This window comes from Phragmites australis, chromosome 4, assembly GCF_958298935.1.
Source record: "Phragmites australis chromosome 4, lpPhrAust1.1, whole genome shotgun sequence".
NCBI classification, from domain to species: Eukaryota; Viridiplantae; Streptophyta; class Magnoliopsida; order Poales; family Poaceae; genus Phragmites; species Phragmites australis.
In genome coordinates, this window is record NC_084924.1 from 44,849,608 (window position 1) to 44,989,450 (window position 139,843).

Sequence of the window (139,843 nt, forward strand, 5' to 3'; positions counted from 1 at the left end):
CACAAACTACCAATAAAGAGATAAGTAAGAATTAAGAGAAAAAAATTTCTTTTATTGTTCTGAAAGGATAATGATATCATCTAGAGGGAAGTAAATATACGTTTTTATAAAAATTTATCATCTTTTACTGTTGGCTTAAACTTACAGTGAAAAATAAAGTAATGGATTTTTTACAAGTAAAAAACCTAAATATGCTATGGTCAATTAGTGTATAATCACCCTAAATAAGTATAAAGGTTACGATCCTAGAGTGTGACAAAAATTATTCAAATCTAACTAGGGATGCAAGAAAACTTTAATCGAAAGTTCTAAATTACTGTTTACCAGAAGTTCCAAAATTACTGTTCACCAGAAGTTCTAGGTTCATAACTTGAAACTAAAATTAAACTACGCCTGATGAGTTATACCTGAACCAAATGAATTCATATGTTACAAATGATAATTTCAAGTAGATCTATGGAGTATCTACAGTCAATTTCACATGAGCGAGTAGACCGAGCAAATTTATATAAATAGGCAAACCATCAATAAAAAGATAAGCAAGAATTAGAACGAAAATAATTCTTCTTGTTGTCCAGGCGCCTAGTGCCTGGCCAACTCTCACCTTCCCTCTCACACCATCGTCTCCTTGCGCCCAAACCTTAGCCGCCGCCCACCATAACCGCTGCCGACCTCTATGGTCGTCATCCCTCTATTCTCCTCCCTCCTACAAACAACCATATTACAAATGCATTTTATTTTTTCCCTATTCTTTTTCAATGCCCATATGCTTCATATCTTCTTCTTTTTTGTTGAGCATCACAATGTTCATGCTTACTTTTCTTTTGTAGGGCATCACAATGTTCATGCTTATCGCAATTTGCGGCCCTGAAATCAGATGGATTTGATGACAATTAAGAGGTTGTTACTTCAAGAAATGGTAATTAGGACGCTGATGGACCTGTCTAGTGCCAGGTTGCAAAAAGGTACTCTTGGGGTGAGATATTTTCGAACACTGGATATGCTGGAGCTAAGCCTGGGCAAAAATCCCCTAGAATTAAAAACCGAACCAAAACTGAAACAAAAAACCAAATTATCGGTTTTTTCAATGTTCGTTTCAGTTTCTATTTCTGGACTATTCGGTTTATGGCGTTTGGTTTGGTTTTGAGGTTTGAAAAACAAACCACCGAAAAACTAACACTAGTACAGAACGATACTGTACAGGCGGGTGGAAACGTCTTTTCACAGGCGTTTGGCGCACCCGTCTGTGATAGAAGGCCTGTGGAAATCGATTTCCACAGGCGGTTCCTAATGTCAACCGCCTGTGGAAATCAATTTCCACAGGCGGTTCTTTATGTCAACCGCCTGTGGAAATCAACTTCCACAGGCGGTCCACATTAGCTTAGCCTTAGATATAAAGATTTCCACAGGCGGTTCCGTATGAGAACCGCCTGTGGTATGTATTTATTTCAAAAATAATAATTAGAATATATTTTATTCCATCCAGATTTCACACAGTTTCAATAACAATATGAATAGCATCACATATTTCAATATTTAACACAAATAGAGCAATATTTACAGAATAATATTTACAACATCACAAGCCTATATAGCTAAGAGTCATTGTCCCACACACAAAGTCTCGGATGGCTAACTAATTCGCCTCCGCGATCAAAGAATCTACCGTTCTTGTGGATGACTTCGTGCATAATAAATCGGCACATGTCATGTTGGACGTTTTGGATTTCTTTGTCGGTGAGAGCTTGGTTGGCACATTGAATCATCCTTGCCTGGTTTGAAAACACACTAAAAGAGTTAAACCACTACTGACAACGGAAACATAACCAAATAAGAATGTGCAGGCGCAATGATGACTTACGTCCTCAGGGTTCGTTGTGTACCTCTCGTTTATCCTAAGAAATTCGCAAACATAGTATCCACAAAGAACGGTATTGAAATCTTGCTTGTGGCACTTAAAAAAACGCAACGTATTCGTTAGTTCAATAAAACTCTTCGTCATTAATAGTGGGATACAAGAATTAGAAGTTGTGTTATTACCGGAAAATGTGTACGGACCGTCATAGCATCCGGCTTGTCCGTATCGTGTATCCCACATTTCGTTACGTACCACTTGTAGGCCCTATTCGAATGCCAACAAGTAATTATCAATTCATAAATAATGTATAAGAATTTTAAGTATGGGGGATTTCCTTTACCTCTGTATAACGTCAATGAAATCTTGGTAGGATTTTTGTTGAAAATCGGCAGAGTCAAGGACCACGAGTCTGCTCAACTTCAGCATCAGCATTATACAAATATAGTGATTGCTACATGAATACTTATGTTAGATTCTTGATCGATCAACTAAGTTGAACACGGGCAGATAAGCTTCTTCGCCAGATAAGTGGTGGTGGGCAAGGAGTTAGGCTTCAGAAGCATGTTTGCCAAGAGACTCAACAGATCCGAGAAACTCTTGTCGGACCATCCATTGCTGGCCTTTAACCTTAGAAGTTCAAGCACCGAATGCAACACCATAAACTCCTTATCACAGCCCTTCGATTCCTCATACAAAAGTTCCTTCGATGCCTTTTTTGATGCCTCGAAATTATCTAAACCACTCGTGTCCCTTAAAACATGCGGTTCTGCATGGCGCAGCATTTTCTCCAGATCAAAGTCAGCATCATCATTCAGATCAAAATCGGCATCATCATCCATCATAACATCAGTGTCGCCTTCGACTGCTCCCTCATCATCACCATCTACTTGATCAGCAACGATGTCCTGGTTTGGTTTGCTTGTACGTTGTTCGTCGTGATTGGACCAACATTTGTAATCCTCAACAAAACCTCTCAAGATCAAGTGCGATTTGATTATACTTGATTTGTCCCATAATTTCTAGTTCTTGAAGTCAGAACATGGACAGTATATTTCCTTTGTCTTCTTAGTTAAAGTATCCTTCTCTGCGGCTTCAATAAAAACAGAGAGTCCTTTGATGTATATTTCTCCATGTCTTGGCGCATCATACATTCATGCTCTGTCCATCTTTAACTTCAACCACAAAATTAGATACATTAATTAATTAATTAATTAATTTGAAAATTAGAATTAAAAAGATTATTTTTAAAAGGAAAATACGAGCTTATTATGATTATAATATATCTACGCAATTGAATCTACATTAACGTAAATTTATGACTCAAAATAATATGAATTCATTACTCTCTCTCTCTCCCTCTCCCTCTACCTCTCCCTAGATTTAGATCTAGAGAAAATATCCCCACTCATGATTAAACCTCCTAAGGCTAAACATCACATTCTAGATATATTTTTAAAATATAATACTAGAATCATGTGAATCTACACAATTAAATCAATATTGCAACAAATTTGAGCTAATTTGATGATCTAAATGGCAAGAACCATGAGCATCTTTAGATCACATTGAAACTCTAATTTAGCCTTAAATCTAAATCTAAACTTCAAAAAAAATGCAAGCTAGAGATGAGATATACATACCTTATTTGGCTCCTCAAAGGAAATCAAAAATAAAACCTTCCCCACCTATTTTCCAAATCGGCCGCCACAGTAAATGCTTACTGTTTCGAACAGTAAGTCTGTCTGAATGGAGCTGGCCGAGAAGAAGGAGTATTTATGGACTATTTGCACAGGCGGTTCCTTACGTGGACCGCCAGTGCAAATAAGATCTATTTTCACAGGCGGTCTACGTAAGGAACCACCTGTGGAAATTACTTTTCACAGGTGGTCCTCAGCCGCACGGGGCCGCAGCCACTTTCTCAAGCGATTCTTCCTACGAACCGCCTGTAGAAATCAATCCTAGGTGTCTCGGAAAATAGGTTTTATAGTAGTGTAAAGAAACCAGCTCATCCCACATTCTCATCCACCCACGGCCCACTCCAAATTATCAGTCCACTCTATCAACCACGGCCCACAGTTCATCCCATATTCCATTAGAATGTGAATTTCGGTAAAAACTAAAACCGAATTGTAAAAACCGAAATGAACTAGATGGTTTTTCAATATTTTCTAACTTCGGTTTGCATATTCTAAAAACTGAAATTTTCAAAAACCAAACAAAAAATCCAAAAAAAAACTGAATGCTCAGGCCTAGCTGGAGCTGTGTCTATCTAGTCTATTTATGTATTTGCTGAATGAAATTTAAGGGGCTACTTATTGGTTGCCACGATTTGTCCTAGTCTCTTGAGAGGTGTGGTTTTTGTGACAGTGATATCCTTTTTCTTTCTTTTTTGATTGGATGACAGTGACAGAGTGTAGAATGTATTTATTCTTACAGAAAGATCACAAGGACTGCAGTGCGTAGGTAGTTCCTTGCCTAATTTTTCCTATTTTGTGCTATCTTGTTGACTTAACAATACAACAAGATTCAACTTACGCTGATACGGACAAAAGCCAGCCTTTCGGGCTTTTGGCAGTTAACCCCGACAATTGTCAAAAGCTCCTCGGTTGGGCAGGGGGGGTTTTTTTTCCGAATGCGGTTATCTGTTAAACAGCAGTTTTTAGCTTTCAGTTCTCTGAGTGAAATCTGTAAAAGTGATTTTTTGAAATGAACTAAAAGTTGAGGAGCTAAAAAAATAGTTTCACCTGATTCACTTCCCATAGAGAATCACTTTCTTCATATATTTTATTTTAAAAAATCACTAGAGTATCACTTTCAACCACAGAATCACTTCCTCCAAAGAATCACACCCTGTAAAAAAATTAAATCATATAGAGCTCTACCAAACGAACATTTACCTATCCGCTCCTCAGTGATTAAAGGGGTGATACTACTATACTACTTAAGGTGTAGTTTGGCGGTGCTCAGATCCTAGCTCCACCTTAAATGAACGTGGTACGTTAGAATAAAGTAATTGAATAATTTATTTTTTACTTAAATAAAAATAAAATGATGGATCCAAAACTCTCGGTATGAGTCTAGCTTCAGCTTTATGAATTCGTATATGTAGAAATTTATAAGGTAAAGCTCTTATCAAATATGGCATAAACCAGTCTCAGACATGTGTATCACACCACCTGATCCGATGTTGAGCACTCTAGTCGTCGAGTTGTCTTTCAGATACTTTTGTTCCAGTAAAAATATTGTTTCATTTAGAGTAAATTTTACAAATCTACAACTATTTATATTTTTTAATGTAAATCTACAACTTCTAAGATCTATTTCATAAAACTACAATTTTTTGATCGATCCTATCTATCAGTCACATATTTTTAGCATAACAAGAAAACAAGTAATATGTGGTTGACGAGTGAGATCAGACTAAAAAGATGTAGTTTTATGTTATTAAGAGCATAAATAGTTACAGTTTTGTAAAGTAAATCTCAAAAATTGTAATTTTATGCTATAAAGATATAAATAATTATAGGTTTATAAAATTTACTCTGCTATTTATGGCCTGTGTGATTATCTTGGTGACGCACAGGGAGTTCCAATCCTTTTTCAACCGACGTCCTATCATCCTACGCCCTCCTCTCACTGGTTCTTGCAGCCAAATGGTCGTCGTCTCGTCCTGTTCCCTAAACCGCATGATCTGCATGTTCCTCGGAGGACGGTATAGCCACTAGTTAAGTACAGCAGTGATGGATTAGGAGTACTTTTTTTAGGTTTATAAGTTAGACACACGTGAACTCGCCAACATACTTGTCTAAAAAACCTCGCTAGCATGCAACACAAGCGAGGAGACTATGAAATGAACCCTCCTTGACGGTATTGAGCTCAGTACCCATCACTCCACACCAAGAGATATACTACCTCTTTTCTTTTTATTTATCATTTTATGAGGTGAAAAGTGTTTTTTTTATTCTTATAGAATTCTAAGAATAGATATAACTATAAGCTTCTACCTCATATAGTGTTTGCTACACTTTTTAATACTTAACTCTATTATTTATTGATTACACAGGGTAGCTGGGGGAGACAAACGAGATTAATAAGTACACATATTTATTAAATATAGAGGCCTATGGTGACTTCCTTTAATACCGTACACAAGGCTAAAAGGACGTATAATTTAGAACCGACGTAGTACTGCAGTATCGCTGGCCTGGTGATTAGTCGAGTCTTGCAGCATGGATTAGATCGACCTGCAAGGAACACACGAAGTGCATTTTGCTCGAAGCATAGTTAGTACTTGTGCTGGCCAGTGGTGCCGTCGAAGGGCATTTTAGTCAGAGTTGGCACGGCGAATCGGCTGACGGGAGCAGGACATCACGCGGACGTATGCTGCTGGGTCGCCAAATGCCAGGGGGCTGCTGCGGTTTCACGGAAACCGGCTGTGCTGAGCTGAGCTGAGCCGAGCCGAGCCGAACCGAGCGAGCCCGCCACGTTGACCGTCTCGCTGAATCGGACCACGAAAACGCGTGCCCTGATGGGCCATGGCTCGTACCGGCGTTCTCTCCCACGATACAAAGGCCTCATTAGATAGGTTTTTTAAAAGCTTTCGGCTGGCTTTTGGTTTCGATATTTGGTGCCTTTTAGCTGACGGCGAAATGAATTAGAAACCTAAGAAATAAATTGAGGGTAGCTTTTTCTGATTTTTAGTATGCTGAGAAGTTAAAATTTTATTATAAAAATCAACTTTTCTCAGTTAGTCAGAAGATCTAAAATTATAGTCTATCCAAACAGTGCCAAAACTCTATTGCTTTTTGACTAAAATTGGCAGTTTTTCGCTCTTCTAAGGGTGTGTTGCCGCGTCAGTCATGCCGCTATTTTATGTTGGGGCTGTTGCGCCAACTCGGTATCATAATAATGGATGGATTAGCATGCCCAAGTCCAGGTATGGTCCACTTGCAACACCTTTTTTCTTTCATTCTAATTTGTACTCCAGGCATGATCAGAGTGAGGTGGGCGTCAAGGTAAGTCAATGTATTTTATCATGTCGAATATGCTGTCAGAATGCCTATCCCATGTGACCCATAAAGGAAAACAAGGTGGTTTGTATGCTCTGCGCTTTGTCGCATTCGAATTGTGCTAGTTTAAAAGCTGGACATCCGTTTGGCGCAGCCGCACCTGTTGCAAAATTTCCTTCTTCCACCCTAGTCTCACAAGCCAGTGACTGAGCAAAGTGAGGCAGCATTCTCTAGCTAAATGAAGTGCGGCACCAGTTTTGATACCCTAACGAGTTCAAACAAAATCATTGTAAAACTTTGACAACCTTGGTAAATGAACCAAGCAAACCCTGAACGACGGCACAAGTCCGGAGCAATACATTTTCTGATTGAAGAAAAATGTGGAGAATGCTGTTTTCACTATCATGAAGAGTCTTCTCTCTTTTTTTAACTTAGTACTCCTAGTTGATAATTGATACCTTAGACCTTGACCAGGCGTCTGAGCATGCACGCACCGAGGGGTGAGCATAACACACAGAAGGGATCAAAAGCCATTGCAGACCCTACGATCTAGTAACAAATATCAAAAGCCGTAGGCTGTTCTGCATTAGTTTCCTGCCTTTCACGGTTTCACCAAACCTAGAAAAAGCCACCAGGTACAAGGCAAGTTACCCATAGCCCTCACAAGTCACAACAACAAAAAAGAAAAGAAAAGAAAAGAAACCGGAAATAGCTAACTACCTGGTAATTACATTAGGGAAGACTGGAAACTACATGAGGAACCTCTTGTCTTTTCCTCGCTCAAGTAAGGAATTCATGGACAACCTTAAATGTGACAGTCTGACAGAGCATGGAGAGAAGGGATAGACACAAAATGCGGACTGGGCTCCCAGAAGCACCGTAAACCGTGAAGCAATCAGATTCCTGCATCATGAGAAAGCGTGCGTTAGTATTTCTTGATTAGTAAGCAGGGGGGTAGGGCATTGAAATGGGGCTAAAAGGAACGTAGCAACGCAAGAGTGGATGATGTTCCAGCTTTGTTGTTTTTATGCATATAAAGACAGCAAGTGTTTACCTTAAAACTATTTCATGCATGGAACATGGCATGGAACATCAATAAAAAAGGATAGGATTCTTGAAATAGTAGCGAACTTAAAATTTGCATCGGTGGATGAGTAACCGTGGTACCAGTGTATATACATGCTGCAACGCCCAAAAAAAGGTGAAAAAGGGCAGCAATCAACATGAATCTAGCTCCAGGACTCCAGATATGACCTCAACATGGTTAAACATAGGCAATGCCTTTTTAGGTAGTAATTATTGAGAAGAGCAATGACATGTAATAAAAACAAAGTATAAGGAAGTCAACATCACCTCCAAGCAAGCTTAACCAGCTTAAGTCAACAGATATGCAGCTATCTGACATGGGAATTCATTCACTAAATGCTATATCCTGACAAAGCTGAGCTGAGACACCTGACGTCAGTAGAGTGCCTCGAAAGCCTTCCTCAGCCTGCAGTATATCAGCCTTCTGCTCTGAAATCTCATCTGAAATATAAAAAAACGCTTAAAGCCATCAACAATCTCTTTTTTCTTTCAGAAATGGTCTGCCACATCATATTTGGTACTTTACCTGCTATGTCACGGTTCTCATAGATTTCAGAGTCTCTGACCCATAGAACATCCCCAGGAAAAATACTATTGTCAGCAAGAGTAGCAAAGTCATCTTTGATCTCAACAGAGCCTTTGTGAAGCTTCTGGTTTTCCTTTACGATCTAAATATAACAAAAACACAGGTAAGGTGTTTGAATAATTTGAACTGCTCCAAATTATGCAAGTATAAAGATAACAAGACAAGAAAGCACATTCCATAGTAAGATGGAAAAGAAAAAGATGTAATTCAGTCCCTTTTAAAAGATGGAGAAGGAGACAAATATAATACAGATAAGTAACTGTGCTCGCAAAATTTTGTGGTTTCAGTATCTATAGCATACCCCTAAAGATTCCCATATCATGAGTTTCAATTGATAGACAGATGTCGAACCAGACACTTTCAAACTGATTGAATTCCCTGAGCTTGTTCTCCGGGAACGCTTTGAAGTCCGACGATCTGATACAGGAACAGCTTTAGATGCTTCTTTAATAGACTTTGGTGCTTCTTTTCCACGGACAAAATGAACATGGATGTCTTCATTTTGGTAATTGAGCTTCTCCACCAATGCACAGCTCTCTCTTTCTCCAATACATTCTTCACAAACCTAGCAAACACAATTCACAGGTACAGCTGAAAAGGGGAGATAAATAGGAAGTAACTTTTATACCAATTAAATCGTAAAGTATCAGTGCCTGAAAGCATTTGATTATCTAGAAGCCATTAAAGGAAACTATTACAAGCACCTTCACTTTTTTGAAGCAGCACTGAGCTAAAGAACAAAAATTCATCAGAAGAGCTTAATCCAACTTCAACTATAGGCGCATAAGACTCAAGATTCTGATCTTTTCCCCGCCCATACTCCCTCCGGTGGGATGGCTGGAAGGGTTTCAGCTTCGCCTATTGGGAGGTGAGAACTCAAACTTTGTCAAAGCTGAGAATTAATGGGTTGCTGTTAAAGAGACATATTGTGGTGCCATTGTTAGCTCCATATTGTGGTGCCATTGTTAGCTTCATATTGTGGTTAAAAAAATGACCTCACAAAATATATTTGTGAATTGTGAAAGGACCACGATGTTTCACCTGTAATATGTCCAATGCTAATAGCATGCCAGTATAGCATGTTTCTATTCTGTACAAATAATGATCTAATTTCTTGTTGATTCAATGTGCATGATAGACTGGTACGACTGAGGATTACATTCGTACTTTTAACTAGCAACATACACAAGGCCATGCATCGCTTATATGACACAACTCCCTTTAGGTCTTCCTAACATATTAACATTTTCTCAACAATGGGAACCACTAATACTAATACTCAATGATACCTATCTGATCTCTTACACAGTTTATTGACTCTAGAACAGTCAATATACCTCAGGATTAGTTTTGACATAGGGTTTTCTGGCCCCCAAATCATCATTTGCATCATCAAGAGACTGATCTAGATCTTCATCCATATTTGGTATTGCTTCAGATGATCCGTGCAGTTTATCTCGAGAACTCTTGCTAAAAGCAATTTCAGCATATATACCTTTTCCAGGTGTGACACTCCACTCCTCAGAGAATAATTTCCAATCAGACTCTGGGATCATTGTTGACCCATCAGTCTGAAAACAAAGGAAGATGATTAACTCATGATGTTCTAATTACTTGTTTTTTCATCTTGCACGACAACTTATATCAGCATACAAAAGCCCAAAAGAAATAGGCTATTGGACAATGCAAAAACATAATGAAAGTGACAAGAGGCAGTTGGACAACGAAAGAACAGAAGAAAGCGGTAAAAACATAATGTAGGACAGCAACAGCCTCATATTTCATACCTACCTAATATGCTTTTGCATGCATTGACAGTGTTTCAGAGGCGCCAAAATTTATGAAATGAGAAACTTCTAGATTACATACTGTGCACTGTGACTCGATGAGTCATGAGTGAGATGAGAAATTGCTACTTTACATACTGTGTACACTGACTCGATGGGCAACACAACTATGGGGAGCCTGAAAACAGAGGAAGCTCACCCCCCAAGCCAAAAAATAGGGCTTAATTGAAGAGGAACAGAATAACAGATCATACAGCAAGGTCATATATACCAGTGGTCACAAGTATCTTCAAGTTGCAGGATAAAGAGAAAAGTATGAAGAAAAAATTGTAAAGAGCACAAACTTTTTTTTTTCTCGAACGCGCAAGAGAAAGACTTACATTTGATGTTTTCTGAATGATGCTCCCACGCTTGCAAACAAGATCCAAAGGCCTTTGCAACAATCTTGAATGCTGAAAAATGATCAATCCACAAGTTTAAGAAGAAATCACCTTATACACCAATAATAATTAGAAATAAGAAAAGGCATTACTGCCAATCACAATCAATAAAACATACATATACTCCTATTGAATCGAGAAAAAAGGATTTCATGAACTATGTAAAGTAGCATCCATTATCCTCATAGGGACATACATTCTTCAATTAGATCAAATGACAGAACATGCTCTCACTTAAACAAACAAATGTCCACGATGATTTATTAAGACCAACATAACCAAGATAAGCAATTCCATCTTGTGTGAAACAAGTAACCAAAATAACAGCTCGTTATAAATTTTAAAACAACTATGCCAGTCGAAAGGAGCAACCAACATCAGCCACTCCACAGATGACAAAGTAACCAGTAGGCATGATGCATACCACAAGCCACATTCGGCTGTGCTCTGTATGGATGATCATCTCATTCTCATTTCTGGACTTGATCAATGCTAACAAAAACAGTGCCATATACATATGAATCCTAGGTCTGGGTCTGACTCAATGACTCAAAGTGTTATACCACACTACTCAAATAAAATTTTAAAGAAACTTGTTATGTGCAAAACAGCTTTATCCCAGCTATCAAGTTCTATCACAATCCTGTTCTCTAACAAGTCATCATTTATTCACCAGTAGGTTACAAACATTACTAATAATGATCTCAAAACTGGGATATAGAAGTTCTGACAAGATATCCTCTGAAATTCGATAAGGTTCCCGTTTATTCCTAACAGAAAGCTTCTCACTCACTTTACTCAAAATTCAAATATTACAGTTGCACTACTATTGCCTTTTAGGTTTACGAACCAGACATGCATATCAGCATGTGACACATATTAGTTTACCTTCTCACAAATAAGTGAATTGACAATAGCTTCAAGACTTTCAGGTTCTGGTAATGAAGAAATATTCTTTCCGGTCGCTGTAATATAAGCTCTCCATTCTGACAACCATGATGAAGGAACCAAATAATATTTTTGACCAGGATGAAGTGTAAAGCTTTTCCCAGATATTAACTTTTCATGGTTCTGTCGTTGCTTGAGTTTCACTGCTCTGAAAAGGCCATACACCGTGTAAAAGAAAATGAATGTTGGACATGAATTTGAGTGAAAAAATCCAATAATCTGATATTGATTTTCTAACTTTCGTATATTACCTAAGATTACCCTCAACAGAAGCAACATCAGACAATTCCTGGCTGCAGATTTCACATGGTTGACAATCTGATGGAAAAGTCACAACATCATCAGCCTTCCTCGCGCTGATGGTTTCATAGAGAAATAACCAGAGGCGCTCCGGTACAGATATCCGCTTTGCCCCTGGAGCGTGCTCTGGAAGAAGATGTCCATGGCAACATTGTAAAGAACTTGTTGGTCCATTATCAGCATCGGAAGTGATGTCAGCATTTTTTTTGCGCAGCCATTGAATCAACCTAGGAATAAACAGCAAAAAGATCAGCATGAGAACCTGCAGGTAGGTGATTTAATGCAACAAAAGGGGCAGCAAAGAGCAAGGCAAACATAAGACTATAACTGGCCAAGGTGTAAAAACTCGATCAAGAAAGAAGATATAATGTGGCGTGTTGGATAATAATTGCAAAAAAAAAATTGACAGTGAGTAATAACCTCTAAAAAGGTAAGGGATAACATAGAGATGGAGAGAAAAGATCATGAACATGAATCTTGCATAGACACGCTAGTCTACAGTACATCACCACAGAAGAGAATGGAGGGGCTATAAGGCGAACAGTTCACACAAAGGCAGACAGTAGATGAAGAGAATAATCCTAAGCGCACCAAAAAACTATTATCTTGCACAAATAGCTATACAAAACTAAGACTGGAAATTAAGAGAAGGATGCACTTCGCATACCATGTCTTTGAAACAAAGTAAGAAGGGCCATCTGGACTACTGCCAGCAAGTGCTGCTTCTGCGAGATTTTTTAATGATGCTTTTCGGTCACGGTAGACATCAGCGGATACTGCATTTTTTGCTCCATCCTTAAGACACTCCATGCAAAAATCATCACTGCTCAATGTTGGTCCCCCTCCATACTTGAATTTTGCAATAACAACACAAAGAATATTATTCATCAAGATATGCCAGAAGCATTAGAAATGAGTACAAAATATTACATTTTATGACTAATATAATATAACATGCTCCAGAAAAACAGAAAAACATTACAGTTAAGCAACATGAGGCAGATGACTCTAAAAAATGCAACCAAGAAGTGGGAGAATTTATTACTTTAGAAAATAATGTCTGCCAAGCAACAGCTGATAGTCGTTTCATCGATGTGACTTTAGATGCTGCAACCTTTCCATGTTCACATTGAATTGGACCATTGTCAATGGAACTACAGAAACAAAATACAGCTGTAGTAAGGCTATATTTCAAATCAGTAAGAAATATAATACAAGCTACATTCAGCTGCGACTTAAAAGCAATTAATATTGCAGAGTCATCAACTTTCTTGTTAGGGACCCTAAGTCCTGCAAGGTGAGTAGGTGACACTGAACCCCTGCAGCACAATGGTGTGGGTGATGGCAGCTGCACCACAGAGGGAATTAGAAAGGGATAGACTAGAAACTTTGGTTTATTTCGTGCTTAAAGGGAACAACACAGCCCTGTATTTAAATTTAAATAGCAAGTCCAGCACCTAAGAAAAGAATATGAATGTATGATGGATATAAATCAATCTGAACCAAATGATCTTGCCCCTAAATCACGTAATGCACTAATGCTAAAGAAAAAACTAATATTATCTCTATGCTACTATTGGCGTTGGCGCTGCATGCTACAGTAGCCGAGGTGCTGAAGTACTTGCAGCTGGTCCACACCCATAGCATGCAGAGGTCACATATATTGCAATGCAAACTAAGAATGTTCGTGCCAAAAGGGATCAGAGCCTATTAGATTATCATTTCATTCTAGACTTGATCAATTGATTACAGATTGTTTATGATTACTGGTTGCTCTTAGTTCTATAGGCATGTTAAGTTGTTAACTGGCCTTTGGTAAAATGCGCTAAGGATCAAATATAAGCCCAAACTTACTGAGATGCAATAAAAGCTCCTTCAGTAGTAACCCAAAGATTCAAATCCAATCACAAAAGAGAAAATTGTGATCAAAGCTGTATCTTGCGTTAAGACAATCTGATCCAAATTAAAAGAGTAAGTCATTTAAAAAAAAAAATTGGCAACTAGCAACACTGATGTGAACTATAAGATCAGCCAACCCATTCCATATAGCTAACACAAACATGTAGCGTTCAATATACGAAAAACAATGATAGGTTAAAATAAATCCAGACGTAGCAGATGGGTGGTGTAGTCACAAGACTTCCATCCATTCACCATGATGGATGCCAAGTTCAGCCATAAGTTCCATGTAATGGATGTATTCAGATCTGCTTGTTGGTGATACAAATCATGTCATTGTCTGGATTAAAGACCCATCTTATATTTATCATTTAGCAAATGTTCTGGCCCTTATCGTTAACAGTACACCAATACCAAGTGGTTTTAGCAACAAGAAGCTACATTTTTCTGTAGTACTGAGACAAATACCATTTGCATATGCTATGTGATTATGAGAATAGTAAAACTTTAAAAACAAAGCATTTTGATGTAGAGGGTAACAGAAGAAAGCAAAAAAAAAGAGCTTTCTAGAAAACTTACGAGGGAGGGGTAATGCTGTCTGCCCATTGGCGAAGCCAGTCTGTTGAAATCCAAAAATATGAATCATCCTCTGGATTAGCAGGTGCTTCCATCAGAACAGATTTTACTTCTTGACGCCTCTCTGTTATATATGCCAAGTGGCTGTCTTTCTTACTTTGGTATTCCTCGCATGATTTTACATATGATGTATTTAATTCATGAATTTCATCCAGAAAATGGTGTGGAAGTGAATCATTATTGATTTCCATAATATTATTGCTTTCAGTAGCATTTCCATCCATGCTGGTACATTTGTACATCAGCATATAAGCATCTGTGGATGAGAACATCTCCCCAACGGTGGAAATCGATGTAGCCTCCTGGTGGATATTATTATTACCATTATTATCTGTAACAGAACCTGCTGTAGAAATACCCTGGGATTTCTGATCATCTTTATTTGATGGCTTTCCTGGTTTTTCACCAAAAGGATGTGAACCAAGTTTGGAAACAGTCTCATCATCAAACTCCCACCACTGACCATTGCTTTCGTCCTTTATATGTGCCACATAGTGCCCACTATTAGCAGCGGTACCCTTATGAATCAAAATAGCAGCCAGATCATAAGTAAAACTAGATGAAGGGTTTGACAGCCATTTTCCCATATCTAGCTGTCCTGGGAAACTGAATGTTGAAGAAATCTTTTTCTTAGTTGTTGTCTGGCAATGAAACGAGTTAGACAAATTCTTGGACAAAAAGAGAGAAGAACGCATAGGACAAAAGAAATGCGAAAGTAACATATGGAAACAAAACTATGGATGAGCTTTTGGATCAAGGTATATCACCTTTGGGAGGAACACGTAACGCTTAAGCTGAAAATTAACAACAGGAGGAAGTGAGCGAACTTTTATCCAGTGAGTGGCATCCACCCTTTTCTGACACGACTCACAAAAGTATTGGTTCTCCCCATCCAGTGCTTCCTCACTAAAGTAGTCATTCATACTTTCTTCCAAATTATTTAAACCTTTAATATTCAGCTCCAGCTCATAAAAGTCTTCCATTTTTGAGGACGCTGCAGAATCCTTTCCACATGATGAGCACCTTAAGTGTATGATGATTAAACATCAGTTCTCCACAAATTACACCGGTAACTTGTCCAAAGCAGCAGTATGGAAATAACAAGGTAAAGCACAGTCAACACTGAAATACTAGAGCAATATAAAAACATATGTAATTTTACTCCATGTGACAGCTCGGACGTACAAAATGAATGATATAAGTTTTGATTGTTGTCAATACCAGAACCATAAACTGAGCATAGTCACTTTGATGTGGACAGGCTATGTGAATGCTATCTAGTAATTTTTCTTCCTACTAAGTATATGAGTTATCGATCCAATCACAAAGCCCTAGAAACCTGCCTCAGCGTATTGCTTCTCTAAGCACCAGATATAGCAAATAGGACTCCAGTTCAGAATTCATTTGTTATCAAACAAGATAACCATACAGTGCGCCTAGATTCATAAAATAAGCATCTTCGGCCAAATCTCTGTAGTGGTAGAACATTACAGAATGATTAGAAAAAACGGAGTGTATTTGTGCAAATGATAGAACAACAAACATCACGTCAAAATCTTGTTTAGTTCCCTTCCATTTCCAAAATTCAAACCTGAATCTTCTAAAAAAAAAAAAAGTAAAAACTTACTTCAAATTCATTTTCTGTACCTTGTCACGTGCGACACACTGCCGCGAAACAGATGTTGCACGATTGTTCTAGCTCCAGCGACCTTGGAGTGACTTAACGATTGTTCAAGCAGAGACAAAAACAAGGTGAGAAATTCATGGCTATCCTGCTGGACACCATTGTCTAGTTCCAACGCCTTAATAAAAGGTGCCGAATCAATGAAAGCCATTTTGCTAGAGTGCAGCTGTGCAAACAACCGAGCCAGCTGATCCAGAACAGGATGCTTCTTCAAGATGTCCGGCTCCAGAGAGAAAATGCCTGAGCGGAAGGAGGTGTTCATATAGAGGCACTGAAGTATACTGTTTGCATAACAGGTCGCGCCCAAATTAGTCAATCCAGCAGGCGTCTCAGCGCAATCACGAAGATCCTTGGATGGATTAGGACCGAGACCACGAACAATCTCTTGCGTCTTCTGCCAGAGGCCAGTTTTACGAACCCCATTGGCGGTGGGAATCAACCCACAGAAACAATTCGGGGAGTCCTTGGAGTTCCCATGGCAGCCATGGCAAAGCGGTTTCCACACCATGTAAATCTGGCGGGTATCGCTCTTTGAGATATCACCAGTGGAATGTATCTTCCTGCGAAATCGGTAGCCAAAAATAATCAGAAAAATAGCAACACAAACAATGTGACCAACCTACCGCCCACGTCTGATGAAGAAATAAGGCAATGCATACTTGAAGACAGCGGCGGAAGGGCTCTCGGCCTCATCAGCCCGTGGCCTCTTGTTCTTATTGCGAGTGTTCGGCCTGCTCATTGTACCATCAACCAGCCGCCGACTTCACCTGGGGCATGGGGGTTCGATTGAACCCCCAAAAATTTTGGAAAATAAACTGCGCCCACGCCTTGGTGATAATGATCTTGCGCACTGGTCGATCGAAGGGTGATGGATTAGACTAGATTAGATAAGCAGGATACCGCGCAGTCAGCAAATCTGCCACAGACTGCATGATTTGACTGCTCGCATTCACAGCAAAGGAAAGTTCCCCCAACAAAACGAACCCTAGAGGAACCAGAAGCGAACAGACCAATAAGGCAAGGTTCCTTACCTAACGTCGGTGGCGAGACTCCCTCCTCCCCTATCCTCCGAGAGCTCCGCCCCCTGGCCGCCAGGCACAGCCGACCGGCGTTGGTGGCGTGTCGCTGCCTGTCGCCTGAGTCGATTAGAGTTGCTACCGTTCCAGGAAGAACGAAGAAGACCGAAGGCTTGTTGGGCCGGCCCAGCGTGCGTTATGTAGACTGTAGAGGAAGGCCAGACAGCCAATATATGTGGCAAACTTTGGATGCCCTTAATCGGCAGCAGCAGATTCATAGCATGTTTGGCAGAGTTCAGCTAAAAAAATAATAGTATACTTTTAGTTTTAAGGGTTTATGAGCTAAAGTTATGCATACATTGAGGATAGTTAGGTGAACAATCTCATTCATATTTTAGACTAAAAATAATGATTTAAAATACTTTATTATAGCCTACATCCTTACAATTTGATGTGGAATTGGAAGCTGAAGTTTTGCGAAACGGGGTTTTAGAATGGAAATTAGTAGAAAGAGATGGGTATAATCGGTTAAGGTCAAGGAATAAAGAAACTTTATGCAAAGCTCACAGAGTAGTTCTCTGAGTAGAATCAGGGGAGCTCTGTTAAATAGCAGTTTTCAATTTTTAAATCTCATTGTGAAATCTGTAGAAGTGATTCTCTGAAATGAATTAGATGTTCAAAGCTGAAAAAAAAAGTAGTTTCACCTAATTCACTTCCCACATATAATCACTTCCTCCACATAGTTTACCTTAGAGAATCACTTCCTGCCACAAAATCACTTTAGTCAGAGAATTACTCTCTCAAAAAAATTAGATCAGAGAAAGCTTTACCAAACAGACCCTTTCTTATTAGTTGATGGACTTGTAAACCTAAGGACTGTAGAAAGAGGATGGGCACATTCACAAATCCATGCATGGTTGTAGTTGCTAAAAATTCTCCACCCGGTAGAGAATAGATGACGTTTCGTAAGGAAAAATACAAACCAAGGCAAGGGTGGTGTTCCTCTTTTGCCCCTATTAACTGATTTTGTAGAAAAATCGATACAATCTCAACTCTCACGCTTAACCCTGTTGAGGAACATCTGCTACCGGGTGTAGTCTAGAGATTCCAGCGATTAACAATCACAAAAGGAGACACAATGTAAGGGATAGTTTTCTCTTTATTTCATCTGTGTTCTGCAATAAGGGCTTTCCCCCTGTATTTATATGACAAAAACTTCTAAGAGATAGAATCAATCTTCAAGAGATAAATACTTATTCTGGTGAGACCAAACTTTAAGAGATTGATACGGACACACATTCTGTTGTAAAACTTCAGGTTTCCTAAGTCTCCACATTAGACACTTTTCGCAAAATGCATATATCTTATCAAAACTCCCCAAAAATCTAGTGGAAAAATTTAAAAGAAAGAGTATATATCTCGTGACATGGTCACATGAATTGCCTCATTAAGAACTTTATCATGAGAAACTTCAGGAAAACTCATTTAAAGGAAAAAGAGTTCAATCCACCCAAATACTTCACATAATCTTCATGATTTACTTTGAATACTTAATCTTCTTGACTAAGTTTGAATTCTTCGTATCGGAAATGTGCAACTCTCTAAGCTTCATCATCACAATATCACGGACACATCCTTCAAAACTAGATATAGTGAGAGACTTAGTGAATAAATCTGCAAGATTTTCACATGATTTGGTTTGAATTACTTTTACTTCATCCATTTTATGCAATTCATGAGCTTAAAAGAATTTATGGTTAATATGCTTCGTTAAGTTGATTTTCACATATCCTGAATGCACTTGTGCAACACATGCAGCATTATCTTCATAGATGGTAGAGGTATTAGTAGTGTTCAAACCAAATAATTGTTGGATGTGATTGACCACTCTTCTAGGCTAAGCGCATTCCTGTGCGGCTTCATATAAAGCTATTATTTCCGAGTGGTTCGTCGAAGTAGATATAAGACTTTTTGCTTTGACGATTTCTAGAGTATTGCAGTTCCACCACATAGGAAAATATAGGCAGTCTGGGATTTTGATATATACGGGTCTGACAGATAACCAGCATCTGCATATACAACCAAACTTAGATCCCGATTCTTTCTATAAAACAGACTCAAATCTTTGCTACCTTGCAAGTAGCGTAGAATATCCTTCATGCCCTTCCAATACTTTTTAGTGGGCTCTGCATTGTATCGTGCAAGTAGGTTTAGTGCAAATGTTATGTCTGTCCTAGTGCAATTAGCCAGATACTGATGATATTCAGATCATCCACATATACAGATATTATGCAAAAACCAACTTGGGACCTTCTTATGAATACACAAGGATAATCTGTGTTATTTGTGTAGCCTTATTTTCTGAGAAATTCACTCAAATGATTGTGTTGCATTCTACCTGACTATTTCAACCCATATATCAACTTCTTCAATTGTACGCTATAAAGGTGTCTATTTTTTTTATCCTAGTTTGGCAATGGTATTCCTTCATGTACCTTTATATAAATATTCAAATCAAGGCTCCCATAAAGATATACGGTCACAACATTCATCAATTTTATTTTCAACTCTATATTGATTGTCATTGAGATCAAATATCTAAAGGTAATGTCACATATGACCAGGGAATAGGTTTCTTCATAATCAACGTCGGTCGTTGGTTGAAACCTTGTGCAACTAGTCGTACTTTGTACCTCATAATTTCATCCTTTCACTCCTCTTACGAGCAAAAACCCATTTATATCCTACTAGTTTGATGTGGGGAGGTGTGCGACATACTGGCCCAAAAATCTCTCTTTTGTTAAGGGCAACAATTCAGTTGTTATTGCATTCTGCTAGTCTTCTCAATGTGACCTCATTCTACATTCAGTGAACGATGCAGGCTCAAGTTTGTGATTTATAATTATGGCTATTTTATTTGCAAAATATGTATCAACTATTGTGGTCGCTCTGTTCCAGGTTCCCCTGAATCCACATAGTTTATTGTTATTTTATCTTAGGTTGCACTTTCAGTTGCTTCTACATCTTGCTCTTTATTATTTCTTATTGTAGAAGCAAGTTCATTTAGTTTACCAGCGTCAATTTTAGAGAGCGTATTTTAGCTGGTTTCTTCCTACGTGGGAAGATTCAAATCTGGTATGCCTACTTCCTTAGGTTTCATACCATCGCAAGGTATCAACTGTCTCCTCTTCTTTTTCTTTTGAGGTATTTTTATGATTGTATGTGGTAAGCTCTCATTCCCCACTTCAGTCAGACGTCTTCGGCTATTTGGGACTTGAGGAACCAAATTTCTTATCCTTTTATTATTTGTTGGAGCTCCTAGGACAAGATGAGGGATACCTTCTTTGAGTGCTTCCGCCCTCTCTAGTGCATTACGTGCAGGCATATACGACTTAGTCATGCTCTTCAAATCACAAAAATGATCAGGTAGATTGTTTGCTAATTTCTGCAAATTGATAATTTTCTGTACTTCATCATTTGTTTCACTAATGTGAGGATCATGTGCCGTGATTCCTTCGGCCTGCGAAATAATTTCCTAACATTTTTCATATAAGGGTATATTTCCTCCCCCTAATAACGAAAAATTATTTTCATCAAAGATGCAGTCAGCGAAGTGGCCCGTTTGAAAATTTCTAATTGTTGGTTCTAAATATCGAATTATAGATGCAGTCTCATAACCGACATATATTCCAACTTTTTGCAAAGTTCCCATAGCGATTCGTTGTGGCGGCAGTATTGACATATAAACCATACGTTTAAATTTGCATAAATGATTTTTTTTAAATTATCCCTTGCACTTGTTGCGTAGGTAAATGTATGTTATATGAGGATGGTCTATAATTAATGAAAGCTATTGCATGTAAGATTGCATGCTCCTAACATGTAGCAGTCAAATTACAATACTGCAACAAAGGTCTAACAATAAATTTTATTCTTTTTATCAGTGCTTCAGCTAGTCCATTCCGAGAGTAGACATGTGGTACAGAATATTCAACTTTAATTTTTATACTAGTGTAATAATCATCGAATGCTTTAGAAGTAAATTCTTTAGTGTTATCCATTCTAATGGACTTGACTCAATGGTCAGGAAAATAATTTCTGATTTGTATGATCTGTAAGATCAACTTTGCAGAGGTATGATTGCAGGTAGATAATAGATATATATACGACTATTTCGAGAATGCATCTATCAATACCATAAAGTACCGGAATGGGCTAGATAGCAGCTGAACAGGACCGTAAATATCCCACTAGATTCGGTCTAGGAATACAGGGATTTCATCTTTTACCTTTAAGGTAGATAGTCCTATTAGTAATTTACCGGTAGCACATACAGGGTATACAAAACCTTCATGATTCGAGAACTTCTTTATATTTATGCCATGACCTTATGAGTTAGTAATTATGTTTCTCATCGTTCTAAGACCAAGATGATCTAATCTATCATGTCATAGGGAAAATCATTCTGCACTATAAAACACAATTTTTAAGGTAGTAAACACTTCAAGTGCTCTAATACGAGTGTAGTATAAGTCACTGCTTATGGAGGAAAGTTTTTATAGTATTCTCACTTCACTATCATATTTAGTGATGAGTATGTGCTTACTACCATCTTCTTCACCAGTTTTTATATGGAAACCGTCAGCGTGAATATCTTTAAAATTTAAGAGATTTCTTGTAGATTAAGGATTCAGCAATGCTTCTTCAGTATACACAATAGTTCACATAGGTAGTATGACTGTGTCTCTTCCATAAACTACTATGCACTTCTTACTACCAGTGACAGTCATCACTTTTTTAGAGCTATTTCTAATAGATAGAAAATACATCTTTTCTCTTAAGATAGTGTTTGTTGTTCCATTATACACAATACACACTTCCTCCATGCAGACACACACATATTCTATAAATAAATAAAATATTCAATCATTCACATGCGAGAATGTAGCAATGAAACTAAAAGTTTTATTAACTATCAAAAAATATTGTTTGCAGTTAAGCTTGCGCTTCTAGAGCATACATTTATTTATCCAATCCTTCTAAATTGAATAACTAAATAAATAGCTAATTACTCTAATTCTAGATAAAGTCTGTGAAACATCCAGCCGCTTCATGTTTAGTGGTTTCATTTCCGCTTCATCCTTCATGGCATTTTCTATGGTAATGGAGGATGACAAATTAGAGGCATCTACATACTTCATTGGGAAGTCTTATACTGTTAGTGTGTGAGCATCATCAACCTTCACGTGAGATCCTTCCCTTTCAACTGCGGCTATTTCGTCCACCTCCATCCCCACTGCAATGGTGAGGTGTGATTCTAGCCGCTACTTCTTCTTCTTCTGGTACTTCCCTTTCAATAGAATTCGAAGGTTCCGGATTCACCCGGAACTTTTGGGTCTAAAACTTAGTTCAACCCAAGGACCCTAACCGAAAACAATTCGGACCTTCCGAATATCATGTCCAGAACCCGGAGGTTCCAGACCCAATCCGGAACTTCTAGGTCCATAAAGAACTTTCACCCGAGAACCCTATTTCGAAGAAAATCCAGTGGTCCTGGCTATCTGGAACTTCTGGATCAGCCTGGAACATCTGGATATAATTAGCACACTAGAGCTTTTTAGTGTTCATGGAGCGTTTTGTGTCTCTCATTTTTAGGCTAAATGGATACTTTGAACACTAAGATATCTTTAAATCAATCTATATGCACCCCTCTTGATAGTACGACATACCTATACTTAATTTCAAAAATAGAATGAATTTTAAATCTATTGAATAGCCATGTGCCACTTCTTTTTCTTTTTGAGGGACGCCAATGTCTTTTAACTTTTTCAATGAGACTAATACCTGTTCATAATCTCATTAAACTCAGTAGTCTCTTAATCATTTGTTATTAATTATCCAAAACCCACATATGAAGCCTAGATGCACTTTCAGGTGGTGGAGAAAATGAAGTACCTGATCATTCTAATCCTCTGTAGGAACTATTGCACTACTCGTTCCTAGACCAATAACATTGTTTCGCAGATTCAAAACACTCCGTTTTGTGTTCGAATTGCTGTACTTTGTATAACTCTAAATATATGCGGGTGTGCCAGTATACTATCATATACGAAAGAAACAGAAGACAAAAATGTAATTGAAACACGTGACTTTATTCATTCATTACCGAAATCATAAAGTACAATTTCATCTATTACAATTTATTCACACATACGTACAAATGCACACGCTATCTGACTAAATTTCCTGGCGATCATCAGTCCTGGTTCCCGGGGCCTCGTGAGGTTGCCGGTTAATTACATCCGGCTTCCCAGACTACCTCCGATTAAGCTGCTAAACTGGTCGTCATTAGGCTGTCTACGAGTCTGCAAGGCTGTAGACACACGTATCAAAGACAAAGCAGAGTGAGCGTTAGACAATAAATAAAAGCAAAAGACGGGACAAACAGTCTAGCGTGAGCTTTATGGACTGTTTATATATCCCGGGTCATCATTGGCTAAATAGCCTCAGAATATGTAGAAATGGAAGGAGAGAAAGCCTAGACGCACAACAGTTCACCAGCTACAACCTAGCGGGAGCCCGGCAAACTGCATAACGTCTAGACTCCTATCTACGACCTCCTGACCTCAGCAGCATCCCATAGGCAACCATATCGTCGTCATCGGTCGAATCTGAAAGGCAACGAGCCACAAAGGCAACAAGCCACGAAGACGGTAAAGCCGCACAGGCAAAGGGTAATCACTAACGCACCAAGCTGCAAAGGCATTAGCATCACGTTAGGCAATGGGCCAGAAGCCACAAAGACATCACACTATCGAGCCTCACTGCATGTCATCGGCCACGACACGATACCAAACTCTTGAACAACGAGTTCATTGATCATCATTGGCCCTCCAATATCATAATCATCATACTACTAAAAAGAGCAGTGATAAAGGGGCCTCAGTTTAACAAAAGCTCACATCCACGTCAGTCATATTTTCCACACCTTTTCCTTTCGAGTTTGATTTGATTTGTCCATCTTTTTTGTTTGGACCAGGTGAATAAAGCTCGGCAAATTCTAGAGGATCTGGTCCTCTGATATTAGGATCATGTTTGATATGTCTTCAGCTCTGAGCTTCACCTCAGATATAGTTTTATAAGTTAATGTAAAGTAATTTAAATATCTATTTTTAATTTAAAATGTAAATAAGATGACTCACTTAAATATTTTTAGTATATCCTTAACTTCAGTTTTATAAATTTTTAGAGCTACTAAAAATACCCCTTCAAGAATTTTTAGAACTAGTACAGTCGGAAGCTGGTACCTTTTTTAACTATAAAACTGCGAAATACTCATAAATATATGTCATTTTGAAAAATATTTAATCAAATTTGTAAAATTTTGATTAACAACGGCTTTCAAAATAATTATTTTAAAAATCTTAAAATTATATGAGTAGATTTGTTTTAAAAATATTTTTTATAATATCATATATTCAATAGAGTTTATAAATATATTCTAATAAAAAATAGTGATCAAAACTATATAGTAGTGATCATATCTTATTTAAAACTACGTATATTTATAACGGAGCGAGTAGGTTTCATCGCATTCAAAATGCCTTTAATTTTTGTTAGAACCGAAGTCCCAAACAAGATGTATCTTCGCTTATGGAGAATGTCGAAGGGTTCTTGGGGTGACACGTGCCTGGAGTAAACTATCTCGATCGATCTCTCGGATATAGTATGGTTTTATTTATAGCCCGTACTCAACTACTCCACGCGGGGTTTACAGTTTCTACCCCTTACCTGCTACATTCTTGAAATATTCGGGGACGTTATGGTACAATAAAAAATATTTACATAATTACAATTCTGCCCTGGGCAGTTAAAGCGGGCCCCGCCCTCCAGTCATGGTCTTCAGTCCCCGGGAATCCGCCGAAGGCTTCTCCCCTTCGGCGCCACGAGCTGGTCTTCGGTCCCAGGTCGAAGACACACTGCTACCTTCACCTATTCCGGTCAACAGAATTGCCGATGTAGCCTTCGGCTTTCGGCCGAAGGCCCGCTACCGCCTTCGCCGACGCAGAAAGCCGGGACTGCGGGCACACCTTCAACCTTCAACCGAGAGTACTTTGCGATCTTCGTCTGCACTCCCCGAAACAAACCTGTAATCACACAAGTGCGAAATCTCTTCAGTAGACTTCGAATTATCCTATGAGGGGAGAACAGAAGATCATCCCCCAACAATTTCTTTCCAGTTTTGTGTACTTAACATCGACTTAGTATGAGTCAATTCCTGGCCACCTCCATCCTGCATGCTGCTCTCGTCTCTTGGTTCTCATGCCTGACAGTATACGAGATCGGTTTGTACAGGTTGGTAACCAATCGATCCTGAACCGTTTGCTAGTGACGAAGATCTGAAGTAACTTCCAGATCTTCCAATTCTTCCGGAGTATATAGTACTAGCATTATTGGTGAATCATTCAGTGACTGCTTAAATGCAACCAAATGCAAGGGAGGTGTGGATCACGACGGAAAAAAAGTTTCACCACTACTATCCTACAACGATGAATTACAGTCCACTAGTAATGATACATTTCTAATGCGGTTCAAAAATAAAAATCGGAGCACGACATTCGTGTTGCTACGTATTCTTCTTGTTAATATAATTTGCAGTTCTCATGTAGGGTTCTTTTTTTTTAAAAAAAGATATCCTGCTCTTCCTGAATTTGCAAGCAAGGACACTAAGCCTTTACATGCAAGGACAGGCCATTACATGCAAGGACAAATAATTCGCGCGGGCCCCACATCTGACAGCCCGCCACATGGCACCTCTGCGCCTGACACCCGCGCCACATGTCCGTGCGCAGTGCCTACGCGCCCAGGCGCTCTCGGCGCTTTGGAGCGGGTGCCGGGCCCTGTGGTCCATGGACCGAGCCCAGGAGCCGAACGGAGCCAGGACGAAGCGGCACCGCACAGAGGGCGGAGGTGACGGCGTGGGGCGGGCGTTCTAGGAGCCTCTGCCACGCTCGAGAGGGAGGTGGGCCCGGGGCCACCACGTGACTGCACCCACGAGCTCCACGCGGCGAAAAGCGCCACTCGACGGGGTGGGCTCGCCAAGCAAGGTTCGCAGCCACGCATGCGTCGGTTTTGCGTTCTGCCCCCCGTAGTTACTTGGAATCCTGGACGTTCGTGTGGGCATTTTACGTCCAGCTCACCAAACCAATGCAGCTACATCGAGCTATTCCTTTCTACTCCGTATCCGGCTATGTCGTTTTGTACTGCGTGCACATGAGTTTTAACGGCGGGAATTGGCAAAGGTTATACATCGGTCTCACACTCGTTCAGTCCTTCTCCACCTACGCTAGAAATTGTTGCAAACCAATGATAAAAAAACCATCATCGGCGGCTATTCCTATCGGTTGAGAAGAGATAGATCTCTCTAACGGAGAGGATGACATCTTCATCATATATAAATACACAATCAAATTAATGAAATATCTATTGATTCATTCTCTCAAACTCCACTGTCTCATTTGCTCTGCAACAGAAATTAGCGCACGATTTAGGAGTTCAACTTTTCTTTGTTAGCTTATTTTATATATACACGTAATTACGAAACAAAATGACTAAAATGGGTTGGCAGTCCTACTTTTTGCATCGTGCTCACTACCATGTGCATAGTAATGTTCCTATCCATGGTTTCGTAGAACCAGTGAATCATATAAATTGCCGTGTATTTTTATATGTCACCTGAATACATATACTTCTTAGTATTCCTTGTTCCATTTGTGTAGAATTAAGTTCCGTTTACCCATGTCATAATAGAAAGGGAAATAAAGTACTAAAAGAAAGGACACATCTAAAAATTACAGATGCATATTTTAGACTTATGGCACGCACATATATTTTTAGTAAAAAAATATGTAAATATGAGCATTTTATTTTATTTCTGGACTTTTTTTTGCATCTGGACTTTTAACACTTATCTGCAACTCACTTTAATGTGTGGCAAAAAAAACCTAGAGAAAACATTTGATAAAAGAATCTATCTGTTCCTCTGCTCTTAAATATTGCAGTTGTGTAAGCAACTTTGTGCCTGCTGATGCCTGAGGGACGCATGAAGAAAGGAAAATTTTGAAGTCTCCAAGGAAAGCTTAGTAAAAGGATTCTGCAGTGGGATGTCAATCATTTATCCAGTAGAGGGAATGAAATTATGATCAAAGCGGTGGCAAAAGCAATTTCAATATATGTTATGGGGGTGTTTAAACTCCGTGAATCAGTGATAAAGATCTCACAAAGATGACCCGAAATTTCTGAGGGGTGTGGAGAATGGCAAATAAAAGACACATTGGAGCGCTAGGGACACGCTAACTAAAGCAAAGTATAGAGAAGGTATGGGCTTTCGGGCTATCAAATTGTTTAATCAAGCACTATTAGCTTGACAAGTATGGAGACTTATATGCAAGCCGAATAGCCTCTGTGCAAAGGTGTTGAAGGCTCGGTATTACTCTAATGGTTGCCTAGGCAACACTATTTTTATAGGAAATGCATCACCGTCCTGAAGAGCAATTGAGTATGGGCTGGAGCTACTGAAACAGGGCCTTATATGGCGGGTAGGAAATGGTAAGCAAATCAGAATATAGAGGGACCCCTGGATTCCAAGGCATCATTCACGTAGAGTCATAACTGTGCAAGGAAATTGCAGGTTGAAACATGTGAGGAATTATCCAAACAATATTCTAATTAATCATCAAGTCGATTATTTACTTAATTACAATTTCAACGATTAAGAAAAATAATATTTCGGTAGTCCCGACACGTGTATTGTGCCCAAGATCTGAACACATGCATTTCCAACATTTAACATCACAATATAGCTTAATAAAGTGCGAGCAATTAACATTAGATTACAAGCTTTTAAGTATTTACCAAGTTATTAAAATTTACAACAAAAAAGGGTTAAGAGGAGATAAAAGCCGACTCAACTCCTAACCAACAAGAGAAACTACGCATTGGAAACAAAAGCTAAAGACAATAAAAGATGGTGGAGTAATATACCCTTAGGCTTTACGCCATAAGCGCGACCTCTGAGTAGTTGCCTACTCATACCTGCCACCACCCCCGGTAGACGTGAAATAGCCAAAGATCAACTCCTCCTCGATGGTAGCATTTTGAAATATTTTTACACCCTGCAGGAGTACTCCTTTAACTACATGACTTGAGGATCATATGACTTGTATGACCACACATGTCCACACAAGGGGTACTCATGTCAACCTTCTCCAATAAACCTCGACTATTTGATCATGCGCCGATAGGTACGGGGGTCATCCAGAACTACTCTCTGAGCAAAATGGATACCCCATCCAGCCTAGTGCCCGATATCATCGACCCACATGCCAAAAAGCCACAATTACAAAAGTAATCGGCTTATCATTCCCATATGCGACATGTAGTAAGCACGAAAAGTGCTAAAACTAACTGCAATAACGATTGACGCTTAAACGATACAAGCAGTCTATGGTGTTTAGATCCCTCTCTCGATCTATCCAGCGGAACTCTACATCCAGGTAGTACAAACACCCCTAACACCGTCCACATCTCGTCACATCCTCACCACTAATCCAACCAACCCCATCAACCCATCATTATGATCATTGTGCAAGTAATTAAAGTCTATGCTCATAAACGATGAAATATTTTACCGCTCGACTTCTACCAAGAACCTATGCACTTGCTAAGCATCACGAATGATATTTTAAGTTAGATAACACCATATTCAAGACAGGAGAATTAGTGCATCAACATAGGTTATACCCATCATAAATCCGACATCGACTCATCATCATGTGAACATACATAAAATATAACTTATCACATTAGACACATATGATCCAAAGTACTTAGAAAAATATGCTTACATGTTTGTCTTGCTGCTCAGGTGACCGTCTAATGCTACCCGCGCAACACTCATAGAATTCAGAGCAATTAGCGTTGCCTTCAATCGCAACCGGGTCATGCACCGGTTCTTTGTTGACTAAATAAGAATACGTGCAATGATGAGTATGAATGAAGTACAATAAAGTATGTCACAATATGCATATGATGAAATGCTATAAACTATTCTTTATAATAAAAAAAAACATCTTTTCTAGATGGCACTAATCATAACATAAATTGTCTAAGAGGTTTCATAATTTTAGGACATGATCTTAATTAATTGTGATCTTCAAGCCGAAACATTAATTAATTAATCATCAAAAGCATTTTCTTGAGTTCCAACATTTTTAACATGTATTTCATACTCATACGAAGCTAACACAACTGGTTTTATGATTTCTAGAGTTCGTATGAACTAATTATGAAATTATAAGCTAGTAACATAAAAGAAAAGTGTTGATGAACAGTACCTCCGGAGTCTCCAAATTTTTCTCCAGACTTTTTGGACTACGGAGTCTCTGAAAAATCATCTGGGCACTCTTCGAATTTTTATCCGGACTTTCCTGATTTCTGCAGAAAGAAGTTCTTCGACGAGAAAAAATGTCGATTTGATTTGCGAGCCTCTCCCAACCAAAGGGGGACATATTTGAGAGAGTTTATAAGTATAGAACTCATTCAATGACCTAGCAACTCAATTTCTAACTCAAATCTCACCTGAATCCTCTAAATTGCTCTGAAGTTTAAAAATTCAAGAACATCACAACCCTAGCTCAAAATTCAAAATCCAACCATCCAAACTATGGATTCTTGCCATGGATACTTAGGGAACTTACCCCAGGGTCCTTGCCAAGGTTGGTGTTCGCAGGATGATGAAGGAAACGGAGGAAATCACTTGGGAAAAAGGAAGAACGCCTATGTTCCTTGTTCTTCAACCAAGAACACCAAAAGATGTTAAAATTGGCTCAAATCCTTGGGGAAAACAAAAATGAATTAGATGGATGAGAAGCTCATAAGCAAAGGAACACGTGGATAGAACATGCATAACTCAACTTCGATTCTTGAGGGAGAAATCCGAGGGAGAAGAGAGAACTTTAGAGGGGAGTGAGAAGGGGAGCTCCTCTCCTTGTCTTGGCCGGTTGAGGGAGAGAGGGAGCACGGGAGTGGAGTGAGAGAGAGAGAGGGAGTGGGTTGCTGCCCAAGTGGAGAGAAGGAGAGAGTGGTTGGCCCACTTCGGTGGGCCCACGTGCTAGAGAAAGAGTCCATTTTAATTGCGAATTCTATTTTTTTTCTCTCCTAAATTTCTTTCTCTCATCTGATTGACTCAAATCAAAGTGCCCTGATGTGCCAAAATAAACTGCCCCAAAATTAAGCATGACCCTAATGACATATAATTAAACTTAATTACATGATTGCGGTTTCGAGACGTGACAAAACGTGTGGCTAATCTTATAGATGTTATAGTGATTGGGATACTAAAAAACTCAACCAGGTGTTCTTGCAAGTTGACATAGAGGACGTTGTAAAAATCAAAACTGTATCACAGAATGTTGATGATTTTTTGGCCTGGCATATGGAAAAAAATTGGCTTACTCACTGTTAAGGGTGCATACAGGTTGGCTGTGGACCTTCAGCTTCGTGAAGCAGAAGGGGTGGTGTCTAGCATAAGACCAGATGGGAGTAGTCTAGCTTGGGGTGGTATTTGGAAGTGTCCGTGCCACAAAAGGTATGCATCTTTGCTTGGAGAGCTACAACAAATAGTTTAGCCACTCGTGACAACAAACGGCGCGGGTGTCTGAAGTTGGATGATGTATGTTGTATCCGTAGAACAGAAAAAAAGGATGTACATCATGCGTTATGTCACTGCCCAAATGCCAAAGCTTTGTGGAACGCTATGCGAGAAGTTTGGCCCTTGCCATCGGCAAAAAAACTTCAAATTGAAGGTACGAATTGGCTGTTGCATCTGTTAAATGATATTTCAGGTACTGATCGTATGTTTTTTCTTATGTTTTTTGTGGCGAATTTGGCATGCACCAAATGAGGTGGTGCACTGTAAACCGGCTCTACCAGTGGAGGAGTCTCAGCATTTCTTGGAAAGTTATGTGCAGTCCTTATTGATGATCAGGAAGGATTCGCATCGTGACATCACCAAAGGAAAGCAGACTCTCGACTACTCTTTGGAAGAGATTCGACATCAGCAGTGAACCACAACATCAAGGCCTCCAGAGGTGACACGTTGGTCCTGCCCCCCTTTTGGTTGGTATAAGCTGAATGTGGATGGATCCTTTGCAAATCAGAATGGGAGGGGGGGGGGTATGATGATTTTATGAGACAGTAGTGGCTAGACAATAGTAACATATTGTAAGCCTTTAGTCCGCTACGTTGATGCCTTGGAGGCGGAGTTAGTGGCCTGCAAAGGACAGAATTGAATTGGCGCAACAACGTACAACATCACCTATAATTGTGGAGTCTGATACCTCCATGGTGGTACATCTAGCTAAAGCTCAGGAGGAGGACAAATCAGTTCTCACCCACTTAGTGAAGGAGGTGAGGTTCTTGCGCACCAATAGAAGGGATGTGGTCTTAAGGAAAATTGATCGTTGCCAAAACAAGGTGATCCATGAGCTAGCGAATCGTGCCAAAATTCATGGTACGTCCCTGATCTGGATAGGATAGACTGAGAATTTTGTAACTCAAATGGTTCATGACGATTGTATAACCTTGGGCAATGAGTAATATATTCCCTTCCCCGCAAAAAAAAAATACTATGCCTCATCACCTCCATCGACACATATTGCCACCGATCAACTATGGTGGGGAAGATGAGTTTGCATTCGATAGTCTACATTTCTTTGATGTGGTCCCACTGGCACCATTTGAACATTAGATGGTGACTTATTCATCATCTCTCTTTTTTTAAGGAAGACTTCTTCATTCTTGACGATCTGATTACCAACTCCATCAACATTTTCTCATTGTCAGGTGGTGGTGGTTATCGTTCAATGACATGTGGATCACCATAGTTTCTCAAATCTCTCAGAGATCTGATCAATCCTATTGAACTAAGTTACTCACCTCACTTTTTCCTGGATGCGACCAGCTCCACTATACAAGGCCAATCCTAATCGCTTAGATCATTGTTAATGCTCCACCTTAATTTATATCTTAGCTATTAAATATATATCCACATAGGATAATAACAAGCAATTAATTGAGGAAAGATAACGAGTTAGTGTCAAGGAAGAAACAAACTAGACTCAAAATCCAAAAGATAGAGACCACAAAATATGCATTGGGGAAGGTGGTGTCCTCGCAACAAGTTCCCTCATTTATCTGTTTGGCCTTAGGAGTCCCATAGACATCATGCTAAGACATTATTCATTAGAGTGCATATTTTAAATTATCAATTTAATACAATCTCTCCTCTCTAAGAAATACCCATCCCATCACAATTATATGCTATTTTAGATTTGTGCATAAAAATTAAGAAAAGTAGCTCAAATGATCTTGTTGTCCTTCATTTATACTACACTAGAGGAGAGCGATTACTTATTCATGAATGACACCATTTATTTAGCAAGGGCAATGATAAAAGAAAAGACTAAAAAGTAAATATAAGTTCTAGAATGAGATACATTTGGTAAATAGAGTTAGAAAAGTTAAAACGACAAACATTTATGATCGAAAGGAGTAATCATAGATATTGTGCATTGGGAGTGGTGTTATACTTGATCGATCTTAACTGATTGATCTACGCCGAATGTGTCTGTCGGAGGATTAACTCCTATCGCAGGGATCCCGAGAGACCCCTTTTTAGAGATTCGGCCGGGGGGATGATCCTGAATAAGTTCGTCGGAGAAATGAATGAGAGCGGATGTAAATGCAACGACCGGTGGTGGGGGATGATCGACCCAGTGCAAAGGGAAGTAAATGCACCGGGGTTTAGACAGGTTCGGGCCGCACGGGGGCGTAATACCCTACTCCTGTATGGATGCAATAACTGTCCTGAGAGAGAGATCCCACAAGGATGTAGCTGGTTACAAGAATATTGTGTCTAACTCAGAGCTTGAGGCTCCTTGTTCTTGGGCAGGGACTACAGTCTTGTTCTTGGTGCTTCTATGCTCGATGCTTACGGTCTCTTCTTCCTTTTCCTACTTCGCCGTCCCCTTTCTCTTCTGTGCGCTGACTCTTTTATGCGTTCGCCGGCCGCAACATGCCCTGAACAGGAAGGAGGGGGCACAAGTTCCAAGACGCCACGACTGGGAAAGACGTCATCATTTTCTCTGGGCAAAATGACCGGAGAGGTGGAAAATGCGGCGCACGCCCGGTCACTTGTCACCATAAACGCCCTGGCAACGGGCGCCGTTGAGAGGGCCCACCGGGCAGCCGCAGAGCTACCCGGCGTGCCTGCCCTGTCTTGTTCTTCTGCCACGGCAGGGCGGCAGGCGAAATGCCTTGATCCTGGCGATGTTATCCCGAGACACAACGGATGACACGGGACGGGACCCGTGCAATTAATAGCCCCACGCCTCTCTGCCAAGATGTGGTAGGAACTGACACTGCGGCGGGAGCAGTTGGGAATGTCAGGCCGTGCATGCTCATTAAATGCGGCCTCAGACCTCTGACTGATTGACACCTCATCGACGGGCCCCTCGGGGGCCTTTCTGGGTCGTCGGGGCACCGAGTGCTCGGGGGTACTGCTCACCTCCCCGAGTACTCTCTCCCGAGAATGCGTATCCTTGTCCTCGGGGCACCGGGTGCTCGGAGGTACCGTTTACCTCCCCGAGCACTTTCTCCCGAGCACTCTTGTACGAACCTTCGGGGAACCGAGAGCCCGGGGGCTGCCACGCGCAACCCCGAGCACTCTCTCCCGAGCACTTTTTTGTACAGATCTTTCGGGGAACCGAGAGCCCGGGGGCTGCCACGCGCAACCCCGAGCACTTTTTGTACATATCTTTCGGGGAACCGAGAGCCCGGGGGCTGCCACGCGCAACCCCGAGCACTCTCTCCCGAGCACTTTTACACTGACCCTCGGGGAACCGTGCGCTCGAGGACTGCTGCGCGCAGCCCCTGAGCTCTCTCTCTCCCGGAACTTAGCTCTTCTGATCGTTGGGAAACTAGGGTGCTCGGGGGCGACCGGACACCTCCTTGAGCACTTTCTTCCCGGTACTTAGACTCTGCGGGTCATCGGGGGACTGGGGTGCTCGAGGACCAGGGACTGTGGCCCCGAGCATCTTCTCCCGGAACTTAGACTTCCCTCACCTCGCGGGAGGGACCTCGCGGTATGGTGACACGTGGCGGACGGCTGGCCTGGCCTCGGGACTCAGGGACCCCCAGTTCCAGATACACCGACAGTGTCCTTAGGCTACTCCCAATGTTTCATTTATTAAATGATATTTTAGATGGGAGAGAGTAAAAAATTGATGTTAAGAAATAAGCTTTCAATGCATCATGTCTACATGTTGTTTCTTTAGGTCTCCTAAGACAATTAATGGTTGCATGTACTATGATCAAACCTATTATTTTAGTCATGTGACCAACTATGTTGCTTTACGGGGAGAGGAGGGGTGAGTAGTGCTTGTGTCATGGAGGGCGTAGAGGATCAAATGTGGGGAGAGGAAGAGCATAAGGAAGAAACTCCAGTGGCCCATTGTAGTGTCTTATATCTTGGATGATTCAACTAGCTAGTTTCTTCCATAAGAAATAAGCTTTATTTGTACCCTCTTTAAATAGCTTATTACATCAGCCTTTCGCTTATGTGAACATCTAATTAATATTTAAAAAACTAGCCATGTTAAAGCATTAAGAGAGGCCTTATGTACAACAAAAGGTCATCTGTTCGAGTCGTCCGCTCTCATACACAACAAAAGTAGCATAAGCATTTAAAAAAACCTTTCTATCCGTGGAACATCCATTGAATCTTGTAGTATAATATATATATATATATATATATATATATATATATATATATATATATATATATATATTATTTTCAAGTAGATACAAACTATTTTCGGATCCTAAATATAAGTCCATATAACATTTCCTAAATGCATCAAATACAAGTTCATCACAACTCCATATAACTTTCTGTTTCATTATTTCATATTTGCTCCTACTTAAAGCATAATCAATACAAGTTTGTCATCTACCTTAACTATAGCAATAATTTATAGGCAATAAAGTCCTTTTACAGCTAGACTTATACATGAACAAAGGGAGTAAAACATAATTATATTAACAAGAAGGTTGTTTAACCATGAAGTCCAACATCAAGGGTGGGCCTATGCCTTGTGCTAGGGGGTTCTAGCACGGGCTTAGCCCAAGTGCCTAAAGGATAACACCCCCTTGGGCCCATTTAGCACTCCTCCCCCTAACTAGCAAAGGCCATACGACCACACGTAGAATATTGCCACATGCTCCTTAGATCCGCCCTCGATAGCCTCGACCTCTAGCTACCACAATGCCACGCACCGCCAACGTGGCTACGGCTACCGCCGGTCCCCCCCCCCCCCTCCCCCCACTATGGCCTCGCCGGCCAGCCCTGTCGCCATGCAGGCCGCCGCCCATGACTTCGACAGTTGCCTACCCTGCCGGTTGCCGCTCCCCCCTCTTGCAGCCCAGGGCCCCCACTACCACGTGGCCCTCCACGGCTATCCGCCACAGCACCGCTCCCTCCCCCCTCCGCTGGCAAGCCGCCCCACGTCCCGAGGCTCTCGACCGCTACCCACCCCTCCCTCTCCCTTCCTCCATCGGCCAGCCACCCACCTAGGATTGCACCCACCTGCCCACTCGCACTTGGTCGCTCCCTCATAGGCTCAGACCTCAGTCCCTCAATGGCTCACTCGATCTCTCCCTACCTCCCTCTAGTAAATCCCTTATCCTGTGAAAGTGTGAATGATGTGTTTTGGTTTTGAATCAAACTATAGAATTAGTGTTATTGAGTTAGGAAGGAATTAAATTATGTTTGGTTGATTGCAAGTTAGCAACATTGTGTGTCTGTGTTTGTGAATGCTCTTATGCTCTAATTCTATACATAGCGTTATGTTTTGTATTTTTAAGTTTACCATTTATATTTTTGTCAATTTTCATACAATTATTATTTATATGTGCTATATTGCATACATAGGTTGCCACAATGTAGTGTGGAATCATATGACAATGGTCGGTTGATTTTAACTTCATTAATTAATATTTATCTCGGTACAATGCATTTTTTCATGTTATTTGTCTATTTTTCATATCTTTATGTATTTGTGTTGGCAACATTAAAAACTAGTGAGAATTTTAGTGCATATAGATTAGCACCCCCTTGATTGAAATCCTGGGTCCGCAACTGCGAACGTCCACCGAGGTTCAAAGTCCTGGGCTAGGTTTCGATGTTCGTGGCTTGCTTGAAACCTAGAATTTTAAAGAATTTTGAATTTGAATGGGCTCAATTTAATGCCGGTGTGACACACAAGATTCACATGTTCTAGTCTTTTTTTTAGGTGATTCACATGTTCTAGTTTTCTTGAGGTGATTAACATGTTCTGACGTGGGGACTCGTTTCTACTGCCATTGACAATTGTGTGGTCCCTACATGGAAATACTCTCGCAGCCATCAAAGGCATCTCTCCAACTGTTAAAAAATGAAAATAATAAGGATGAATCTGCAAGCTAAACACAATCATTTCGCTATTTTCCAAGGGAAAAATGCAACCCCCAAATCACTCTGATTTCAAGGTTAGTTTTGTTGCAACCCCCCCCCCACCCACCCACCCAAAGTTGGTTTGGCTTTTAGGTTCCCCTGATTTGAATTTGATTGAAATTCAGCTAAAATATATTTGAATTTGATTTGAAATATTCCTTGATTCATATTCCCATATATATATATTTCCTTTATTTTATGTTAATTTAATAATATATATTTGAATTTGATTTGAAAGATTCCTTGATTCATATTAAACCAACATAAAATCAAGGATATATATATATATATATATATATATATATATATAAGAATATATTTGTATACATATATGTATATATTCAAATATATTATTTTGGCTAAATGCATAAGCTCAATTTATTGCAAGGATTAATTTAGAATTTAATTTGGTGCCCTTTGGAATACTTAACCAACATTATATATATATATATATATATATATATATATATATATATATATATATATATATATATATATATATATATATTCTTGATTTTATGTTGGTTTAATAATTAGATATATTTGAATTTGATTCATATGTTGGTTTAATATGAATTCTTGGGGGGGGGGGGGCATCTCAAAACCAGAGTGAAGTCTGGGGGAATCAAATTCAAATATATTTTAGCTGAATTTCAAAATAATTAGATTTTATGTTGGTTTAATATGAATCAAGGAATCTTTCAAATCAAATTCAAATATATATTATTAAACAAACATAAAATCAAGGAAATATATATATACATCAACTCAAGGATATATATATATATAATATTTCAAATCAAATTCAAATATATTTCAGCTAAATTTCAATCAAATTCAAATCTGGGGATCTGAAAGCCAAACTAACTTTTGAGGGGGTTTTTTGTAACAAAATAATTTTGAGGGGAATTTCAAAATCTGAGTGACTTTGGGGTTGCATTTTCCCTTTTCCAAGAGAAAATTTTCCTACGGCTCCATCTTCCTCCCGAAACCTCCTGCCGACGCCTCGTCCATCTATTTCTCACCGCCGGCTGCCGCTCGCCACGCTCCCATTACGCTCCCCCCGCCGTAACTGCCAGTGACTCGATAAGAGCTCTCCGGCGCTTCCACCCGCGCCCCTCCGGCGAGCCCTGGCTGCCGAAACCGCTCTCCCGGCGCGGCGCCTCCTCCCGCTCCTGGGGTCCGCAGCCGTTTCAGTAGGCCCGGGAAGGGACAGCTACTCGCGTGCCGCCGAGGGCAGTGGGCCGACCGAAGCCGCTATAAATCCACGCCCCGGGCACCCTCCCCCGATCACAACGCAACCCGCACAAGCGCAGCCACCTCCTTCCTCCGTCCTCTCGCTCGCGCTAGCTAGCTAGGTCCCCATTCCATTCCAGGAGAGCAGTGAGGTGGTCGGGTCGAGAGCGGAGGGCAAGATGTTCATCGAGAGCTTCCGCGTGGAGAGCCCCTACGTGCGGTACGGCGCGACGGAGATCGAGTCCGAGTACCGGTACGACACGACGGAGCTGGTGCACGAGGGCCACGACGGCGCCTCTCGCTGGATCGTCCGCCCCAAGTCCGTCAAGTACAACTTCCGGACCAGCACCGCCGTCCCCAAGCTCGGGTACATACGAGCACCCACCCGGGCCTTATTAATCACACGCGCGGCCTTATCCTCTCCTCGGTCACTCGCCGCGCCCGTCGAGATCAATCGGTGCTCCCTTTGGAATCTTGCTTTGCCTGACGACGACTCGCCTGCCGGATGCCTCGAACCGGCTCGCTTTTGGTCTATTTTGATGGTGTTCTGCCCTTTCCGTTTTCGTTATGGTCTTTTTACTTTTTGGGGTTCGTTTTCGTGCGTCGAGGCCTCGAGAGGGACACGACAAAAAAAAAACAAGAACACGAAAATTCTGTATGCGGAAGCATGATTTATTCGTTCATTTGTGTACCGGAAGTAGGTAAAAAATATATTAACATAGATAAGAGAATTAACCGACAAATAACTATTAGATATAAAAGATGAATAGCCAAACGGTTGAGATAGTTCATACTTACGACCTACGGAGATGTATTTTCTCAAAACCAAGAGGTCATCTTGCTGTTTATTGGATAGTTTTACGGGGGTCTGCGAAGCGTTTGTTGCTGCCTGCTACTGCTCTCGCCTCGGAGTTTGGAATGCGTTCGGAACCAGGCATCATCCCGATTCCGTCTCAGCTCAATACGACGTTTTTTCCCCACACCTCTGGCTCAGTCTCCCCCTGTGCACGTGAGCTGGTTGCATCCCAGTCCAGCAGGGAAGATGAGTAGGACTATCACCCTGGCAAGTGTGAAAGCCAGATGCGGCCATTTTTAATGCTGCTTCTTTAATCTCCTCTTTGTTCTTGCCCGTGCATGTTGGCTACGCGCAATCGTCGTGTCAGCCACTTGTCTGATGGATGATGCTGATTCTTGCTCTGGTGGTGCAGGGTGATGCTCGTGGGGTGGGGCGGCAACAACGGCTCCACTCTGACCGCTGGGGTCATCGCCAACAGGGAGTAAGTGTTTCCTGCGTGTTCTGGTGCTTTTTGTGACCTGAAACCTGAATTTGGTTTGGTGGTCTTTTTGGATTGTTTGTTTCAGGGGGATCTCATGGGCGACCAAGGACAAGGTGCAGCAAGCCAACTACTATGGCTCCCTCACCCAGGCCTCCACCATCAGGGTAGGCAGCTACAATGGGGAGGAGACCTACGCGCCTTTCAAGAGCCTCCTGCCCATGGTAATTTAATCTTGCCTTCTTTTACCCGCAAACACGCTTGCATGCAAAACAAACTGTTGGTTTTGATCTCGGCCCCACTCTTCCTAACGTCTCCTAACTAACGAGACTGAGAAAGCAGCGATTCCGTACGCGCCATGATCGGAGGCGCAAACAACTTTTGGTTACGGTCCCGAGTCGAGCAGCGCAATATATAAAGGGTTCCCGGCGCCTCTCGGTAAACAAGGAAATCCCGTGAGGTCCCAAACGCCCTAAAAATTCTTTCCGATCCTAAAGAGCGCTGAATCGACTCAAAGATCGTCGCCATTGCAGCAACTGATCAAGAACCGAATGGGTTCTCCAGGCTCCGGTATGTGTTCACGCTTCCGCATCAAATTGGTGTTTGATTTAGGGGTAATGATATTGTCTCAGGCTTACTTATGCGTTCAAACAATGGTACCAGAGCCAGATTTAGCCATAACCAGACCCCTATTAGACTTAATTATATTTATTGATGACCAATTAGTCCTGAATGATCATGTCTAAGAATAATTAATGTCAATTAGGTTCGGCTAATGTTAATTAGGTCCTTTTTTATTAAGTTTTAGCTCTGTTATTCTCAATTAAGCAAGTTTAGGTCTTGATTGCTTCTGTTTAAAGCTTAAATTATATGAATTAGACTCAATTAGACTCAGATTAATATGAACTAGGGTTTTATCTCTCAGATTAGAGCCATTTTGTCATGATTTAGCCGTGTTTATACACATATATGTGTTTTGTGTGGCATGGGTTGGCACGTTCTTGGGAAGATCCTTCTCGGGATTAAGCAAATAATGCTCCCTAAAGCAATTAGAAGGAGGGGAATTGGGGAAATTAAGAAAAACCCTAAAAAATCCCCAATTCCCTCCCAAATCCGAACCCTAAACCCCAAGTTTCCCCAAAATCCCGAACCCTAAGCCCTTTTCTCAGAACACAAAGCAATAGTAAGGAGAAAAGAGGGGGGGGGGGGGGGGACTTACAGCTCCGGCGCCCTGTTCGTGCTCGTCGGAGCTCTCCTCCGGCGGGATCTTCCTCGTGCGCGCGCGCGGTTCATTCGACTTTTTCTCGCCTCCTCCGCGGGACGAGGCTCCTCCTCTCGCCGCACGCTCATCAACTCCTCTCTCTCTCTCTCTCTCTCTCTCTCTCTCTCTCTCTCTCTCTCTCTCTCTCTCTCTCTCTCTCTCTCTCTCTCTCTCGGGTGACCGGCGGCCATGGTCGTCTCTCTCTCTCTCTCTCGGCCGGGCCGGCGTTTTCCGTCGCCGGAAATCTCTCGGATCGGGCGGATTTTTCGGGAGGAGAATGTTTTTAGGGTTAGGGTTTCGGCAGACAGCCTTTTATACTGGGCGGTTTCGTCGGCTGGCCGTCGATCACGATGAACGGCTGAATAGCTCCGGGCCGGCGCACGCGCGAAAGCAAACAAGGGCCGGGCGGTGGCTGGGCCGTGCCCTCGGCCGGGCCGGTGCGTGCACGTGAAAGTATTTGGGCCAGGCCGTGCTGATGGGCTAAGCTAGGCCGAAAAGCCTTCTTGGGCCGTTTTCTTTAATGCTTTGAGCTTTTTCCATTTATTTGGAATTTTCAGTGATTTCTAATGTTTTTTCATTTATGCACTGAAATATCTAATGAAATTAGCCCAAAATTAATGATGATTAATGCATAAAATATTATTGGATCCAACGGGAAAAAAATTTCAGAGAATTTTACGATCAATTTATATAGGTTCATAATTACTTTCTGACCAAAGTTGACTGTAATTATGTGCCATCTTTATGTGTTTATTTAAATTCTTTTCCGTTTTCTGCCCAACGGTGATCCGGATTGGAGTTTTATTTTTGCATGATTTTAATCAAACCAACGTAGGGTTATTTTCGTGCAAATTATTTCCTTATGATAAATTCACTAATCTGGCCCAATTCTTCTCTCCAGCTCTTAACGCTTCCTCTATTGCCGCCACTATTGACGGTATAGAGCAACTCACGGGCAATAATTTTCCTGCTTGGAAAGCTAAGGTGACTGTTGTCCTTGGTGTTTTAGACCTGGACTATGCACTCAGGGTTGACGCTCCCACAGCTCCCGCCACTGGCGTGGAAAATTATGATGAATTAAAGAAAACTTATGATGCACTTTCTGAGAAGTGGGAGCGGTCCAATCGCATGTCTCTTATGATAATGAGGAACTCAATATCAGATGCAATAAGGGGAGCGATCCCAAACTCAAAAAAAGCTAAGACGTACCTGTGGAGGAGCAATTTAAAGGCACCTCCAAGGTTTATGCCAGTACACTGATTCAGAAACTCCTCAACACCAAGTATAATTATGGGTCCGGTGACAGATATGGCTGCCAAACTCAAGGGCATGGATATGAAAATCTCTGAGAGTTTCCTTGTCCACTTCATTATGACCTCTCTCCCTCCTGAGTTTACTCCTTTTAAGATAAATTACAACACTCAGAAAGAGAAGTGGAGCATGAGTGACTTGATCGCAATGTGCGTCCAAGAGGAAGAGAAGGTGAGGGTTGAAAATAAAGATTTCGTGAATCAAATAAGCAGCCCCAAGAATAAAAGAAAATTCCAAGGGGATTTCAAGTCTAAGAAGAAGTTGCATTTCGTCGCTAAACACGACAAGGCAACACAGAGGGCACCCAAGGCATCTGCTCCTGCTTCTCAAGAATCTAAAGATGACGGATGCCACTTCTGCCACAAGAAGGACCACTACCAAAGGGACTGTATTGATTTCCTGAAGTGGCTTGCAAAAAAGGGTAATGATTTCATAACATTCATTGATGAATCACTTTATGCTGATTTTTCCCTTAATTCATGGTGGATTGACTCAGGTGCCACTGTGCACGTTACCAACTCCTTACAGGGATTCCTTACCGCGAGAACATTAAGAAAGGGGGAGCGAAGTCTTAGAGTGGCCAATGGGAAGGAAGCTCAAGTTGAAGCTATCGGATCCCTTCCATTAGTTCTTAATAGTGGCTTCACTCTTAGATTAAATAATGTAGTTTATATTCCTTCTATGATGAGGAATCTTATTTCAGTTTCGATGTTAGATGATGATGGTTTTCATTGTAATTTCGGAGACAATAAATGCATTCTTAAATTTAATTCAGATGATATTGGTCTTGCCATCCGACAAGATAAACTTTATATGCTTCCTCTTAATGAATCCTCTGTGACGATGAATGTCTATGATGTAAGCCATAAGAGAAAGAGAAATACAATTAATGAGACTTCTTCGAAACTGTGTCATTGTCGTTTAGGCCACATTTCGAGGGGGAGAATGGAGCGTCTCATTAAGGAAGAGATTCTCCAACCCTTAGACTTCTCCGACTCTGACCACTGCATAGATTGCATTAAAGGAAAATACGTTAAGCAAATAAAGAAAGGGACCACTCGGAGCACAGGATTATTAGAATTAATTCACACGGACATATGTGGTCCTTTTCCTGTGACATCAGTTGACGGTTTTGATTCTTTCATTACCTTCACTGATGATTTCTCCCGTTACGGCTATATCTACCTCATTAAAGATCGATCTGAATCTCTCGATAAATTTAAGATATTTAAGGCTGAAGTAGAAAATCAGCACAACCTGAAGATTAAAGTAGTGAGATCGGATCGCGGGGGAGAATATTATGGGAGGCATGCCACATATGGGCAAATCCCTGGTCCTTTTGCCAGATTCCTTCAGGAAAATGGCATAGTAGCCCAATATTCTACACCTGGTGAACCTCAGCAAAATGGGGTAGCTGAGCGACGCAACCGCACGCTTATGGACATGGTGCGAAGTATGCTCAGCTATTCTAGTTTACCAGTTGGACTGTGGATGGAGGCACTTAAGACAGCCACACACATTCTTAATCGGGTTCCCAGTAAATCAGTTCCAAAAACACCATATGAATTATGGACTGGAAGAAAAAGTATTTACGCGTGTGGGGCTGTGCAGCTGAAGCTAAAGTCTTTAATCCACATATTGGGAAATTAGATCCTAAGACAGTTAGTTGTCACTTTATCGGGTATCCAAAAAGATCAAAGGGATATCGTTTTTACTGTCCAGATAGGATCACTAAGTTCGTAGAAACAAGACACGCTGTGTTTCTTGAAAACGGGGATATGGAGCCAAGGGAAGTTGATCTTGAAGAAAAACGGGTTTATGTTCCTACTCCACTGATACAAGAGTCACACATCCCTGTGCCTCAGGTGGTTGCACCTTCAGTAGAAACTAACGTCAGTACACCCCCTGTTGAGGTCTCTGAAATTCCTAATGATATACCTAACGATGAGCCTCAGCAGTCCCCTGCAGTACCCAGTCCTTGTCCTGCAGTGCATAATGAACCGATCAGGAGATCACAGCGTGACAGGAGACCTGCCATCTCGAACGATTATGTTGTTTATATGAATGAGGATGTTAATGACATAGGGAAAACAGAAGATCACAACTCATATAAAGAAGCCATGATGAGTAAGCATTCGTCTGAGTGGCTTAATACCATGAATGACGAATTAAAATCTATGAGCGATAATGATGTGTGGGACCTAGTAGAAATTCCTGACGGAGTCAAAACAGTAGGCTGTAAATGGGTCTACAAAACAAAACATGACTCTAATGGGAACATCGAAAGGTTCAAAGCAAGGCTCGTAGCTAAAGGCTTCTCGTAAAGAGAAAGAATCGATTATAATGAAACTTTCTCTCCTGTATCAAGTAAAGATTCTTTCAGAATAATTATGGCGCTCACAGCGCATTATGATTTAGAGCTGCATCAGATGGATGTAAAAATGGCATTCCTTAATGGTGACTTGGAAGAAAATGTTTACATGGCTCAGCTAGAAGGTTTTGTCATGAAAGACAACGAACATTTGGGATGTCACCTTAAGAAATCAATTTATGGTCTAAAACAAGCGTCTAGACAGTGGTATCTCAAGTTTGACAAAGTCATCAGAAATTTTGGCTTTAAAGAAAATAAAGTTGATAACTGCATTTATATAAAGTTTAAAGGGGGAAAATTCACCATCTTAGTTCTTTATGTGGATGACATCTTATTGGCCAGCAGTGATAAGGATATGCTGTTTGAGACCAAGAGATTTCTTTCCTCTAATTTCGATATGAAGGATCTCGGTGAAGCCTCTTATGTTCTTGGCATTGAAATTCATCGAGATCGGTCCAAAGGAGCATTAGGTTTGTCTCAAAAGGCATACATTTTCAGAGTACTAAAGAAATACAATATGCATAAGTGCTCTGCCACGCTTGCTCCTATTGTTAAGGGCGATAAGTTTGGGACATATCAGTGTCCAAGGAACCAATATGAGATTGATCAAATGAAGACGGTTCCTTATGCTTCAGCTGTCGAAAGCATCATGTACGCTCAAGTATGTACACGCCCTGACTTAGCTTTCGTGACCGGGATGCTTGGCAGATATCAATCAAATCCAGGACTGGACCACTGGAAAGCCGTTAAGAAAGTCCTTCGCTATTTGCAAGGCACTAAGAACTACATGCTCACATTTAGAGAATTCGATAACCTTGAAGTCATTGGTTATTCAGATGCAGACTTTACGGGGTGTGTAGACACTAAGAAATCCACGTCAGGTTATATATTCACCCTCGCTGGAGGAGCTATCTCGTGGAAAAGCTCAAAACAGACACTTACGGCATCTTCAACGATGCAAACTGAGTTTGTGGCATGTTATGAGGTTATCGGGCAGGCTGTATGGCTAAAGAACTTTATCCCGGGACTAAGAGTGGTCGACAGTATTGCAAAACCACTTAGATTATACTGCGATAATCAACCCGCAGTTTTCTATAAGAGTAACAACAAGTCGAGTGGTGCTGCCAAACACATCGACATTAAGTATCATGTTGTGAAAGATAGAATTCAGGATCAGACAATAAGTGTCAAGCATATAAGTACTAAGTCAATGCTTGCGGATCCGCTTACTAAAGGCTTACCACCCCATATTTTTTGTGATCATGTTGCCGGCATGGGGATATTGGAAAGTCTATGATTCTGGATTAAGAGGACCATTAAACAAACCAACTCCCATTAAGTATAACGAATTTCCATTTCGAGATGGAATGGTGCACTATAGGTATTTGGGTTTCAGTGGCATTTTATTGACCGCTGTAATACTTTGCCTTGGTATGCTGTTTCATTGAGAGTGGGCTTATGATGTTAGCCTTACGATCAAGGGGGAGAATGTTGGTTTTGATCTCGGCCCCACTCTCCCTAACGTCTCCTAACTAACGAGACCGAGAAAGCAGCGATTCCGTACGCGCCATGATCGGAGGCGCAACCAACTTTTGGTTGCGGTCCCGAGTCGAGCAGCGCAATATATAAAGGGTTCCCGGCGCCTCTCGGTAAACAAGGAAATCCCGTGAGGTCCCAAACGCCCTAAAAATTCTTCCCGATCCTAAAGAGCGCTGAATCGACTCGAAGATCGTCGCCATTGCAGCAACTGATCAAGAACTGAATGGGTTCTCCAGGCTCCGGTATGTGTTCACGCTTCCGCATCAAATTAGTGTTTAATTTAGGGCTAATGATATTGTCTAAGGCTTACTTATGCGTTCAAACACAAACTACAAAGCATATTCTAAAATCAAGTAAACTACTACTAGTTGATGTTATACAAAGTCCTGTCTTTAAGGCCACTGGTTCTCAAGTGGAAGGAGTGTTAAACTTTGCAAAGGTTATGGAAGGAATGTAGTAAAACTTTGCATAAACAAAAAAGAAAAGTCTTGTCAAAAAAAGGTGTTGAAAAAGTAAGTTTGTGTGCGCCATGTTGTGATCCTACTTGTGCAAGTCAAGAAGTTGTGGGCCAGCTGAAAAGGTTCCAGCACCCTGGGACAGGACAACGATTCCTCTGTTTGTTACTCCTTCAGTACTGATGGCACTAACCGGTTGCAAATTTGCATAATTTGTCGTCTTCCTTTCATGATTATGCTGAATTGATTTGCAGGTTAACCCTGATGAGTGATGACCTTGTGTTCGGGGGCTGGGACATCAGCAAGATGAACCTGGCCGATGCTATGACCATGGCCAAGGTGCTGGACATTGACCTGCAGAAGCAGCTCAGGCCCTACATGGAGTCCATGGTGCCACTTCCTGGCATCTACGATCCGGACTTCATCGCTGCTAACCAGGGCTCCCGCGCGAACAATGTCATCAAGGGCACCAAGAAAGAGCAGGTGGAGCAGATCATCAAGGACATCAGGTATACAAACATGAACGCTAATGTGCATCTGTACAATTACCAATATGATATACACTGAAGTGAACGAAAAATAAAGAAGCACATACATGAGTGGCACCAGGTTCAGTGCTTATAAGAGAACGTATTGTTTTAACTGGTGTAGCAGAAGTCTCTATGGTATGTTGAAACTACTTAAAGATTCAGCAGTTATTCATAGTTAAAGATGTTATTGTTTGGTGGACATGATTTGAGGATCTAGATATCATGGTTGAAGCAACATGGTTCACTAATATCAATAATCCATTATAGAAGTTATGGCTTACGTGGCTAATGAAACAGGGAGTTCAAGGAGAAGAACAAAGTGGACAAGGTAGTTGTGTTGTGGACCGCAAATACTGAAAGGTACAGCAATGTCTGTGTTAGTCTCAACGACACAATGGAGAATCTCCTGGCATCTGTGGACAAGAATGAGGCGGAGATCTCGCCGTCGACGTTGTATGCAACTGCCTGTGTCCTGGAGGGTGTACCGTTCATTAATGGGAGCCCACAGAACACCTTTGTGCCTGGTCCGTAGTTTGATCTGTGCAAAGTTTTGTGCGGTGTCTTGTTTCTGGTTCAAGGCTTTTACATAAGTTTTGTCTGCAGGGCTGATCGATCTTGCTATTAAGAACAACTGCTTGATTGGTGGTGACGATTTCAAGAGTGGACAGACCAAGATGAAGTCTGTCTTGGTTGATTTCCTTGTTGGTGCTGGAATAAAGGTACCGGTTATCGACCAAAACATATCTTCTATTAGTCTGTCACAATGTAGACATTTGCCTGAACATATGACCATCTTCACAATAACTTTGTCTTCTGTTCCTGCAGCCCACCTCAATTGTCAGCTACAACCACCTGGGAAACAATGATGGCATGAACCTTTCTGCACCTCAAACATTCCGGTCCAAGGAGATCTCCAAGAGCAATGTGGTGGATGACATGGTCTCAAGCAATGCTATCCTCTACGAGCCTGGCGAGCATCCCAACCACGTTGTCGTGATCAAGGTCTGTCAACTGATATTCCACCACCTTCCGCTGACAAATGCAATGATCAAAAAGGTTTTAGATTTTCACTGAAACTTGGCACACCTTATTGCAGTACGTGCCATACGTCGGAGACAGCAAGAGGGCCATGGATGAGTACACCTCAGAGATCTTCATGGGTGGTAAGAACACCATTGTGCTGCACAACACCTGCGAGGACTCGCTCCTTGCCGCACGCATCATTCTTGACCTGGTGCTCCTGGCTGAGCTGAGCACCAGGATTCAGCTGAAAGCTGAGGCAGAGGTTAGGGGCCACGGACTGAACGATTGCTTGCCAGTTGTTACAGCGCTTCAACACCATATGATGCGTTAGAAAAGCCTTTCGTGATGATGCTGCTCCCCTTGCCCCTTGTGCAGGAGAAGTTCCACTCCTTCCACCCAGTGGCCACCATCCTGAGTTACCTCACCAAGGCACCCCTTGTAAGCGCATACATTTTGACATCACCATGTTGCATTTTTCCTCCAATCCAGCAACTAATCGTCTTGCAAAAACTGTTTCTTGGAACATCAGGTTCCCCCTGGCACACCGGTGGTGAACGCTCTGGCGAAGCAGAGGGCGATGCTCGAGAACATCATGAGGGCCTGCGTCGGGCTGGCCCCCGAGAACAACATGATCCTGGAGTACAAGTGATAGAAGAAGCAATTGGATGCAGGAGGCTAATGGAAGAGAACAAGAAAGGCGAGATACGCTGTGGGAATTTGTTGTCTTATCTTTGTGTTTTCTGCGTTCTTTCATTGTCGTTTTTAAGCTTTTGTACTTGTGAGATAATTATCAGGGCTCTGCTATTACGGCATGAAGCCTTTAATGGTATCGGAGTAATATCTATGATCGAGGGTGCTAGTTCCTCTCTGTATTCGTAAGGAATTCCTAGTTTTGCAAATCCCAGCTCATCCGTGAGTGACTCATGCACAATGTTTTATTTTCCTTGCATTTTCTTGCGATGTCTTCGGACAGGGATTAAAATTTCGTCAAAATTTTGAGAATTTCGGAGAGAAACAAAATATCTAATTTTATAGTTTTCTTTCACCGACGTGCAGGACTCATAGAGAAGAGGATGAAAAATAACCGAAATTTCCAAAATTTTGTGAATTTCAGTCTTTTCGTCGGTACGTAAAATAATTGTAAAACGAAATTGAAATCCTGTTTCCAATAACAGCCCGTCACAATTCCGTGAGGCGATAATGCTATATAAATTGGTTCGTCTCTGGCATCTATGCGTGTACTATGTGATTCTGCAACTGGAATCCACGAAACAATTTCGCCTCGCCTTATCTGTCGTACTGATGCGCGTTTCACGAAATTTGTTATATGCCGTGCAATCTGCAGAGGTTGTTGTTGCGTTCAAAAGGGAAGCGAATGCATTTGGATCAGTAACAAAATCGTAACAAAGCAAAAGATTATTCTCTCAACAGATTGGCATGGGAAATCGCAGCGAACAACAAACCCGGTGAACTTCTGATCTACGTAGCCCCGGCTCGCCCTAACTTTCTCTCTCTCTCTCTCTATATATATATATATATATTGGACGTCCACATTTTGAACGTCGCCACGAGAACCAAAAGCCCTAAACCGCCCAGCCTCTCCCTCGCTGCCATGGCTAGGCTGCCGCAGAAGAGCGTCGCCGTTCTGGCATTGGTGCTCTGCGCCGCCACCGTAGCAGAATCATGTAAGTATCACACACTTGCAAGGGTTCAGAAGTCCTTTTCTTTGTTGGTACCAATATAGCAGTTCTTGGATCTACGATCAAAATATACACTCCAATTCATCGTTTGTTTTACATAGGATGAATATATACATTGCGCTTGGAGTTTTGATCGATCAGCGCTCGTGTTTTCTTTCCGATTTCGAAAAGAAAAATCCAGCTTTTTTGGAAACCGCGGCGCTGTCGCCGTACGTTGTCCAGGGTTAACCTACCTACGTGTTTTCTTCCGGTTGCTGCAGATGGTTTCACCTTCCCGGTGTATTCCGGCCAAAGGGCGTTCCACCATCGCCGTGCGGTGTCGCGCGAGGCGGCGGCCGCTCAGCCCACCGCTAGTGGCCCGTCGATCTCGCCCGTGCCGACGCCCGCGCCGCGTTCTGGCCCCGTGGCGCCCGTAGCGTTGGTCTCGCCGCAGCCCGCTCCGGCTACGCTCATGCCCGTCACCCCGGCTCCCGCGCCGCTGAGGCCGGCGCTTCCCCCCGCGACGCCCGCGCCTGCCCCGACCACGCCGTCGCCGTCGCCTGCCGCGACCACGCCGTCGCCGTCGCCTGCCCCGACCACGCTGTCGCCGTCACCCGCGGTTCCAGCCTCGCTGCCGCCCACGCCCGTGCCCGGTACGTGTGCGACGCCGTCGCGCTAAACTTTTGTTGCACAAAAAAACAACGTTCACCGCGTGCGATCAGTTCGAACAAACCGGCCCGTGTGCTCTCTCATCTTGGGCCACAATGACGGCCCATCTACTTTCTTCCTTCACATTTTCTAGATCCACTTCCTTTCAATATTGAGGTCGAAGTCGAATTCTAATTTTCTAGCTCTGCCTTGCAACCTGTTTTGCAGCTCCAACCGCAGCCGCTCCGGCATTGTCACCTCCTGCACCTGGTACGTCGTGATAACATGTGATGTGTTACCGATGTCTAAAATGTTGACAAATAATCTTCTCCATGAAAAGTTTTAAGTTTGGCCAGATTGCATGTTAAACTGGCCTGGAAATCCGCAGCGGATTCTAACGCATTGTTGCGACGTGTCGTGCAGCTCCGGCGCCCCCGTTACCGCCAAGTCCAGCTTCAGCCCCGGCCACACCGCCGTCCGCACTGGGCTCTCCACCGCCGGCGAGCAAGGATTCTTCCGGTGCCGCCAGTCTAGCTGCTGCCACGGGAGCCGTGGCGATGGGCGCGGTAGCCGCCATGGTTCTGTGTTAGGTCTTTCATCGCACCATGGTCAATTGGTTGCAATAGACATTAGTTAGAGTTGTTCCTAGTATTATGGTTGTGCTACTTTGCTATTCGTAGATTCATCTAGCTAGGGAACTTATATGGTGAACACCTTGTTCATCTAGAGAACATCGGATTAGCTTCTTTTGTCTGGTTCTGGAGTGTACTTGGCTTGCAATGGTGACGTGTTGTTTTACTTGGTAGTGGATCGTGATGTGAGCAATAATTCGATGCGGCTAAGCAGCCATCAGGCCAAGTCGGTCGTTGGGTTCAGACTTGAAGAAAGGAGAGGGTCTTGAGATCGGCGGGCGTGCGCCTGGTATCCTCTCGCTGAATCTTTCGTCAACAACGCCTTGCTAAACGATTGTATTACGATTAATAACGACGACCCTTGCAGCTACAGAATGGCCTAATGTGGCAAAAAAAAAGGCATATGCTAAACCGCTGAGTGATTGTATTACGATTAATAACGACGCCCCTTGCAGCTACAGAATGGCCTAATGTGGAAAAAACGCCTCTTGCATGTTATTTTCACTTTCTGTGAAATAATCATTTCTAGAAACAATTCCTTATATGAATTGACTCTAAAGATAAGATAATTAATATAGACGGTTTATATATGAAACTATCTATAAAAATAATCATTTTTTTTTTATGTAAACCTCCTGTAGTAATGGAGGACTATTTTCAAAGATGGTTCATATAAGGGTCGGGACGCTCTCTGAAAATAGATGATAACTTATCTTAAAAAAATTCATATTTTTTTCATACAAACTTAAATGAGAACAAACTTTATATGAAAATTGTAGCCATCAACGAAATCTACAACTTTGTAGTTGAATTTTTTATTTGAAGTGATTTATGTGCCCAAATAATCAATTAAAGTTTTACATGTAAGTTTCATATATATATATATATATATATATATATATATATATATATATTATTGTTACCACAAGTCCTATTAACATAAGTAAACTCAAGAACAAGAGAAGAAAAAGAAAATTATCAACTCTAACATCTCCAATAAGAATAATAAGAAAAAGATCAAAGACTCTCACTATCAATAATAAGACTTGGTATACAGAAGCACTAGTGATAACAATAGCATATGCACTCTTTTTAATTGATATCTTACGTCTAAAACTAAACAATTATTTAGACATATAAATAACTTTAAATAAAAAATATTTCAACTACAAAGTTGTAATCTCATCAATGACTACAATTTTTATATAAAATTTATCTCTATCCAAGTTCGTATAAAAAAATTATGATTTTTTAATAAGTTATCATTTATTTTCAGAAACGGTTCATATTTTAAAAAGGTTACTTATGTGAACCACATGTGGTAATAAAGAATAGTTTATCTTAAAAAAATATAATTTTTTCATATGAAGTTAGATGAGGACAAACTTTATATAAAAATTATAGTTCTCGGCGAGATCTACAACTTTATAGTTGAATTTTTTTTATTTGAAGTTATTTAGATGCTAAAATAATTATTTGAAGTTTTAGATAGAAAGTAACAAAAGGAATACATATGCTATTACGATCGGTTGTAGTTCTGTGGTGAGATGCTGAGAAGGTTTCGCGTGAGCTAAGATATTTAGAGTCCAAGTGCAAAGAACCGCATGCGCGCATTTCATGTGAAAAACTTGTGCCTTGCGATGTCGCGGTCACGGGGTGCCTGATCAGTCCAATTTTTTTTAATTAAAAAATATCAATTTAGGAATCTCTTGTGATAATCGGTTTTTACAGGTGGTCCGCTTAAGAAATCACCTATAAAAACCTATTTTTACAGGCGATTTGTTTAATTGAAACACCTGTAATAATATATTTTCACATTCAATCTCTTTTATATCTGTAAAAATCATCTATTTTTATATCCCTTCGATCACAGCTATACGCTAAATATCTGTAAACATAGATTATAAGTAGTGGGAGAGAGTTTTTGCCATCATCGATCCTATGGAATCCTTTTTGAGAGCTGAATTCTCAATTCGCTCGCTCACGCACCACCTATCATTCCAAGCGCACCGCCGCTTGGAAAAAAGCAAGCTAGCCGCCCGCCCGTTCACTTTGTTTAATCGCCAGCTCTACCAGCAATGCAGCACGCTGCTGCTATCGGTCACTACTATTAGAGCCTGGGACCAGAACGGCTTGGCCGCTTGGAGATATTGCATTAATTTTAGGGCCAGCGATCCTACTGCGTGCACACCGTGTGAAAGTGCCATATGGTGCTCCATCTTTGGTTATCTGTCAGCGAGACACCAAACAAATCTTGCGAGTGCTGCTACAGCCTACAGGTAGCACTAGCCAGCAGTGGTTGCACCGCTACTACTGCACCTACGCGACAGCGGCAATACGGCAAGAACAATGGCGGTTGCTAGGACGACGGCCATGGCACGGTCATGCCTGCTCGTCCTCTGGCTGGCGGCGCTAGCCACCGTGCGCGTTGACGGCGTGACCGGTGGCGGTGCAGCCGCGCCGGCGCCATCCGCGGACTGCACTGACGCGCTGCTGAGCCTGGCGGGGTGCCTGAGCTACGTGCAGGAGGGGAGCACGGTGACGATGCCCGACCCGACGTGCTGCTCGGGGTTCAAGGACGTGGTGCAGAAGGAGGTGGCCTGCCTCTGCCATGTCAGTAGTAATCCTGTGCATATTTAGCTAGTTCTATTTATCGTTCTGTTAGTTAGCATGAGCCCACGACCTGTATGCGCGCGCTATGCCCGGTCTTGCATGTGGCTATGGCGAGAATAGCTCTCATCGTGCCCAATCTTCGTTGCATTCACGGCCTACCCGCTTTGCTGCGCGGCGTGGCGAGAGGTTCGGATTCAGTTGATTGTTACTGCATAATAAAAGGAGAAGATAAACCCAGAAAAGCTGCAGCTTCATCGCAGCAAAAATCAACTCTTTCCACTGATTCTATCTATTGCGTTCGAGAGGTTGAGTGAGCCATCCGTTCTCTGACGAGAGACTCCGGCGAGAGCAACACCTCCACTCGCGTTCTAGTGTTGATTGAGGCTGTCACTTGGTATCAGAGCGTGTGACAATTCGCCAGGATGTCTGCGCCGGGCGATGGCCGTTCGAGGACGTCGTCGCGGCACCGGGCTCCCCCTCGCTCGCCCTCATCGCTGTTCCCGCGCCGTGGCCGTGAGGTTGTGGTTGAGAAGACGGTGCGCGAGGTCGGCGGAGCTTCCTGGCCGATGCTGACGCGTACCAACTACAGCGACTGGGCCCTTCTCATGCAGATCATGATGGAGGCGAGGGGGCTATGGGAAGCCGTTGAGTTTGGCGCGACCGATCGATGAGATGATCGCATGGCGCTGGGGGCGATCGTCAAGGCGGTTCCCAAGGATCTAATGGGGACGTTGGCGGTCAAGAACTCGGCACGCGCGGTGTGGGACACCGTCAAATCGATGTATGCCGGCAGTGATCGCGTGCGCAAGGCGAAAGCGTAGCAGCTGCGGCAGGACTTCGACACGATCAAGTTTCGCAACGGCGAGACAGTCACCGAGTTCGCCATGCGCATCATGGGGGTGGCAAATCAACTGACCGCCCTCGATGATGAGCACAGCGACGGGCGGGTGGTCCGTAAGTTCCTTCGCGTGCTACCGCCCAAGTTCAAGCAGATTGCACTCTCGATTGAGACCTTGCTCGACATCGAGACGATGACTGTTGAGGAACTGATCGGGCAGCTGAAGGTTGTGGAGGAAGCTGAGGATCAAGAAGGAGGCGCATCCTCAGGGGGTGGAAGCAGCGACAGCAAGCTGCTCCTCTCTGAGTTGGAGTCCCTGGTCGGGCGGCTGAAGCTGCAGACTGCTGAGGGCTCGTCTGGAGGCGCCAAGGCTGGTCGCGCACGACGTCGCCGCGGCCAAGCGAGTTCGCATCCCAAGCCTGAAGACATGGGGCGTCAACAGACCCGCGAGGTGAACAAGGATGAGTGCCGCTACTGCAAGAAGTCAGGGCACTGGGAGCGCGACTGCCGCAAGAAAAAACGCGAGCAAGCTCACGTTGCACAAGCAGAAGAGGAGGAGCCGGCGCTGCTCATGGCGCGCGCCTGTGAACTGCGTCACGTCACGTAGGCCTTCACCGCTGATGAAGGTAACGGCAACATGATGGTTCATCTGCAGGAGGGGAAGGTGCTCGCGCAGCTGGATCGTGATGATGCGCGCGACGACGCCACCTGGTTCCTCGACACCGGAGCGACAAGTCACATGACCGGTCTTCTGGCTGCCTTCTCTGATCTTGACAGAGGGGTGGCCGGAACGGTCAAGTTCAGCGACGGCTCCGTGGTGAACATCGAGGGACGCGGGTCAGTGGTGTTCGAGTGTAAAAATGGCGAGCACCGAACGCTAACTGGCGTCTACTTCATTTTGCGTCTGACGTCAAACATCATCAGCATTGGCCAGCTTGATGAGAATGGCTGCCAGGTGCTGATTGATGACGGTCTTCTCCGCATCCGCGACAGGCAAGGGCGTCTAGTCGCCCGGGTGCGTCGCACTCCCAACCGGCTCTACGTCTTGCGCCTGAACCTTGCCAAGTCGGTGTGTCTGTCCGCGTGACATTAGGAGACAGCATGGATGTGGCATGCGCGTTTCGGGCATCTAAGCTTCGATGCCCTCAAGAAGATGTCGAACGGTGACATGGTACGTGGCCTCCCTCAAATTGACCACGTTGATCAGTTGTGCGATTGCTGCATCTCCACCAAACAGAGGAGGACCCCGTTCCTGGCGACAGCACACTACCGCGCCACCGATCGGCTCGAGCTGGTTCATGGCGACCTCTGCGGGCCGATCACTCCAGCGACACACGGCGGCAAGCGACATTTCCTTCTGCTCGTCGATGACCTCAGCCAGTACATGTGGCTGGTCCTCCTCGGAGCAAAAGGAGACGCACCGGCAGCGATCAAGACCTGGCTGGCTTCGGTGGAGGCCGAGACGGGCCACCGACTGCGCGTGCTGCGCACTGACAACGGGGGTGAGTTCACCTCTGTTGAGTTCACGGACTACTGTGCAGGGCGTGGTGTGGAGCGCCATTTCTCTGCACCCTACTCGCCACAGCAAAATGGTGTGGTGGAGTGCAGGAACCAGACGGTGCTCGCAATGGCACGAAGCTTGCTGAAGGCGAGGAGCGTCCCGGCGTCGTTCTGGGGGGAGGCCGTAACCACGGCCGTCTTCTTGTTGAATCGCGCACCGACGAAGAGCGTCTCAGGCATGACCCCATTTGAGGCGTGGCATGGCCGGAAACCGGCGGTACATTACCTGCGCACATTTGGGTGCATTGCGCACGTGAAGGTCACAAAGCCGCACCTCTCCAAGCTAGAGGACAGGAGCTTCCCATGCGTCTTCATCGGCTACCAACCCGAAGCAAAGGCGTATCGCATCTTTGATCCATCGTCCGGGCGCGTCGTCGTCTCACGCGATGTCATCTTCCAAGAAGAGGCTGCCTGGGACTGGAGCAAGGAGAGCTCTGTTTCGGCAGCGCCCGTGTCGGAATTCTTCGTCGAGCACCTAGTGGGAACCACACTTGGAGCTCCAGACGCACAACCCTCTGTGTCTCACAGTCCGGAGCCAGTGTCAGAGCACTCGGGCACATGGTCGCCGGCGCCCGAGGACCTTGCACGTTCGTTGTCGCTGGGACATGGAGCTGACCCCTCATCACCAATGAGGCCAGCGTCTGTGTCGCCACCCCCTAGCGCCGAGGAGCTTCTGGATGACAACGACGACGGCCCACACCTGCCAAGATTCAAGCTTGTCGACGGCTTACTCGGGCAGCATGGAGAAGGAGCTGGCCCTGGGTACGCTGAGCGCAATCTCGACGACGCGCTCATGCTGCAGCTCGCCGACGAGCCGACGACGTTTGCCGAGGTTGAGCAGCACCCGGCGTGGCGCGCTGCCATGCTGGAGGAGATGGGTGCAATCGAAAGGAACAAGACGTGGAGGCTGGTTCCCCTTCCACAGGGGCACCGACCGATCGGCCTCAAGTGGGTTTATAAGGTGAAGAAGGACAGTCAGGGCGCAGTGATCCGGCACAAGGCGCGCCTGGTGGCAAAAGGGTACGTCCAGCAGCATGGTGTCGACTTTGATGAAGTTTTTGCTCCAGTTGCTCACCTGGACTCCGTGCGTTTACTTCTTGCTCTCGCCGCCCATGAGAGTTGGCCGGTTCATCACATGGATGTAAAGTCGGCTTTTCTCAACGACGAACTGGAAGAGGAAGTTTACGTATCGCAGCCACTGGGCTTCATCGTCAAGGGAGACGAAGACAAGGTGCTGCGGCTGGATAAGGCCTTGTATGGGCTCCGGCAAGCACCACGTGCTTGGAATGCCAAGCTGGATCAGACTCTAACCTCCATCTTGTTCCAGCGCAGCGGGTCCGAGCACGCTATCTACGCGCGCGGCGTCGGCAACGATCGCCTACTGGTGGGCGTCTACGTCAACGACTTGGTGATCACTGGCAACAACTCACTAGAGATTGACAAGTTCAAGTCCGAGATGAAGCAGTTGTTTAAGATGAGCGATCTCGGCTTGTTGCACTTCTACCTCGGCATTGAGGTGCAGCAAACTGTCAATGGCATCAGCTTGTCTCAGGCTAACTATGCTCGGCAGATACTCAAGAGGGCGGGCATGGAGGACTGCAACCCGTGCCACACTCCCATGGAGGAGCGGTGCAAACTCAGCCGGGAAAGCACTGCACCGGCCGTGGACGCCACCGAGTACCGGAGCATCGTTGGGAGCCTGAGGTATTTGGTGAACACTCGCCCGGACCTTGCTTTTTCAGTTGGATACGTAAGCAGGTTCATGGAGAGGCCGACTAATGAACACTTGGCGGCGGTGAAGCGTATTCTACGCTACGTAGCCGGAAGCATCACCGTCGGCTGTTATTATCTGAGGGCGTCTGGCAGGCACCTTACCGGCTACAGTGACAGCGATCTTGCTGGAGATGTGGACACTCGCCGAAGCACCAGTGGAGCACTCTTCTTTCTTGGGAGATCACTGGTAAGCTGGTTCTCGCAGAAGCAACGAGTCGTCGCACTCTCTTCCTGTGAGGCTGAGTACATGGCGGCAACTTCTGCCGCCTGCCAGGGTGTATGGCTTGCACAACTCCTTGCAGAGCTGACAAGTGAAGAACGGCATGCTGTAACCCTGAAGATTGACAACAAATCAGCGATTGCCCTCAGCAAGAACCCAATTTTCCATGACAGAAGCAAACATATAGATACAAGATTCCATTTCATCAGAGATGTTGTGGCACAAGGGAAGATTGACGTCGATTTCATCGGCACTGAGGGACAACTCGTAGACATTCTTACCAAGCCACTCGGGTGCCTGAAATTCACTGAACAGTGCGCCCTGATCAGAGTTAAAGACGTGCGCAGGGAGTAGGGGGTGATTGTCAGTAGTAACCCTGTGCACGTTTAGCTAGTTCTATTTATCGTTCTGTTACTTGGCATGAGCCCACGACCTGTGTGTGCGCGCTGTGCCCAGTCTTGCATGTGGCCATGGCAAGAATAGCTCCTATCGTGCCCAGTCTTCGCTGCATTCATGGCTTGCCCGCTTTGCTACGCGGCGTGGCGAGAGGTTCGGATTCAGTTGATTGTTACTGCATAATAAAAGGAGAAGATAAACCCAGAAAAGCTGCAGCTTCATCGCAGCACAAATCGACTCTTTCCACTGATTCTATCTATTATGTTCGAGAGGTTGAGTGAGCCATCCGTTCTCTGACGAGAGACTCCGGCGAGAGCAACACCTCCACTTGCGTTCCAGTGTTGATTGAGGCTGTCATGCCAGGCGTTCCAGGGCGACCAGAACTTCGGCATCACCCTCGGCATGACGAAGGCCCTGCAGCTGCCCGCCGCGTGCAAGGTCAAGACGCCCCCCTTCAGCAAGTGCCACAGTACGTTTTGATCGCTGTTGTGTTCTCTGCTTCTGCGATTGTGGGGCTGCACAGGTACGTGATGGGACGGTTTGCTTGATGATCTCGTTCTTGTGCTGTTGCAGTTTCTGTTCCCGGTGTGACTGGTGAGGCTCCAGGTACACGTTTGCCCTGATTCTCATATTGTTATCGCCTCTTTTTCCGCAGTTCAATTCTTACGCAATCACCTCGTAAATTAAGCATGCGAACCTGTAGAACGATCCAGTAACGTGGGTACATTATTTTCCCAAGTAAATTGAGCTGAGCATCGTTCTGCGCCTTAAGAGGAGATCCATTTTAGGGACTTGCTTAAGAAGAGATTCTGAACACTGTTGGGTCTCAGATGATTGATCAAGGTTCTGTTTGGTACAACTCGTTTGAATCAAATTTATGCGGGTAGTGATTTTTTAAATAAGTGATTATGTGATTTAAAGTTATTTTTAAAATAAAATATATGGAGACAATAATTCTGTACAGAAAGTGAATCAGAAGAAACTTCTTTTTTCAACTCCTCAGCTTCTAATTTATTTCAGAGAATTACTCTCACAAATTTCACTAGAGAGCTAAAAACTACTATTTAACAAAGCTCTTAATTACAGCCAAAAAAGCTGCTCTAAAAGATCTAACAAATAGACCCTACCTTGGCGTTGTTACAACTCCTGCTCCATCGTCCGGGCCCCGTTTTTTGGGACAGTCTATGTCGTTCTCAACGCCTTCTGCATCACCGGCAGGAACCTGGAGCGACTCCACTCCAGCTCCCTCCCTCCCCGTCGCGTTCTGACGCGGCCACCTTCTCGGCGTCAACACGGACCCTCTTTGCCGCGACTCTGCTCGTGTACCGTGCCTTGTGAGCGAACTGGGCCCGTCTCATCGGTTCGTGCACCCATCGTACCTCTCTGTCCGAACACAGATGAGATGCATTGTTATTGCACAGTCCCCTGTACGGCTGTACCGAGATGTATCTTGTGAGAATTTCTGTTTTATTTACACGTCTCAGGCCATCTCCAACAGGATCTGCAAATCTGAAAATTCCAGTGCTACAGTACTTTACGGTGTACTGTAGCACTAGAAATTCGTCTCCAGCAGAGTCTGTATCTAGTGATACAGTATTACTACAGTGTTAGAGATAGAAGATGCTGTAATAGTATTTTGAGGATGAAAATTTAAGGTAGCTGTTGGAAATGATCTCAGCGAGCATTGTTCATGGACATTTCATTGATATGCACAATAATGTTACAATTCACAAGTTGCCTGCGGCCGTTGGATAGAAACCTGAGTACATCAAGTCTTGACCGTCAAGATTATGTAAACAGTCGCACAAAGTTCACTGACAACGGCCCGCGACTTACTGGGGCCGGGTCAGAGAGATGCTAGATGCTAGTACAAACTTAATATGTGTGCACACGTGTAGCAGGGCGTGGCCCAGGGCTGTGCTCGTGTTAGCACAAAAACCTCTCGGGCATTTGCCAGCCAGTGCAGCTGTAGCAAAAACTCAGAACTGCACTCAACTTAGAGTTTGTTTATAGTCTAAACTTCAGATTCCCGAACAATAGATACAACAACTGTTACATCATCCAGCTTGCCCCCGGAGTAACCAAGGTACCCAGCCGAGAGAGCTGCGTCCGAAAACGGGCTACTTCCAAATCCTGACCGCCCCACTTCTTTTGCTCTAGCAGCCAGGAACTCGGCAATCTCCTGCAATTTTACGTAAAATGACCATGTCAGGATAATTCTTGCTTGTCAGTTTTCTATGAGAGGAGCTCATTAGGTTCTATTCCTTTACGAGAGAAAGAGAGAGAGGTTCACTTTGTACTGACCGTAGGCTTGAGGTCCTCTTCTAATGATTTGGAGACGATGGCTGCTACTTCTTCCTCGTAGATGTTGTCAAAAAGACCATCTGTTGCTGTTACAATGACATCACCCTTTTGCAGATCGATGGTGTATTTCTGCAAATTAAGAAGAAGAGCCTAAGTAAAAGAATTCTGATAAAGCTAAATCGATACCAGCATAGTGTTATTGGCACCTGAACAAGTTTTAAAGGATCATCACCCTTTTCAATTTGCAAGGGAAAATTGAAACCATAAGTCATTGGTTTTGATTTTTTATAGATCTCTGCATTCCTTATCACAAGGAATCCAGAATCTCCTATATTAGATGCATGAAGAACCTGTGAAATCAACGAGTCCATAAGCACAAATATATCTACAGTTCTTTCAGGAGGATAATGTATTTAGAATTAACCATCACTAGACAAGAAACATGAGTTCCAACTCTTAACCAAAGAACGTACCTGGCCATCAAAATGAGCAACTAAAACAGTGGAAGAACCAGGGGACCGTGCTTCATCCGCAGCCTTAGCAAGAACTTCCTCGGTTCTCATCCCTGGTGCCCCTTGACTCTCTATTACAAACTTCTTGCAACCATCCATTAGTTCTGTTGCATAAAGCCCTGCATTGATTCCTGAGGATGGAAGTTCCACCAGCAATTAGAAGCGCTCACCTTCTGTGATGAAAAATCAAATCCACAGGTGCTTCAAACTAATGAACCTAAAGTTAAGAGATACAAAGACCAGAAATCAACACTGGATTTCATTCAGATACCACAACAGAATGTTCCCACTACATATATGTGATATAACGGCTACAGGTTTCTACACGTAAAGAATATTCAAAGCAAATACATTTGTGCTTGTGTGCAATTTTTTTAATAATGCTACATCAAATTGCATTCAGTGCTAGGTTTGTCAAGTTCCTTTAATTTCAATCTGACTACAGAATTTCATTTTTCCTTCCTTTTTTGGTGGAGAACAAGTACAATGACATTCGATACAAACTGGATCAGGGCATGTTTATAACAAATATTTTGGTCCTATTTCCGTGTTCACCTCCTGTAATTTAGTTCCATTTGTGTGGCAAGATATTGTTCCCTAGCAAACCCTATGGGTTCTTATCTACATTCGGCTTATCTACCGGCAGATAGGATGGCAATTCTGCCCATAATATCAAAGCAAATAACAAATCCAACTGCCAACTGCTATAGATTAGTCATATTAGCATACTACAGTAGCCTTGCCACTTATTTCTGGTGTCTGAAATGTCTAAGATGAAAACAGAAGGAATGTAGTTATCATCATTTAGGTTTATAGTCAGTATCTCGTCCCTATCAGCTTTGATCATGCCATCCCACTTCTCCTGGACTTCCTACGCTTACATTATGACCTTGTCATCCTTGCTCCAGTGAATGCAACAAAGCAAGTCTGTTGCATTGCATTGCTGTGAACTTATTTCTTGATGTTTGAGTTTGTCCAAATCTCAAATTTTAACTGTAAAAATATTCCGCACCCCATAAAGAGCAAGTTCTAAGGATCTTTAAGTTGAAACATGCAAATAGGTAATATCACTGTATCAGTATTGGACATTAAATATGATTGCAAGGCACTACTCATTGAGATTAAAAAACAGTCACTATAGTCTATAGTCCGCAATGCTTTTCTTGTTGCCCACTGTCCACCAATAGTTTATGTGGTTCCATATTTCTATTGATGGCAAGTGACCAACTTTAACCCTAATACACCCAGTGGACAAGAAAAAATGCTACTCTGATTTCTTTACGTGAAAAAACATAGATTCAGCATCTGACAGTGGTGATGACTATCAGCAAACAAACACTTCTCAAAAGTAAGCACAACTTAAGAAATAAGAGATAGAGTGGAAATTCACAAGCTCGGAACTGGAGTTCAAATCATCCACAAGCTAACAGCACAGAACTGTGGACAGAAAGATATGGTTTACCTTCAAATGACCACTGACCAACTCCATCTGCTACACCAAACCAACCGTCACAAGCTATAAAATATGCATCTTCACCACCTGTCAACACCTGGAAAATTTAACAGGTATAATTGTCAAAAAAAAAATTCTAGAGAAATGTGGGATTGCATTACAGCAGCTTACCACAGGTAACAAATCAATTCCAAATGGAGGGTAAATATTTTTTGCAAATTATTGGAGGGTAAATATAGATTATATGATAGGCTGTAAATACATTTCATAAATAGCTAAAGTTGTTGTTTCAATCATTATTTCTAGGTGTTCTAAGAAATGCAGATTATATAATACGCTGGAGCAAGGAGCAAGAACTGAGCCAGAGCCGAGAAGCGAGAGAGCCACGCATAGTTTCTTTTTATGTTTACAAACAGTGACTGTACTATTATCAGCATGGCAGCTAGTATATTTTTTTATTTCGTCTTGGAACAAGGCATATGTAAACTACATGCCAAAATCTTCAGAAATAACTCAATCCTGAACCAGTACCTTTGAAGGATGTGGTGAAATCGCTGCACCTGAAGCCAGCACAAGTGTTGCTACGGATGCTGAAGTCATCCTGTGATGAATTAAATATTAAAACCATATATTAACAATCTTTTTAGGCTCCAAAGTTCAAAAGGAAAAATTCAAAACAATGAGCCCATCCAACTCTACCAGAATGTACAGTACACACGAGCCTTATTAAACATGCGAATAGAAATATGTGCAAACAGATCAAGCTATAAGATGATACCTTACGCTGTAAAAATGTGTAAAGCAATAAAGCAAAGTAATACCTATCAGAGCTCTTTGCCCCTGAAGTGTTGTTTTCTCTAGCCACCTTTCGGATTGCTTCATCCTACAAGGGAAAAGAACAGAGGTACAATCATCCACTAACCAGGAGAAATTCCCAATATTTACGACGAGTATGTTCATATAACAGAACAAGACAGGTTTCAAGATACATCTACAGTTTTTTCCGGGAGTTAAGACAATTTTTCCGTGAAATAACCACAGGCCAAAATTTGTACAAATAAGACAACTGTGCATCCAAGTCACACAGGATGCCATCTTCTGTTAGTTGAACCGAGTGTCCTTCAGAATAAGCGTGGTCCAATTCCCAAGAAAAAGAAAGTATAAGTGTGATCCCTTACTAAGGTATATGGCCATATAAGGAAAGGATAAACAATTACTCCGTAACTGACTAGAAACTGATCCAGAATACCAATAAAAGAGCAGACACAAGTGAACTGCAAACAAAGAGGATGTAGACTAAATGCACTGCAATTCATTACTCGTCTTAGAAAATATTCTAGTGTGCTAATCCATACATACATTTGAAAAAAAAAAATTCAATTATGAAGGGAAAAGAAGATGTTAAATAAGTTTCTTTTAAAGCCTCAAATATCTTGAGAGAAGAAGTTTTCCCAGTAGCATATTAACTCTACTGCTATTTTTTATGGGTTGCATGTCAGGACCATCGGCGAATTATAATGAATATTTCAGAGGAACTACTAACCAGAATTACAAACAAAAATCACGCATGTAGTGCTATTGAATACAGCAACACTGACAGGTACCTACAGGAGTTTGAACAAAACACATACCATTTGAGGGATGTGGGCTCTGTATCCTGCGTCTCGCTCTTCTGTACTAGAACCACTCGACTCTGTCTCGATGTCAGAATCTTGTGTGGTTGAGCCATCCGAAGCCTCAGAGTCATCCAAACTCGTCTCCATCCTGTCCACTCCTTCCTCAACATGCACGGTGGAGCTATCTGAGGCCTCACATTCCTCCAAACTCGTCTCCATCCCCTCCAATCCTTCGTCACACAAGGCACCACTCATCTCAGTGGCCTCCTCGACACCGTCACCATCAGCACACACTTCCAATTCCCCTTGGGCAAGGCCATTTCTACTGTCCACTTCATCTTTCATCTCAACTCCTACCTCAGAACTTACATCCCCATTGGGGAACCCCACAGCAGCAAGGGTCCCTGTTGGCTTTTCCAGCACCTCTAGTTCACATCCTCCGGCGCCACTCGCCTCTGCCAGGGACCCCTTCACGAGGGAAGAACCACCAATTGACCCAGTGGCATCCAAAATTGAACTGGCATCTGATGGGGACACCTCAACCAGTGAGATCCCATTAGTGGCACCAGCTTCATCAGAGCTTAAAGCCGCACCATCCAACTTCTGCCCATGGAGTCCCACCACTGGAGCAACTAATCTGACATCCAAAACACCCGGTTCTGTCGATTCGAGCTCAGCGCCAATCTCTGAGCACAAAACCTCCACACCTCCGGCATCACTGCCGGCAGGGCCTCCCGACGTATCGCCACTCAAAGCACCGGCCGAATTTGACCCCGCCAACTCCACCGCAACGGCGCCTGTGTCCTCGAGACCCGGACCCCCCGGCGCCTCCTCGGCACCACCTGCATGCAGAGTAGACCAAGCCAAATCGAATCAGAAAACGAAAACGAAGGAAACAAAAGTGAGCCGCGATCATCGGCGAGCCGGCAAACAAAAATCGGCTGCAATTCCGTTCAACGAGGGGGCCGGTATTCCATTTACCGACCACGGCAGGGGGGTTGGTGTTCCATTTACCACAGGGGGGTCAGTGTTCCATTTACCGACCACATCATGGGGTCGGCGTTCCGTTCACCGACCGCACCAAGGTAGAACAGCGTCAACTGGCGAGCCGTGGCGGCCGAAGAGGAGGCCTTACCGGTGTCAGGGGGACACTCCACGGAATGGCACGAAGCGGCGGAGACGCGTGTGGGAGGAGGGGCGCGGTCGCCGGGTTGGAAGTCGAGGACGCCGGCGATGACGAGGACCTCGTCCATGGCTAGCTGCGCGCAAGGCGAACACGACGGCGCGGGGGGGGGGGGGGGCTATCGAAGGATTAGATTTGGGGAACCACCAGCAGCAGGTCTGGGGGAATGGCGGTGAGACTTGATGGGGGAGGGAAGGGGAGGCTTAATGGGGAGGGAAGGAAGCTTGTGCCTGAGGTTTTGAGGCTGCGCCGCTCGAACGTCGTCGTTTTCTATGGAGCTCGCCTCGGTGGGGGTTCCCGGCCATTTTCTCGGAAACTTTATTTCCCCTTGTCGCTTCACGACGAAGGGCCTCCCGGAAGTTTGTGTTGGCGGCCAGGGCGGCCGCGGCGATTCTGCCTGTGCTTTTTTTTTTGGCGAAGGCGTGCCTTGCTTCTGTATGGTTTTGCTTGCTGTTTCTAGGGTTTGGGGTTTAATACCTTGCTAAAAGTGCTGTTAAAGCGGACCAGCGATAGTTTAGTTCAATTGTGGTTTTTTTTTATAAACGTCACTTGCTCCCATCACAAATAAGTGACTTTTGGATATCGATACGGTTCTGGAACCATAATATTAACTATTACTTTTTATTATAATATATTTATAAAATTTATGAAAAATATAATATTATAAAAGTATTTTTCGAGATAAATCTATATGTATCATTTTCAAACATTTAGACTCGATATATAAAAAGTAATTTTAACCAAATTTTAAAATGATTGTTTATGCAATCCAAAATAATACTTATTTATGACTCGATGGAGTAATTGTTATGACTGTCTTATCTCTTAACTTTTAGGTGTGGTTTGGTTCCACGAATTGCAACATCAATGGTAAGGGAAATAGATTACAGAGGGATTAACGGTGGTATCACTGATTTCTTACATTGTTTGGTTCTCGTTCGTAAATGAACTGGAAAAGCTCGGGGGTTTGTCACCAAGAGATGATGCGACGCAGGAGCACAGAGGCTCGTTCGTCGTCACCGGAGTTCATGGTCGGGCGGCACACCGTAATGGGCATGGAAGGTGGTGCCTCTCTCTTGCCGTCCAGGGAAACCTTTGCAGATCTAGAACAAAAGTTATGGCTGTGGACTTGACAAGAAGGTTTGGGTGGAGAGGGATTGTGAAGAGAGAGGGGGCCAGGGGGAGGAGGAAGAAGCGACTCTGCGTGCTTCTCGCCAATGAGGATGCGGTGAAGCAGTTGGTTGCCAGAGCTTGTGTGAGACGGGGAATAGAGGATTGCCTTGTGAGCTCGCGAAAAGGAGAAGCATGGGGAGGATCGCTGCTGGTAACTGATGACAATGGGAGGTGGGCGGTGTGGGCTTTACACGGCTCACTAAAGGATCACGCTGCGATCTGATTACAACCCATCTGAAACAAACATGAAGTAACAGTAATGGATGCCCCTGTGAATGGATCACGGACCAAAACAGAACAATCAAACATCACCTTAGTTTGGCTTTACACTAAGTACATGTGATGTGTCTAGATATAGGCAATGATGTTGCTTTCTAGAGTTTGAGTTCTCAAGATTCTACACATCAGTCCAACTGATGATCACATTTCAAGATTTCATCAAGAAGGACAAGTGCTCCAATGTTTCAGGTTGAAAAATAAAGATCAGAATAGAAAGAAACGAGACTAGGAATAGAGGAATACAAATTTTGAGTTGAAGCTTCAACTTGTTAATCAAGACATACAAAATCTGCTAACTCAAATAAGATTTTCCTTCTCCAATCGAATAACTCGAGTATCCTAGTAATCTGTTGATTAGTCGTCGCTTGATTTGGTCTGGATAATTTTGTGGATCTAAAAAAGGCGGCATGGTAGGGTCGAACCGCCACGTGGAACCAAGCTCAGCTCCACAAGTAACCGATCAGGCTCCACCACGTGTCTCCACGGCCTTCCTTACATGTCACCGTCATCCCAGCGGAGCAGACCCATCAGACCCACTTGAGAGGATCCCAGACTACACCAGGTAACTTGCTGAGGGCACCCCGTGACCTACCCACCAAGTGGAGGCGATCGGATCTCCAGGGGCGTGATTAGCAAGCCACACAAGGAGGCTTATCTGTTCGGATAAGGCCCTAATTATTGGGCCAGGAAAGCAAAATTTATCTATCGATTAATGAGATGTATCATTCGACATGGCTATTAAAATTCTTGGAGAGTTTGATATGCGGATGCATTGTTCTCAGCTTGATGGATAAGTTCCTCCAAGCAATCATTGATTCATGCATCTTTTTTCTTTTATCTTCCCAATGCTTCCCAATTTGCTAGTTGGATCACTGTAGATGTTCGATTTGATTATAAAGTATTGCTTTCTGATCCAAGTTTCTGAATCTGAATTTACTTTTAGAGAAAATTGGATCTGAAAAAATAGAGCGCAACTTGTTTAAATTCGATTCAGCCAAAAGAAGGCAAAATATCGATTCAGTTATTTGTCAGCTGTACTTTTATTCGGATGAAGTGATCAATACAAAATCATGGTAGGTCGTATATAGATTTCGTTTGGGCGGGTGGAGAAAGGCTAGTTAGTGGATCAGATGGGCTTGTGCAAGAATGAGAATTTATTCTGATTTTGTTTTTCTAGAGGGTAGGGTACTCTTCTTGTCAAGATCAGGAAGAGGATTACAGGATAGAACTAGGTAGACGATGACAACACGGTGAATTAAAAATTATCTTCCTTCCACGCAAGTTGCATTCTGGTACATGGAGAGCTCAATTACCTTTACTGCATGTGCGTACAAGTTATAGCTTTTCTCAGTACTATGCTAAGCTTTTTTAAACCAAACTTTTTTTACGTTTGCTGATAATTTTTTTTTTTGCCAAAAATGGCAAGAGTTCTGCCTAAATTAATTAGGAAGGAGTAGCAAATTGTAACATAGTACAGAGAAGTAAAACCCATTAGAGGGCTCGAGAAACAAGAACATGATGCCAAATAACATTAAGACTATCTCTCACTTATGGACCCAAAAATTCTCTATTCCTCTTATAGATGTCGACTAAAATGAGATCAGCCACCTCACTTGGAAGCTCTATGGAGTTATGAAAAATACGATAGTGCTTTCCAAATGTTCCACTGTATGTAGATTAGCACATGTTGAGGTCCTTGCGGAGTGCTAATGGTGTGGCACCGCACCATGTCCTGCCACCACTCACGAATCATTTGGTACTATGTTGTGGATGCTTGAGGGGGTAACTGGAGGTTGAGCGTGGAGAGCACGTGAGAATGGACTTAGGTAGCGAAAGGATATTGAAGACAAAGGTGGGGCACTAGCTCCGGTCAATTGTGGCATAGAGTGCAATTTGGTTGGTGCGGTCGACCCCGAATCGCTATGTTATTTGCGGTGGGGATTTTGTTTTGAATTAGGGCCCATGAAATGAATTTGCATTTGTTTTTTTCTTTGCTTGCCAGTTAATATTTGGATCGAATGGTGCCACTGAACCCATGAATTGAGCCAAATATGTTGACTTGGATGAGTAGCAACCATCAATTATCCATCTCCAAGTGAAGGAGTCTGGAGTATCTGAGGAGAGGTTGATATGTTGAATCTATAACTAAAGGTTGATGAACTCATTGATGTGAGTAGAGGTTGTAATATTCCAATGTAGGTAGCAACCAGCAAGTAGCAGCCGCCCACAACAGGACTTTCGATTTCAAGTCCCTCCTAATACCCTGTAACCAAGTACCGAACATATATGATACATTACGAGATCGAAAGAGTCTTGAAGCCGCTTGTATGATATACCACACGGCGCTAGCAAGACGACATTCAAAGAAAAGAAGTTTAATTATCTCTTATTTGTGACAAAAACACCAGTTCGTACTCCCTTGTCAATTGCGCTTAGTTAGATTATCCTTTGTGAGAAATACATCTTAGCGTAAGTATCAAAGAAAGATTCTGACGTTGGAAATATTAACACTGGGAACATCACTATACACTAAGGCAAGATAGTGAGATTTCATCGAGAATTGTCCATTCAGGGTTAAGTTTCAACGGAACTTATTTTGCTCATAAATAAGCATAATATTAACGATACGAGGAAGTAATTCATTTCACACTGACCGCTATTAATTTCAATCTAGAAGGTTCCTTCTAAAAGAAATATTTAGAGGGAAGGTTAGAATGACACATGCTATAATAATTTATTTGTTCCTTACTATATTGTATAGGTATGAATATTGTTCTCGCGAAGTTAGAATTTTCAACCACTGATCTTTCCAAAATCTGATCTAGGCATTGTCTTGGATAGCGAAGGTTTTGAAACGGATAAAATCTCACTTCACTTTTATAAATCTGACTCAGAAATGTGAATTATATGGGATGTATGGAGCGTTTTTGGAGATTTGTCACAAGGCCCGAGGCGAGGCCGAAGGTCTCCAAGATGAGGCGGAGGGCTTGCAGTTCACTCAGGTTCGGGTTCGGTTTGATGAACAGTCCCGCGTTATTGGTATATGGCTGATGAAAAAATGATGCTGCAGAAACATTTGCACAGCTGCATGTACAATGAGACTTCGTCAGAACAAAAAAAAAAGTAGGCGTGGTGCAGTTGTATGAGATGATCGGTGTAGATACACGGTCATCATCAGTGCATCGTTTCAGCCTGATGAGCTTGACGCTCGATGATACTGGCGCAAGACGGATAACCAAAAAGATTCGGCGGCAAGGCGTGCGGTACAGAATGCGTAGTAAGGATATGATCGCCGAGTCCATTCCAACGTGTTGTTCTCTCGGCAAGATCATATCCTCTCCACTGCCAGCAACCACTGATTGTTCTTCCATTGGAAGTGACAGAACCTCCATTCCTCCTCCACTGACGGCCAATGGGATCGCTGTTTTGTTGCAACTCGCAAGAATTTCTTCTCGTGGAAGATGCACATTTTACTTTGATCACCTGCCCATGTGATGATGCTACGCACTTACGGGCCAAAAGTTAATTGTTTCGTTCTTGACTAACTCGGATCTGGGGCTGAAGTCTATGCACCGTTGCCTTTTTCATGCGGCAAGTGCGTTCTTTTGTGAAAATGAAAATCCCTAGCACCGAACGTGCGGCAACAGCCGCTTCATCCGTGGTTGCAACTTGCAGGGGCATCTTTCTTGTCTGCTATTAGGACGTACAGTTTCTTCACCTGTTCGTCTGATACGGTGCAGTTTACTGAAGCAGTAGGAGCGTCTGTTGGTCGGCTCAGAACGGACAAGCAGATAACAAAAGCGAGAACGGAATGCTCTCACACAAGATTAGATTACTCTCCGAATGCACTTTTATATATAGTATGATGCAGTTCTTTCCACGAATCTTGAGAGAAAAACATACGCGCCGGAAGCTTCTGAATGATCTGTACCATCCTTGACGAAGACAAGGAAACAAATGGTCAAAAAATACATACACGAAAAGCTCTCTGAAAATCGATCTTCAAATATAATTAAACTGAAGTTTTCTTAAATTGGTGCCCCTGATTTTTCACGGTTCCTTCTGTGTTTTGTCGGTGGACAACAGCTAATAGATTCTCTCGATTTCATCCAACCGGAAGACATCGCACTATTACTGGCTTGAGCTCAACGGCAGAAGATTCCAACTAGTTTGTCTTCACGAACGACACCTTTTGGCGTTTTCTTGTGTGTGTTTCCTTGCTCCAAGCTTGAGCACAAGTCTTGTCTTTTTTCTTGTTTTATTTCCTAACCACTAAGGACAGTCAGAATGCAATGCAAGTATCTAATCGATGGTTAGCTGCCTAGCTAGCAGTGTGCTCCTCCTCGTGAGGTCATGCCGTGAGCACTGGCAAAAAGTCATGTGCTGTGTGCCACATGCTGTCGGTGTCACTCTCGGCTCAAGATCCGAGCATAGCTAGGAGTGAGAGTTTTCAGCTAGTTTCTTGTGTGCGTCCTTTTCAACAGACTTTTTTTACAGTCACCTTCAGAGATTCGTCCCAATGTTCCTCATGCTCGGTCGGTAGGTCCTCGCATGCGTCCTTAATCAGTCTAACGGTAGGTCCTCACATGCGTCCTTAATCAGCCTAAACCTTAGCCAATGCTGATCAGCCTTAAACAACTGACTCTAATCGTATGTATGCGGTTTCCACTGTTCCAAATATCAACATGAAAATTATGGCTACACCGCTCGTAGTTTCGCTCGATCGCTTACGGTTAGAGGCGTAGAGTGCGCTCTTCTTTTGCATTTGCAGGTTTCCTTCGGCTCTCCTGCTCCTTTCAGTTACAACTGCTACGACCACGCATGAGCTGCCGAGTCGGCAGGAGGACGTGATTGGTTGCGACGAGGAGCTGGTGGCGCGGCACGAAGGGATCAGCGCCGCCGAGATCCCGGCCGTGTGCCGCGCGCGAGGCCGAGACAACGAGGCGACGAGGCATGACGTGCCGTCGCCAAGGAGACCGACCACGGCAGGGCGCCGCGTTTCATTTACCTAGCGCAAGTGGGAGGTCGATGTTCCCTTCAGAGCCTATTTGCCAGAGCTTTAAAGCAGTTTTTCGATTAAAATTAGAAATAGTTTTGTTAAATAGTAGCTTTCAATTTTTAGCTTTTTAAATGTAATCTGTGTGAGTAATTATCTGAAATAAATTAAAAGTTGAAAAACTGAAAGAAAAAAAGCAGCTTTACTTGATTTATTTCTCGCATAGAATCATTTCTTGTATATAGTTTATTGTAATAGAGAATTATTTCCAACCATATAATCATTTTCAAAAAATTACTTCCTATCATTTTTAAAAAATTACTCTCCACATAAAATTTGAAAGGAAGAGTTTTACCAACCACAGCCAGTGGTCGTCAAGAACGCCTCCGTTCCGCCTCGCCGGGGACGCCCGCGAGGTCACACGGCACGACACGACACGTTGTGTTCACGCCGAAGAATGACGCCGTGCTTGTGCATGCACCGATGCACGCTACCTCACTCAGGGCGTTAGGACGCGTACGTCGCCGGCGCTCACCGACAGCCGCCGTGGCTGCCCCAGGCGCGTCCGCGAGTCGCGAATCTCGAGCCGTGACCTCTTAACTACTACTCCAGTAGCGAGTAATAGTATTCGCTCGTCTGGACCGGCACGGTGCGTGTAAAAATAATACAAGCACCGTGTCCAAGTCGATTGAGCCATGGACGAGGAGCAGGAGGAGGTCATGTCAGTCTGTTTGCGAACGGAGCTAATGCCGCGACGTCTAACCACGCACAGACAGGCAACGTGCCAACGTGATGAGGCCACGAGTGCACGAAAAGGAACACACACCTCTTGCAGATTCTGAATACTTGAGTTCGATACAGGATGATGATTTGGAGTGGGATTTTTTATTTTTATAACTTTTAAATAAAAAAATGCAAATATATATATCTATTTTAAAAATTTACAAATCTAGATTCTTGTTACTCTTCCAATGGACGATAAGTTTAAATATAAAAAAATATTGTGTTACAGTACTCTAAATTCAAAACACTATCAAAATAATTATAAAAAATTCAAAAAAAAACTGTAGTATAGAGAATGCTATACCTAGCTCTTCAAAAAAATTCAACTGAAACCATTACTTATGCAATGAGAAACAAAAAAAATTTGTGCAATAATTTTTAGAGATCTAGATGATAGCATCATCTGTACCACATAATTTTTTATATTTTTTTATTACGATTTCGCTAGTGTTTTGAATTTTGAGAGTATTAGAAGACAATATTTCTTATTTTTAAATTAGCAGTCTAGATTTGATTTAAAAAAAAACAGACACATACATTTGCAAATTTTGATTTAAAAAAATTAAAAATAATAAAGTTCATCCGGAGAGGAATTTGCAAAGCGAAGTCTTGGAGTCCAGTAAGACGTTAGCCAATTACAAGACAGGCCTCTAAAGGGCCTCCAATCTAGGCCCACTTCCTCTTTTTGGAAAGAGACCCTGAAGACCACTGAATTGACGACTCACTCTCTCACAGTCACAGGGGTGAGGCGATTCGCGACTCCAACCGAACCAAATTCACAGCATCGTCTCCTCCCCCATCCTCACTAACCCTATCGCTCGATTTCCCCGGTGTTCTCCAGATCTGCAGCCAGGCGGCCCGGCACCCGGATCGGGGAGCGTAGATGACGGAGGCCATGGTGCGGAACAAGCCGGGGATGGCGAGCGTCAAGGAGATGCCCGTAGTGCAGGACGGGCCGCCGCCGGGCGGGTTCGCGCCCGTGCGCTACGCGCGCCGTATCCCCACCTCGGGGCCCAGCGCCACCGCCATCTTCCTCACCGCCTTCGGCGCCTTCGCATGGGGCATGTACCAGGTCGGCCAGGGGAACAAGGTCCGCCGGTAAGTGCGCGGCCAGCCGTCCATTGGCCTGGCTTGCCTGTTTCGTTGCGGCTCTTACGGTCTAAATGACTTGTTGCAGTAGGTGGTAATATGAAATAGTCTTGTGAATGGATCTTGATTGATGATTCATATACAAATGGATGCCTCACATTAAAATGCAACTACTCTGTAAAATGCAACTAGTCTGATTGGCGTGTCTATGTCGCGCCCGTTTTTATTTTACTGTATAGAACACGACAAAAAAAAAGACTAAAAAAATTAAGTTCATAAATTTTGTACATTTCAATATTTATTTATAAAATTATTAATGTTAAACATATTAAATTAATTATAGAGAAAATAATAGTACTTTTATGCATGCACATAGTTTTAATACGTAGGCAATGTTACTTGGACACCCGTGTCTAAATTTATTTGTCGAATCTGACACCCCAAATCCAAGTCGGATTCAGACACTCGTGTCAGATTCCGAGTTATATTTCGCGTGTCCAAATTTTCTTTGCTAAATCGGATACTCAAGTCCGAGTTGGATTCCGACACTCGTGTCCGTGTACAGGTAATACTGCATGTAGGTGAAAGTAATACTAACCTAAAAAAATTTGTTTCGTATTTTTTTAGTTTTAGATATTTCTCTTTGCATTTTAGATTTTTTTCAGCCGATTTATTAATGTAACTAATATTCATTTCGACATTTTTCTAGAATTTCTCAAAAAAGAAAATTACATATATATATATATGTATGTACATACATATACATATACATATACACCTATACGTATATACATATATACATATACATGGCCTATTGCTACAGTAACAGGGACCTGAGAGGGTGCCGATTCCGCCACCGTTAGGATATAGTATTGATAGCTGTAACATGTACACTATTCGACATACTGCAGAGCCTTCCTCGAATAATGTAATTTCTGAGAAACCTGAATTTAGTACTCAACTGTCTGTCATCAAATAAATAGCCGGGTAGCCAACCTAAGACCAGTCGTTCACATGTGTGCAGCGAGTTACGAAAAACGTGCTTTAGTGAGCAATGCAGCTTCTTGCTGCACATTTTATGCGTATATTAACAGCAGAAAAATGGTCAATGTTGCCGCGTATCTTATATGATGCATGATGCACCAGAGAGTCAGAAACATGTGTTGGAGTGCCTATGCACGTGCCTATCTCTTAGTTAGTTACTCAATTATATCCAGATTGTCTCGGATATCGTCTACTGAAATCCTGTAGGTGCATCACAGCAGCAGTGGATGTTAATTGCCTAATGAGAATGATGGTTTCAATATTGATTGTTGACATATTTATGCTGATTCCTTTAGTTTGGCTACTTCCTGAAAACCAACTAATTGTTTCATAATTGATGGATCTTTTCTCTGAGAACTTTTGTCTGATATTGGATAGTATGTATAGATTTTAGTTTGTTTTAGACCGAAAATAAATTTTAGTTGCAACCAGCTTAGTTACACTCGAATTCCGTTACAGTGCCAATGGTTACCTTGTTGTGTAGGCCTTTCATTTATTGATTGATATCAAGACCTCTAATTGACAATTCACGTTACAACTCGTGGTTGCTAAGGGAATGATTTGTTTTACCTATATCTTCAGTTTCTGTTAATGGACATACTTTAAAAGCATACAAGTGCTACTACCTAGTGCACCCTCTTGTTATGTTTTTTCTTCTGTGTATTTGTAGTTCAGATACTACTTGAAAACCATTTCACCAGTTTTGCAGACATTGATGGATCACATTCTCGCTATATAGTTAACTTCATGAGAGTTTTTGTTGAAGGGTAGTACGAGTGACCATAAATTTTAGTTGCCACCAGCACAGCTACACACAAATTTGGTTACAGAGGCAATGATAACTAGTTTTGTAGGCCTGCCTCTTTGATTGATTTATCTCGAAGGCTTCTAATTGAAAATTCATATTACAACTTGTGGCTGCTAAGAGCAATTGGGAAAATAGATTTGTAATCAATGCGGCAATTCCATGCCAATCATCCTCTTTTACCTAATTCTTCAGTTTTTGTTAGTAGACAGACTTTAAGAACACACAAGTGATACTCCCTAGTGCACCCTCCTGTTATCTTATTCCTTTTCTCTGCATTTACTGTTGAACTTGAGCATGCATAGTGCTTTCTCACTTATGCTTATGTCTTTTCTCGTAATGTCATGCCTTGTTGCTTTTCAGTGCTTGTTGGTTATCTGATCTTCACATCGATCTTACATTTTTGTTTTAGCTTTCACGGGTAGTAAATGCTTATTACTACTTATTAATTCATATGATTTTTTTGCATCCTTGTTACTCTTTAGCTCATCATTCTTGGCCTTATGAGGTGAAATTCTATATGTAGTGCGCTCAAAGAAGAGAAAATTGCTGCTCGTAGTGCTATACTACCTATGCTCCAAGCTGAAGAGGATGAAAGGTACTACTCAATGATGTCTGTTATATCATCACCCTTATTATTTCCCTGGCATTTCATAACACATAAGGTCCATGATACTATAGATTTGTCAAAGAGTGGAAGAAGTATCTTGAAGAGGAGGCGAGGATCATGAAAGATGTTCCAGGATGGAAGGTTGGTGAAAACGTGTACAATTCTGGGAAATGGATGCCTCCGGCTACCGGTGAGCTGCGTCCTGAAGTTTGGTAAAGGGTTTGTTGCAGCACTTTGAGAATGTCATCATGTCATGAGGACATGAATAAGGCTTTTAAACCTGGGTACCATCAATTTTCTATCGGGGACCTACTCTTGAAACACCTTCTCTGTATTTGTTGTGGTGTTGAAATTTGGCTGGTTAATAATTGGACATATCAAACTGACTTCTTTTCTCTCTTCTCAACTGCGAACTATGCTCGTACGTTGATGTAACATGTACATGTTTGATATTGCGTTTCTGCCTCTGGTTTTTCTTTCTGTAGTGATGCCGAACATGGAGTCCATTTCATTCGAGAAAGTATGGATTATCAATAAGGTAATACTTGCATGCTAGATAAGAGCAAGAGCAAGGTATACTATTCGCCTAGGTAGTAAGGGTGGGTCCTTTGTCGTTAGCGGATATTAGTTATTGCATATGGTACAATGTACTCGAGTCATAAAAAAGTGTTGTGTTTTAAACTTTGCCCATCAATGATTTAATATAGTTTTAATATTTTGATTCAACTTTAAGAAATGGTATAGTCAGATTTGTCTCGAAAAATAGTTTTAAAATATTACAACTTTACTATATTTTGTACTACTTCGTGATCAAAAGGAGTGTGTTGGTGACTGAAGTGAGTACATTGTAGTGTGCAACATTCTTTTGTGAGTTGTGACTGGAGTGAGTATATAGATACAACAAGGTCTTAAGATGGATCCCACATCACAATAAAAAATCTGTAACCTTGCAACCGTCCCTGATCCATTTCCGTCGTCCCCTCCGCTCACTCCTCTCGTTCCCTGCGCACAACGACGCCTTCTCCATCACGGTAGCCTTTTGGAATCCTATATTCTTGTGAGAGGATTTTTATTTATTTCAGCATTTTAATAGTTTTTTTTATAGTTCTCTTCAAAAGAGGATTCCTAAGATCACTTCTTATACCTACGATTTTTTCTTCTTTTCATTCTCAAATCATTTTGAAAAAAAACTGTTAGAGATAAAAAAATAAAAAAATAAGAAATAAAATCAGATAAAAACGAAATAAAGAAAAAATAGTTAGAGATGACCTAACCTTAATTGACGCCAGCTCCAGCGACTAGTGAGTACCAATTAGACGCCAGCTCTAGCGACTAGTGAGTACCAATCAGGTCGTGACCTTCGGTGCTGATCTGAACCTACATGTTTACTGCTGGTACGGACTGGGACAAAAGCAATGGTACGTCAGTAGTACCTGTCACCGCTTCGCCAAAACATACCAAAGCCAGCACAGTTCGTCTCTACAGGCTACAAGAATCTGCATCGATGTAAAGGGCACTGTGCTGTGCAAGAACTGACGTGCCTCTGCCCCCCCCCCCCCCCCTACGCCAGCCTAGCTGCGTACAGCACAACGTTGCCTCGATGCTCTGTTCATGCGTCGGCACATCGCAGAAGCCAGTCAGCAACAAGGCCGGCCGCGGTGGCTGCAGTTTCTGTCATCTCCGTGACTCGTTGCGCATGTGGGGAGGGAGGCTGAGGCCCCGACATTTACTTTACCGCGTGCCTCCATGGGGCTGTCGAAGTTGCAGGCACAGAAGCACGGGATCCAAAGGCACAGGATGGATGAGTCGAGTAGGCTTTTTGCCCTGAGAGCTCTCTGGTTAGGGCCATGGGCCATGGCAATGGATGCCAAAGTGAAGACCTCATCTGGCCTTTGCTCTGGCAGGAGCTGTGCCACCCATACAGCCATTACTGCGTGCAACTCTCTTTTTATGTGCGATAATCTTGGCTTCTCGTGTCTCTGCCTCTCTGGCCATTGCTGCCGTCCTGGCTTGGTTTCTTCTTCTGGCCCGTGTGGCCTGCGTCAGCCTTTTCTGAACCGTTTCCACAGCCTATGCAAGTGTAGTGTAGCATGCATTGGCATGGTTGCAGCGGAAAAGGCGTTTCTAGGACAGTTGAAGTAGCTACCTTTTCCTTTGTAGGGTTCTGTTCCTTCCGTCATGCAGTACGAGTATTTGTTTGTTGTACCGGGCTAGTGATGGTTGTTGCGTGGGGTGCAACGTCCAAAGGCTTGATTCCAAGAGATGTTTCGGCGTTGAAGCCACTTCAGACTTATCATTTCCTGGTTGCCAGTTCATGCTTCTGAAACCTTTAGGATCTTCAGATCATGATGTGTTTTATCTAGACCACAACAGGAACAAAGAATAATCTGGCTCATCTCAAGACAAGCTAAGAGAATCATTCACGGCACCTTCTACTCCAAAATGTTTCCTGAACATTTAGTTGAGCCATGATTTCTCAATGACAACAAAGATATTTTTGCTCTGGCTCAGTTTTTGCCAGGGATTTTACGGGCTTTTGTGACCTAAATAAACTCCAACCAGCGTATGGGGTCACAGAATGGCAATGTAATCAATGCGGTTGTACTGGTTGTTGTCCACTCTATCCTCAGTACTATGCCTTCCTGCTGTTCTGTATCAGAAACTAGAGCTTTTTTTAAGCCATCAGAAACTAGAGCTGCGCCCACTTAGGCAAAGGCAAATAGGCAAATCTGCTTACACTCTTGCGAGCTGTTCCTTTCTTTGTGGACTGCAGCTATGCACTTAACATTATTGATGCACCGGACACTGATTTCCTTCTTGTCCATGTCCAACCCTGGCTGGCCTGTGCTCTGCTATGCAAGTGTGTTTCGTCACGCTTTTGGTGCTGAAATGCAGCCACTTTTTGTTTCATAGAATGTTGCATGGCATTATCTAAGCAAGATCTATGTTGATGGGAACTAAGTATCACAAAAAGATGCAACAATGAATAAAGAGCTACGATATAGCATCAAAGCAAAACTGGTAAAGTTCATATGGTAGTATAGCTTTAGCGTCTTTACACACAAACAAACGCTACACGACAGTTCCATATTTCTGCTCCCAACGAAACAGAGCCTCAATGCTGCAGAGTAGCAGAATCCTCAGAGAATTTATTGCCGATAATTAAATTAGCAGTATAGTTTTACATCAGAACGGGCATGTAATGCCTTGCGATGTAACTTTCATATATTCACTCGCATGAATTTAATATCAAGAACAGAAGAAATGCTGGACTCGAAATAAAAATAATCGGGTGTCCCCAAATGGTCTGCTAAAGATGCAATTGTCCCATTTATTAGACTAGAGAGTGTCATATAGACTATTAAATATGACAAATCATTAGGAAACAAAAATTTAACCGATGTATAGACTAGCGTGAATATGTCCTTACCTGAATGGATGCCAGATTTTTCAATTCTTTTTTTTTTCTTTCCTTGAGGCGTGGCAGTTGCTTCAAGGCAGAGAGGCCTCACGTAAATTTGTTAGGGCGGCTGCTAGCTGGTCATGGGATTTTCAATTAGTCTAGCGAAGAGGTGCATCAATTTACTACTCCTGGTAACCATAGCCATAGCAGCATCAAGCCATGCAAACACACAAAGAACAAATTTTCTTCAATGCATGCCTGGTGAAATATTGATAAAGTATAATTCCACTGCAGTGTCATTCCACCTTGTCGTAGGGCAAAGAAATAAATCGGAGCATATGTCTTTACAAGATGAGGAGTGGTAGACTTTAATCACTTGTTCAATAGTATAGCACTGTTTATTGCGTGTTGCAGCGTTGCATGCAGGGGACGATGGAAGTACTATTTGGTCTTGATGGGCCATTGGATCATTGATGAATTATGGCCAGTGGCGGACATCTTCATAAATTCAGCCGATCTAGGTTGCTGTTTCTTTGCCCCCTTTTGAGTTCGTCTTATCAGAGCTAGCATTGACCTGGAGCGATGGGAACTAGCCCGTGATTCAGAGCGAAACAGGGCCTGTCACCGATGGAGGAATGGATCCGGATCGCTGACGACTTCTTCGCTGACGCGTGAGTCATGTGATCCTCGTTCTGGAGGAATATAGGGCGTTTGGATTCTAACAGAACTGTCTCGACCTGATTACTCGCAAAAATAAACTGTCTCGACCTGACTTTAGATTACTACTCCAAAAGCACAAGAGGGAGTAGAAACTAGAAACAAGTCCAACGTTTTGAAAGGCTCGCATAGGAAGGATAGGATTCACCGAAAGCATGCAGGTTTCCAAAAGCTGGCACGCACGCACGCACTGCGCTGGCTTGTTTCCAAAAGCTGCTGCTGCAATCCCTCACAAGTGCGAAACGGGCGACGAGGCGAGGGGCAGGCAGGGAGGGCCACGGGCGCGCGGGGTCCTTCTCCTCCTTGCCCTGCCCTGCCCTGCCCTGCCGCGCGCCCCCAGCAGAGGTCCACATCGCGTCCGCCGGGCCCGGGCCCGGGCCCGGGCCCTGCCCTCGGCAGCAATGCACTCACTGCACGGTGCGGGGCAGGTGCGATCAATGCGCAGCAGTACGTGACGCCGTAGCTAGGCAAGCTAGCTGCCTCTCTCTCTCACCTTCTCTTTCCTCTGTTTCCACGTTTCGAAAATAAATAAATGTGTAGAATAATTTTTTTATTTATATGTGATATACTATTTTGAGATCTATGTTGAATAAAAATAACGGCTATCTAAATGATGCTGTATGAGGATATGTAGCACAGCGTAGAATTTATTTCCCCTAGAAGCCACCATGCGTTTGCATACTGGACGAGCGTTTTTGCCAAAATAATAAGTAGACGCATTATGAGATTAAACTATCTTCAACTATATTCTCTTCATTTAGTTTACTTTTCAATTTAGTTTTTATTCTTTTTATTTTTTTTATCTTTAACAATTTTATTTTGAAGGAATTCGTGAAGGTAAAAAAGAATTCCGTTTTTAAAAAAATAACCTTATTAGAAATCCCTAGAAGATGCTCTTATACTGTTGGTACCCAGCCGACGTTCCAAGTTCCATTCCCATTCTTCGCTCCAAAGCCGTTGTCTCGTAGCGGCAGTCCCTGTGGCTGTGGGGGCCAAGCAGAAGACAATACCAAAGCAGCAAGCTATAGTCGCAATCGCAATATAAAAAGTCGTCGCCACTATTGTGAAAAGCTGCGAGTTGGGTGGTCACTGGTCGGTGAGCTTAGCTAGGCCCTCGAGGGGAATGGAGGCGGCCGGAGCGGAAGGGAGGAGGCCGGTGGGCAGGGTGGAGGCAAGCCCGGAGCGGGGCAGACCGGCGTACGCGTCGTCGGTGAGGCCGGCGCCGGCGAGGCCCATGAGGAAGGTGCAGATCATCTACTACCTCTGCAGGAACGGGCAGCTGGAGCACCCGCACTTCATGGAGCTCGCGCAGCATCCACACCAGCCCCTCCGCCTCAAAGGTAATCCACATTCACATAAGTTTAGTATTGAGGTATATGGTCTTTCCTTCGAACCAATCTAGTATGTGTGTTGCTGTTCTTGTAAAGATGTGACGGACAGGCTCACGCTGCTGAGGGGTAAAGGCATGGCGGCTCTCTTCGCATGGTCATGCAAGAGGTACGCACGAACTCGTTGCTATTTCTACTCTTTTCTCGGGCTACAACACTGGACCTGGAGCTTACACATGGTTGCTGTGCGTTAATCTGTGTGTACATTTTGAAGGAACTACAAGAACGGGTACGTGTGGAACGACTTGTCGGAGAACGATGTGATCTACCCGTCGGACGGCGTGGAGTACGTGCTCAAGGGCTCTGAGATCTTCCCTGGCTGCTCTTCAGGTACCGACCATCATCATCGCCCTACTCACCCCACCGGCCGTTCTCTCTCGTCAGTACTGCTGACCATACTGAAAAATGGTCAAGAACAATGCAAAGTAACATGCATCTTTCTTAGTCACGGGAACAATGCAAAGTTCATCTGCTACACTTCCTTTCCTAAAAACAAGCATGTCCTGCTGCTCCTGCTTGCTGATTTTCTTTCTTTTTCCCTCGTTTCATCGTCAACTGGTTGGACCATGGGTGCTGGTACATGCAGGCGCAGCTTTCTTACACCGTGCACGTTCCCTTTCAGTGGCCTTTCTGCACTCACCTCGTAATTCGCGAAGACTTGTGAACCGACCGTACCCAACGCTAGACTTCTTTAAACCGCATCCGTCATCTGAATCAATGGCCACCTGTCTCTGCCAAATCATTCAATTCGTGTGCTTTTTTCCTCTCGTCCTGACGTTTTCTGAACCTTGCAGATCGGTTGCAGCACCTCCGGGCGACCGACAGGTCTCCGACGAAACCCCTGGCCCTCCCCCACAAGCAGTACGTGGACAGATACCGAGACGACGCCGCAGAAGATCCCGACGACGACGAGCTGGGGCACTGTTACCACCGCCGAGCCGCGGCAGCTCGGCCCGACAAGCCCGTCTTGGCTCGCACCATCCGGAGCCGTCCCGTGGAGCTGCCAGTCGAGGAAACCTCGCCGCCGTCCTCGACCTCCTCGGACAAGCCGCCGGAGCCCCAGCAGCCGAGTGGGCGGGCCGAAGAGCCTGAGCCGAACCGCCCCGGCTCGATGCTTCTGCAGCTCATCGCGTGCGGGTCGACGGCGGCCGCAGCCGGCTCGGGGAAGTGCCGGGCGGAGCCGAGGCGGAGCTGCGGCTTGGTGAGCCGGCTCTCGTCCCGCGCCGGCCCGGACGATGAGGAGGAGGCGGGCGGCGAGCTGGGCCGGCGGTTCGGGCACCTGGCGGTGGAGGAGAAGGAGTACTTCAGCGGCAGCATCCTGGAGGGTGGCGGCGGCTGCCGGGGCATGCCGCTACCGGCGTCGTCGCTCAAACGGTCCAACTCGTACAACGAGGAGAGGTAACCTCACCGGAAACCGTTCGATCGTCGCTTCCTGCAATGGCATGATTTGACGCATTTTAATCTCGGTTTTTGCCGTTCATGGTCGCATTCGTGTTGTCATGTCTTAGCCAATTAAAGAGCTCTCTCCTACATACGTAGACGTAGCATGCATGGCACGTTGAAACTAAATGGGAAGCTTGGAGTTTAGTCGTGACTGTACATAGAGGACAACAAGTGAGCATGCCTCCAGTTCTGAAAAAAAACAAGGAAGGAAGAAGAGAACAACGGCCGGCGAATGCATGTCGTCGCTGAGATCGAACAAAGCTAGCCAAAGAATGGTGACTACGTACGGGTCCATAAGGCGGGCAGTACGTACTGCACTGCCGAAGTACCGAATGAGTAGTCTCGTTGGCTGTATGCTGTACGTCGTCGTGCAGTGTGGACTGTGGACTATGCATGCATGCGCCGGCCAGGGGCACTGTTCGGTCTTGTGGCTCTCTAGATAGGCGGCCGTACTTGGCGGGCTGTGTCAGTGTAGCTGTGTACATACGGAGCAGTATATACACACAGTCACTGGCTCACTGCACACCTACACACTGACAAGATGGAGTTAGTACTGTACTAGCAGCACACATGTCGAGCTTGTGCATGCATAGCTTACACACGTGATTACTGTTTGTAGGAAACATGCAGCTTGTTGCTGTGTAGTATTATGGCTAGTATATCGTACGTTTGCAGAATGGGCCGATGATTATTGAGTTTTCTTATGTTTAATTTTCAGGAGCTCGAGGCTTGGCGTTGGTGCAACCGGTGAGCAGATGGAAGGCGACCAAGGGATCAGGGGAAGATGCATCCCCGGCAGGAAGAAGCAGCAACCGCAGAAGTAGGCCTGGCGTCTTCATCAGATTTGCAAGAACTAAACATCTAGCAGTTTCTCTACCTGTAACACAAAACTCGGTTGAACGCCGATGTGTTTGGCATCTTTTTTTAAAAAAAAATTGGCAAGGGAGCTTCTCTCATACTCATTAAGAGGGTGAGCACCAACGCAGAGCCGAGGCTTGAACGCTGGTGTTTAGCATCTTTAGATCTGTGATGTTCAGGGCATGCCAGTTAATCAGGGAGTACTACTAAGTAGCAGTAGGCTGCTAGCTGCTGGCCACAGTTTAATCGTTGATGGATTCATTCTTGGTGAGTCGCCAGTGATCGGCGAGCAGCTGTGCTGGGAACAGTTAGTAGGACGGCGTGGCCCTATACAAATGGAGTACTGGCTGCCGCTGCGTTCCAGTCTGCCAGGGCAGCCAGGCTATCTATGCAACATTGCAATGGCCCGCGCGCGGAACCATCTTGCCATGCCTCCTTCCCCGGTTCACCTCTGGCAATAATCGATCTGCTGCTTCCTCTTCACTACTGATCTGCTGTCATTGTGCCTGACGACTCTTTTCTCTCTTGTTTTGGCCGAAAAAAACCGGAGTGAGAATCTCAGCCTTAAGTTGTTGGTGCAAGTCAAGAATACTTTATAGTACAGTACAGTACAGTTTTATTTGGAAACTAATGACGAGCATGCTACGGAGGAAGAACAAGGGGCGACGCAGCTGCGACACCATGATCACAGGACAAGGGAAAGAAAGAAGGCCACATGCCATGCCTTTTTCACTCGGTCGTCAGCACCGGCGCCGCCTTCGGGAGCGGCTGCCCTTTGATGAAGGACGAGAAAAGCACCAGCCCTCCTCGCTCCAGCTCGAACGCTCGTCGGTGGTGTTCACACCCGAGCGACCAACCGTCCGAGCAATCGCTCGTTCGTGTCTCTAAAGTGGTTAAGTCATTGTGCTGTTGTCATATCCAATCTTTTCCTGTAATTCTTTTGTCTATCATGCTACATTTTAAAAATCTGTTGACTTGTCTAGTTACATTGTTTGTGCTGTTGCTGAGCCGCATCTCACCATCAAATTTGTCACATGTTTCCAGATGGGGCATTAAGACCTAATCATTTCGTACACTGCATGATTAACCTGTTGCCAGTGTGGTTGCTGCGGCGTTAGGCCCTAACCTTTCTCCTCGGGGCAGCGTAATGGCCACTAATCCTTGTGCATTTCTTTACTCCCCTTGAGGAACAGCAGCCACCAGTTTTTTGAAAGATTATCATATGCATGTAATATTTTTTGACTCGCACTTTAGAACACTATCCCCATCCATATGATGTTTGCATATACGACTGTTATGTGGATGGACCAAGGCACTAAACTGACAAGTATTGCCCCCCTCACCTTTTTGCTTCTGTTTTCGTTCATTCTTTTCGTTTAGAGATGACGGTTGCTTGGCGGGGCTACTGCTGGCTGTGGTGTAAGTGTTAGATTCTGATTTCTAATTCCTGAAAAGAGGCGAAGAAGTGGTTTAGTTGGTGGTCTTTTGCTATTTGCTTCGAGATGTTTCTTTAATCATTCACTAACATTCTTGTGCCAATCCTATCGCTTCACTAGCTCGCAACTTTCTTGGCTCTTGATGGAAGGTCCTGTAAGTGGTGCTATTCAGGCTGCCATGCCTGTTCTATCCAGCCTCGCATCAAACAACACAAAATCAAATTCGATACGCGCCCTAAGGTGCAAACAAAATCTCTTTTACTACCTTTTAAGCCAAGCTAACCACAAGCCACTGATCTTGTGGTTAGGCAGCTCCCTGCCCACTCCCAGGATCTCGACTGGTTCTTTCGGGTGGTACTCTGCCGATGAGAACACGACACGTCAATATTCTTTCTGCTCCGAGTCTGGCCTTTCTTCTTCATGTGGCTGCGGACAGCTTATACCCTCCCCTGCTCGCTTTCCTTTTCCTTTCCTCCCGCAGCGGCGAGGACACGCGCGTCGTCGATCGCCGCGGGCCACACGAATGCCGCCGGCCGCTTTTGTTTCTGCAGCGAACGCAGATGCACTCCACTCCAGCTCGCTCGCCAGAAGAAAAGGCTAGCACACAGTGAACACGAGAGGAATGGTCTGTGTAATGATGAATCAACTCTCGCACTGTTGGTCGCTGTGTATGCTTCTTTTAGAGATGGAAAAATTGAACTGTTTAATTCCCTTGCATCTCCATTTTCTGGTACAAGGGAAAATCTTGCAATGTCCAATCAGAAACATAATCGCCATGACAGTAATGAACGATTGGCCCTAGCCCCATCAAATCAGGCGATTCGGGCGGCCAACGTCAACATTGAACAGATTTTCTTATAAATACATGTCATTTATAATAGATTTTGTTATAAATGTATCTTATCTTATATTTACTAATTCGAGACTCATTTTGGTGCCCCCATATTAATTCTAGAAAATTTCTAGAAATTCTCATAAAAAAGCAAAACATCTAACCGTCGAATTAATTGATTAACTAACTGTAACCATATATAAACAATCAGAAGAAGAAAAAATATTAAAAAACAAATCATAGAGTCCAACTCTAAGACTACTTCTTTTTTGATCTTTTCCTTTTTTTTATAGATACCCTTTGTCCAACGAGGTTACGTTAGCAAACTCCAACTTAGTTACGTTAGCAATAAACACATTTTTTCAAATCAATTACGATATGACAATTAAATATACGTGTAATCAAATATTACAAAATTAAAATAACAGAACGCAAACATATTACGGATTATCACATAAAGTAATATCAAAGAATTTATAATGTATTTCAAAAAAATAATATGAGATACGGTGACAACATTAAAAATAATAATAATTTCAAAAAATCAAGAAAAAAATAAAAATCAATTTGCATAACACATAAAATGAAAATTATAAATTAGATCTATTCACAAATAATAAATATGATTTCAATATTATGAATAAAAATTGCATTTATAATTTACATTCTAATATTTAAATATAAATATAAATAGCTAATGTATCTTAGCATACAACCATTATTAACACAAATATCTAAAATTCAGCAATAAGCTAAATTTCTAGCCTGTGCAGTCGTACAGGTTGATGCGCTAGTATTTACTAATTAGAGGTTCTTTTTTGCCTCCACGTTAATTTTAAAAAAATCCTAAAAATTCCTATAAAAAAACAAAACATCCAACCGTCGAATTAATTGATTGACCAACTGTAACCATAGATCAACAAATAAACGAAACAACATAGTAGATTAAAAAACAAATCATAGAGTTCAGTCCCAAGACTACTTCTTGCATTGTCTTTTCTTCCTTTTTATTGTAGATATCATTTGTCCAACAAGGTTACGTTAGCAAACTCCAACTTAGTTACGTTAGCGATCCACACGCTTTTCCAAATCAATTATAATCAAACATTAAAAATTAAAACAACAGAACGCAAACATATTACGGATTATCACACAAAAATAATATCAAAGAATTTATAATGTATTTCCAAAAAATAATATGAGATACGGTGATGACATTAATAATAATAATAATAATTTCAAAAAATCAAGAAACAAAAAAAATCAATTTGTATGAGATACGGTGATGATATTAAAAATAATAATAATTTCAAAAAAATCAAGAAACAAATAAAAATCAATTTGCATAACACATAAAATAAAATTATAAATTAGATCTATTCACAAATAATAAACATGATTCCAATATTATGAACAAAAATTACATTTATATTTTACATTCTAATATTTAAATATAAATAGTTGATATATCTTAGCATGCAACCATTATTAACACAAATATCTACAATTCAGTCATAAGCCAAATTTCTAGCCTATGCAGTCGCACGGGTTGATGCGCTAGTATATTTAATCATATTTTTTATTAAAATGTATTTATTAAATTTATAATATTATAAAAATAATTTTCAAGATAAAACACATATAATTTTTAATATTTTTAAATTAAATATTTTAAAAATTATTATTAATCAAAGTTTGACATATATATGTATGTATGTATGTATTTATTTATGATCGGAGAAAATATCTAAGTACAATATGTGTCATAAATTTCTCCTATTCAGTATTGTATTCTCGTACACGACGATACACATATTGCTCTCCTAGTAATCTAGCATGGACAGATTCGAATCCAATGATCTGAGAGATGATTGGCTAGAGAAAGAGTTGTTTAACCATCTGCTCGATTACGGCGACGAGATCACAGTACTGCTCGAAGACCGTAGCATCCAAGCTGCCGCGTAGACCACGTTCATTCACTCGAAACAGCCACGTGACAACTAGATCTGGGACTTTACCAGGTCAGACCGCTTCTTGGCCAATCGGCAGCCGCCAGGTACCCATCCGATTACCGGCACCTGCCTGGACACGCCCGTGAAAGATCTCGACAGGTGCCGGTAAGGAACGAGCGCCGACACCTGGCGTCGTCCCGTTGGCCAGCGCCTACTCCGGCGCGCTTATAAGAGAGCCCGGCAACGGCAGCTCTTGCTTATCGACTGACCACTCCGATCTTTGCGGCTCGCGAATCGTTTCTGCTCTCCAGATCTTCCGATACGTTCGTTTTCCTCTTCTGTCTCTTGCTATCTCCTCGTTCCCTTCGGTTTCTCCTGGTGCAAGAATCCATGGCTACGACGATAGATTGGCACGGTCACAACACCGCTCTCCCCGCCGCTCTGTACGAGATGCCGGACAGCAAGGAGCTGCTGCGCGCGCTTACTCCGCCCATGCAGGGACCTCCGGCCATCTCGTTCGCGTACCCCTGCTCCGGCGTGGAGCAGAGCGCGGCGAACTCGCTTCTTGGCGCCAGCAGCCTGACTCCCGCGCAGATTCTTCAGGTGCAGTCTCAGCTCCAGTACCTGCGCCGGACGGCCGCCGCGGGCGGTGCTCTGGCTGCGGTGACGCAGCCGATGAAGCGGCAGGGCGTGGTGCCGGCGCCGGCGCCGCTCCCTGCGCGGCCGGTGTCCAAGCTGTACCGCGGCGTCCGGCAGCGGCATTGGGGGAAGTGGGTAGCGGAGATCCGCCTGCCGCGCAACCGCACCCGACTCTGGCTCGGAACCTTCGATACCGCCAAGGAGGCCGCGCTCGCCTACGACAGCGCCGCGTTCCGCCTCCGTGGCGACTCCGCCAGGCTCAACTTCCCAGAGCTCAGGCGCGGCGGCGCGCACCTCGGCCCGCCGCTCCACGCCGCGGTCGACGCCAAGCTCCACGCTATCTGCCACGGCACGGAGATGCAGCCGCAGAACCAGAGCCAGAGCAACGCTGCGGTGGCAACGGCGACAACAGCCCCGAGTTCATTCTCCTCAGCGAGCCCGGAAGTCAAGAGCGAGCAGGGCTGCTCCGGCTCCGAGAGCTCGTCGTGGGCGGACGGCGACGTGTCTTCGACTGGCTCCTCCGTCGTGGTCCCGGAGATGCAGCTTCTTGACTTCTCAGAGGCGCCATGGGACGAATCCGAGCGCTTCCTGCTGCTCAAGTACCCGTCGCTAGAGATCGACTGGGACGCGATCCTTTCATAATGCAATGCCTTCGTGTCCCCCACTCCCCCTGTTCTTGATCAAGCTGTTCTTGGTTGCTCTGTGCTTCACAGCTCAAAGAGTCAAAGTGGTGTCTTCCTTAGGTACTTGTTGGTTTCGGTGTTGGGTTTGATCATGTCTAGCATCAACCCTGGTTGCTTGGTTTTTTAAATGGCATTGCCACTTGCCAGGAAGGAGGTCTCAGTACTTTGTATTACTAGTCTGCATGCAAAGGTTTCATGTATATACATTTGTAGTCTACGTTGTAGATGTAATCATCCAATAAAGAACCACTTTGGCACACTGGAATGGCTGTTTTTTCTTTTAACTCAAGCTGTTGTTGGTTTGTGTTCTGTACTTCCGTTACTGTTCAGATTAGCATAGTAGAAATGAGATGGGAATTAAATATGAGTTAAGACAAATGAAAGTTCATTTCACACAGAGAGTATGAGATTCATGATTATATATGTGGAGTTTTTAGCAATGACTCCACATATAGATGCGATTTCTAATAAGGAGATTGTTAGTTTGCATTCAAACGTTCTATGACATGAAGGAGTTCCCACCATTGCACGGCAAATATGAATGTATGATTTTTTTTTACAACAGAATTACATTGCCTTTATCTCTTACAGTGATGTAATCATATAAGTCCCTTTTTGAAAACATTTCTGATGCCCATGCACAGATCTGAGTCTTTCCGAGATTACTTGCCAAATCTTTTTACCCCTTGAATCTTGACATAAATGGTGTCAAAATCAATTTCATCTTGACAAAATTCAAATGCAATTCCAAATCAATAGGGTGTTTTACTTGTCTATATCACTGAATTTGACGTGCAGCTGTTTTTGACTCTATGTAAAATGTTTTGAGGTTCGCGCTTCGCCCCTTTCAGTGAAAAAAGGGTCTCAAAACCACTTATAAAAAGTTCTCCATGTAAAAAGCTCATCTTGATAAACAGAAAGACTCCAATATCTGTAATTCGTTCACTCAAAATTAAAGCAACTAATCTGAAAGTTGCGATGTTTCCCTCCAATCTTTACACTTATCATGTACTGAACAACTGGCCATCGCAGCACATACACTTATATTATTTCGAGCAGTACCAGATGATTATATTTATATGCGGCTTGCTGCATAGGAGGGAAAGCATCTGGATCTCTTTTGCGCCTGTTCTTAGTTTAAAAGGACCAGAGTGTCATGTGGGGCGGTCAGGATTCCACGTTACCACAGCTTTGCTTTGGCTTTAATATAATGCCAATCCAATTCCCCAGAAGGAGAGAAGAACTAGATATTTAGTTGCCAATTATAACAATAGACATGGTTCCTCTCCTAGTTCATCGTACACTGTTCAGTGTAAATTTGTCGATTCTATCAAACAATTTGTTTGCTTTTTGGTTGATGCATGAACCATGAGAAACGTACTAATTAGCAGTTAGCTCTGTCTTTGTTGAATTAGACAACTTTGAGCTTGATGATTAGCTTTGTATTCTCAATAGCATTTAACAAAATAGTTTTGAAGAAAGGCCACATTCAGTTAACAAGCTTGTTTTGCCGTTTCAAATTTCAACCATAAGCATAGCTTATCATGAGAATATACATTACAGGCCTATCATAAGTCTTAAGCTTTAAATGTGTGAAAAATGGATATCAAGGTCCTGATCATAGATATATTTTGTTATTTGTAAACTACTAATGCTCAACTTGCAAATCCTGGTTGCTTTATGTCACTTTACAGATCAGTATGGTCCATCCACAGCTTGCTTTTGTGGTCATTTTCATGCTTTAGTCCATCATGGTATTGACCATTCATATTTTCTTATGCATATCCTCTCATGGAGGCTGGAGTTAGGCAGAGCCTGCAGGAAAGCACTAATGCTCAGCAATTGTCAGGTCAACCCCATAATTTCTATGCACCAATGTCAACTCGGTGCTATTAGAGGCACTCAAGGAGATTGGGCAGGGATGCCCACTATGTTGCCACCTGCCAATATGATGATGGTCCATTGCATAGCTTTGAGTTGACTTCTTGCTGATCTCGAAGGCAAGATAGCTAAAAAAAGGAAGGTTACGAGTGCAAGGATTACTTTAAAGTTTAAAATGAAACCATCTGTTGAAAAGATAGTTGGGATGGAGGGGGAACCCATCCAATCCAACCCATGAGTTGACCATGACAACAAGATTCACTTGACAAGAAAAGGCTACCTCTCTTAGGGATAACGTATGTAATCACATAGGCTTGATCATGACATATCAGTGTAGGTGTAGCTTAGGTTAGTAAGCGTTGACCTGAGTAAAGCAGATATTCATGCTTTATGAAACTTCTATCATGGCTAAAAAAAATGCTAGGTTAAAATACAGGTGATGTGTGGCGGCCTGGCGACCACAAAGCCGACCGCAATCGATGCAATTGAGAGCCTTATCAAGGCGATGGACATCAACATGGCCTAACTGCCAAAAGGTCGACATGGCAAGAAGGCTAGGGCTCAAGTGTGACGTAGTGACATTGGGTTTTCCTGCAGTAAGATCGGAGGATATGTTAGACATATGTAGTGTTGTTAGGTCCTGTCTTATGTGTAGTGCTTGTTTGTGGGGGGTCTTTGTTCTTAGGCTAATAAGTCCTGCTAGGCTAGACATGGCTCCGTTGTTTCTCTCATGGAACTGGAGCATGATGGTCCTACTGTGGTTTTTGGTCTGGACTTGGCCGCTCTGGTTCATCTACTGTGCTCTTGATGTTTGGTCCACGACAGTTGGCACGTTGGTCGTGGTTGCACCAGGGGTGGCTCCCCCATTGTTGTGTCTATTCGAGTGTTTGCCTTGTTTGGATGTTGTCTCTATGTCGCATGCCTTTGTGGCTTCTAAGTTAAGGTATGTGGTTCTGAAGTTGATCCATGCCTATGACTATCTATGACCTTAAGCTGTTATGCTGGAATGTGCGTGGGATAAACGCGAAGATAAGAAGACATGTAGTTCAAGATATGGTCACTGCTGTAAAGGCTAATGTTATTTGCCTACAAGAGACTAAGATGAGTCACATTGATGACATTTTTGTGTCACAGTCTTTGGGCAGAAGATTCTCTACTTTTTATTCTTATGTTACGACATATGAGACTAGAGGAGGGATTCTGATCGCGGTAGATGACTCAAAAATGCAACTATTTTTCTAGGAAAACCGAAAACACTTTGACTGTGGTTGTTAGTTTTCTAGATGACGGACCAAAATGGAGTCTTACTGGCGTGTACGGGCCGCAAGGGGACGCAGACAAGGTTAGGTTCATGGATGCACCGGGGGTGAGATGGCTAATAGCTAGAGATTTCAATTTGATTTACAAGACCTTTGATAAGAATAACTCCCAGCTAAATAGAGGGCTAATGAATAGGTTTAGAGAAACCATTGACGAGCTTTGCTGGAGAGAGTTGGATTTGCACGGCCGGAAATTTACTTAGACGAATGGCCAGGAAAATCCTACTATGACACATATTGACAAAGTTTTTTGCTCTCCTGAATGGGAGCATCTCTTCCCCACGACTACTCTTATCGCTGCCACTTCGGCTTTGTTGGACCATTGCCCCCTTTTGCTGCATGGAAACACATGTTCTAGAAAATGTAGTACTTTCAGGTTCGAAAGCTTCTGGGTGGCCAAGCCGGGCTTCCACAACGTTGTGTAGGATGCTTGAGTAAACCATTTTACTCTGCGGATGCTTTGAGGGCTTTTGTGTACAACAAAGGCCCTACAAAAATGGGACATACTAAATATTGAAAATATTGGGCTGCAATTGGAGTTGGCTAATTAGGTGCTGCAGATGATGGATGTCACTCAGGAATCTAGAGAGCTCACAACAATGGCTGGCTTAAAAGCAAAGCTCTGTGTCTAATAGCAATCTGGAAGATCAAGGTGCGGCAATGATCTAGACTATCCTACATCAGTGCCGCAGACCAAGGGTTTGCTGTCACACAATAGGATAAAGAGGCTGAGATCTTTAGACACTTCAGTGAAGTTCTTGGTCTTTTTGTTCGGCATAATCTGTCCATTAATTGGAGTCGGCTAGGCTAGCAAAGTCTTGACCTGTCTGGGTTGGATGTAGACATTGCCGAGGATGAAATCAAGCAAGCGGTAATGGATATTCCAAAGGAGAAGGCGCCTAGGCCGGATGGCTTTGTGGGGTGCTTCTATGCGTCATGTAGGAATATCATCAAATATGATCTAGTGCAGGCGATCAAGCAAGTTGCTAATCTCAGAGGCAGTCGGCTTAATCTCCTAAATTTGAAAAATACTATTCTCTTGTCAAAAAAGGAACAATTCCAATCGGTGTCTGATTTTAGGCCAATCAGCTTGCTTTACAGCTTTGCAAAGGTATTCTCAAAGATTTTATCCAATCGGCTAGGACCTCACTTGCATAAAATTGTTTCCAACTACCAAAGCACCTTCGTTCGAGGAAGGAGCATTCATGATAGCTTCCTTCACATGCATTGCATAATAAAAGACTTGCATAAGAAATGAAAGCATGCCCTTTTCATCAGGCTTGATATAAGTAAAGCTTTTGACTCAGTGCTTTGGCCTTACTTGATTGTGATCATGCAGCACGTTTGGTTTGGGCCGCGGTGGAGATAGTGGATATACCTTGCTCTAGGCTCTAGTTCGTCGAGGATCCTTCTTAATGGTGTCCTGGGCAAACCAAGCCAACACAGAAGGGGGCTTCGTCAAGGGGATCTGCTCTCTCTGATATTATTCGCTATCGCTATGGAACTGCTACACAAACTTTTGAACTTACCTAAAGATTTGCATTTGCTCTCCTCAGTTCATCCAAGTTCCAGGACCTTCGAATGTGCACTTTATGCTGATGATGTCACCTTTGTGATCAATCCGCAAGCACATGAGCTGATGATTGTAAAGCGGTTGTTGCATTTGTTTGGTGCAGCCATCAGTCTTCACACTAATCTTCAGAAGTCTGAGTTGTACCCTATTTGGTGCAATAGGCTCAACATTGATGAGCTGCTCCAGAGGTTTCCAGTGAATGTTAAGCACTTCCCGTGCAAATACTTGGGCATGCCACTGCACTTGTGTAAACTTCGTAAGGTTGATTTCCAACCACTAATTGACAAGCTTTCAGGAAAGTTACCAAACTGGCAAGGTAGGCACTTAACAAAAAGCGGGAATACTTGAGCTGGTTAAAATGGTGCTGACCTCCACTATTACCTATCACGCCACCATGTTCAATCTCCCCAAATGGCTCATAAAATTGATTGATAAGATACGAAAGTGGTTCATTTGGTCCGGAGCGCAAGACAGTAAAGGGAAGGGGTGCAACCTTGTAAACTGGGAAGTAATGTGCGGGCCAAAGATCCTAAGGGGCGGGTGTCCTTGACCCGGAGTGGTTCTGCCGAGCCCTTAGGATGAGGTGGCCGTGGATATCTTGGATCAACCAGGACAACCCTTGGAGCTCCTTCCATGTTCAGCTAGATACAATGGAAATGGAGCTCTTTGCGGCTTCTACATTTATTCATATTGGAGATGGCAGCAAAGCTAGATTCTGGACAGACAACTGGCTGGGTCTCGGAACCCTAGCATCCCTAGAGCCAAATCTTTTTAGCATCACCAAATTGAAAAATAAAACTATGATACTAGAGGTGAGAAACTTGCGGTGGATCAACAATTTAAAACATATTCATACGGTGCAATAGTTGAGAGAGTTTGTTAAAGTCTGGACCTTGATTCAGGAGGTCGTCTTGCAGCCGGGACAGCAGGACTCGGCGGTTTGGAGATGGTCGCCCATCGAAATCTACACGGCTAAATCCGCGTATGAGATGCAATTTTGGAGGGCTTTTCTTCCCTTCCGGGACACACCTTCTGGAATGCAAGCATAGAGCCCAAAGTGTGTGTTTTTCGCATGGACAACTATGCATGGAAAACTGCTTACGGCTGATAATTTGGATTCTAGAGGCATGACAATGGAGTGGTTTTTGCTTTGTGTCTCCTGCAGACAGAAACGACTGACCACTTACTCCTTCACTGCTCCTACGCCAAGCATGTAACCTCTCAGGTATGGTTTTGGTGCGGCTTTGCAGGGCCTATAGAGGTGGTGGAGTTGGAAGACTCCCTTACAGGATGGTTGCATAAGGTTGCGATGCCATGTCAAGAAAAGGAACGGAATGCGAAGATTGGGGCAATGCTATATGCTTGGTGGAACATATGGAAAGAGCGAAATCTACACGTGTTTGAAGGCCGCGAATAAGAATACATGACAATAGTGTTGAGAGCCAATGAGGACATCAATACTTGGCGCATGTCTCTAACAAACGAAGCACAAGAAGCTTAACGTTTTAAAGCAGATACAACCAACTGCTACTTGGTTCTGGTTTTCTCTTTTTCTTTTCTTTTCTCCTCCTGTAACTTTTGTTCTTGGTAGCTTCGTGTTGCTAAACTGGATTATTTTCCTTTTCTCATTACTTCCTAAAATGAAAAGGCAGAGCACCTGCCATCTTGCATAAAAAAAAATGCTAGGTTTGCATAAGCTCTTTCGATTTCATTTGCTTTGTTGACCGCACTTGCGATACGAGATTGGTGCACCAAATTGCCGAGTTTGCTGAGTTTGTGGCAGACACTAGGCAAAGTATGGGCCAAAGAATGTTGATCTGATTGACTTACTCGGTTGTCACTTGCCCAACTCCAAAATTAAGAATGAAAGACATTGTAGCACACATGCGAATTTGAAATTGTTATACGCTGTTAAAGTAATAGTGTAATCATAAGAAAAATATAGAACCATTATTATGATTTATGGGTAGTTGGACTATTGATTTTGAAGCTGCAGAAAGACGGACAATGGGCTGGAACCTAAAACTCTAAAAGTGAAGCAGTGCTCATGCCTCATGGTGCATGAACCCTGCCTTTCAAAAATTGTGCTCTTGCAGATTGGTACAATGAACTAGGAATGTGCGTGCATGCCATGCTGATTCTTAACATTCACGGACCCAAGCAAGTGGGCAGCAGGAGCTAGTACACATGATATTATTCAGTGCCCAAAGCCATATCGTCAGTGCTAAAGTATCTATCAGTCACCACATTGGCAAATTAACCTGGTAGATCTCGTAACCTCTGGATTGTTCGAATTATAGGGGTCTATATAATTTTAATAATTTTTAATAAATCTTAAAGGCCCATATTACGGGGAGACGACTCATGATGAGGTTTACTCTCTATTAGTACCATATTGCTAATAGAAATGGAGGTTGGGGGTTTTCTGCTTATATATCCAAAGACCCACCTCATTGTGTGAATTATATATACTGCTAATTGAGAGTAGCTCTTAAATTGGGAACACTCTCATTACGTGAGTCTATATAAGAGTAGGATTTTTGCCTCTTTTTCTCTCTGTTACGCTGTCGTTGCAATCTACTCCATCTCGGTGTTGGCGTGCACTAGCAAACAGGAGAGCAGATCTCCAAAACCCTCGCTCTTGAGATCATGCACCGAGAGAGAGCGAATAAGATTTTTAAGAAGCGCTCTACGATTTCTCAAGTTCTTCACCATGACCCACCTTCTTGATCGCTTGGGCACCGCCCGCTGTCATCGTCAACAAATCCGACGCATCGTCAGCATGATAGATCATGCTGTCAACACGGTGCAACACACATCCTCATCAATCTTCACATTGTAGGACAGTATGTAAAAATCATGTTACTTGTACTTTATTTCCTGTGATTCCTAATTTCGAGTATAGTAGATCTAGTCATTTATAATGCTATCTTACACATATCTAGATTATGCTATGTTGATATGAATATGTCAATTTATCATTTTCTACTCATGAATTATTTATGGATTAAATTAAACCTAAAAGTATCTTATTTTCCAACAATCCAAAAACCTTATCGTAAGCACTTAGGTTTATCAATGGTTGGATTTATCGATGTACTGAGGCCAGACAAGTTTTCTGGTATGCACTTTTAGAGATGGTAAGTCAAGGTCACTCTATGGCTAATAGCTACGAATGTCTACTGGGTGATGGCAAGACGGAAGGAATCCTTACTGCTGAGCAGGAAAAGACGTTCGCATATGCCAATATACTCTTTATAGGATGCATTCTTAATATTCTTGGTGACTATCTTTGTGATGTGTATATGCACATACAAAGCGTGAATGAGCTATGAGATACACTGAATACTAAATTTGTTGCATCAGATGCAAGAAGTGAACTATATATTATGGAGCGCAGTAACATGACTACAATATGATTGAAAATCGCTTTGTAGTCGAGCAGACTTATGAGGTTCAGTGCATCATGAAGGAACTCAAACTCCTCAAGATCAATGTACCCGACAAGTTTGTGGCTGGAGGCATCATTATTAAGTTACCTCCTTCGTGGAGAAACTTTACCACTGCTCTAAAGCACAAGAGATAAGAAATTATTGTTGAGAGTTTGATCGTGTTTCTTGATATTGAGAAGATAATAAGCCAAACAAAGCAACCACCTTCAAGAACAAGAAGATGAACATAACAAAACTATCTTCTATTGTGTGCGGTGAGATTGGGCACTTCATCAAGGATTGTCCAAATCGTAAGGGAAGAAATGCTCCATAAAAGCAAAACTCAAAGACTACTGATATGGTGATTATTGGCGAAGCTGGAAACAAAGCTGCAAGGTATAGAAATTTACCTTCGGTGTTTTCAGTATTTCAGTCTACTAATTAGGGGATTGATATAGAGGCCAATGTTCATGTATGTGCTGATATCTCAATGTTCTCTTCTTATGAGGTCGCCCATGATTCTTCCATCCTAATGAGAATGGGTCACATGCTTCTATGTGTAGTTGTCGGTGATATGGGAACCGGAGGTTCTCGAGTTCCGAGGCCAGGACAGCGTAGTGTCACATGGCGCCCTCCCTCGGGGGCCATCTCCCCAAGGGCCCGAGAAAAAACAGGTCCGGGAGGGAGTGCTCGGGGCCAAGAACAGCTGGTCCCCGAGTACCCGGAGTTCCCCGAGGACCCAAGAAAAGCCAAGTCCGGAAGGGGGTGCTCGGGACCAAGAACAGTTGGTCCCCAAGTACCCAGAGTTCCCCGAGGACCCGAGAAGAGCCAAGTCCGGGAGGTGGTGCTCGGGACCAAGAACAGTTGGTCCTCGAGTACCCAGAGTTCCCCGATGACCCGAGAAGAGCCAAGCCTGGGAGGGGTGCTCAGGGCCAAGGACTGTTGGCCCCCGAGTACCTAGAGTTCCCCGAGGACCTGAGGAGCCCCTTGCCGGTAGACCCCGCAAGGACTTCACGGTGAGGTATCAATCGGTGGGAGCCCCGATGCTACATTTAATGGGGAGCGTGGACGATCACATCCAACCACTTCTCCCCACGCCTGCCGTACTGATTACACCAGCCCCTGCCGCCGCTTGGCAGTGAGGCGTGGCACAATTAATGCGATGGATCCCATCGCATGTCTCCTCGTGGGGCCCATAAAGTGAGACGGCTTGAAGATATCTTCGATGGGTAGATAAGATTTTTAGGAAGCGCTCTGCGTGACTGCTCAAGTTTTTCACCATAGCTCATTTTCTCGGTCGCTTGGCCGCCACCAGTTATCATCGTCAACAAATCCGACGTGTCATTAGCATGATCGATCGTGCCGTCAACATGCTGCAAACCCACATACTCAACAGTCTTCACAGCGTAGGGCCAATACATAAAAACCATATTACTCGTACTTTATTTCCTGTAATTCCTAATTTTGAATATAATAAATCTAATCATTTATAGTTTATCTTACACATATCTAGATTATGCTCTGACGATATGAACATGTAAGTTTATCCGTTTCTTCTCTGAACTATTTAGATTAAATTAAACCTAAAAATATCATATTAGTGTCGATGCAGCAATCTCAACCCCGTCCTTTCAATGGGGGAAGGGGGTAAGATAAGAAAGAAGATTGAATGTTGCAGTTAGCAAAAAAGTTCATACCTGCCTTCAAGTATGCGCATATCGGAAAGAAATCACAGGAACATTGCAATGTTCAGCTCGCCATCTGTATATCTGTATCAGCATTCAGTATCCAGCTGGTTATTTGCACGCAGCTGGATGTTTCAGGCTCAGGAAGAACTGCGCCCATGGGCTGAATCTAGACTCAGTGTTTGTCAAAGCCTGCACCGAGGACGTCGGCACAGCTCGGGCGCAAAGTTTGGGCATTGGCCGCCTCGCAAACTGGAATAAGAATTGCTGCGTGCAAGCCCCCAACTCAACTCAGCCCATCGTTGCTTTCGTGTTCTGGCCCACAGGCAAAATGCAGCTGTTCATATCGTGATGGAAATCTATCGCCATGAACCCGATCAGATAAGTTGCTTCCGCTCCAAAAAAAGAAGAAGATTAGATCGTCTAGGGTGGTCGTTATTTCATTTACCCACCAGCCCATGCAATTTTTCTTTTTTATTTCTTGTTCTAGATATTGTATCTAAGTATGAAACTTTGTGTGTTGCTGCCTCGATACATTACAAGTCTGTAGGAATTATTCTGGGATTTTAGAGCTCATGTGCTGCCCACAAATGGGGATCGCAGTCAGTGTTTTGGTTCATGGACCTCCCTCCCCGTGGGGCAGCGCCATGGCCGGGCACTACCGTCACCGTGAACCGGCGGCCCTCTCGGACACGAGCGTGATACGTTCACCGGCTACACATGCATGCATAGATAGTCTGGCTTTGCCATTGCCCCCGTCGGCCGTCCCACACCCACGACGCCGTGCTTGTTGTGGACAACGACGTTCTTGATGAGGCATATGTGGTGCTGTGATCCGGCATTCAATGCCGTAGCTCAGTTCGTGACGATTTACACAAGAGTCTCAAGAATTTCACAACATTTTACACAAGGCGCGCGTACGATCGAGTTCCCATGAGTCAGTTCCCGAAGGTGCTCTTGCACTTCTGCGACGAAATGTGCACGTCCTTCCTCAGCCCGGCCGCGCTGATCTCGCAGTCCACCGCCAGCCTCCTCTGCCCGAACCCGAGCGCGCCGATGTGCACCTGCACGGCGACCTCCACGGAAAGCTGGAGCGCAACGGCGTCCTTGGACCCCTTGAGACCCTTCTCCACCGCCTTGGGCGTGTGGCCGTCGTGCTGCAGCCCGTGCAGCAGCACGCTGAAGTCCGTGGCGTCCTCGCCGCCGACCGCGGGCTCCCCCACGTTGCCCTTCGCCAGGGTCGTCCCCTGGTGCAGCAGCCTGGCCGTCCCCCCGTCCTTGTACCACAGCGCGGTCATCTTGTTCGGGTTGACCGCCGTCAGGAAGAAGTCGTAGTCCATGTGCTGCTGCCGCGACGCGTTGTGCACGGACAGCCTGTCGACGTTGAAGCTCGGGACATGCGGCCGCAGCACGACGACGGAGATCACGACGGCGGCGCCCAGCAGCAGGGCGGCCGCGAGCACCGCCCCGAGCGTGCGCAGGACGCACGGGGAGCACGGCGAGGCTCCCTTGCCTCCGCCGCCACGCTTCCCCCCTCCGGCGCGCTCGTTTCGATACCGCTCGGCGAGGTATGCGTTCTCGGGCGGCGGCACGCGGTATATCTGGTCCTTCTGGACCTGGACGACGTACGTGTCGTGCGCCTGCTTCCGCGGGGGCGGCAGGGCGACGGGCTCGAGCGGCGAGCCGAAGGCGGTGGAGACCGCGGAGGAGGCCGGCTCGGGCGACGGTGGCACCACGGGCGGGAGGGCCCTCTCCGCCATGGGGGGAGGGGCGGTTGGGGGAGGCGGAGAGGAGCGGGCGCGGAGCAAGGCGAGCGAACTGGCGGAGGGCGTCGCATCAGGCGGGTGTGGGCCGCGCAGGCGATTTGGAGGGAAAAGAGGAGCGCCCGTACCCGCCAACGGGGACACGGTTTTAACGGCATGCCTATTGTTGGGCGGGCACGACCCGGTCAAGGCCTACGCCGCCACCCTCCAAGGCTGGTTGGTTGCGCCGCGCGCCGGTTTCAACCTGAAACGGCACGGCGCCGGGCCGGCGTTGGCTTCGGATCTTGAAACCAAGCTTGGACTGCAGTTGCCCTTCTCTTGAGTTTGCAGCAACCTTGCTTCCGTGCTGCCTTCCAAAGTTTCAACGGAAGTGTAGAATTCTGCCAAAAGAAAATTGTGTAGATTTTGGGCCGTGACTAATAAGCGTGTACGTGAAATCCACGTAACTATCAGTAACCATTAGAATAGTACAGAGAATTAAAAAATAGTACTGAGTGCTAAAAATCCATCTAGTATAATTTAAACTAAAAAACATCAAAAAATATGTCAATTTTGTACGTGCTTTATAATTCATAAGCAACCTATTTTAACTGGAATTACCTAAAAATCTTGTGTATAATTCAAACTAAAATTCTCTAAAATGTGCTACTTTTGCAACTTCTAGCAATTTTAAGACCTCACAAAAATTCCCCAAAAATATAAAAAAAATCACTAATATTCCTATAATATGATGTACTAATTTCTAAAATTATCTTCTACCTAGATTATAACCAGCGTGACTAGGACAATTCATATCTCTAAGATAGATCATGGTACAACAATTTCCATGAAACTTTTTTACAAAATTATTTTTTCATCATCTTTCTTAATCTGACACACACACACACATATATATATATATATATATATATATATATATATATATATATATATATATATATATATATATGTCAGAGGCAATCGGAGCCATAGCCCTGATCACGGTCCGTATTCTATCATTAATTCTCATATACCTCTCATAAGCCACCAGATCTTGACGAGCCTATACTTAAATATGGTTGGAATCATGAGACAGGTCTAGCTCCGCCCCTATATATATATTATGATTCAACACATTTTGCTAACTCATATAGTATCAATCCACTGTTTTTCCCCTAGTTTTCTGCATACAAACAAACAAAAAATATTAACAGCCGCAGATTTTGCTCTAACTTCCATACGAATGTGGTATACCGTATACGGCAATTGTATTTGTACGTGGCCACGTTATACAGATGCGTATAAGCAAAGCCCAGCCCAGCCCAGGCGATTGAATGGCTATATAAACCCCGAGTCCCATCTGCCGTCTTGCTCCTCTACCCTTTTGCATGCCTCACCGGCCTCTCCACCTCCTCCCCCTCCGCCTCCCACCAGTGCACGACTATTGCTAACCCCTGCTCCGGATCCCCCCTCCCGAGGCCACCCGATCCGCGGATTAGCCGTCCCCCAACCCCATCCGGGTATTTGATTCCGTCCCAATCTTATCGGATCTCTCTGGGGTTTTGATTTCCCATCGTTATCATTTTTGGGGTTTTTTTTTTTTTTTTTGTTGCGCGTTTGTTGCTTGGTGTGTTGTTGGTATGAAGATGATGGGTGCGAGGGCGGCGGCGGCGGAGGGGAGGACGGAGGAGAAAGAGATGGACTTGCTTCTCAGCGAGATCCCTCACGTCACGTCGCCGCAGGGGCAGCAGCGCGGCGGCGCCGGCGTCATCGGCCACGGCAACGGCGTGCATGGCGCCGCGGGTGGTAACGGGTTCGCCGCGCAGCGCTACGGTGGCGAGGACGCGTACTACGCTGTGGTCCTGAACCGTCGCGATGATGGCGGTCAAGCTCAGGGCGGCGGCGGCTTCCACGCGCCGCTCTCCGTGGGCTCCGCGCCGTTACAGGCGTCCATCCCGTTCGTTGGTAGCGCGCCATCGCTGTTGGCGCAGGCGGTGGACGACCAGGAGAAGCAGTGGCTCGCGAACCAGCTCCGCGGCCTGCACATCGGGGACGCGCCCGCCGCGGGCGCACAGGCCGCGCTACAGCGCCAGGACCCGCCACTCCAGTCAGTTAAGAACGCGGCCCCCGCGGATGTCCTCGCCGCGCACAGTGCGTACTATGGCTACAACTTTGGGGCGCCAGGTTCTTCCGTCCACCATGAACACCTGTCCCTTGATCAGGCCAAGACGGTCGGGTACGTCGCAGCACGGCCGCATCGCTTCGTGTCGGACGTTGGCTTGGATGGCTACAGCGGGTTCCCCAGAGGCTTGGACACCAGCATTGGCGGCTTGGTGTACAATAGGGTAGGGAATGACACTGGCATTGGTTGGGGCCAAGGGTTGGTGCACCCTGATCTCGCCGAGTCGTACGTGGTCTCTGGTCAGGCTGGTGCAGAACACAAGTGGGAATTCTTCAGTCCTAGTCCCATTGCCCTCAACGCCCGCGGCGGACCGAAGCTGCACTATGCGTATGGTGTCCCTATTGCAGACAATGGGTTTGCGAGAGGCGGCTTCGGTCAATTTGAGGCATTCCGTTGCGAGAACAATGTGATATTTGATGGGAAGAAGAACATAAACTTCCTGGACCGTGGGAGGGAGAGGAGATTCCAGCAGTGTGTCAGTAACAGGGCACTGGAGCTGGGGAATTCTAAGACGCTGAGATATGAGAACATGGTTGGAGTCAAGGGCTACATCTACTTCATGGCCAAGGACCAGAATGGGTGCCGGTTCTTGCAGCAGAAGTTTGAGGAAGGGAAACACCATGTGGATGTGATCTTTGAAGGAATCATCGACCACATTCCAGAGCTTATGATCAACTCTTTTGCCAACTATCTCGTACAGAAGATGCTGGATGTATGTGATGAAGATCAGAGGATGAGGATCATTACCGTGCTGACGGAGGACCCTGTGAGGCTGCTGAAAATCTCTCTAAACACACATGGGTAAGGATCTTCTTTTCTGAAAGTTGATCGGATAATTGCATTATGATCCTGACATTAGAAGCATGTGTACTTTCTAACCAAACGTGGCAAATTGACACTTGCTGATTTGAGAATGTTGCTTTTGACTCTGTACAAAGAAGTACGCAGGCATCAGAAAAAGTCTGCTATGATGCTAACATTGCAATGTAAACCCTTTTTGTTAGTAAATGCATTGAATGACGCTGACAATTTGGCTGTTGTGTTTTGTTTCAGGACAAGGGCAGTGCAGAAATTGATAGAGACTGTTAGGAGCAGAAAGGAGATTGTACACATTATTTCAGCCCTACAACCAGGCTTCATGCACCTTGTCAATGACCTTAATGGTAATCATGTCATACAGAAATGCCTGACAAACTTTGGGGCAGAGGAGAACATGGTACGCAATAATTCCTAGTTTAGAAACTTGTTTCTTCTGTTTGTGGACTCTGTCTAGTGATTTTTGTCATGTAATTGACTATGACTAATTAGCAGATGTTGCATTTTTGAAAAAAAAAAAATGCAGTAGCACATAAGTTAGAGAATTGAATCTGAATAAAGGGAATTTACTCTCTGTGGACTCCCATACAGTTTGCGCGATCTAGTGCAAAATATTAATGTGCTCCATAGCTATGCCTGTGTACGCTACAGGCTCACAAGCATTTCATTATTTTAGTTTGCAACTTGTGTTCATATGCATTTGCAGTTAGACATTTTTTTTACTTCCATGAATTAGTTTTGCTGGCTGAAATGGCATAGCTCCTGCCGTTTCTTTAAAATTAATTTTGCTTGCAAACTAAAATATTAAGCCTGTACATCAGTGTGTATAATCTTGTATGTGCTACTCATACTCTTGAATCTTTAGCAGTTTTTTAATGGCAGATAATATCCAGGAGACTTTGTTTGTTTTTGGTAACTCTACCGATAGAAATTTCATTTTATCCAGGAGACTTTTTTTGCATATCAGAACAGTATGATTTAACTGTGTATACATGACTTAAGGGGTCTGGATCCACCTGTCATTCTGCCATTTACATGGGAGAATCAATATGTGACCTGAATTCAAAGTTTGAGAGACCATTAAGAAAGTTTGGGGCCTGAAATGAACCAATGCCCTAAGTTCAGTTTCCAGTGAACTAGTAACCAAACTATAGTTATGCTACTTAGTTCTCTCAAGGACCATTTTCGTGCATATCATATCTTAGTGGCGATGATGTCTTATGATCTACCGTAGAGTTTTTGTTACTCTTTCTGTGCATGAGAAGATATATATTATATTCTGTGCTTACAAATGTTCTTTCTAATTTCCAGTAGCCCAATATAATATCCTTTTTCGAGTGAAAATAAGAGTGGCAGTTACTGTCTAATATGCTCAATTTTTCATATTCTTCATTTTAAATTATCTTGACAGAAATCAATGTTGTGTTATGTGTTATGACATTCTCTGCTAGCACATATGCTAAGTATACATTGATCTTACTTTATTAAAGTAGATTATCTGCCTCATTTATATTGACTCCCTCTAAACAGTTTATATTTGAGGCTGCTGCAACTCACTGTCGTGAGATGGCAATGCATCGCCATGGATGTTGTGTTTTACAACGTTGCATATCTATTGCACGTGGTGGATATCAGGCCAAGCTAGTTGTAGAAGTATGTGCTCATGGCTTTGAGCTTGCTCAGGATCCATTTGGGTAAACCCTTTATCTCTAATTGGTTGCTTAGATCATGTACTATTGTAAAGGAACATCATTGCTTTGTGCTTATTTTTGGGAAAAAGTACTGGTATGTCCTGTAGCTTGTAGAAATATCCTCGCTAACATATTTGTTAACACTTAGATACAGAGAGTTATAGAATCGACAGTTCTGCATTATGGTTAACAAAGAGGAAGCCGTCCTCCGCATACTTCATAAGTGCATTGTTTTCATAGTTTTCAATACTGATGGCCATCCGTCATAGGTCTTGCATTGGCACCAGGCCGGTCTTTGTTGGAGTTATCTATACACCATTAACCTAATTGGCCCGTTGACTGTTAAAAACGTATGTTTTCCCTTGTTGATGTTGATATAAACATATATATGTATTATCTAGTTTCAAATTCTCTATTTATACTTCAAAAGCTTTATCTGGTGACCCTGTGTAGCTATTTCTAGATTATGAAATATTATTATAACTATAGATATAATCCTTGATATGTTGAATCATCAGTTCTTGAAATAATCTATTGCCTGACGGGGACAGTAAAATTTATAAGGTACTGATAATGATACGAACTTTGCGATTGAACCAAACGGTCACAACCTGTATTTTGCTGAAAAAGGAACCAAACCTGTATCAAAAGCAACAATTTTGATGTTCCAACATTTGTTTTATCGTCTGTGAGTTGAGACATGTCCATAAGTCCTTGTTTGAATACTGGTGTTTTGAAGCAGGTATTTGGCAATACTCAAACAAGTATTAACTCATCCCATAAAACCAAGCTTCCTTACCCGTTTCTTATTCCAGGAATTATGTGGTCCAGTATGTTCTGGAACAGAAAATTCCTTCTGCAAATGCACACTTGGCATCTCAGTTTGAAGGAAGGTATGTTTACCTCTCTAAGCAAAAGGTGAGCAGCAATGTGGTGGAGAAATGCCTGAAGTTTTTCTCGGATGATGAAAAATCTGTCATAGTACGTGAATTGATCGGAGGGTCTCATTTTGAACAACTGCTGCAAGACCCTTATGCCAACTACGTCATTTACACTGCCCTTCTCAACACCAGGGTGAGCATGCCATAACATCGAACTAGATCACTCGTGATGCGCAACACTGCGTTCCCTCCCTCACAATTTTTTTTCTCCATGACAGGGCCATCTGAACAATACCCTTATTGATGCAATCCGCCCTCACGAGGAAGCCCTTCGGACTAGCCCCTGTTGTAAGAGGATCTCCAGGGCCCTCTCCAGGAGGTGAGAGGTGTACAATCTGTACCTGTGGTACAAGGAAGGCTGCCTGTATTCGATTGCTGTCAATTTACGTCCACTAGCTGTTCACCATAATGTATTCTGCCACACCGCCCACACGAGCCTCAGGCTTCCGCAAGGCGGGTTTTGGTCGCTTCAAGTTATCGTCAGGTTGTCGAATTTTTCCCAGGTGCTACCGCCCGTCCGTGTCTTCCGTGATGGTGATGCTGTAGTGTAGAGTTGTAAAAGGAACTTGTGCTTTCTGCCTTCTCTGCTTTGTATCTGATGTATTATTTTCCCCTTCGGTTTGTGTGAGAACAGGGTAATTGTTACCGTTGGACAAGTGGTTATACTTGTTGCTACATATAAAGTTTTATGTTTTGAGGAACAATGGCACCCTTGGGTTTCGTTGAGATAGCTGTAACTTTTTTGCATCATCTTGGTCGAGGGAAACAAAACACTACAGTGACCGGTGTGCGACTTTGAGAATGATGAAGGTGAAGCTTGATGGTCTTTTTTAAAAAAAAGAACTGGCAGGACAGCCGCTCGTTGTATTGATAAGAAGAGCGAACCCAATGAAGAAAAACAGCACAAGCACGGAAGCAAAAAGAGATGAGGAACGGGAGAGTGTTGTCAGAGTTTAGGTAAAAATAGGGACATGAGCACATGACAAAAAATCTGTCGACTCCGCTGGGGATCGAACCCAGAATCTCTGGTTCCGTAGACCAGCGCCTTATCCATTGGGCCACGGAGTCCTTGATGCATTGTTTGTCTCAATAAAAGAATTTGATTAGTTTGTAAAGTCCATCACTCTGCAGTTTAGTTAAACATAACTACTGCCACCGTGTTTTACATTGACCCAAAAACTTTATACAAAGTTTTTTATTCATTAATACTTGACTGGCATTGCTGTTTACAAGTTGTACATCATCAGGTCGCTGCAGTGTATGGTTAGTATTTATTCAGTGCAATTCAGTTTGGCAAAATAAAAGGTGCCGCTAACCTTCACAGATGCTATGTTCCAGTGTTTCAAAAGAGCAACCACATTTTACTTTTGTGAAGCATATCTGTACACAGAAACTGACCCCTTCTCCTGCAATCCTGTGTTTCGGATGGAGATCACATACGCACGCAAATCTACTCTTCGTCTCTCTGAAGTACTCAATGTAATACTACTGTAACTTCCCTGAACATAACACTCAGCAAGCACAACCACTGAACCACCTGATTTCTGCTCCGGCTGTGCTGCTGCTCCTGAAGGCGCTGATCCGGTGGCAGGTCTTAGGTTTATGTCGACCATGTCCTCCTGCTTTGCTGACGAGAGCGCGTCCATTCCAGGAAGGGATGCAGCGATCTTGCAGAACAGCGGCTGCAGAATTAAAAGATTTCATAGGTTGAGCAGTAACCCATATGCAACAGAATGCTGTTGCTTCTCAGACCCGAGAAAAGAAAAAACAGAGGAAGAGTCGGGACCTTGATGTTGAATCCAGCTTTTGCGCTGGTTTCTATGAACATGGCACCATGCTCCTGCGCCTTGGCTTCTCCTTCCTCAGCTGGCACTTGCCTAGTGACATCCAGCAAACGAAGATTAATCAGGCTAGTTGTTTTTTCCCCTTGATTTTAAAGCAGGCTAGTTGGTCACTTCATACAAAAGTTATAGCACAAGGATCATCCATTATAATTGAGTATGTTGGTATTATGATCTCGACGGCTAACAACCGAGAGTCCTAAGGGGTACAACAACCATATACGCGCCCTGATCGGGGTGCCAAACCAACCGATGGTTTAGGTCCCCTTAGCCTAGCACAATATAAAGAAAAGGAGGAGCCGACCCTCCGATTGATCCAACGATCTCTAGAGATTTCTCTCGCCCCAACAAATCCCCTACCCGATCGGCTTGACGCTGGTGCTCACGGGAAGACCTATGCCTCTACTGCAGGATCACGCCGGTGACTTCATCCACGACGTCGCTGTGAGCTACATCAAGCCGTCGGTTTCTCCCTCACCCCAGCATGCACTGCATCACCTCACCGTCAACCCTAATGGCATCGTAGAACTCCGATCAGTACACGCTTCCGCATGTGTGTTCAATAGTGGAGATTAGGATTAATGATGTTTAGCCTCAGATAAGTAGCAATAGAGTATACCGTAGGGCACTGGAAATGGAATGACGAATTGATGATATAAGAATGATCCGTTAATTCACAAAACCTCTTGTAGACGAGGTCGGTTTTGGTGTATTTACTTCCTCGATCCACTTTGATGTATTCAGAAAGGACTGCCTGTCTGCAAACAAGGATGACATGTGGCCGACATTGTACAGAACATTGAACAAGGATAAAATTATGCTTTTGCCGAAGTGTTCACCTCTCGCTGTAAAAAAGAAAAAATAGCCTCATTTGAAACAAACAATTGAACGTACTAGTGTTCTAAAAGAAAAGCCCAAATCATCAGCATGCCAGATTGTATGGGTGATCTTTGGGAAGTAAGCACCAATTATCAAATTTTCTCAGCTGAAAGGCACCAGTTGTGAAATTGGCCATAATACAACATTTCTAAGAGGAATCAAGGGCAAAAGGCTCACATATCCTTTCTAGTGCAGAAAGCAAAGCTTATTGTACGATAGTGGGCAATTTTTTTGGACACTGACAACTTACCAGTCACATCGTAAACGATCACCGCCACAGAGGAGTCTCTGGTGTAGCTTGGAATCAGGCTGCGGAACCTCTCCTGCCCAGCCGTGTCCCTGCACATTATCACAGTTACAACTCTCTCTGTCAACCTTCCCGTTCCAAGAATCGATTTGCGCAAGTACTTCCAGAGTATCAACGAAGAGGATTTGACATCTTGATCTCCTATCAGTCATTAGTGTCAGCGGCCTGGTCTTAGTGCTCACAATAGATAGGCTAGTTTGCTCTCAGCCATTGGCTCCTAACTGTAATCCTATTACTGAGTACACGATCCCCTAGCATCTAGGCATGGCGGTTGGCCTTGATCGGCCCACAGTGCTTCGGCACCTCCATATGTACCGACACACCGTGATGAATGGAACTCGAGCATTCTTCAATTTCCCTATCTTATGTGGTATCAGACTTCTTCTCGATCCACCTTCCCTCTTCCGCTGCCTCTGGCCATGGCGAACCCGACTGGCTCCATCTCCTCGGGCGCCACCAATCCGTTCGCCTCGGCCGCTGATCCTGCTCCACCCCCAGCCTCCACGATAGCTCTCTTCAACATCCACAGCCACGTTCCCGTCACGCTGTCCGCGGATGAAGGCAATTTCCGCCAATGGCGATCCTTCTATGAACTCACATTCAAAAAGTTCGGCCTTGTCAATCATGTCGACGGCACGGTCGACGCCGCCGCCATGTTCGAAGATCCAGACTGGCAGCAAATTGATTCCTGCATCGTCTCCTGGCTCTACTCCACCATCTCCAAGGAAATCTGGAACGACGTCAACAAACCGCGCAGCTCCGCCTACACCGCGTGGACGGCAATCACCGGCCAATTCCTCGACAACAGCCTGCAACGCGCTGTCTATGCTCAGCAGGAGTTCCACAGCCTCTTCCAAGGTGACATGTCCGTGAGCGAGTATTGCGGCCGCCTCAAGCACCTCGCCGACACCCTCTACGACTGTGGCGCCGCCGTCTCCGACCCGGCGCTTGTCATCAACACCTTGCGCGGCCTGAACAATAAGTTCAGTCAGGCCATCACCGTCCTCTCCACCATGACGCCGCCGCCGACTTTCCTCTACACGCGGTCTTATCTGGTGCAGGAGGAGAACCGCATCCGTCACTCGCTGCAGATGGAAGCGCAGACGGCACTCCTGGCGGCCGGCATTCTTCAATTTCCCTATCTTACAATTAGTAAGCACTAACACAACTCCACGGGCGCACAATCAACTGCATGTTCAGTTCAGAATTCAGAGCGGAGGCGAAGGTTTATGAGTTGATATACCAAAGCTGGAGGCGAATGGCGACTCGAGGTGCATCGTCTTGGACAGGAGGTCGATCCCGATCGTCGCCTGCATCACGCGGGGAGCAAGCGGAGTGGATCGTCAGACTTCGCCGATCGATCGTTTCATCAAGGCTGCCGGCTAAAAACACAGGAGAGAGCGGAACACGAGATCGTCCAACCTGGTAGGTGTCGTCGAACTTGTCGCACATGAAGCGGGTGATGGTGGCCGTCTTGCCCGCCGCCTGGTCGCCCAGGAACACCAGCTTGTACTTGGCTAGCGCCGACACTACCGCCATCGCACACCAAACTGGAGTTCCTTGCTCCTGTGTTCCGATCGCTGCGTGTGCCGGAGCCGGGGCTTTGGAAATGACGAACCAAGAACGGCGAGAGCTTGGGGTTTGGACGCGTACAAACTGATGGAAAGGAAAGGGGGAGATGGGGGAGGATGGGTTGCTTTGAACGGAGAAGAAGAGGTCGCTTTCGGCGTTTCAAATTAGGCTTCTCCATCGTCGGGTGGGCCGAGGGGGAAGAACGAGGAGCGTCTGTTTCTTTGTTGCACCAGCTGCAACGCGACCCTGGCAAGTTTGTGCTGGGCGGAGGAACTACTCACTCCGATTATAAATATTTATTATTTTTAATTTTTTACAATCTTTGATATACAATTTTAATTATTATTTTATTAAAATATAATTATAATAGCTAATAAAATATAATATTATAAAATATTTTTCAAGATAAATTTATATAATATTTTTAAATTAAATATTTTAGAAATTATTGATAGTTAAAGTTTAATCGGATTTTAATTAAAACAAATATTTATAACTGAAGATAGTAGTGTTGGCGGCAACTTGGTACATCGCACAAAGTCAGCGCTGACCAGCACAGCTGTGCAGGTAATTTCTTGGGTCAAAGTACGGAGGCAGATGAGCTTGGTTTCGTAAGCAACAACCGAGTGCCGTCCAGTAGAAGAAGGGAAGTTTAACGTGTGTGGGAAATACATGTCTCCTTCGCAACAACCACGAGTGCCGTCCAGTAGAAGAAGGGAAGTTTAACACGTGTGGGAAATATATGTCTCCTTCGCATGCATGTATGGTATGTGGTACTCATATTTGTTGATTATCTCACCTATCTTGTAATATTTTTACTTATTTTTTAACATAAATTTTAATATATATAAACGATTGTAATAAGACTGTTTAAGAGCTAGTGGAATTTTTTACGCAACACAGCCTTACTGCTCTCTAGCACTTATATGTCATATGTTCGGATTTTTTTACGGAGCTAGAAGATGATATCCTTTACGCTAGTGATTTCTTTTTAAGAAATCATAATTATTTTTATAGTGCTTTGAATTTTGAAAGTATTGGAAAGCTGCATTTTTTTATTTTTAAACCTGTCGCAACCTATGTATTTGCAATTTTCGGATTTAAAATATATAAAAATCAAAAAGGTCTGAGCGTGACCGGGTATAGGCCTTGTTTGACTTGGGCCATAAACACCGACCCATCCCGGGCTATTCTTGTTTTGATCCATTCGAACGAAGCCCTTAAAGATGGATCATGGGTGAGTGGTTGGGGTGCCTGCGACGCTGTGTGTTGGGCCCGAGTGCTCATTTCACATGAGACGATCTGCTTCCTCTCCAAGAAAAAAAAAACAACATGAGACAACAGGTCAGTTCCTGAGAAGCAGAAGCATGCACCTCAGCACCTGCATTTTGACAGCAACAGTAAACTAACTGTGCGTCAGTAGCCTATAATTCTCCGAAGCACGCTCAAATCGAATTCAACGCAGAGACGAGTGGAGAATTTAACTGGCCTGTTAAAGTAGATGTCATATATGCGTAACTGTTTTAGCCTGACAGTGGATATATAAACTGTTCTGCGCTACTGTCGCACAGACAAAACACAGGCAGCATGCATAACTGAATCCAAGCATGCAATGGTAGTAGTGAGCAGTAGAATTACCACCACGCCAACAGGCTCATCCATGCACCACAGTGACGGCGGAGGAGGAGGAGGACGCAGGTCACGGCGCCAAGCAGGCCGGCGGGCAGCAGCGAGCCGTATCCGATCCGTATCAACAGTTCCGCCTGTGCACAAACTGGCACACGCAGGAAGAGGCAGGAGCGTAATGAGGCTCGCCGGGGTCAGATCGGTACGGGCCGTAGTTATCGCCGCCTTAAAGACCGCACCCAACTCAGACTGGCTACAGCTCGGGTCGACGACTACGACTCTATGTACTCCTCCGCTCCGGTATTTTTACCACGACGTGAGAGACTGGGATTCTGATGAGGTACGTGCGTTGCATACCACTCTCGTGTGCAAGTGCAACTAGCGGATTGGCACGCCTAGACAACGTTTATTTTTTTTGCATAGAGTATGATAAAAAAAAATAAAAACTAAGTTTATCTATTTTTAGCATCTCAATATTTGTTTATAAATTTTATCAATACTTAACATATTTATTTAATTATAGAAAAAATAGTAGTACTTTCATGCATACATACAATATTAACATATAGATGATAGTAATACGAATCTAATTAAATTTGTTTAATGTTTTTTTAGTATTAGTTATTTTCCTATGTGTTTTAGATTATTTTAACTGATTTATCAATATAACTATTATTACTTTCACTATTTTTCTGAAATCTCACAAAAGAAATTATATATACACACGTAGAGCCTATATGAATTTAATCTCTAGAATCGCTCTAAGCTCTTTAATATATGTAATAGATTCATTCCTTCATCGGCGTCGGTAGGTCACTGATCCTGACCGCGCGACCGGCCGGCTTCGATCGAGTTGACCTACCAGCATGCATGCTTGCCTTTGCCTTCCTTTCCATCGTCCGACCTTGCTGCATATGGCAGGCCAGAATGCTAGCCGGATCACGATTGGCACGTTGGAATTCATGCACAGTTGGCAACATTTATTGGGAAAATATATAGGAGTAGTCGCCTTGCTACATCTCTGACTCCCGGCCATGACATCGAACACGGCGCTCCTGAACTATCAGCATGGGCTTCAAATCGACTTCAAACCACCACAACAGTGCAGAGATGCACGAGTGCTGATCATGGCATGGGGCATCCTGTTTGGATTACAGGCACTTCGTGATAAGTTCATTTAGATGACCAGGTTATCCTGAGTGCTTCTGCTGTTACGCATAAAATAAGACGTGCTTGCTGTTCAGAAAATAGCAGTTCGTCCAGCTCGAGTGCTCGACATGTGTGCAGAAAAACAGGGAAGAGACCGGAGAGCAGCCACGCACACGTGCGCAGTGGCAGAGCTGGGTCAAAAATCAGCAGGGCAATAAAACGAGTTGGTCTACAGTAGAGATCAATAGTAGAAATATATAGCCTAAGGCTAAATAGCAATTTGTATAGCTATTAATTTACACGAAGGACCACTATCCACCTTGGCCACAACCAAGCTCCTGCACGTGCGTATCTCTTCTTTCCCCTATGGCAGAGCCAGCGACCGATCCGAGGCGGCCGTGCTGCATCGGATGGCCAGCAGCGTTTCGGGCGGCGAGCTGTCGACTAGCGACATCGCTATGCGCAGCAAAAATTAAAGCGGCGACGTTGCGTGCGGGCGCGTGAAGTTGAAATTGAAGGCCAGTTAAATAATAATTAATTATATATTTAATAAAAATATGATATTTTTTAGAACATGTATCTACTGTACGTATATTCATAGTTCAATATGATAGGGTTTACAATTGTCATGAGTTAAATAATACATGTGCTGATATTTAGGTAGTTTATTGTGTTTCACACAGATTGATTTAAGGTTGAGATCTCAAATCAGATTGAATACCTAACAAGCTGGATAAACGACACAGATCAAGCATAATTGAGTAGGACCAAATACACCTATTAAGGTTCACGACATAATCATACTACAACAAATTCATAGATAGGGGCTCAGACCTACCTACAATATGGTAGTGTTTGGTTGGAGAGCGAGGTGGGATGAGATGATTCCATTCATATATTTAGGGATGGGATGGGATGGTCCGAAATCAAATGTTTGTTTGGTGGGTGGGATGGAACGACTCCATTTTAGATTTTGGGGCCACTGTCAGTGACCCGTCCTAAGTGGGATGGTTGCGTTCAGTCTTTTTTCTGGAACGGATTCATCCCGAATCTTTGAAGAATATTCTCTGATTCAGAACCATCCCATCCCACTGAACTCTAACCAAACAGCTCAAAAACAGAATGGATCCGCTCCGTCCCACCCTATCCCACGAACCAAACACTACCTAATAGAACTCATCGAGAGCCTTAAGAATAGGTTTACAAAAATTCTAATCGTAATTGTTTTTTTAATATTAATCAAGAAAAGATATGACATATGATTATTATTCTAAGAAAGTTCAAAACTTATATAAAAACTAGAGTAGTGTCTCTGTCTTTTATATATATATATATATATATATATATATATATATATATATATATATATATATATATATATATATATATATATATATTGAATCAGTAAATATCTCTATTTTATAGTACTAGTATTCGCATAATCGATATACCAATGATCGACGCCCTCTTCTCTATCTGACGCAATTACTCTTGCGCTGTGGCCCGTCCAGCTCTTAAATTTACCTCATTCTACTTAGAGGTCCAGAAGTGAGGCTCACACTTGTTCTAGCATTCTGGGGATCGGATCTTCAAATCGGGAGCTACCGACATCATTGCAGCAGCAGCATTCACTCCAGTTTGCACAGGAGTGGAATCCAATTTCACCGGGTTGAAAGAAATTCGTGCAAACAATGGCATCTGGTGCACGTTAACGGATGAAAATGACCGGTGAGCTAGAAACACCTGCACGGCCTGTCTTGGCAAGACAAAAATCCTCAGTACCCTAGAATGCACCCAACAAATGGTGGTCAACGAATCATTAATATTTAACTACGATGATACCCCAAGAGAGTACATTGCACTAGCTAATTCTCACTTCCAAAACAAGCTAAATTGCTCCTGATATGCATCCCAGTTAGATTAGCATTGTACATGCCCAGCCAAGGTCACAATCTGCTAGAGTAATGTTAGACACTTAGACAGACATCGAACATACAACTGCAATTATTCAGCTGAATATTTCCTAACAAGATGTACAGCGATGACCCAAAACAACCACACTTGTACACAGACTAGTCAGCCTAGATGCTAGGCAAGAGTAGCAGTAGTACACCGGAGCAATTGCGTTGCACCAGCCAGCAGCCATCATTGCAATTGCAGCGGCAGGCCCTTAAAGGCCACGCAGCTAATCTCCAGATCTCCTGGGGAGGCCGATGGAAGGGGGGCATCCCCGTAAATTCAGCCACGCCCCTCCGAATTTAAAGAGAAGGTTGGCGAAAATTTATTCCTCTGTTGTAAATTTGGAAATTGGAGTTATGGGGCCTCAACTGTACACGGCTCTCGCCCCCCTCCTCCTCGGCTCCGGCCACCCGCCCGGTGCGCGCGCGCGAGCTCTCACCTCCAGTTCCTTCCTGTTGGCCAAGTCATGAAAGAAGGCTGGGTAGACATGGAAGGTTCGGTGGCGATATGATCTGACGGTTTGATACTAATAGTAGTCAGGATTACAGAGGGAGAAGCCGTAATGGTTCCGTTCTGATGCATTCAAGCTAGCTGACATTGCTGACTGGAGGCGTACGGTTGAATTTGCTGCTCTGCTCCTGCTGCTATACTCATTTACTCCTACCAGCATGAACAGCCACTGTTATTTTTACATTTACTGCATTCAGGAGCAGAATTAGATAGAGCTAGCTTTGTCCTAAAAAAAGAGAGAAGAGGATAGAGCTAGCTTTGTCCTAAAAAGAGAGAGAAGAGGATAGAGCTAGCTTTAAAAGCGCGCCAACAGGCGTGCAGTAAGTTTCATGTTTACTCGATCCCATCCTAAACCTCACTCACCGGCATCCGGCGTGTATTAATTGAAGTATTTGTACTGTTGCTGCTAGCGATCTATGCAGCTGAAAGTGTCTAACCCTGATCGGACCTCATTTCCCACGCTCTAATACTGCACTCCACATACTGACGCTGTGATCGGCGAGTGATTAATGGCTCAACTACCTTGCTTCAAAGGAGGGGAAAGGAAGAAGGGAGAAAAAGGAGACGATGAAGGAAGACGAGAGCGCCACCTTCTACACGAAGATGGAGACGACTAATGAAGGGCCGGGCTTGATCGTTGGATCTTTCCCGTTATACTGCTCCATGACATGATCATATCCGTTTCATGCTAATCAATGCGGTCGTATCCACAGCCCAAACGGAAAGTTGAATCGCGGTTTCAAATTAATGGATTTTTTTTGTAATTAGTCTACCCGCTTTCGGTCGCAGCTGCCCGAGACTTCACGCGGCCCCGGGCGGCAGGGGGAACGACGCCGGCTGAAGCCGAGCACTGATCCGACGGGAGAGGGAGTGGGGTTAATGCGATGCTAGCTCGCTTGATGGCGAGCTAAAACGATGGTTAACCGCAAAAGCCCATGCAGCGTTAAGAAGCATGTGAGGGCGGAGAGCGATGCGATGGGTGGATGGATGCGTGGTGGCGGTGGCGATGGCCGGAGCATGCAGTAATGGCGCGCGGGGAGGGGAGGTGACCGGAGCACCGAGCCCGGCCGGCCCAGCGGCCGAAGGGGGCGGATAGCATGCAAACGCAATCGAGATCGAATGCGATGTAGTGGCCAGCGGCTGGCGTGGCCTGACGTGACCCGACCTGACCAGTAGTAAGTGTAAGTAGCTGTGCGAACATCTCGTGGGCCCGGTCTCAGTGTCCCCTTTAAGATCCTGGCTACCACTTCTGTGCTCATAAATTTTTGGCCCCCGAGGAGCCTTAACCCCGGCTCCCTATATAAATACCTGCACCCGAATCCAAACCCCACCCACATCACCACAGCAACACAGAAGCCAACGCGATCGATCGGCCGATCCACTCAGGTACATCGGCAGGAGCGCCCAGCCCGACCAAGCCAAGTACGATAGTTGCTGCCGCTGCACCGCACCGACCGACGGTGCAACGACAGCAGCGGCCGAACGTAGATGGTGTCGCTGCAGTCGGCGCTCCTGCCGGAGGCCAAGCGGCCGCCGTGCCTCTCCCTCATCGGCAGCGTCGTCGCCTCCACCGCCACCAGCAAGAAGCGGAAGCGGGACGGCAACGACGACGACCACGAGAACAGCCGCGGTGAGGTGGAGGACGGGATCGAGCTCAATTTCGACGCCGCGCCGCTGCCCCCCGAATGGCAACGCTGCCTCGACATCCAGGTACGCGCGTGAGGCCTATCCATGTCGAGTCGTGCCATGCCCGTGCACTTGCACGGAAGCATGGGTGTGCAACGAAGTAGTCCTACTAATTGACGCGCGTTTGATCCGTGTGCCGCGCGCGCGCGAGCAGTCGGGGCAGATCCACTACTACAACACGAGGACGCACAAGCGGACGTTGAAGGACCCGAGAGGGGAGCCGGACTACTGCGCCGCGCCCGCAGCCGAGGAGGAGGAGGAGGAGGAGGCGTCGAATTGCGCCACCGCGGGGCACCTGGACCTGGACCTGAACCTCGCGTTCCAGCCGCGCGGGGTGCTCGTCCAGAAGAAGAGGCCCAAGCCGGCAGCGGACCGTCGTCAGCCGGCGGAGGCGGAGGACAGCTGCAGGGAGATGGTCGCGGCCGTATGCGTGCGGTGCCACATGCTGGTCATGATGTGCCGCGCGAGCCCGGCCTGCCCCAACTGCAAGTTCCTGCACCCGCCGAACCGCGCCGCGCCGCCCCCTGAACCCGAGCCGGCGCCGCTCAAGCTCGGGCTGCAGCTGCTCTGCTGCAGGGACTAGCAACGGACATCGATCAAACGGCTGGTAGGGATCGAGCATCTGATCCATAGATCGATCTACCTCGTGCACCTTGATATGCCTGCACGTGTACACGCAGCAGCCTGCATGCGCAAGAATCAAGCAGCGATGATAACTAAGGCCACTGGAATGGACGTACGTATACGATCATGATGTAGATATAAGTGCATATAAATGTAGCTCGGAACTTTCGGTATATGTCACCTGTCGATCCGTGCATGTATTCGCACTCATGGTCGAGCGAGAGTGCTCTGCTCGTTGTAGAAAGTTTGTTGGCTGCTGGGGCGCCGAAATTTATTGGCGCCTATGTCAGTATGCTTTCGTTCTTCCGAGGAAATGCTCTGCCACGCGTTAATGGAGACTCCCAATTCAAGGGCGATTAGCAAACGGGAAAAAGGTCAGGTTAAGCAAGCACGTACGCAGCCATGCAAAATAAGTATGGCCAGGAGGATGGAGCCGCCCGACCGCTGCTGCATCCACGGGGCCGTTCGTAATTTTGGACCTGGATTTTCTTTGTCCGGGCTCGATCATATATAAAGCTAAGATGCGTCCACATATGGATCATGGATGTATAGATAATCTTTAAGACATATTGTTTTAGATAAGATACGGTTTTTAATTTATAGTTTTAATTATTATTATTTATTACTAGAATATAATTATAAGATCCATTGAATATGTGATATTATGAAATGTTTTTTCAAGATAAATTTATTTTAAAGTTTTCAAATTAAATATTTGAAAAAGCTATTTTTAGTTAAAAATTTAGAAGTTTGACTGAACTTTTTATAATGGCATGTATTTATGACCAGATCGATTATAAGGCATAAGCGAATTCAGTTATGGATCAGATTGGTGTAAGGAATTTTAATGCGCCTCATTTACTAGCTGGATGGCGGATGCAACGAACTGTCCTCTCACATATTGAATCGTGTGTATAATGTTGCTATATTTCTCTAGTCATGACAACGAAATAATTCGTTGCACGTATATATCCGGTGTCGCGAGCTAAACAAGCTGGAAACAGAGGATCACATTAACTCTTGTTAGTTTGTACTCCGAACAAGAGGTAGCATACTATTTAAGAAAAAAAAAATCGGGCTTAACACTCACTATCAGGCTCCGTTGTGCACTTCAATTCCGAACATGAGGTCCGTGAACCCAAACCCTAACCTCACATGGCCAACGAAGACTGTTGTGGTAGGCAGCAAGACTGACGGAGGTGCAGGAATCTACGATGATTTTTATCGGTGTGAAAATCCGGCTGAAATTGAAAGTGTCTCCCCCTATAACTACAAATCAACTTTTTTCTTCTTCTTTTGAAACATGAACTACACATCACTTTTCTTCCGTATCTGGACTCCATGTTGCACCGCAACAGAAGCATCCGTGCTTCTATAGAGCAGGCACCATCTGCATACCGTGGTCCGTTTCCTTGCAAATTCTCACGCACGCACGCACGCATCCGGCCGGTGCTCGATCCCAATCACCTCGTCTTCGTACCGGACGTGCCATCCTCTCACGCGAAACGGCGAAAGGCTCCCACCTTGGATCTGTGCTTGGAGAACGTGGAACGGAGGCGATCGATGGTGTGCAGCCTAATTGTGGTGCGAGTAGGGTTCACCGGCGAGTGGTTAGGGCCTTAATTAATTTCCATGGAGGGAGCAGAGCAAGGAGGAGATGGGGGCCGGGCCACGCGTGCTACTCGGTCGTCTTGTATAGGTGCGGTAGATGGAAATATTGAATGAAAGCTTAAATTTGGAGCAGTGGCAGCGTGCATGACGGCACAAGAGTAACGCCGGAATTAAAACCTGCCCGTCCGCCGCCGGTCAATGACGGGGCTCCTCCTCCTGCTTATTGCTGCTACGACAATGGGTCACGGAACAATATCCTCCGTACAGACCCCTAAAAAATTCTCTCTCGATTCTTTTTATAGGACATATTAGAATTTCGAGAAGTCTTTAAAAAGTATATTTTGTCGATTAATTTCTCAAACAATATATTATAAATTGCTACAACATCAATATCGTATTAAAAGATGTGTAAAATACAAATATATTAATATAGTTTTATATACTTAAACATACGCCTAACTTGACTAATTGTATGTTAAAACTTGACTAATAGTTTAACTTTTTAAAATCTCAATACGTGGTGTAAAAAGAAACGGAGGGAGTTGTACTGGTACTCGCTCGATGCAGCAGGTCCGGAATCCGGATGTGGTGGCCTGCGAACTACCTTGATTGTTATCCACCGGGCCGGGCTAACAACATAAGACTATTGGACTGGATTGAGCCCCACTGGTGGCTTTTTCTTACTCTGAAGTCTGTATTGCCTTTTCTCGTTTTGTTTTCCACTGAGAACAAAGATTTTCTTCAGAGGAGAGCGGAGCACACAAGCCTTTACAATGTTATCGTACTCCTCCTCAGACATCGCCCCAACCTTAGCCATTTTTTCATCGTTTCCTTCCTTTAGATCTTCATTTGCTTCATGCACAGACGCTGTCTTTTTCAGTAAGGCAAATTTTGCAACCACTTAACTGCATGTGTTCTCTCTGGGGGTTCTTTCGAATGTACCTGCATGCCCCTTCCGCTTGACTACACCCTGAGGCTCCGCGATGGTTGCTAGGCGCAACTGGAGGCAGCATCGAACCTATCGGAACCCATGGACGAATCGATGAAAACATTTGCTTTGTTTCGTTGTCCTTGGGTAGCAGATAATCTTTGTTTCGACAACTTGACAATTGGCAGACACGGGGACACATCCGGTCTTTCTGTTACACTTGCGATACTGTGATGTGCATGCCAATGCATGGGAGAAATGCTCGAGAGCTGAGTGAGACTCGAACTGATCGAGAGAGCCGGTTCTCTTATACGCATCAAATACAAACGAGAAGTGCTTCTATGCTTTCTGAAAACAAAGAGGCACGAATATCAAAGCACCATTAGCAGTCTCACCTAATTATACTTAGGGGCATATTAGTCACTTAGGAAGGAAAGGGCTTAGGAGAGCCCGGATCCAAAAGCCCATGCCAGGCCCGAGTGAATCGTCGATGCTCCCACTCCCCCACGATCCCCTTCTCTCGTCTCCCTCCCTAATTCTCTGCCCTCTACGACCTGGCTGCCCTAGTGCCCTCCATCTCCCATTGCCAGTGACGCACCCGATCTCCCCAACCGTCGGCACGAACGATGACAAGTCGCCATCCCTGATCGTTGGCACGAGCGGTGACAAGTCGTCATCTAGGCCGTCGCCATAGCGCCTATCCACAGTGCAAGCGGTAGCGGCGATCCAACCCACCTCTGCGCCCGAAGTGCCTGCGCCGCCCGGTGACGTGGAGAAGAGGGTGGCGTGGTTTGAGGAGATGCTGCGGGTGTCACTGTAGGAGCCACCGCCGGGAGCCTTGACCCGATCCCCTCGAAACGATTCCCACGCTCGACCCTGCCTCGCCCGTGGCTACCTCCGTCTTCTATAGCAGCATCGAGGACGCGGACAGGGCCGATGGCTCCTTAAGGACAGCGCGCGTGGTGGTGAGCAAGGCTATGGTGCGATCAATGACCTCTCGGTGCTACACGCGGTTGCGCTCCTTCGGCAGCACCCGCATCATCTCCTCGAACCGCATCGTCCTTCTCTCCACGTCGTCGGGCGGTGCAGGCGCTTCGCCCACGGAGGTGGGCTGGATCGCCACTGCCGCTTGCACCACGGATAGGCTCTTTGGCGATGGCGCGGATGACGACTTGTCACCACCCGTGCCAATGGTCGAGGAGGCTAGGTGCATCACCGACAATGGGAGATGGAGGGTAGACAGGTCGCAGAGGGCGGGGGGTTAGGGAGGGAGACGAGAGAAGGGGATTGTGGGAGAGAGAGGGCACCCACGGTTCACTCGGGCCTACATGGGCTTTTGGATCCGAGCTCTCTGAGCCCTTCCCTTCCTAAGTGACTAATATGCCCTTAAGTATAATTAGGTGGGATTGCTAATGATGTTTTGGAATTTGTGCCTCTTTGTTTTAAGAAAGCATAGAAACACTTCCAATAAAAAAGGAGCCAAGAAGATGAGAACCGATTTCTCCGTTTTTTGAGTTTTGACATATATACAATTGAAAAGGGAAATACATCGACAAACAAGCGTTGGCTTGAACGGTGGTGGTTGTAGTATCTACTTATTAGGAACTAAATTTTAGGGTTGCTTCTTATATATCTTATTCAAGCAGAATTTACTTTCAGTGATAATTGATATATTCATCGACAACGAGATGTTTATGGTGATTTTGATAATCTTTAAATTTTATATATATGTGATAATGTGAGTGTAAACATGAGTCAATAAATTGCACCGGTGTTTAAAAAAAACAGAAAGGCATTCTTACGAAAATGTAGCCTCCACTTAAATGAGCGGACAATAAAAAAAAGAACAGATAAACAAAATACTCATCGACAGTTTTTTAATATATATAAAAAATCCACCTCGAGCAACCTCGTTCTGTTCGTTGGCTCTGGCCCCGGGCGGCAAGATCCAAGCCCCTAACCTCCAACAAATCGCTCGCAAATCGCAAGAACAAGAATCGATCCCCCTCCTACACATCTACTTGACCAGCTGCAGCATCCGCACCGAATCGAACCGAGTCGTCGTCTTTATATTCCATTTCGTTCCGTCCGATTCAGTTCCCCTTCCCTACCCCCAGCCCCCAGTTGATAAAACGGATGCCTCGCCTCGCCTCGCAAACCCTAGCGTCGGCGGGAAGAGGACCTGCCTGTAGCGCGTGAGGGTCGGGTGGGTCCGGTCCGGTCCGCCACGATGCCGTGGCTGGAGATGTGGCTGCCTCCGGCGGCCGGCGAGGGTGCGGCGGCGGGACTGTTCCTCGACGCGGGCGACGCGGCGGCGCACGGCGCTCTCCTCGCGGCGATGCCCGGCTGCTCGGTCTCGTTCGGCGCCCGGCGGCGGCGGCTGCGGGGGCGTGGAGCGGCGCCCCCGGGGTTCCTGTCGCTGACGATGTCGGTGAAGGGGGGCAGGGGGTTCGCGCGGGGCCCGGTGGGGCTGCTCCCGGGTGCGGAGGAGAAGGGCGGGCCGGAGGAGGCGGAGGCGCTGGTCGAGGGTACGAGTACGGCGGCGGCGGAGGTGGTGGCGGATGGGAAAGTAATGGTGATGCAGGAGAAAGAGGAGGCTCGTGCTGGAGCAGGCGCGATGAACATGACGAAGCATCTCTGGGCTGGAGCCGTTGCTGCCATGGTCTCGAGGTACATGCTTTGTCTGTGGTTGGCATTGTTGACTCCATTTAGTCCACTCCATTGCATTTAGGTTTACGTTTTACATTGTCAGTATGGGTAGAGAAGTATAAAACTGGTGCATTGAAAGCAAATTGAAATTCACCAAATAAGTACTGGGCTCAAATTGTTTGTGAATGTTGTTGCCAATCTGTTCAAGTTAATTAAACTTGCTGGGATCAGTAATTGGTACTAGTTTACCAGTAAGAGTGTCGCATACTCCTGTTTGAGACTTTGAGTTAGGGTAGGTTCAAATTTAACTCTTGGGGGGGGGGGGGGGGGGATGACAGGTGTGTGTTAGATGTCTCTGGCTTTAAGCTAAGTTGTTTATCATAGGCTATCATTCGCTGTTACATAGTTAGCAAATTAGCATGATAGCTTATCTAGTGAAAATGGGGCTTTTGGTGTTGAGCAATAGCAGTTGCTTTTGATTGGAGTGTTGGAGAAATATTTTTTGTTTGCTAGTTGCTGCAGCTCAGGATTTATGATAGAACTATGTGAGACAAGTTGAGCACTTGTGATATGCATGTGTTTTGGTTAGCGTTGCTCTGGGGCATAGAGGATTGAGTATTGACCTTTAGATACGGTTCAACGAAAATTGCTTCTCACAAGTCATAGCTGTTTGCCCTATTTAAGTAGCATTTGAATACCGTACATTTTCGTGAAATGGGTTAGGTCAAGTACCTAAATTGTGTATGGCAGCGTGGCAGATTTTTCGAGTGGGACCTTAAAGCAAGTTAGAAGTTTGAGGTGGCCAAGCTACTATTCCATCTTGTCTCATGGGGAAACTGGATTCGTTCAAATTACAGCCCAAATAGAATCACGGCCCTAGAAATAGGAAAAGTAAAATTGTGTATATTAAACTTTAGGTTAGGTTGTCTTCCTAGAAATTGTGACTGACTGACTGACTGTTGAGTCTCCTCAGGAAATTGTGGATCCAAGTTGACACTGCGTGTTTAGTAGGTTTAAGCTTGTGTGCTATTTGAGATAGTAATTCACTACATGGCTGGTTAATTGTGAGCTTTTACTGTTCAATCCTTGAAGAAGGGAACTAGTTTCACTCAATTTGGTTGTTTTGATGTGTGATTGGCTTGTATATTTTTGACTTACTGTTGGTATGAAAGGATTGATTTGTAGTCTATATCTCTTCGGAATCTTGCCTCGTTATTTTTTCCTTTCACTACTATGGCTTCTTGAGACTTCAGATGATGGATATGGAAGTTTCATGATTGCCATCTGTTGCTGATCCTAGATTTAGAAGAACCACAAAATTCATTAAATATAGGTGACTACCCTTGCTTCTTTGGAAGTAAAAGGATGATAAATGACCTGTTCAAGATTAGCCAGCAATCGGCTGGTTCCTGGCAGCGGGCTTCCTCCGGCATTACTATTTCTAGCCATAGTTGGCATGATCGCTGTTCAATTTCAGCAGATTGTGTATTGATGATGGTCTTTGTATGCTATGGTCTTGTAAATCTTTAAAGAAACTTAAAAAAAATATGCTGAGAACTTCCCATACGTAGCTGGTTTCGTTTGCAGTTGGTTACTGCCAACTAGATAAGCCTCTTGATTCAGCCCACTTTGATGATATGCACAAAGTACTCCCTCTGTCCATTTTTATTTGGCACATTTTGACTTGGCACGGTCTTCCAACCTGATTTTTTTACCATAAATATATATTGTTACTAGTTATAAAATTATAACCATAGCAATGGACATGGAAATAAGAATCTAGTTGTACCACATTTGTATCACTAAACTCATATATAGTTAGTTTAATTGTTGGTCAAAAGTTACAATGTTTGAATTTTGAAATGCGTGCGCACCTTACATTGGTGGACGGAAGGAGTATTATGCAGAGTGGTTAAGTGGGTCTATGTGGTAACTCCAGCTATATAGGTGTTGCTTTCCTAATTTGTATGTTTCATGCAGAACAGTTGTTGCTCCTCTTGAGAGGCTAAAGTTGGAGTATATAGTTCGTGGTGAGCAGAGGAATCTATTTGAGCTTATGCACGCTATTGCAACAACGCAAGGGTTGAAAGGCTTTTGGAAAGGGAACTTTGTCAACATCCTCCGCACTGCTCCATTCAAGGCAGTCAACTTCTATGCATATGACACTTACAGAAAGCAACTGCTCAAATGGTCTGGTAATGAAGAAACTACGAACTTTGAGAGATTTATTGCTGGTGCTTTTGCCGGTGTTACAGCAACGATATTGTGCATACCAATGGATACAGTATGTTTGTTTTAAGATTCTGCATCCTTATATTTCCTTCATCTTTTACTTTGTTGCCACCTTTTCACTGAATATTGCCTGATTTGAGCTGTTGCTTTCAGATTAGGACAAGGATGGTAGCTCCTGGTGGTGAAGCTTTGGGTGGAGTTATTGGTGTTGCCCGCCACATGATCCAAACTGAAGGATTCTTCTCTCTGTACAAGGGATTAGTACCTTCTCTTATTAGCATGGCACCCTCTGGCGCTGTATTCTATGGAGTGTATGACATATTGAAGATGGCTTATCTGCATTCCCCTGAAGGAAAGAAGAGGGTATCGATGATGAAGCAACAAAGACAAGAGGCAAATGCATTAGATCAACTTGAATTGGGTACTGTTAAGACCTTACTCTATGGGGCCATTGCTGGTTGCTGTGCTGAAGCAGTCACATACCCATTTGAAGTAGTTCGGAGGCAGCTACAGATGCAAGTGAAAGCAACAAGAATGAATGCATTTGCAACATGCCTTAAAATTGTTGATCAAGGTGGAGTACCAGCACTCTATGCTGGCCTGATCCCCAGCTTGTTACAGGTATGTTTTCTTCTAGCAGAGAATCTACTTCCATATATATTGAAGATTTGAGGGGCTAGGTCTACGAGTTCATCTATTTGATTTGTAGATGTAGCAATCACACTTGGGTTTATCTCATGTTGGTTCCAGGGAATCATATTTAATGAAAATGACAAGGTTCTTGACATATCTCTGTGTTGGTTCTGATTTCTTTAAAGAGGCGGTGAAATTAGTGCAAGCCAGCCGCATGACAAGGCTTTCTGGCAACTTAGAGACCTGCATATATAGTTGAAACAGACTAGCTGAAGTAACTGGTTTTCTTTCTCCTTTTCTTCAGGTTCTGCCATCGGCGTCTATCAGCTATTTTGTTTACGAGTTAATGAAGATAGTCCTGAAAGTGGAGTGAATGCAAATTAATTCTTGAGCCTACGAAACAAGTTCGAAGGGCTCAGCTCACATTCCTTGATAAAAAAAATGCCAAAAAGATCAGTAGCTTATCATTATGTTTAGAATATATTTTTCTGGTAGGCTTGCTCAAGAAAGCTTCAGATCTGAGGGTAGCTTGACGTTGATCAAAGCATTATTCATCAGAAGCTTTGCTAGTCCACAAGATGTACATGGTGAGGTCCTGTTCAACATCCGATTCAGTGGCTTATTCATGGGAGACTGTTCTCTGCCCCCAGCGAAAACATCTGGGCCTTCTTGCCCACTTTCAATTGACAAATTTTCCACTTTAATATTTGATGTATTGACTTATTGACTGCAATCCAAAGCGGCATTTGGGATATTCTTGTTCTAACCCTGGCCCATGTGGCCATGCTTCCACTGGTCTACTGTGGCCAGTTTACTGATTCATCACACTTGAAGGATACAAGTGTAAGATGTCAACTGTCGTTAGTTATCATAAGTAGGATTAAGATTGTAATCATGCATGGTTCATTGATGCACGTAGGGTACTAGGGTACAATATGCAGTTTCGTGATCTTCACCTCTGCACGTCAGGCATCACACGGTTGGGTAGCATCGGCGTGTTTACGGTCTCCACGGTTTCGTCATCCAGAACCATTGATGAACGTAGAGTGCAATCTGCAGTTTCTGTGATCCTGACCACTGCTAGTCGGACATCACACGGTTGGGCAGCGTCGGCATGTTTATGGTCTCCAGTTTCGTGACCCAGAAGGCAAAAACTATTCCATCGAGGTTGTCCAAGCGGATGCTCCGAATGCTGCTGATTATATGATGGGTGGCAAACAGGTAGCAGCAGCACAGCAAGTCGCTCTGCAAGCAGCAGCAGCATTGGCGTGTGCTTGGTTTCGTGGATACCTGGGGAGCACTGCACTGCCATCGCGTGAGTCGAGTGCGCGCACTTTCTACGGCTGGGTGGCAAGGACATGTTACCTGCGCAGCAAGCAGTGCCGTGTGTAACAACTGATGTCAGCTGTTTGTGAAATCCCCAATTGCAGAGATAAAGTGTCGTCAGATTCAGAAGTGAGTGATTATCAAAATGCCTAGGTGTGCGAGACGGGCTGAATGGGTATTAACCAAGGCACGTTCGGGCCGGAAAGCTGATGTGATTAGGTCTGACGCACAACTCTACGGCTACTAGCCTACTGCAGCATGATGGCTGCCTTTCGACGGGCTTCCTTCCGCTAATGTTTTTTTTAAGACGCGAGAAGGAGAAGCTGCGCTGCTGGCGAACTGCATGCCATCATGCGTGTGTGTCGAACCATGAATTCATCCGTAGGGATGGGTATGGATTGATTCATAGGTATCCGTCAAATAACTAGAAGTTGAATTAAAGTATATCCACAAATCATCCACGTCTATTCCTATTATGTAGGAGGTTAGCTGGTTAGTGACTAGGATTATCGATTACATTAAGGATATATTTGTTTTAGCTTTAAATTTTAAAAAGCTAAAACTAAGACAAACAGTTAAATTATATTTTCTCCGATTGTAAATGCAAGTCGTTTTAGACTTATACACAAGGATTAAAAAAATAGATTAAATGATCTTATTGCCTTTTATTTATTCTGCATTAGAAAAGACAACTCATTCATTTGTGAGAGTGATAGTATTTATTAAATAAGGATAAGACAAAAACAAAAGAGAAAAAATATATAGAAGTTCGAGAATAACTTATATTTAGAGAATAGTTAAGAAGTCTAAAACGATCTATATTTACAACCAGAAAAAATACAATCTATTTTTTAAAATCTGACTATCTTTTCTATCACAATCTACAATATATCCCTAACTAGCTTTTTATAGATTACGATTTAAAAAATAAAAATATTCATCTAAACATCATGTAATTACCCACCAATATTATGTTCCTCGAAACGCTTTCTTTCAACCTTCTATTCTACCATCGCATCCGGCTTTTCCCCGATCTCCCATCGCCGAACGCCACCCTCCGGAGCCCTCCGCCCGCCCGTCCCCGCCGCCCTTCTAGCCAGCGTCTGTCCGGCCGCCCCTCCGGCCGCCCCCTCCCCGCCGCCCATCCGCCCGTCCCCTCCCCGACGCCCCTCCAGGTGGCACCCTTCGGCCCGCCTCCTCCCTGGCACCCCTCAAGCCGGCGCCCCTCTAAGCGGCCGCCCCTCCAGCCCACCCCCACCCCGACGCCCCAAGTAATTGATCTGATCTCCCTGACCTCACATGTTGATGCCCTGATGTTGGTTGTGAATGCCGCTCCCCGGGTGTTTGTGTATGTAGGCTGTGCAATCCTAGCTTGTCAAAATCATTTGAATATTGTTTGCAATAGTGTATGAATTCTGTGGAATACGATGACTGAAGTTACTCTCTGATCAAAACCTGCAATAGCGTATGAATTTGGCCACCTGCGGTGCAGAGAGTACTTGTGTTCATGTGAATTGAAGTTCCTGCAGCCCCGTCTATGCCAATAAAAGTTCTTCTGACAAGATCATTTGTAGAGTTTGATTATAATTGCGTATCATCTATGGAGATCTGCAGTTGTTTCATCTTGCAAATGTTCAATCTTTGAACATAAAGTTCTCGTGTCCTTCTTGGCTCTGAATTCAAACGAGAAAATTGTAGAGACCATCAATTTCGCTCAGTTTTGCGCATTTTTTGCATACTGAGACACGATCTTTGATCTTTGGATAAACTTGGAACCATGCTGAATTTGTCATCAATTTTAATAGGTGTCACCTTTCTGTTATTTGTTTTGCCAAGCATGGCCATGGGAGAACCGATTTGGCAAGGCTTTGGGTGATCAGTGTGAACCGGTTGGAAAATGGCCATTGGCCAGCAGTGGTTAACTGCAGTTTTTCTTGATAATGTAGCACACACAATAAAAACAGAAAAGGCCTGGAAGCAATATTTTTTGTTTTGTTATATTGAATGAATACATTTTTGTTTTGTTTTCATTATACAGTTTGACAATTAGACACGCATTCTTCGTAAAGTTTGAGCTATATTCAGGAGTTGTTATATCATGCTTGAGCTATTTAACTGAACTTTTGTGGCTATTGAATTTGCATAGAGCTTTATGTGGTGTTCGATTATAGCTTACCTGCTGTTATAAAATAGATGGAGGATTTTGTGCCGGATAAAGCTAATTGGGATGCCTTTCACAATAGGGTGTTTTGTGAAATTTGTGTAGAGGAAATAGATACTATAAGAATCTGCATGAGAAATTCTTCGCTAGGATAGGAAGAAAACACAATAAACTGCAACTGAAAAACCGATGGGATGTATTGAAGAGTTTGTACAACTTTTAGTTAACCATTAATAAAGTAATTGGACTTGGATGAGACAATACTAAAGAAACAGTTGTGTCAAGCGACAGTTGGTGGAAAGACAATACAAAGGTAATCGCTTTTTATATCATTTGTTACTTTTCATTTTATTATAGCCAAGCTTAACATAGCATTACCTTCTTTGGTTTTCAGGATATGCAGAATGGAAGAAACTTCGGAACGGTCCCCTGAAAATCTCTCAGAACTTGAAAGTATATTTGACAAGAGTCATATTGATGGTTCTTCCTCTTATATTCCTGGTGAAGGAGTGGAAGCAGATGCCAATATTGAGGAACAATTGGGTGATGTAGGCGTTGAAGAAAACAACATCAATAGGAAGGGTGCCAATATGTTGAAGCGAAGTGCTTCCATTAACAATGATAGCCTAAAGAAGTATAGGAAGAACCCTATAGTTAAGATAATGAAAGGCATAATGAAAAATATGTAGTCTTCTAGTGCTGTAACCAACAAGGTGTTGCAAGGTGAAATGAGGTCTGAGTCAATTAAGAAAGTGATGCAGTTGACTGTGGAGTCTGGAGCAATTTAAGAAAGTGACAAGCATTTCATGGCTAACAAGCTTTTTGTGAAAGCCGAAAACTGTGATATGTTCCTGATTTTAACCACCAAAGAAGGAAGGCTCAATTGGCTCAAAAGATGGTGTGAGGAAAAAAAAAAGGAGTAGTTGTTTAATTTGGAAGTAGTTCTACTATTGTTACATAATATTGCTAGGAATAATGGTGCTATTATTGTTTTGTTATTTTATATGGAACAATGATACTATTATCGTTTTGTTATTTTGCATGGAACAATGATCCTATTATCGTTTTGTTATTTTGCATGGAACAATAGTGCTATTATCGTTATGTAACCTATCTTTATATTTATTTGTAGATTAGTTTAAGTGGTAATTCTGATGACGTGGCAAGTGATGATAATGATGATGCAATATTTGAGCTTGCTAGTAGTCAACAAGAGTGTCTTGCACAATATGGAGCGTTAGCATGCATTTTTGGTACGTATTATAGTGATACTTTCTTGAATAAATCTGAAAGGAGGGAATCTGGTGTTTGAGGTCATGTTTGGGTCATGGAAAACTTGAATGATTCAAGAGAATGCTATAATATGTTTAGGATGAGTATGCCACTTTTTGATAGGCTACATGATTTGTTGGTGTCAAATTATGGTTTGAAGTCAACTAGAGCTATAAGTTCTATTGAATGTTTAGGCATGTTTTTATGGATTATTGGAGCTTCACAATCATTTATCCAAGTTAAAAATATCTTTAAGAGGTCAACCGAAACAATTAATAGGAAGTTTGTTGACGTGTTAGATAGTATCAATCTCCTTGCAGCATAGATTATCAAACCAAAAGATTCAGAGTTCAGCACGGTGCATTCTAGACTTGAAGATTCGCTTTTTTCACCGTATTTCAATAATTGCATAGGCGCAACAGTTGACACATATATATCTATTGTTGTGCTTTCATCAAAACTGGTTGTCTATGTGGGACGCCATGGATATTCCACTCAAAATATGTTAGCGGTATGTGACTTTGATACGAGGTTCACCTTTGTTGTTGTTGGGTAGCCTGGCTCAGTTTATGACATGAGGGTATTTAATGATGAACTACGGAAATATGGTAATAAGTTTCCACATCCTTCATAAGGTATAGTTGCACATTAGCTCATAGTCATTTTATTTACCATATTATCGCAACTGTTGCTCGTATGACATTTTTTTCTTCGGGAAAATACTATCTTGTTGACTCGGGCTATCCTAATCGAGTGATTTTTCTAGCTCCATATAAAGGGGAGAAGTATCATTTATCGAAATTTCGACAGGGTCCATGTCCTAGTGGTAAAAAGGAAATATTTAACTATCTACATACATCGCTGTATAATGTGATTGAACAATCATTTGGTGTTTTGAAGATAAAATGGAGAATATTATTGGACTTGTCAAGTTATCCTATGGTTAAGCAAACAAAAATAATTATTACATACATAGCTCTTCACAATTTCATTCGAGATAGTGCTTGGAGGGATCAAGACTTTGAGATATGTGATCAAGATGAAAACTATATTCCAAATGTTAGCCAACAATCTTCTTCTCAAGGAGGTGGAAGCAATGCATTAAGAGACGAAGATGGAGATATGGATGTATTTCATGATAATATTGTTAATGCTTTGTTTTCTATGAAAGGGTAGATTGACCGTCCGTGTTATAATATTTGCTATTTTAGATAATTTTTATTATTTTCGTGTTTATTCATAAGCTCAAAAAGACTCCGCCAACTACGCATGCATGTTGATTTATTTTAGTCCAACCACATGCATGATGATTATTGCTTGTTGCTAGATGACGGAGAACAATAATGCTGGTGCAAGGGCATGCATGATGCCTCGATGATATGATCTCATGACCACTTCAATGTGAAATATCGCATAGCTAATTTAATTTCAATTCGTGTCTGATCTACATGAAAAAAACATACTGTGCTTAAAATATACAATGAAAAAAATTAAATAGATAAGTATACACTCAGAAAAACTAAAAATATACGGATATTACGTAATCAAAGCAATCATCCACCCCACTCAGAATCTTAGATGCCAAACAAACCTCAACTTTTGAAACTCAGTTTTTTACAATTCAATTTTTTAAAATCTACCCTCTAAAATCTGCTTTTTAAATCCAAAGTTAAAACAAACCGATCCTAATGCAGACAGATGGCTCAAGAAACACATTCCGATTAAACCGAAAGCGTCTGCGCATAGTGATCACTGACCACCCTCAGTCACAGATTTGTTTGGGAAAAAAAAAATGCCGAGTGAGTGGTATGCATTTGACATATGGGCAAGTTCGCTCACCCGAACCATCCCGGCCGTGGAATCAATTCGGACTCGTCAGCATCCACCCATACTTGATTGCCACCGTTTTAATCGAAGGATGTCGATGTATAACTGAAGCCCAGCACAAGCGCCGTGTGTCGCGTGCAAAGCTTTCGGTTTCGCTCTGGGGTCATAGTCACCCTGGACATAACTTAAGTTTCGCTCTGGATGTTCGCCATGTAGGAGAGAATGTAATCCTGCAAATTTGCCCTGGATGAGGTCTTGAGTTCGGCCGGCGAAGATAAATTGTCATCCGCTCATATTTGTCTGAAGCCTAAGAAAACCTCCACAGGAAAATACTCTCTTCATCAGTTTAGGTTTTTTTAAAAACAAAATCGACAGGAATACTGCATATTATATTAATAAAAAAAGAGTCTGACTCATAACATCACTCAATTAATTAGAAAAAACTAAGCAGAAAATCACACCACAACAGATAACTACCTAGCTAAACTAGGTCTAAAGTACCACAACTCTTGATCATCTACCTAGCTAAACTAGGCGTGAGATGGTCAAACTCTACTACAAACAATCCAGTGACGGACCCCATCTGACCACCACCCGAAAACACAAAGAAGGAAACACACAAACGACGCCCCAAGAAGGTAACGACGTTAGAGACGCCACCGTCATCCATCTAGAAAGAACTGGAATGAGTTTCCCCCATAGAACCTTCTAGAGGAGGCAGAAGCACCACAACACCGCCTCCAACAAGGGAACAACGCTTGAGGGCGTTATCGGTGCCAACATTGACAGAAGGCTGAAGTAGGGCTTTTGCTAGGTGTCCCCTCCTAGTTGAGCCAAACATGGTTTTGTCGCAAGCACATCATAGTTATCGAACACGCATCGCCAAGACTGCAAAACCAACTGTATCGTCCAAAGAGTCAACACTGAGCCGCATAGCTCTCCACATGCCAGTTCAGGGGAAGAGACCAAACTGACAAAGGGGGGCAAGCGTCATAGGGAGATCAGAATGGCAACATACACCGCACAAGCACAAGCAGCAAGCCACCCCGCCGGAACTACGACACCACCATGAAAGTCGTCTGCAACAGATCCGGCCACCACTGCGTAGCATGAGACCACATATGTGCATCATTGCACGAAAAGCAACGAAGAAGACACGATCGAAACAGACACCGAATCCGACCGCCCACATGCAGATCCCGTCAGTGTGTGGGTTCGACCACCAACACGTGGATTCCGGTGTTGCCAAGAAGAAGCTAGCCACCAACGCGCGGATCTTGCCGATGTGCAAATCTGGCCACCCACGCGTATAACTTGCCGCTAGCGTGTCAAGTCAGCTCGCATCGCACGGAACATGATGGCAGTAGTGCCATTGCCGTCCAGCCATGCGAGGACAAGCCGGTTGCCTCTAAGAACAGGGGTGCCCCTAGGCGGATCCCACCGACATCGAGAAGAAAAGCGACGAGCAGGACAACGTCGCTCCCACACACTGTGTGACTGATGACACCAGGACTAAGAAGAACAAAAAGAGAAGGGAGGAAGGCCACAACGGAGGCTGCTTGGCTCCACCGCTGGCCATCGTCATCACCGCCAGACAACAATGGCGGTGGTTGCCTGAGAGCAGGTTGACAGGGCTAGGGTAGCGAAGCTGTGTCATTTTGAGGAGAGCGACGATCAACTTAGATTTTTAGATAAGTTATTCAATATATGCTGTTCAATAACAACTAATTGTGCAGGCTAATGCTCAAGCCCAGCGGCTTCTCCAGCTACGTCTGTCATGCAGTTTAAAAGATGTACATGGCTGTGCATTAAAGACGTACCTGATTGCCATCCCTGAGGTAATTAAAGACGTACCTGATTGTGCGTTGGATGTTACGCATTGGTGCACATTGTTGGGATTTAAACCTCTTAATCTCTTCAGCTCAAAAAATGACTGCATTTTTAATTTGATCATGCGTTGATCCGTGGCAGAGCCATATGGCCCATAGAGGTCTAAGGTCATCTCCAGCAAATACTTAAAAATTCGTCTACTATAATACTATTACAGTACTCTCTATTTTTTCATCTCCAGTAGCTACTCTATTTCCTACCTTCCATTACTCTCCTCCTCCCTCTGGACCCATAGTCAACCTTTGTGAACAGTATTGCAGGTGCTACAGTGATCCGCAAATTTGAAGGATAAGTTCCTCCTTCCGTAACACTGCAGCACTAGATATAGGCTCTACTGAAGATAGATACGGCAGCTCTAGAATCTCAAATCTGGCAACACAGTGATAGAGGATGGGTTTACCGACTCTAATGGAGATGTCTTAATAGGCAAATGCTGAGCCATAGAGGTCTAATAGGCATTTTTAATTGGATTGAATTCTAATCTTTTGTATTTATTATTACACATGTTTACCTTTAGTTTACTAGGTAGGCCCGTGCTGCAGCACCCAGCACGGACCTTGGCTTCACCCCTAGTGTTGATGGTTCACGCCGTACTGTATCCCTTATTACGACAGCATGAAAGCAAAATCAGAGTAGAAAATAAGAAAATGTAAACCGAGGAGGCGGGTAGGGAGAACAGTAGAGAGGAACGAATCTCTAGTTTTTGGAGTTTGCTGTGATCTCCTCTTCTACTGTTCTACTTCCCTGAGTTATTTCTCTTTATTCTCCTAAACCTTGTGCATAATGAAAAAATATTAGTTAAGGCAAGGACCAAGAAAAAGCAAACATGGGACATGCATCCTAGCTTCATTATTTTCATATCGGTTGAACTGAATTTCGCATGCTGCAATTACTCTACAAATTGGCATGCTGGAGTTTATCGAAAATTAGAATGATTCAGAAAACCAAAACTATTCATGTTGCTAGCACATACTATAGTTTTTATACTTCCCGGAAAAACACAAATCAGCCATATGCAAAATTATCAGTACAAGTTAAACATAAATACGCAATCAAATACACTTATAAACGGGATAGGTGGATCTAAGCAGAGGCAGAAGGGAGGGATGAGTGAATCTGAGGCAAGTCGTGTCTACAGAACAGTAGACGACAAGTGTGTCTATATAAACGTAGGTTTGTTTGGTTAATAACCAAAACTTACAACGGTTTTTCATGCTAAGTTTAGTCAAGTTTAATCAGCTTAACTATTTGTTTGGTTCATAGCTACAATTATAACGAGATTATCTTCTTTTATTATAATCTCGTATGTCAGTCACTAAAAATATGATAAATTCTCTTAATCATACTAAAGTGTAACAAAGATTTTAATGAACCTCTCTTAAAAGGGGTATAAAAAAAATAGAATAAATAATAACAATATTAATATATGAAACAAACAGACCCGTAAACCTCCGCTTCGGAGTCCCCAAAGCAAGCAGAAGTTGCGGTTGCGCCCATCGGCCTCACAGCTTCCGCTTCTCTATCGTGGCGGCTTTCCGGGCTTCCCCTTTCTCCGGCGAGCTCATGGCCCGCGCCCCGCCGGAGGATCTCCAATGCGTGGCGAACGGCAACTGTGCCGCCTCGCCGGGGAAGCTCCCGGCCGCCCCGCCGGCGCTTGCGGCCGGGCACGGCGAGCTCCGGTGGCTCCGGCGGTGCGTGGAGGCGGCGGCGAAGGGCTTCGCCATCGGCGCCGGCCTGAAGGGCGGCCTCGCGCTCTTCTCCGTCCTCGTCCGCCTCCGCAGCCGCCGCTCCCCCAGATCGAGGTCTCTCTCGCCCGCCGTCTCGCGCAAAAGTTGGATGCTTTGGTGGGTTCTTGGTGTTACGGCTTTACAATTCTTGTGGCGTGGTGTACTGCTGTGTGTAGGAAGGCGGGAGCGATGACGAACGAGGAGGCCGTGGTGCTGGCGGTGAAAGAGACGGTGAGGTACGGCATGTTCTTGGGGACATTTGCCGGCAGCTATGTCTCTGTCGATGAGTGCATCGCCGCCGTCTGGGGACGTAAGAGGTTAGTTCTCTGACGCATCGCATTTGAAATAGTTCCTCGTCTTGTTTATTGCAAACAAATATGCCAGCTTTGATGAAGGGGTGGCTGTGAGCTGTATTTGCTTGTATCAGAGTTCATGGGTGTCTGCCCTTGCCATGATTTGAGCAAATAATCGGAACTGGATTTGGTTAATCTGATATAAAGATATTACTACCTTGTATCTTGTATGCGAGAATTCAAAGTGTAGTTAGTGAGAATTATTTGTGAAGTGATGTATTTCAGCAGTCGTGGAAGAAGAGAAGGAAATGAAAATGAGCAGTATAGGTTTAGTTAGAGCTTATTGTTGATATTTGTGTGAGGCAAGAGATAGTAAATTGATGAGGATTGGTTGTGCTGTGATGGACATTGTTCTTTCTTCCTTGATACTGTGAATTACATGAAAGATTGTTAACTAACTTGATCTCAATTCTATAATTGCAAACAATTCTTTGCGCAGAAACAATTTTGTTACTTAATGATAATAGGATACTAATTTCAATTAAACTAGTGGTGTATGATTTAGTATGATTGGTTGAAGCTAGGACTTGTGAACGATTGTTCAATAAAATTTAGATATTAAGTGGCACTTTCACAGCTTGCTGTCGACCACATTTAGTGATGTTATTGTGGCGAGAAGTTCAGTAGCCTAGAGTTATGAGTCACTTTGATGCATTATCGATAAGACCAGTATGCTAGTAGTCTTTTGGTGTATTGATGTCACAATGATATTTCATTGGTTTTCTGCTTAACACAGATATCATCAAGCCACTATATGGTAGTCCCTATCGTACCATTTTGTATTTGTTGCTTTTGGACATTGCGCCTTAGAATGCATCGTGCTTCATTATGGCTTCCATGCTATGTTTGCGAAGCACCAAGTCCTTTTTGTTGGATATCATATAACTGATTATTCTTGTTGCTTCAGAACAGCAAGGTGGAGGTCATTATTAGCTGGGTTGATTGCTGGTCCTTCTATGCTCCTGACAGGGCCAGCAACTCAGCATACTAGCTTGGCTATATACATTCTCATGCGTGCTGCTGTACTTGCATCCCGTTGCGGAATAAAGAGCAAAATATTTGGAAACATTTGTAAACCTTTGACTTGGTCACATGGTGATATCTTTCTTATGTGCCTCTCATCTGCACAAATTTTGTAAGTTTCCTTTCAATATTCAATAAAAGTTGTAGGTTGTAGTAGTTGCATACATAAATGTAACTACTGTGTTTCTATAGTGTTCGCGTAGAAGTTAGAAATTATTGTTAATATACTTAAAGATATGCAGTGAATGGAGTTTTTTTAGAGCAGATGAGCATATCATTGTGCATGCAAAGCTTGGAACTAGTATATGATGCATAGAAAATTGTTTCTCAATAGGGGTGAGGGTGGTTCAAAGATCATTTCGGTGAAGCATGTTAGGGCCATAGGTGCATCTCTGAGAAATGTGTAAAGAGAATGCAGTTTAAAAAAACGAAAAAGAAAAGCTAAAACCATGCAAATTGCTTTGCTAGGACAAAACATTGAGGCATTGGTTGATACAGTGCATTGTTAAGATTACAATATAAATTCATGAATGCGAAAGAATATTTTTGAGACGCAGGGGAATTTCCCTTGCCAATATGATGCACAGACCCACAAAACGGTTGATCTTGTCTCATTTTGCTAAGGGCACAACATATAGTTATAATTTTGTTATGTCATCTACAAATAGATGCATCATGCTCAATTAATTGGTTGGTAGTACATATAGTGGTGTTTCATGCACATATTTGGTAGCATGTAAAAATTGTGATTTTTTGCCTCTATTATTTCTTATGCAGGTCCGCATACATTCTAAAGCAGGACAGTTTGCCATCGTCGTATAAATCATTTCTGAACAAGCATGGTGGAAAGGATCTTGTTATTCTGCAAGGTGTGAAGGAATTAGTCAACCACACTACTTTCACTAACTTAGCAGGTATCGAGAAGTACTACAAATCTGTCGGTGTTGACCTAAAGTTAGATCCAAACATGAAAGTGCCTTGCTCAGTAAGTATTACAGATCTGTTGGTATCCTGTTTTTCCATATGATAAAATCATCACAGTTCATATACTTTGAAATTTGGTCTTATCAGCATCCAATCTATGAATAAGTTTTGTGGCATAAGTGCATAACATTTCGTTGACCTGAATCTTTCCATGATCTGACATTGCCTCTCTTCAATCCAGATTGTGCATGGTAATCAGTCATGTTCAGGACATTTTATTTCGTTCTTGTTACAAGCGTATGGGAGAGCACTTCCTGTTTATGTTCCTGTCTACTTAGTTCCTGCACTTGTAGTTCATCGTCAGGACCTCATGAAAAGGTATATCGTTTACTATAATGTAAGTACATTGACATGTTTTGGATTCTAATATTTGGGAAACAGACATTTTCTGCTTC

At 43.7% G+C, this 139,843-nt stretch overlaps 14 protein-coding genes, 1 non-coding gene and 1 pseudogene across 24 annotated transcripts in view; 11 read left to right on the forward strand and 5 right to left on the reverse strand.

Moving 5' to 3' along the window:
• Positions 1-7,427: 7,427 nt before the first annotated feature.
• Positions 7,428-17,435, reverse strand: LOC133916740 (ubiquitin carboxyl-terminal hydrolase 26-like). 3 transcript variants are annotated; one of them, XM_062360555.1, is made up of 16 exons: positions 17,265-17,433; positions 16,893-17,083; positions 16,197-16,793; positions 15,317-15,572; positions 14,493-15,190; positions 13,060-13,168; positions 12,682-12,863; positions 11,966-12,241; positions 11,655-11,862; positions 10,707-10,778; positions 9,877-10,110; positions 8,841-9,104; positions 8,480-8,621; positions 8,221-8,394; positions 7,588-7,770; positions 7,428-7,485 (listed from the first exon to the last, which is right to left on the reverse strand). In XM_062360555.1, the coding sequence occupies exons 2-14, from the start codon at positions 16,970-16,972 to the stop codon at positions 8,279-8,281; spliced, it is 3,234 nt and encodes a 1,077-aa protein (XP_062216539.1). In that variant the 5' UTR covers positions 16,973-17,083; positions 17,265-17,433; the 3' UTR covers positions 7,428-7,485; positions 7,588-7,770; positions 8,221-8,278. The 3 variants fall into 3 exon arrangements, with proteins under 3 accessions (XP_062216539.1, XP_062216537.1, XP_062216540.1); XM_062360553.1 differs by having other exon boundaries at positions 7,428-7,770; XM_062360556.1 differs by lacking the exons at positions 7,428-7,485; positions 7,588-7,770; positions 8,221-8,394; positions 8,480-8,621 and adding an exon at positions 9,244-9,397 and having other exon boundaries at positions 8,962-9,104; positions 17,265-17,435.
• A 21,870-nt stretch (positions 17,436-39,305) lies between these two features.
• On the forward strand, positions 39,306-48,760 carry LOC133916741 (inositol-3-phosphate synthase 1-like). The gene is made up of 9 exons (XM_062360557.1): positions 39,306-39,374; positions 39,460-39,595; positions 46,563-46,817; positions 47,136-47,362; positions 47,442-47,557; positions 47,664-47,840; positions 47,935-48,123; positions 48,237-48,299; positions 48,391-48,760. Exons 2-9 carry the CDS (start codon positions 39,552-39,554, stop codon positions 48,508-48,510), a joined length of 1,191 nt encoding a protein of 396 aa, XP_062216541.1. The 5' UTR covers positions 39,306-39,374; positions 39,460-39,551; the 3' UTR covers positions 48,511-48,760.
• Positions 48,761-49,473: 713 nt separating this feature from the next.
• On the forward strand, positions 49,474-50,219 carry LOC133914844 (vegetative cell wall protein gp1-like). The gene is made up of 2 exons (XM_062357837.1): positions 49,474-49,546; positions 49,822-50,219. Exons 1-2 carry the CDS (start codon positions 49,474-49,476, stop codon positions 50,217-50,219), a joined length of 471 nt encoding a protein of 156 aa, XP_062213821.1.
• A 2,934-nt stretch (positions 50,220-53,153) lies between these two features.
• On the forward strand, positions 53,154-59,697 carry LOC133914459 (non-specific lipid transfer protein GPI-anchored 31-like; annotated as a pseudogene).
• A 197-nt stretch (positions 59,698-59,894) lies between these two features.
• On the reverse strand, positions 59,895-65,694 carry LOC133916742 (probable protein phosphatase 2C BIPP2C1). Of its 3 annotated transcripts, none has more exons than XM_062360558.1 (9): positions 65,241-65,689; positions 64,121-64,947; positions 63,311-63,372; positions 63,021-63,090; positions 62,499-62,586; positions 60,998-61,167; positions 60,731-60,874; positions 60,525-60,653; positions 59,895-60,402 (listed from the first exon to the last, which is right to left on the reverse strand). In XM_062360558.1, the coding sequence occupies exons 1-9, from the start codon at positions 65,356-65,358 to the stop codon at positions 60,235-60,237; spliced, it is 1,776 nt and encodes a 591-aa protein (XP_062216542.1). In that variant the 5' UTR covers positions 65,359-65,689; the 3' UTR covers positions 59,895-60,234. The 3 variants fall into 3 exon arrangements, 2 of the variants coding, with proteins under 2 accessions (XP_062216542.1, XP_062216543.1); XR_009909529.1 differs by having other exon boundaries at positions 60,207-60,402; positions 60,757-60,874; positions 65,241-65,694; XM_062360559.1 differs by lacking the exon at positions 60,731-60,874 and having other exon boundaries at positions 65,241-65,694.
• A 7,559-nt stretch (positions 65,695-73,253) lies between these two features.
• On the forward strand, positions 73,254-76,528 carry LOC133916743 (NADH dehydrogenase [ubiquinone] 1 alpha subcomplex subunit 13-B). Its single transcript, XM_062360560.1, has 3 exons — positions 73,254-73,617; positions 75,984-76,055; positions 76,139-76,528. Exons 1-3 carry the CDS (start codon positions 73,403-73,405, stop codon positions 76,281-76,283), a joined length of 432 nt encoding a protein of 143 aa, XP_062216544.1. The 5' UTR covers positions 73,254-73,402; the 3' UTR covers positions 76,284-76,528.
• A 4,742-nt stretch (positions 76,529-81,270) lies between these two features.
• On the forward strand, positions 81,271-84,069 carry LOC133916744 (protein SOSEKI 2-like). Its single transcript, XM_062360561.1, has 5 exons — positions 81,271-81,527; positions 81,615-81,684; positions 81,790-81,905; positions 82,370-82,973; positions 83,737-84,069. The coding sequence occupies exons 1-5, from the start codon at positions 81,311-81,313 to the stop codon at positions 83,840-83,842; spliced, it is 1,113 nt and encodes a 370-aa protein (XP_062216545.1). The 5' UTR covers positions 81,271-81,310; the 3' UTR covers positions 83,843-84,069.
• Positions 84,070-88,366: 4,297 nt separating this feature from the next.
• LOC133916745 (ethylene-responsive transcription factor ERF060-like) lies at positions 88,367-89,677 on the forward strand. Its single transcript, XM_062360562.1, has one exon. It carries the CDS (start codon positions 88,487-88,489, stop codon positions 89,375-89,377), a length of 891 nt encoding a protein of 296 aa, XP_062216546.1. The 5' UTR covers positions 88,367-88,486; the 3' UTR covers positions 89,378-89,677.
• Positions 89,678-100,177: 10,500 nt separating this feature from the next.
• Positions 100,178-101,067, reverse strand: LOC133914460 (NDR1/HIN1-like protein 13). Its single transcript, XM_062357562.1, has one exon. It carries the CDS (start codon positions 101,065-101,067, stop codon positions 100,246-100,248), a length of 822 nt encoding a protein of 273 aa, XP_062213546.1. The 3' UTR covers positions 100,178-100,245.
• Positions 101,068-102,461: 1,394 nt separating this feature from the next.
• On the forward strand, positions 102,462-107,303 carry LOC133914461 (uncharacterized). Its single transcript, XM_062357563.1, has 5 exons — positions 102,462-104,032; positions 104,285-104,447; positions 105,578-105,741; positions 106,554-106,812; positions 106,898-107,303. The coding sequence occupies exons 1-5, from the start codon at positions 102,690-102,692 to the stop codon at positions 107,000-107,002; spliced, it is 2,034 nt and encodes a 677-aa protein (XP_062213547.1). The 5' UTR covers positions 102,462-102,689; the 3' UTR covers positions 107,003-107,303.
• A 371-nt stretch (positions 107,304-107,674) lies between these two features.
• On the reverse strand, positions 107,675-107,747 carry TRNAR-ACG (transfer RNA arginine (anticodon ACG)). The gene has a single exon. It is a non-coding gene; the product is annotated as a tRNA-Arg (tRNA).
• A 170-nt stretch (positions 107,748-107,917) lies between these two features.
• On the reverse strand, positions 107,918-109,876 carry LOC133914462 (uncharacterized). 4 transcript variants are annotated; one of them, XR_009909254.1, is made up of 4 exons: positions 109,140-109,790; positions 108,881-109,031; positions 108,466-108,556; positions 108,321-108,361 (listed from the first exon to the last, which is right to left on the reverse strand). XR_009909254.1 is itself a non-coding variant. In XM_062357564.1 (3 exons), exons 1-3 carry the CDS (start codon positions 109,856-109,858, stop codon positions 108,041-108,043), a joined length of 621 nt encoding a protein of 206 aa, XP_062213548.1. In that variant the 5' UTR covers positions 109,859-109,876; the 3' UTR covers positions 107,918-108,040. The 4 variants fall into 4 exon arrangements, 1 of the variants encoding a protein (XP_062213548.1); XM_062357564.1 differs by lacking the exon at positions 108,881-109,031 and having other exon boundaries at positions 107,918-108,361; positions 109,650-109,876; XR_009909253.1 differs by lacking the exon at positions 108,321-108,361 and having other exon boundaries at positions 108,480-109,031; positions 109,140-109,365; positions 109,650-109,781.
• Positions 109,877-110,125: 249 nt separating this feature from the next.
• Positions 110,126-110,869, forward strand: LOC133914845 (uncharacterized). The gene has a single exon (XM_062357839.1). It carries the CDS (start codon positions 110,126-110,128, stop codon positions 110,867-110,869), a length of 744 nt encoding a protein of 247 aa, XP_062213823.1.
• Positions 110,870-117,839: 6,970 nt separating this feature from the next.
• On the forward strand, positions 117,840-119,387 carry LOC133914464 (protein CURLY FLAG LEAF 1-like). The gene is made up of 2 exons (XM_062357565.1): positions 117,840-118,232; positions 118,363-119,387. Exons 1-2 carry the CDS (start codon positions 118,011-118,013, stop codon positions 118,789-118,791), a joined length of 651 nt encoding a protein of 216 aa, XP_062213549.1. The 5' UTR covers positions 117,840-118,010; the 3' UTR covers positions 118,792-119,387.
• A 3,878-nt stretch (positions 119,388-123,265) lies between these two features.
• On the forward strand, positions 123,266-127,637 carry LOC133916747 (probable mitochondrial adenine nucleotide transporter BTL3). The gene is made up of 4 exons (XM_062360563.1): positions 123,266-124,041; positions 126,001-126,304; positions 126,406-126,873; positions 127,190-127,637. Exons 1-4 carry the CDS (start codon positions 123,602-123,604, stop codon positions 127,256-127,258), a joined length of 1,281 nt encoding a protein of 426 aa, XP_062216547.1. The 5' UTR covers positions 123,266-123,601; the 3' UTR covers positions 127,259-127,637.
• A 9,172-nt stretch (positions 127,638-136,809) lies between these two features.
• The window catches only part of LOC133916748 (uncharacterized), a 4,197-nt gene continuing 1,163 nt past the window's right edge, over positions 136,810-139,843 (forward strand). The window contains exons 1-5 of one of the 3 annotated variants that reach the window (XM_062360564.1): positions 136,810-137,163; positions 137,265-137,405; positions 138,349-138,576; positions 139,242-139,449; positions 139,630-139,766. In XM_062360564.1, the coding sequence (XP_062216548.1) occupies positions 136,925-137,163; positions 137,265-137,405; positions 138,349-138,576; positions 139,242-139,449; positions 139,630-139,766 (953 nt within the window). In that variant the 5' untranslated portion in view covers positions 136,810-136,924. The remainder of the gene's footprint in view (positions 137,164-137,264; positions 137,406-138,348; positions 138,577-139,241; positions 139,450-139,629; positions 139,767-139,843) is intronic. The other 2 variants (XM_062360565.1, XM_062360567.1) reach the window with 2 other exon arrangements.

Excerpts from the sequence above, each read along its gene's own strand:
- LOC133914460 (XM_062357562.1), bottom strand. The coding sequence starts at position 101,067 with ATGGCGGAGAGGGCCCTCCCGCCCGTGGTGCCACCGTCGCCCGAGCCG.
- LOC133916747 (XM_062360563.1), top strand. The coding sequence starts at position 123,602 with ATGCCGTGGCTGGAGATGTGGCTGCCTCCGGCGGCCGGCGAGGGTGCG. Across the intron at positions 126,305-126,405 it reads TGTGCATACCAATGGATACA|ATTAGGACAAGGATGGTAGC; the intron begins GTATGTTTGTTT and ends TGTTGCTTTCAG. Across the intron at positions 126,874-127,189 it reads TGATCCCCAGCTTGTTACAG|GTTCTGCCATCGGCGTCTAT; the intron begins GTATGTTTTCTT and ends CCTTTTCTTCAG.
- LOC133914844 (XM_062357837.1), top strand. The coding sequence starts at position 49,474 with ATGGCTAGGCTGCCGCAGAAGAGCGTCGCCGTTCTGGCATTGGTGCTC. Across the intron at positions 49,547-49,821 it reads CGCCACCGTAGCAGAATCAT|ATGGTTTCACCTTCCCGGTG; the intron begins GTAAGTATCACA and ends CGGTTGCTGCAG.
- LOC133916741 (XM_062360557.1), top strand. The coding sequence starts at position 39,552 with ATGGGGAGGAGACCTACGCGCCTTTCAAGAGCCTCCTGCCCATG. Across the intron at positions 46,818-47,135 it reads CAGATCATCAAGGACATCAG|GGAGTTCAAGGAGAAGAACA; the intron begins GTATACAAACAT and ends CTAATGAAACAG. Across the intron at positions 48,124-48,236 it reads AGCTGAAAGCTGAGGCAGAG|GAGAAGTTCCACTCCTTCCA; the intron begins GTTAGGGGCCAC and ends CCCCTTGTGCAG.
- LOC133914461 (XM_062357563.1), top strand. The coding sequence starts at position 102,690 with ATGAAGATGATGGGTGCGAGGGCGGCGGCGGCGGAGGGGAGGACGGAG. Across the intron at positions 104,033-104,284 it reads ATCTCTCTAAACACACATGG|GACAAGGGCAGTGCAGAAAT; the intron begins GTAAGGATCTTC and ends GTTTTGTTTCAG. Across the intron at positions 104,448-105,577 it reads TTGGGGCAGAGGAGAACATG|TTTATATTTGAGGCTGCTGC; the intron begins GTACGCAATAAT and ends CCCTCTAAACAG.
- LOC133916744 (XM_062360561.1), top strand. The coding sequence starts at position 81,311 with ATGGAGGCGGCCGGAGCGGAAGGGAGGAGGCCGGTGGGCAGGGTGGAG. Across the intron at positions 81,528-81,614 it reads CCAGCCCCTCCGCCTCAAAG|ATGTGACGGACAGGCTCACG; the intron begins GTAATCCACATT and ends GTTCTTGTAAAG. Across the intron at positions 81,906-82,369 it reads CTTCCCTGGCTGCTCTTCAG|ATCGGTTGCAGCACCTCCGG; the intron begins GTACCGACCATC and ends TGAACCTTGCAG.
- LOC133914464 (XM_062357565.1), top strand. The coding sequence starts at position 118,011 with ATGGTGTCGCTGCAGTCGGCGCTCCTGCCGGAGGCCAAGCGGCCGCCG. Across the intron at positions 118,233-118,362 it reads AACGCTGCCTCGACATCCAG|TCGGGGCAGATCCACTACTA; the intron begins GTACGCGCGTGA and ends GCGCGCGAGCAG.
- LOC133916742 (XM_062360558.1), bottom strand. The coding sequence starts at position 65,358 with ATGGACGAGGTCCTCGTCATCGCCGGCGTCCTCGACTTCCAACCCGGC. Across the intron at positions 64,948-65,240 it reads GGAGTGTCCCCCTGACACCG|GTGGTGCCGAGGAGGCGCCG; the intron begins GTAAGGCCTCCT and ends CTCTGCATGCAG. Across the intron at positions 63,091-63,310 it reads GGGGCAAAGAGCTCTGATAG|GATGACTTCAGCATCCGTAG; the intron begins GTATTACTTTGC and ends AATTCATCACAG.
- LOC133916743 (XM_062360560.1), top strand. The coding sequence starts at position 73,403 with ATGACGGAGGCCATGGTGCGGAACAAGCCGGGGATGGCGAGCGTCAAG. Across the intron at positions 73,618-75,983 it reads CAGGGGAACAAGGTCCGCCG|TGCGCTCAAAGAAGAGAAAA; the intron begins GTAAGTGCGCGG and ends TTCTATATGTAG. Across the intron at positions 76,056-76,138 it reads CAAGCTGAAGAGGATGAAAG|ATTTGTCAAAGAGTGGAAGA; the intron begins GTACTACTCAAT and ends ATGATACTATAG.
- LOC133916745 (XM_062360562.1), top strand. The coding sequence starts at position 88,487 with ATGGCTACGACGATAGATTGGCACGGTCACAACACCGCTCTCCCCGCC.
- LOC133914462 (XM_062357564.1), bottom strand. The coding sequence starts at position 109,858 with ATGACTGATAGGAGATCAAGATGTCAAATCCTCTTCGTTGATACTCTG. Across the intron at positions 108,557-109,649 it reads GATCGTTTACGATGTGACTG|GCAAGTGCCAGCTGAGGAAG; the intron begins GTAAGTTGTCAG and ends GGATGTCACTAG. Across the intron at positions 108,362-108,465 it reads AAGCTGGATTCAACATCAAG|CCGCTGTTCTGCAAGATCGC; the intron begins GTCCCGACTCTT and ends TTAATTCTGCAG.
- LOC133914845 (XM_062357839.1), top strand. The coding sequence starts at position 110,126 with ATGGCGAACCCGACTGGCTCCATCTCCTCGGGCGCCACCAATCCGTTC.
- LOC133916740 (XM_062360555.1), bottom strand. The coding sequence starts at position 16,972 with ATGAGCAGGCCGAACACTCGCAATAAGAACAAGAGGCCACGGGCTGAT. Across the intron at positions 10,111-10,706 it reads TCATTCAGAAAACATCAAAT|ACTGATGGGTCAACAATGAT; the intron begins GTAAGTCTTTCT and ends CTTTGTTTTCAG. Across the intron at positions 8,622-8,840 it reads TGATATGGGAATCTTTAGGG|ATCGTAAAGGAAAACCAGAA; the intron begins GTATGCTATAGA and ends TGTTATATTTAG.